Consider the following 144,179-nt stretch of genomic DNA (forward strand, 5'->3'; position numbering starts at 1 on the left):
ATGTTGAAATCAGTGATGAGATACTGTTTCCACATTGCTAGAAATGTCTCTGAAGTGGGTGAGCTCTCTCAGTAAAGAGTATAGACTTAAAGAGGAGCTTAAAGGACAGCAGATGCTAGATACCCACACTATCCTGAAGTGCTTTTTACCAGTCATTCAGATGGGAACTTGCTATCCATCTTTAAAGGACAAGGCAAAAGAAGATGAAAAAACAAGACCTGAGAAATGGTAGACACAGATTCACCATCAATGGCAACTTATTATACATGCACACACACAAATATGCTGTGTGTGTATATATGTGTGTATATATGTGTATATATATATATATATGTGTGTGTATATATATATATATATATATATATATACTGGTGTAAAATAGAACATCATAGAAAAGTTGATTTATTTCAGTAATTCAATTCAAAAAGTGAAACTCATTTAAATTCATTGCACACAGATATATTTTAAGTGCTTATTGCTTTTAATCTTGATGATTATGGCTTACAGCTCAAGATTCAAGAAGCTTTATTGTCATTTCAACCACATATAGCTGACGCAGTACATAGTGAAATGAACCCAAAATTCAGTATCTCAGAAAATTTGAATATCGTGAAATAGTTCAATATTGGAGACTCATGGTAATCAGCTAATTAACACAAAACACCTGCAAAGGTTTCCTGAGCCTTTAAATGGTCTCTCAGTCTGGTACAGTAGGCTACGCAATCATGGGGAAGACTGCTGACTTGACATTTGTCCAGAAGACGATCATTGACGCCCTGCACATGGAGGGTAAGACACAAAAGGTCATTGCTGAAGAAGCTGGTTGTTCACAGAGTGGAAATCACTCTGGAGTCTGGAGGAAGAGAGGAGAGGCACAGAATCCAAGTTGCTTGAGGTCCAGTGTAAAGTTTGCACCATCAGAGGTGGTTTGGGGAGCCATGTCATCTGCTGGTGTTGGTCCACTGTGTGTTATCAGGTCCAAGGTCAGCACAGCCATCTACCAGGAAGTTTTAGAGCACAGTTGCCCCCACTGCCGAAAGTACTAATACCTGGTTTAAGGACCATGGTATCCATGTGCTTGATTAGCCAGCAAACTCGCTTGACCTTAAAATCCATAGAAAATCTATGGGGTATTGTGAAGAGAAAGATGCAAGACACCAGACCCAACAATGCAGAAGAGCTGAAGGCTGCTATCATAGCAACCTGGGGTTCCATAACACCTCAGCAGTGCCACAGACTGATTGCCTCCATTCTATGTTGTATTGCTGCAGTAATTCATGCAAAGGGACCCCCGACCAAGTACTGAGATCGATCTATCTATCTATCTATCTATCTATCTATCTATCTATCTATCTATCTATCTATCTATCTATCTATCTATCTATCTATCTATCTATCTATCACATTGAGCAGGCATAACATTATGACCACCTGCCTAATATTGTGTTTGTTCCCCTTTTGCTGCGAAAATACAGCAAACTCTCATGCACTGTGTATTCTGACACCTTTCTATCAGAACCAACATTAACTTCAGCAATTTGAGCAACAGTCTGTTGGATCGGGTCACACAGACCAGCCTTCACTCCCCACGTGCATCAATGAGCCTTGGCCGCCCATGACCCTGTCACTGGTTCACCACTGTTCCTTCTTTAGACCACTTTGGATCGGTGTATATAATCAATAGGCTTTGACACAACTCCCTTATTCCAATCCGACCCAAGTTTACCACAACACCAGGTCAAATTTTTCCCACTAGTCCTACGATATCTAATGGGTAAAAACAACACAAGCTTCTTTTACACTTCATGCTATCACATTGCTTTTTTCCCCTCTACGTTTGAACTGTTACTTAAAATCAAACTAAAGTAAAATGAAAATTTGTAACAAAGAGAGCCAGTTTCCAAATTAACCACTAGGTGGCCTAATTGTCAAGTGACTGAAGCCTCACGCTGCTCATATTACAGGCCATACCGCTGTAGTTTTCTATGTATATAATAATGATTTTATTTGATTTTTAATAAAAAACAGATTTTCGTAGCTTGTAAAATATTTATTTTCCCCATTTATTTCATGGATCTTCATCTGGCTGAATGCATCTGTTTAAATGACCTCAATAAGTATTTGTCACAGTGTGTTCGAATACACAGCACAATAACATCTGCTTGTAACAGTTCCACTAAATAAATTTTAATTACATTTTATAGGCTTTTAAAAAATATCAATGCTTTTAATTATATTCCCCAAACATGATATTTCGCTGTATTAAAGACTAGGATAACATTAGAAGCTTTAATCTTTGTTGCTGGTCTTGTTTTGCTGCTCATGTTTTCAAAGAATTCTGAAAAACCAGTCATAGGTTACAATAATTTGTTAGGATTTTTAGATGATCAAAAGAGTTTATGTAGATTTATGCAGGCCCACATGCACATAATGATATTGTTCTCTGCTTTTGGCCAGCGGCACTGGTCACACCATGTGTCTCTGCAGATGCTGCCTTCAGAAGTCTAAAACAGACTCGAGTGCCCAGCCAAAGTTCTAGAAAATTCCTGGAAATCTATAAAGATCTACTAGAAAGGAGATTCTGGAGATGGTGTAGAAGTTAAATCTCTCTTGTCTAGCCATTGGCTTGCTGCATTTTGTGTATTTATTCATTTCAAATTTTTAGTGTGTTTACTTTTTGTAATGTTCTTATTTCCTATTCGGCCTCTAAAGTACTGCTTATCCCCATATTTACAGTATAATAAAGGCATCGCAGACTGTATGTGAAGGTCAAAAACCATCAGAGACAAAAAAAGAAACCCATTCTTATGTCAGGGCCTATAGAATATTAACATGTACATTTAATTATAGAGCAGAAGCTTTGTTTTATTCACACTGACTTTGTCATCCGAGCACAGCACAGTTGGTTTATATATATATGTTCTGGGGATTCAGTAATGTATCCTATCGAAATGTAATTAGAATCGATTGTTAGGTGAAAGATTTCCGAGATCAGCTATGAATGTGTCAAATCAACCGACACCACAGTGCAGTGAGGTGTCGCAATGCTTCAACTGCAGTTAGTATAAAAGAAAGGGAATATAACGCAGCCCTGGAAAGTGTTAAGCGAATTGTTTTTAAAACATTTTTTTTTTTTTCTTACATTCAAGGTTTTCAAAGACAAAGCCACAAAAAGACAAAACATTTTGAAGGTACTTTATAAATAATTCATTTCAGAATATTATTTAAGATAACAGATGAGATCATTTTCAAAATGTTTGTTTGTATTGATGTTTTAATGCATTTAGACTGACCGGTTTTATCAGCGCAACACAACTAGCTTAAGTAATTAATAACGACGTCTTCAAAATCTGAACACTGATAGTGAAAAGTTAAATGACTGAGTAAATTGTTAGCTTAGTGAAAAGTACTAATTTATTTTATTTTTTTAAATAATTATTAATTCTAAGTTTTAAAGTTGTCTGTTGGCTAGCTAGCTGCATCATCTCTAACATAAGGTCTAAGTATTCCTCCGAGATAATCACTTAATTTCCACCATTGCGCGTTCGGGGAATAAAATGGCAGTTAATGCGTCTCAGTGAATATGTTTGTCTCCTTAACCAGTTTTATAACGTGCTACAAACACATATGACAGGAGAGCTTTTTCATTCCTCTCAAACAACTGCCTGTATTTGAGTAGATGCAAAGTTGTGCATTTACGAAGGATACCGATTAAAAGTTCAACTGTTTGAAGCAAAAGTAATAAAAATGTAGTTTTATTTAATTATAGTTTTTATTGTTTTGATTAATACAGTGCTCAGCGTAAATGAGTACACCAACTTCGAAAAGTAACATTTTAAGCAGTATCTCAATGAACACAAAAACGTCGAATCTCCAAAATGTTGACAAGATTAAGTTTAATATAACATCTGTTTAACTTATAACATGAAAGTAAGGTTAATAATACAACTTAGATTACACCTTTTTCAGTTTTACTCAAATTAGGGTGATGCAAAAATGAGTACACCCCACAACAAAAACTACTACATCTAGTACTGTATGGCCTCCATGATTTTTAATGACAGCACCAAGTCTTCTAGGCATGGAATGAACACGTTGGCGACATTTTGCAACATCTGTCTTGTTCCATTCTTCAATAATGACCTCTTTTAGAGACTGGATGGAGAGTGATGCTCAACTTGTCTCTTCAGAATTCCCCATAGATTGGGTTCAGATCAGGAGACATACTTGGCCACTGAATCACTTTCACCCTGTTCTTCTTCAGAAATCCAACAGTGGCCTTAGATGTGTGTTTAGGATCATTGTCATGCTGGAAAAGTGCACGACGACCAAGGGTAGCATCTTCTCTTTTAGTATAGAGCAGAAATGCAGCGCCCCGACACCAGCAGCACTCATGCAGCCCCACATAAGGACACTGCCACCACACTGCCATCACTGTGGGCACCATGCATTTTTCTTTGTATTCCTCACCTTTGTGACGCCATACAGTTTTGAAGCCATCAGTTCCAAAAACATTTATCTTGGTCTCATCACTCCAGAGTATAGAGTCCCAGTAGTCTTCCTCTTTGTCAGCATGGGCCCTGGCAAACTCTAGTTGGGCTTTTTTGTGCCTGGGCTTTAGGAGAGGCTTCTTTCGTGGACGGCACCCATGCATGCCATTCCTCTGCAGTGTACGCCGTATTGTGTCACGGGAAACAGTCACCCCAGTTTGGCTTTCTACTTCTTTAGATGACTGCAGAGAACTTGCATGCCGATTTTCTTCACCCCTTCTCATCAGAAGACGCTCCTGTCGAGGTTTTAATTTCCGTTGGACGACCGGGACGTCTCTGTGAGATAGTTGCAGTTCCATCTTTTTTAAATGTTTGTTCCACTTTTGCTACAGTATTCTGACTGATGAGTAAGGCTTTGCTGATCTTCTTTTAGCCTTCACCTCTCTGGTGTAAAGAAATTATTTTCTTTCTCAGGTCTTGTGACATTTCTATTCCATTGCTGACAGCATGAAATGAGAAGAGGTTTGCTTTAAGTAACACACTTTTATAGTCAACTGTCTGCTGGACACCTGTGTATTGAATGATTAGACTGACCTGTGGTTGGATTCTTGTTAAATTAGACATTTGTAGTCTAAAATTTACCTTTGCTCCAGAGGCTTTCAGTGGGGTGTACTCATTTTTGCATCACCCCAATTTGAGTAAAACTGATATCAGTACTTAAATGCTGTTTTTGTTTGCTTTAAGCTTTATTTCTCAACAATGAAGGTATTTTATGTTGCCTAAAATGCTGTTATTATTGTGATACTTTGCTATCATGAGGGTGAGTGAAATGAAATCCCTAATGTTTTATATTGCACTGCCTTGCAAATCGGTGTAAAAAGCGCCTAATCTTCCTACATAATCCCCATTTTGTTCAGTGCAAGTGTTCCAGCACTTAAGCGGTGTCTGCATTTCTCTGGGGGGGAAAAAATTCGATTCAGTTCTAATTTATGTTGTACTTTTAAGATTTTCATTTGACTCACCTTCATAGTATTCCCTACAGCTTTAGGAAAAATGGTTCTTTGGATAGTAATGGGTTCTTCTAAAAATTTGTGCCTGGAGAACAGTCTGAAACAGGAAATCTCTTTTCAGCGCTGTTATAAGTCAAGAGACCCTTAATGGCAATTATATTTTAAATAGTAATTAAAATTGTCATCAACTATCATTTTATTGAAGTCATTATTAATTTACTTGAGTTTTAAAGCCATGCTTGAGCCTTGTATGCTATGAAAACAGCACAATATTTCACAATGTTTCTAATATAACCCAATGCAAAAATAGCTCTGAAATGGTCTTAATATTGAACCACAGAATAATGTTAAATACACTATATTGGCAAAAGTTTTGGGACACCCCTCCAAATCATTGAATTCAGGGGTTGGGCTCGGCCCCTTAGTTCCAGTGAAAGGAACTCTTAATGCTTCAGTATACCAGGACATTTTGTTCCAACATGACTGCACACCAGTGCACAAAGCAAGGTCCATAAAGACATGGATGAGCGAGTTTGGTGTGGAGGAACTTGACTGGCCTGCACAGAGTCCTGACCTCAACCTGGCCTGTGAGCCAGGCCAAAACTGGGACGTCTGCCTTTACATGCACATGAATGTTATATGGAGATTTCAACAAGGTTTAGGAGTGTGTTTTTGGGAATTTTTGACCATCCCTCTAGAATTGCATTTGTGAGGTCAGGCACTGATGTTGGACGAAAAGGCCTGGCTCGCAGTCTCCGCTCTAATTCACCCCAAAGGTGTTCTATCATGTTGACGTCAGGACTCTGTGCAGGCCAGTCCAGTTCCTCCACACCAAACTCACTCATCCATGTCTTTATGGACCTTGCTTTGTGCACTGGTGTGCAGTCATGTTGGAACAGGAAGCGGTCATCCCCAAACTGTTCCCACAAAGATGGGAGCATGAAATTGTCCAAAATGTCTTGGTATGCTGAAGCATTAAGAGTTCCTTTCACTGGAGCCAAGGGGCCGAACGCAACCCCTGAAAAACAACACCTGAATTCAATGATTTGGAGGGGTGTCCCAAAACTTTTGGCAATATAGTGTAGTTCTGTGAAAACTCTGATTGTAAGGAAAACTGTTTTTCTGAGTACTAATTCATTGTTAAGGATGGGTTTAATGCAATCTTTATACATATATTCTTCAAAGCACCGCATACAGATGATGTAGTTGCATAATTAAGCAGTTCTTTCTAATTACTATGTGAGAGTATTCCAAGTCTATGCCCCAGGCCTAATTAAAATCAGCTCTCTACTGTTAAAGTGTCCGAGAGCTAATGAATGGAGTTATTAGTACTGTAGTGCAGTGCGTCTTTAGGTGGGTGCAGAAACCCTCTCCCAACACTCTGCTCTGCCGGTTAACTGTCTTATTACAGCTGTGTGGAAACCATGACTGGTATTCGATCAAGCAAGGTATGTGAGCTAGGAAGTATCGCTGTATGTTTTCAGTATAATACTGTATCTGCCTGTGACATTGATTATCACATGTAATGGTTCTTTGTCTTTTAACACAATCAGACCCCATATAAAAGCATTTCTAAATAACCACACCAACGGTATTTCCTATAGAACCTTTAGGGTGCCTTAAACAACCAGGTTTTATTTAGTTTCCCTTGGATCACAGTGCTGATGATTCTGTCTCTTGATTGTGATTGGCCAAGAGAATGTTGATTAGTTTTCTATAACAACAAATTAACCTTCAGCAAATTGCTGTGGTGTAAAAGGGATAAATGTCTTTGGGACATGCTTTTATAGGAAAATAATCCACTTTGTGATGAAAACAACATCAGCTCCAGCTCCAGAGACAGGACACAAAACATGTGAGCCCATAACTACTTTTTACAGACTTTCATAATCATGTAACGTAAAGCCCAACTGATCCAAAATCATATCACAAATAATGTGGTCTATGTTTATCTGTGTGTTTTTTCTTCAGCATCTCTTCCTGTTCTGTGAAGAATTAAAAAGAGACTGTGGATATCTGCATCGTGGATGTGAATAATAATAAGGGGTTTTACTCCTCCCATTCTAGAAAAATGTAATTTTTTTGATTTCTTCAAGATTCTGTCATTAAGATTTCAGATCATAATCCAAATTGTAAAACGCTATGTGCTCTAAACAGGAATTTATTGATTTGTTAAATTTTTGAATCCTTAAACTTTCTACTCTCGGTACATAAACACTGTTTTAACATACACTTTCATGCTTTTTATTTTACATTTTATTTTATAAGCAGCGTTTTCCCTAACTTGCGACTTCAGGCGTCAATTAGGCTAATAATGCATATAGAAATTTCCTTAAAGTAAATGACTATATATTTATTTACTTGGATGTGTATAGTTATTTTAATAGTAAGTTTAAAAGTAGTTGGCATTTAGAAAGAAAAAAATCTTTACACTCTTCAACCACGACAAAAAAAAAGTGAATTATATCGTAGTGCGTCTTTGTAAAGGCTCAGAGAATAAAAAAAAAAAATAAAATGTCGGACTGAATAGTGTTCAGTTTGACCTTAAGTACACAATAAAATTCTTCCACTAGTGTGGATCGACTGGGATTTTTCATTAATCTTAGAAATCAAGACAGAAATAAAGACAGAATACTATCGTCTTTAGCAAACACAAAAGGAATATTGGGATATGGTTTATTTCATGAGTATTTATAGAAATCAACAACAAAATCATGATGAAATACCTCTAGAAACACTAAAGATGAATATTGTACCATAGTATGGCTTCTTAGTTATAAGTTTAAAAATCAATATCTAAAGGAAACAAAAGGAGTAACTAAAGTAAAATATGTCCAGTGTTCCTGACAGTACTTCTCCCTAGAAAATCGAGTTACAGAGGAGTCAATGTGCCTGTGAAGATGAGCAGAGGAGCTGAGATATAAAACCTCAGCCACTGGCTCTGTGTGTGTGTGTGTGTGTGTGAGAAAGAGAGAGAGAAAGAGAGAGAGTGTGTGTGTGTGTGTGTGTGTGGGAGGTTGTCTTGCCCTCTGGATGGCTTGCTTAAAAGGAGAGGGGTCCCTCAGTCTGTCGAGGAGCACAATTAAAGGGCACTTCAGCAAATATAATGTACACTAAGAGTGGTGTACATTGCCTTTCTGATTCTATACTTCCTAACAGCCTTACAACTGTTCTCTTAAAACGGGTCAAAATGCTTCCCCTTCTGTATGTATACTTGGCATGCTATTATTCTATATAGACTTCAAGCTGCAGGTTAATATTTGAAGTTGAAAATACACTTATTTATGCCACTGATTTCAAATGCACCTTCGGAAAGTTTAACAATCAACAAAGTCTATTTTCTTGAAGAAGCTGGAAATCAATAATAAGCTCCTGGAGGAGTGATGGTTGTCCTGTGTGTGTGTTGAGTTCTGGCTAAACATGATTTACATTTTTTTTTTTTTTTTTTTTTTTTGTCTTTGAGAAAAATGTAAAGCCCTTCAGGTGTGACAAATTTCAGCTCTACCCTTTAAAACATCCAGTTAAAAAGAAAAAGACGGCTTCCGTTTCCATTCTCAGATTGCTTTAGTGATACAGGGCTTGGTCTCTTTGGTTGCTCATGTTTAGGAAAAAAAATGTAGGTTTAATGAAAAAAGAAATTCTAAGATGTTAGTGCTTGAGGTAAAAGCCCCAAATCCCCCAGATGTACAGCAAACTATACTGTTTCGTGAAGGAATATGTGAATAATACACATTTCAAATGTATAGCAATATACTCTCGTTTGGAATGTCAATCAAAGAGCGATAACGTTTTACCTGAGGGGCCTTAAGGGGAAAAATGTTTTCATTTATGACTGCCAGATGAACAAATGACAATTAAAATAGGAAATGTTTCTCAGTATTCAGGGAGAGCATGTGCAAACAGCACACCAGGAGTCATCTGGGAGCTACACACTCACACAGCACCTGAGGCTACCTGAGGCACACACACACACACACATGCACACGCCTTCTGTTTAAAGGTGTGAAGTACTAAGAGTCTGCAGAAAGTAACGGAAGTCTAAAGGGGGCTGAAGGTGAACGTCGAGGTTTAGTGGGATATCAGAGCAGACATGCAGAGTCAGGGCCAAACACATCTTCCATCGGAAATCACTCGCACACTCCAGGCTAAAGCTTTTGCATCCAGTGAAAGATCATTTGCGCCTCACCTACAACTACCTACCATCGTTTATATACATCATACAGAATAAATCAACTACAGTTAAGGTTTGTACATGCGTAGATATATACATATATGTTTCTGAAAACCCAGAAGGTAAAGAAATCCTCTTCCAAAAGGCAGAATATACACACCTGGTCCAAATCAATAGTATCAAACAGCCACCTGTCAAATGTTCACTCATCTCAAACAAAACAGTTATTGAAATATATGTACAAAAAATACAAATGTAAATGCCCTAGAATATATCTATGTATTCATATACATATATAACTTTTAATCTTTCAATTAAAAATCTGAAAATAATGTCTTTTTTTTTATTTTAAAGAAAGGAAATGTATTATTTGAAATCATGCAGTTTTGCCCAAGCCTCTGAGTTTGTCCAGCTTTTTTTTAGTCTCTTTGGGGCACGAGAGACATGGAGAGCAAGGAAGAGGAAAAGTGATACAGGGGGTTGCAGGAGGCTGTGTGCTCTGCCCGACTTTTAGGGCTCTTTCCTGAGCTGATCTCAGACTGGTGTCCAGCTATGCAAAGCAGAGATTGACAGGAAGGCAGAGAGATTGTTTAATATCTTAAATGAGGGGATTGAGGGTGTGCAAAAAATGTGTGACTGTGAGAGAATGTGCGGTAAGGCCGTTACACATGGAAAAGAATCCGTGCCAGGTAGAAAAGCAACCAGGGGGAAAACATGAAAAGCAGACAGCATGGCATGAGGACAGCTGACCACAATGAGAAACCCTCTTACATCACTTTTAAGAAATTAATGATGACTTCACATAACACGGAATTCCTTGTGGGATTCCTTGTCACATTTATCTCTGCATTGCAGCACTGAAATGCAACCACTATCCATCCATAGCACTAAGACCTACTGTGGTGGGGGTCAAGGAAGGACCTGAAAGCATCATTTTCCTGTAGGTGTTGCTGTTCATATTGTCTTTATTTCTACTTTCTTACTGCATTGATAGATCTATTAGTAATAGATGATAAAATTGTTGACATGACTAAAGCAATTACAGCTCACAACAAGAATTATTAAGTTTTTTTCTGACAAAAAGGGGGCATTTGTTAGATACTGTAATAGTGATTACATAATAATAATAATAATAATAATAATAATAATAATAATAATAATAATAGTGATTACACTATAATAATAATAATAATAATAATAATAATAATAATAATAATAATAATAATAAAAACATAACTATGCATGACTGTTCTGCTCTCTTCTGATTGATTCTGATTCTAGGATTAGTAAGTAACGGAGAAATATCGCCACCTACTGGATATTTCAGATCAGTATTTTATTCACATGTAAGATACAGTACTACAAGCGTGGTATAGGAACAAGATTGAATCAATGAAATTCCTGCTTCAGGACAACATCACTCCTGCATACTGCATGCACTTTCTTTTAGGGGTTTGCACAATATGATCAGCTGCAAATATACACATAATGCAACAACATTAAAAAAATATACCTATACACATATGCTCTGTAATAAATACCAATTAGGAACGTCAGCATGTTGGAGTCCTGAAACACAGCAGGAAATTCAGAGGCAAATGTTACTTCTTGTTCCCCCTACTTCTTGTTAACGGGATATTTATATTTATATTTATTATCAATATTAATAGTTTAATCACATATTGCAAGTAATAATGCTATAAGATCTTGGTAATTAATGGAGTATGAATAAATTAAAAAAAGAGCCTGTGAGAAACTATAAAGGATTTTATATGTATGCAAACACCCAATGGAAATTGGAGCTTAGAGGTCAACCACACCCCTGAATGCAGCTTCAAGCTGTGAATGGACAGTGTTTGGATTTCAGTGTGGCATGACTGAAAGATTACAGGGACTTACATGTATTTCGTTCCTAATAAAGCCATCCCCTGGTGATTATTAATGACTGAAGATAGAAAGTGCTGTAATGTAATGAAGGTTTTACTTGTTAACGTGGCACATATATAAAGCAATACCACACGTGTATTCGATTTCACAGCGCAATTGCTTTCAATCTGGCACGAAAGTCTTCTCCACAGTGACACACCAACCTGACTTTGAAACACTAGCACCAACCGAAGCTGAATAAAGATCGCCTTGTGTCTTTTTTTTTTTAGGCAGTATTATATATTAGTAATTAAAAAAGAGAAAACTCGAACACTAAGTATTGCATGCCAATTTACATATTACTGTAAGAATAGTACAACATTTATCAGTATATAGTTTCAGAAACAGTTTATATGGTCTGCCTGTAATTAAAATTACAAGTTAAGCTAGTAATAACAAATAAGAAATAATAACTTGAGAGTATAATTTTGTGAGTTAGAGAACTCACATGCTCACAACATGTTAAATTGGCACTGATCTGTGCTAACAAGGGCCAAAACACTACAAAACTACAGTCATTTAGTTGGCTGTCAGTCAGATTGGTGTGTCAGGGCACTGAGAGAGAGAGAGAGAGAGAGAGACAGAGAGAGAGAGAACCTGGAAAGTGTCTGGGCAATATGACGATATAATATCGGCATGAATAATCGTCACTTATCTGAGATTGCGGATATCGTCAGTAATTTTATAACAACTACATAGTTGGAAGCAGATGATTAGATATAAGACATTTGTTCTATTTGTTTATGTTGTAAGATGTTAATATTTTCGAAGGATTTTTTTTTATTTCCCTCTCTTTTCATTTTCATTAAATATTATGGCTTTAAATGCAACACTACTGTTTTACTGGCAGTTTGCTATCAAGCCTATATACCGTGTATCGTACAAATGTCTTCACGTATTGTGCTATAATTTTGTCATATCGCCCACCTCTGTTGAGGATGTCTGATAAATGTCTGAGAATGTATGTGATTTTTGTGTAATGGAGCGAGAGGAAGCAAACTCTCTGCCCTGCCTTGCTTGTTCCACTTTACACTTTGGACTCGTTCTCCATGTTGGCAATGTCACCATTGCGTTCCTGCTCTTGTGTCTCTCTGCTCTCTTTCTCCTGCTCTTCCTCATCATTGCGTGAGTCTAGCAGGCCCTGCTGGCTCAGTCTGCTTGCCACGGACCAGGAGAGGGGCAGGCGCGAACGTGCGCTCATCTCGGTCAGCTCGCGTGCACTGCAGCTCGGCGTGTTAGTCTCGTAGATCTCATGGAAGCTGTTGTAGTCGACCTCATAGAAGCCATCCTCCAGCGTGAGCACGGGCATGAAGCGGTAGCCCCACTTGATCTCGCTGGCCACATATGAGCTGCGAGCCTGGCAGGTCATTCCTGAGAACAAAGAAATAACACGATGATGAAAAGTGCACATCTGCAAGACTTAAATTAACTGAGAAAAAAACCACCCACACCACAACCACAGATTTTTTTGTTCATTGTAAACTGCATTACATTCTTTTAAAAACAAAACACAGCATGTACGACTGAATCTCAAATTCTACCTTTAGGTAATAAAATAATCAAAATAGGAATGCATATGAACACTGATCTCTTAATCTTTACTAAATACATGTATCCGCAGAAATGATGTTCTTTATAAGAATTGTATTAATATCACATTCCCCATTACCTGCCATTGTGTAGATGTACGTAGTAAAGCAGTCTGGTGTGAGCCTCAATGAGCCATTTATCACTCTGATACAGGGGGAGCAGTTATTCACCAGGAAGACGTGTGTGTGTGTGTGTGTGTGTGTGGCTCTGTACAATGAATACTAATTTAGAGGTGAGAGATACAGTTCTTTTGGTCATCTTAATCATTATCACACTCTCTCTCTCTCTCTCTCTCTCTCTCACACACATACACACACACACACACACACATCTAACTTTAGCAAACAAATGGAAACCTTTCTTTCTTTCTTTCTTTCTTTCTTTCTTTCTTTCTTTCTTTCTTTCTTTCTTTCTTTCTTTCTTTCTTTCTTTCTTTCTTTCTTTCTTTCTTTCTTTCTTTCTTTCTTTCTTTCTTTCTTTCCTTCTCTCTCTCTCTTTCTTTCCTCATTGGGACTGCAACAACATCGAGCCTGTCCGATATGCCTGTCCATGTGAGATATAAATCATGTTCACACACACACACACACACACATACATACAGGCTACACACAACCTAACCAGTCTCACACAGAGATGTCCACCTACCTCAGCCTAATTAAATGCAATTACAAAATTACACAAAATTACAGCTTCAGTACACAAAACTACCCTCAACAGGAGCACACCATCATCAGTGTTAAACATGTGCTTTGTTAACAAATAGCTAACTTCATATTACATGTTTACGTGTAATACACAGCATTTCATAGTGGTCATGAATCTCTCACACTGACAAATTATAGCAAAAACTTCACCCTGACAGGTTCCTTCTTAACATGGAATCTTTTACTTTTCTGGCATTTAGCAGACGCCCTTATCTGGATCTCATTTTATACATCCGAGCAATTGATGTATTATAATTATAATTTGATGTAACACTTTTTTATTTTAAATTTAGACATTACTAACTAACTAGAATACTAGCCTGGTCCTCAGAGCATTAGCTTCTGCTGCACATGAACACGGAAACGTTCCGTCTGAGCTGCTCAGTTTATCCCTTCGGTTTAAATCCAGATCCTTTCTAGTCGCTGTTTCTTGTGCCACGTGCATGCAAACAGTCAGCTGGCTGATGCAGGAGCAGTTTTTGCCCTTTATATCCTGGTGAATATGATTAGAAGGAGAGGAAGAGCTGATCCTGGATCAGCAGGCTGATGATGTTAAGCAGGGAGAATATGGTTTGAGGATTAGTGTCCTGCGCTGCTGGAGTGAAAGAAACTTGGCAGGTAGACGTGAGAGAAGGGTCAGTGTAAGGAGTGATCAGTGTTCCTTCTGTTATCAGAGGCAAACACATGTGTGGCACAGGAGTTCTCCTGCCATGTAATTCAGTCAGTGAAGAGTAGCACCGAGTATTTTCCTCAACCATTTTAACTGTATCGACTGTATGTATTTATTAATCATTTATTTCTTTGGTCATTTATTATGTACAGCTACTTTATCTGTCTATCTATACATCATGACTGAGACGTATGTGACCATGTGTAGACATGGCCTCGCTCTCTCACACACACACACACACACACACACACACACATGTATATATACACTACTCACAAAAAGTTAAGGATATTTGACTTTTGGGTGAAATTTATGGAAAATGTAACAAGTTCACGCTACAGTGATATTATATCATGTAAGTAGGGCATTTAAGTAGAAGTATGCAGTGGTGATTCTGGGGTGCAGGGTTACGAGCTTCTACACGGTGATCCCATAGGTTTTCTATGGGATTCAGGTCTGGAGAAAGTGCAGGCCACTCCATTTGAAGAACCCCAGCCTCCAGCAGCCGTTCCAAAATGATGCGACCTCGATGAGCTGGAGCTTTGTCGTCCATGAAGATGAAATTAGGGCTGTGTTGTTCATGCAGGGGCACAATGACTGGATTAATGATGTTATTCAGGTAGTATTGGCTTGTCACTGTACCATTCACAAGATGTAGGGCAGTTCTGTATTGAGTAGACACACCTGCCCAGACTGTACCACCACAAAAGTGACTGATGCATAGTGACGTCTTCAACATCGTTGGCGGCCATCATTTCTGCTCAACTTGAATCGACTTTCATCAGAGAACAGCACTGAGGCCCACTGGTCCCTCGTCCAGTGTAAATGCTCCCTGGCCCATGCAAGACGATGACGCCTGTGACTGATGGTGTGGTCAGGTACCCTTGCAGGTCGTTTAGCACGCAGACCATGCGACCACCATGTATTGTCTTGGTCTCATGATGTAAATGTGAACAGCATGATGAAGAGGACTGTTTAAATACCAATTCTAAATTTATTGGTCGATTCATGGATCAAACACCAGTTGTGAATTTTGCCGTTAAGCACCTTGTTAGAGAACAGCAAGTTATGCAAAAAGTACTGAAACACTGAACAGTTGGACATGTACATTCAAAAGTGTAGAGAAGGTCAAATTAAGTTCACCTGTAAAGGTTATAGTGCATTTTAGGTGCACCCTGAAATTTCACCCGAAAGCCGAATATCCTTAACTTTTTGTGAGTAGTGTATATATGTGTATGTTTATGAATATGTGTATATAGACAGGTGAAGTGAATAAGACTACCCACTAATAAGGCACCTGTTAGTGGGTGGGATATATTAGGCAGCAAGTGAACATTTTGTCCTCAAAGTTGATGTGTTAGAAGCAGGAAAAATGGACAAGTGTAAGGATTTGAGCGAGTTTGACAAGGGCCAAATTGTGATAGCTAGACGACTGGATCAGAGCATCTCCAAAACTGCAGCTCTTGTGGGGTGTTCCTGGTCTGCAGTGGTCAGTATCTATCAAAAGTGGTCCAAGAAAGGAACAGTGGTGAACCGGAGACAGGGTGATGGGCGGCCAAGGCTCACTGATGCACATAGGGAACGAAGGCTGGCCCGTGTGATCCGATCCAACAGATGAGCTACTGTTGCTCAAATTGCTGAAGAAGTTAATGCTGGTTCTGATAGAAAGATGTCAGAATACACAGTGCATCACAGTTTGTTGCTTATGGGGCTGCATAGCCGCAGTCTAGTCAGGGTGCCCATGCTGACCCCTGTACGCCACCGAAAGCAGCAACAATCGGAATATGAACATCAGAACTTGACCATGGAGCAATGGAAGAAGAATCACGTTTTCTTTTAAATCATGTGGATTGCCAGGTGCATGTGCATTGCTTACCTGGGGAACACATGGCACCAGGATGCACTATGGGAAGAAGGCAAGCTAGTGGAGGCAGTGTCATGCTTTGGGCAATGTTCTGCTGGGAAACCTTGGGTCCTGCCTTCATGTGGATGTTGACATGTGACACGTACCATCTACCTAAGCATTGCTGCAGACCATGTACACCCTTTCATGGAAATGGTATTTCCTAATGGCTGTGGCCTCTTTCAGCAGGATAATGTGCCGTGACACAAAGCAAAAATGGTTCAGGAATGGTTTGAGGAGCACAACAAAAAGTTTGAGGTGTTGACTTGGCCTCCAAATTCCCCAGATCTCAATCCAATCAAGCATCTGTGGGATGTGCTGGATAAACAAGTCCGATCAATGAAGGCCCCACCATTGATAAAAGGATCTGCTGCTAACATCTTGGTGCCAGATACCACAGAAAAACTTCAGGGATCTAGTGGAGTCCATGCCTCGACGGGTCAGGGCTGTTTCGGCAGCAAAAGGGGGATCAACACAATATTATGAATCATCATGAACGGTTAGACATAAAAACAAACAGGATATATATCCTTTTGTGTTTTAACCCAGTGTTTAGTGCTAGCTGGGGAGAACACCAGGAATGCCAGTGGCTGTGAGGTAAAAGTGACGAAAACATGAATTATGTAGACAGGCTGCTGTTTCTCCTGTTTCGAGAGAATGCTTTTCCCACCTCGGGGTGTATGAGGTCACATTAAAATGACATACAGTATGTGCGGCATTTTCCCCTTTCTCTTCGCCATAGCAGTAGGTCAACCATGGAAGATGCTGCCAGCTGTTATTTTTTCCCCTTTGCTCCTGTTGACCTCGCTGACTCTCAGTATGGCCACAGTACATTTTGTGTTTGTGTGTGTGTGTGTGTGTGTGTGTGAGTGGCATACAAACAAGCAGCACGCAGATCTATGTACATGTGTGTCACGTACGACAATACTCATGGGTGTAACAAAATAGTGCTGAATTACAATGCATAAAATGTTCTCTAGATTCCATGCAAAAATAAATGTCATATAGAAATGTCATGGCACGATAGGCATGTAAATTCAAATGTTACATTCCAGCCGTCCCTGGTCTGAGTATATGAGCAATGGCTAATAATGTAGGACTAAAGGGGAAACAAGTCTAATGATTGTTGTTAAGCATGTAAATAATTGAGTAGTAAATCAATAAATTATTAAATGCCCGATTAATCGGATGATTAAATGACAAGACCAAAATATACATAACAAAGGGATGAATTAATTACCAACATTAGCTAAGCACTATTACTTTTCATACACCATGAAAGCACAGTTGATCTATAAATAAGTGGAAATGTAAAGCAACAAACAATAAAAAGGTAATCTAACTATTCATCATATTTGACACTATCCACCTCTACTCATATTGTGGTCTTACATAAGCCACTAGCTTTTTCTTGGTTTGTGGCTATAAAAGACATCACTTTGATCAGGAATAGAGGGAGAGCAATTATTTTCTTCAATTCTTGCTTATAATGAGGAATGCAAGGACAACACTGGATACCAATTACTGCAGAACTTCCTCTCTTTGATGCTAGAAGCTTCACTAATCCTGCTCTGTGCTGAAAAATGTTAAACATCTACATAGCAGCCATTAATCTGACCTAGCTGTGAAGAACAGCACCTAGACCTCTTTTCTGTGTAGACTGGTGATGTGCACCAGAAGTATCAATGTCACTAAACCTGCGGCATCTAGCTTATGTAAAATAAGAAAAAAAGCTACTAACTGTTCTTTGTACAACACTTCTCTTTAAAGAAAGCTTAAAGCAGAACAATATAACGATCTAACGCACTGTTAAAGAACCTTGTTTCCCCGAGAGTCTAGCTTTCGTTGTCAGAGCCAGAACCAAATGTTCTAAAGCATGTGATTAACACTCAGTAAGCATTTCACACAGGTCTGACATACCTTTCAGCAGTGTTAGCATTATTTTTACAGATGCGTTTAAGTACAATTTATATTGTTCAAATATTACTGATAAGCACTAAAATTAATTGATGTAATGTCTTACTCTTTCCTGGAGCTGACAATACAAAAGATTTCTTTTGATTACTGAATGCAATTTATCATTAAATTAATATTCACTTAAATATTATTGGGTTATTTTTACATTTACTACATCCGCCTTTTTTTTTTTTCTTTTTTGGCAAGTGATCAAATTTTCATCCACTAGCTAACTCTGCCCTATAACACCAAAGCTACTATAAACCAGGGTAGAGTGAAGTCCTGCATGTCCTCCCTTCAAGAGACATGAAGCTAGTGCATCTTTTCCAAATGCTACACACACTACATTCCTGGGCAGCTGAACACTTGAAAGAGAGCACTAAATGCCCTCTCCTGTATACATTAGCTCAAAGAGCTGTTTTTGGTTGCTTGAAACCCTGACCATAGCTAGCAATGACATCGTTAGGACTTGGATTCTTTCTTGATAATATGGCAAATGCTGCCAGTGGTATCCGTAATATTTGAACAATATAAATTGTACTTAAACACATCTGTAAATATCCAGCTAATGCTTATGCTGAAAGGTATGTACCTGTGTGAAATGCTAACTGAATGTTAATCACATGCTTTAGAACATTTAGTTCTGGCTCTGACAATGAAAGCTAGCCTTTCTGGGAAAAAAGGTTCTTTAACAGTGCTTTAGATAGTTAGATAGGGATCTGGATGACTGATCAGACATTGGTGAGTTCTAATGTGGTACTGTATACTGGTGCAACCAAGCTGCCACTGTTGGTTCCTTGAGAAAGGTCATTTCCCTCATCTGCTCAGCACAATTCTAAATTACTTCAGATATACAATAAGCCTGCAAAATGAAAACTGTTTCACCACTCAGGTAATGTATTTAGCTTTTGTACTTAGAAATATCTGTTACAACATTTTCCAACTTCATTAAAGGACATTAAACCTACTGTAGACTTCAGTATCATTTCTAGCAATGAAAGTAAATTAGACAAATTCAATAAAACCTTTGTCTAGTTAATAGAAGCCCAATTACTTCAAATCAGAGTTGCTTTCCAAGCATATGGGTGCGAACCGAAATCATATAGGCCTTCCAACCATGACATAACCTAAATAAAATTCTAAAAATAAGTGTGTTGCTGTAATAAACCATGTTTCCACGGATGTGAGGCAAAACCTCCATGTTGTGTAAGTTGTTGTGGTCAGGATTATACAAAAGTGACGTGTCTGCAATAGAACAAGCCAAATAATCTATTTATCGTTTCAGTAATGTGAACACTAGAATTAGTAATTAGAATTACTCAGTATGGACAAGCTTAGTATGAGCTCAGCCACTGGATTGGTATTACATACTGTCCCTCTTTAGGTGGCACTTCTTACGCATCTGTAATGTGATGCTCCGCTCTACATATTGTTCTACTGGGATTTGCATAATAGTCCTATTGTTGTGCGTAGCTCGGTTGCTACAGAATACACCATAGGCTTTCTGACCACTCTTTTCTGATGCATTTTGGAAGACATTTCTTGAAGACACAATTCATTAGTAGGCTTTGCCTTTTATCTTATGTTTGATCAATACAATGCAAAGATGTGCATTACTGTTGATTTCACACCAACTGACAAAAGCATTTGTAAGTGCATTCATCAGAGATGTTGATGAATAAACACCATGGGTCAATGTGCAAAATTTTGCTGTGTGGATGTGGTTGTGAATGTGGTCATTTTATCATCCACATGTCTTAGCAGATGGATTCAGGAGCTAGTGGGTTATTATTCTAGTCCCATGAATGACTAAGATTTGCTGTGTGACATTTTCCATCCAGCTCCAACTCTCGTCTCTTGCCACATCTGTTTTATGTCAGAAATGATCTGTTGAAATGGATTTTGTCCCAAAGTGCAGCAGCAGCATGAATTTCTCTAATCCAGCTTCTCCCTCTCTGATAGTGATATAGGTAACATTACCTACAAAATTATTTCCTTTAGGTTCTCAAGAGTTTGCCCTTATCCTTATCCAGGAAAGTCACATCGTTGTGGAGTATGTCTAAGAACTCTTGAAGCAGATTTCCATTTCTCACGGTGTTCCTGCAACATAGTTTTCATAATTCTGCAAAATCAGGCACAGTACAGAATCTATACATTCTATATATCTTTGGAGTTGACTCATTTTTTCATTTAGGCCTGCTGTTCCTGTTTGTTGAGGTGAAGCTTCTTGGGGTATTGATACTTTTAGCTAAGTTTAAGATGCCATCTGAAGTCCTTCAGTCAGTGAACTCAGGTTATTTGAACTTAAAATTCTACATTCTCTTTGACATGCAAATCAGTTTACAGGTCAAACTTCTGGTCATTTATGAGTCTGACTCCAAGTATCATGGTATAAGGACTGGAAATACTATCTCCCATTATACTGATATTTGGCACTTCTAAGCCTGTTAACCATCTTCTTCATTTGTTTGTTAAAGCCTTGTTCATTGTTTAAAGGGCATGACTTGAGTAATGTCCCAACTAGATTTTAAATCCACATTAAACTAGCAATGAGCCTCACTACCACGTAAACTACTTTTCTTTAGTCATGGGCCACATCCTAAAACAGCGTGATACATTTTGCTGAGTAATAACCCGTTGTGCTGGTGAGACAGCACTGCTGTCAAGAAGTCATCGAATTTGTGCAGTGTGCAAGGCACACTGTGCCTCGAAAACATGTGCTTCACACAGAGCCCTTTTTGTGGTGTGGAATTCAGTTTGTCTTCCTCAATAAGAGAAATTTTCTTTAGTGTGTCATTCCTACAGGAATTTATTAAGTTAATAGTACAGAAGTCCACACAGACACAGCTGGAACTGCACCGGCCTAAAAATGATCTTAGATCATGAACAATTATATATATTTCTGGTATATCACCATTGTTTGCTTGAAATGATTATACTTTTCTTTGTCAGATTCAATTTAATGGTGTTGCCTACATATGATTTCAGACTATTGTTTCCCATATCTGTCCTAGGCAGGAATAGAAAATACTCGAGCAATTGTACTTTGTTACTATAAATACACTTAAACACTTTGCATAGATTTAAAGGCATATTTGGACTTGAGTATTACTGAAACTGAATACTTTTATTTAATTACTTTTCAAAGAAAAAACTCACTTTTCACTCCAAATATTTTTTTTTATACACTTAGACCTACTTGTTGCTACAAAACAGTTATTTTCTGTACACAATATATTAATTCGAATGGATTTAGCTTAGAATTTCTAGTACATCAATATAAAATGTAGCACTGTATCATGCTGTGATAAATCATCTGCTGTGACCTTCTCATGTTACACAGTGGATTTAGCACTAGCTATACATGCACATCGGCCAATGGATAAACTACTGGACTTCTGGCCATACCTCAGTAAAATGAGAAGTCTTTTTTTGTCTCGGCATAAACTCCAACAAATAAAAAAAGCATGCAAAAAAAACAAGCATTTCATTACGTAAATAGCCATATTTAACAAAGTTAGCCTGGTTTCTTTGCTAATGCCTGGTTAGACTAGCAGCTAATGTTAATATTATTCATTTAAACATTTTTAAATACTTTTAAAATACCTTTTTTTAGTGGATTTCTGCCTATCTATACTTTCACTTAAATATAATTTCTCAGTATGTTTTCCACCTTTGGTCCTGTGCAAACCTGGATAAGAAAATATCTTTTTTCTCTCCACTCTCTCTGCTTTGGGACACACAGCTTCAGACCACTGGCAGATTGCTTTGAGCCTTCAGTGAAGCTGGAGCCAGCCATGTATACACGATCCTTCCAGACTTGTCTAAATCTTTATTCATATTGTCCGACAGTCTCACTAGGCTTTGGGCTGCAGCTACAGCCCTTAGAGCTGTTAATTTTGCCTCTATATTATCACTGTAACGCTCAGAAACATGTGCTAAAGGCTATCTCTGCATGATACTGTAATATTGGAATTAACGGTACGAATACTAGGAAAAATAGTGCAGCAAAATCAGCAAAACATATTACTTTACTCATAGTGGAATTTCCAAAGCATGTTGGTTTACTCTGAACTTAATTCCCACAAATGCTTTATTTGATTTTGATGCCCGTCAAAATCAAATAAAGGAGGGTATTTATACGCTGCATTATAACATCAAGTAAACTACTTGTCTTTATGCAATACAATTCTGTGCAGCATAATATCCTACTATTATTAAATACAGGTATTGTTTTTATGTCTGTATAGATATAGATCAAACCTGATAAATGAAATCTCGGAATATTGAATAACACCAGAGTTGTTGTCATGTTGTGGTTCTACAGTGTCTGTACACAAACAATATAACTTTTTGTGTATTATTTTAAGAATAAGCGCAAACTCTGGTTGCAAAAAATCTGAAATCTTGACGCTTAAATACTACCCATGCTTATAGACTAGTGTTTATAAGCAGAAAATGATGCATGTGAAGCCTGGTTGCCAAAAGACCTGAGAAGCCACAACAAGAAATACATATTTGAATTGGTTTAATATTAGCTGAAATGTTATCCACTTATTAGCATTATGGGTTACCTCTAAAAGACAGGAAATGCTATTTGGCTAAACTCACACTTTCAAATGGTGTAACTGTAGAAGATCCTTATGGCTTGGCACTCTTGTCTGTTGCTAAATGATCCTAAGTGGTGGCCAAGCCTGTAATGGCTGGACATATATACATATCTTATAGAAACAAGAGTGAGTAAACTAGAGAGAAGTTGAAGGCATAGATGTCTCTTGTTGCTTAAAACTTTGCTTGTGGGCACATTCAAGATGGAATGTTTTATGACTGAGGACGTTGTGGTAACGAAAGCTGGGGTGCTGCCCAGCCAGATGCCCTAGCAAAATTATTTGAACAAATTAGCTCAGTAGGGATGTGACCTAGCTATCTAACATTAGCTAGCTAGTTTCTTTATCTAGATTTTAGGCATCCTTATACATATCTTATAGAAAGTCTGAGTGATTAAAGTCTCCTGATGTTTAAAACTTTGGTGCTTGTGGGCACGTTCAAGATTAAAGATAAAATTTTTTGACTATAACATCGAGGATGTTAGGGTACTGAAAGTTGGGGTGCTGCCCAGCCAGATGCCCTAGCCAAATTAGTTGAACAAATTAGCTCAGTAGGGATATGACCTAGCTATCTAACATTAGCTAACTAGTTTCTTGATGCAGATTTTACCCATAACCTATTTCTACATAGATTAGCTAAAGCTATATAAATTTTGCATATGAGTTGATGTGTGTCTCGTTTTCTACCCTTTCCGAAAATAGATATTAAAACAGTACTCTTTTTTCCCTCTTGTCACATCCCTGTATCAAACACCATCTGCGTCACTGGATGCCTTGATGTAATCACTGGGGAAGTGGTGTGTGTGGGGGTTGTGAGTGTGTGTGTGTGTGTGTGTGGGGGGGGGGGGCTCACACTCAAAGACACACCACATTATGTTTTTGCCAATAGAGATATGTATTTTGTTCTATTTCACAGCTCAAATACTCATCAGGCAAAATGAGCATCAACCCATTGTGTTTGCACCCTTGATAAACCTTATGGCATGTTCTGCATAACAGACAATTTTTCATGTCTTTCTTGTTGCTCTTCAGGTGTTTAGAGCTTCAGAATGTAACATTTTCCAGTCATGGAGGCAATATTCACAACAATATAAGTTGTGAACTGGGAAGACGTTCTCTCCTCTCATGAGGCTGACCAAGCTGCTCCAAGAAAATTCTCCTCTGATTCATTTTTGCCACTGTTCCAATTACTGTTGATTTCACACCAACTGACAAAAGCATTTGTAAGTGCATACATCAGAGATGTTGACGAATAAACACCATGGGTCAATGTGTAAAGTAAGTCTAAATTGTCTGTCTTGTCTTTCACATTCTTTTTCCATCTTTATGCATCGTGCTCATCAAGAGGTCATTTAGGTGAGCTCTTTATTTCCTTTCTTTTTTTTCACCACAGCTTTTTTTGCAGGCATGTTAAGCATATATGCTGACCTTTTCCTCTGAAACCATCCAGACATTCATTAATAGAGGAGATGGAAGGGTCAACGGCTGAACCTATTTATCTCAAACATGACTGCCAGGCTGTCATCTTCCCTTCTACATTTTTTTGTATGATTGAGAAGAGGACATGGATGGCTCATTGCCCAACTAGTATCACTATTGCTTCATCTTTACACCTGTACTGTAGGCTCATATGTATGTCTTTCTAGATTTCTTCATACAGTGTCTCTCTTCTGTGGTTCTTAGCTCAAAAAACGTATGAAGGTCAGTGGAGAATGAGCAGACTGGAAGTCTATAGCAACTCATATAATGACTCTTTACAAGTGTGGTGAGCAGAAAAGCATCTCCGAATACCCAACACACCAAATCTTGAGGTGGATGAGCTACAACTGCAGAAGACTTCAGTCAAGAACAAGAACAGTCTAACAAGGACACAGACTCACTCAAACTGGACATTTGAAGATAGAAGAAAGACCGGGTGATTTCTTTTTTCTAATCTTGATCTGTTTGGTTGTTTTTTGTTTTTTGCACCCTTTTGTGTATAATCTATAGACTGCACCGACAACTATGATGTGGTAAAGGTCACAGAGATTATACTTTGTCCAGGTTGTGATGTCTGATGTGAACAATAACTGAAGTTCTTGAACTGTATCTGCATGATTTTTGCACCAAATGACTGGCTGATAAGATAACTGCATGAATGTGCAGGTGTAAAGGTACGCTTGGTGTATGTTTGTCTTGTTCACGGCATTTGTGAAGTTACAATTTTGCAGTGTTGATATCAGGCCTGTTCATGTTTGGTGTATGTGTGTGTGTGTGTGTGTGTGAATTGCATAAGTATTGGAAATATTTTCATAGAAAAGTTTTAAAAACCCCAAACCACCCCCCCCACACAAATTTTATACATTCATGGTAAAAGGTGATATCAAGCCCATTTCTACTCTCTGAGGTGCAACAAGTGCTTCTTCACAAGCATTTACAATTTGAAGGCATTATCTTCAACCACTAAAAGCAGAGGTCTGACACTGAAAGGAAACGGTGTCCTAATTATATATCAGACTAGTGATTGAAAATGTCTGATTAGGATTAAAGGGATAAAATAAGGATAAAATAGTTTTATAATTTAATTTAATAATTTATTTTTATTTCTAGTTATTTAGTTATTTTTATTTATTTATTTATTTACTTATTTATTTATTTATTTCCCCCCCTCTCCTTTCTCTGTTTATCTTCTTTTGTAAAGCTACAAATAAAACTGAATTGAATTGAATTGTTCCATCAGCAACGAATGGAACACCAGTGTACTGTTGAAAAGGTCTAAACCCCAAACGTCCATCTCGTGCCACTCTAACAGGCAAAAGTTCAAAAGCTTGATGCAGATTCATAGATTTGATTTCAACATCTTAGCTACACTGTATAGAGAAATCATAGAGTATCTTTCAATACTCAAGAAATGTCAAGGTTTCTTTCAGAGTTCCTTCAGGTTCTATAGAAATCATCTGTTTAGATGCTGTTTGAGATTTTTCTGAAACCATTACAGTGATGGTCTACATGTGCTCTTTTAAGGCCCAGCAACTGAGCTGTGTTATGATCTGTGGCGCTTCATGGTACTACACAATGCTTTATTCTTTTATTTAAAAAAAGGAAAAGAAAAGAAGAAAAAGATACAGTTTTAAACATAAGGACTACCAGGAGCCTTATATTATAAATTAAGATGAAGATTTCTGATCCCATTGACTTAAAGAGATTACAGTTAGTAATGTATTTATCTTTATGCTGTAATAATAATAATAATAATAATAATAATAATAATAATAATAATAATAATAATAGTGATGTTTATGATGGTGATGGTGCTGGGCTGTTTAGATAACAGACTTGTGTAACATCAGTGGGTTTTCCTGCCACTCTCTCTCTCTCTCTCTCTCGCTCACACACACACACTCTCTCTCTCTCTCTCTCTCTCTCTCTCTCTCTCTCTCTCTCTCTCTCTCTCTCTCTCTTGCTCTCTCTCTCTCACTCTTAACACCATCTCTATAGCAACCACTCTCACAAACCACTCAAAATAGAATCACAGTTGCTGGAAAAGCAGAAATTTCGACTGACTGTTCCAACCCAAGATGCAAAAATCCATCATGTTCAGCCTTTATTTAGTTCCGTAGTCAAGTGCTTGTGATGATCGTCCTGCTAAATAAAAGCTCTGGGGCAAAGAGGGTCATCTTTGTTCTTTGATTAATGAAGGTATCAGCTGGGTTTTCCGACATTGGCAGCATAATGAGCTCTAAAAATACACCTGCAATAAATATCATTATTTTGCCATCATTTATGAAAACTGTCTCAACGAAAGCTTGGGGCTGATCACAGAGGCCTTTGTCATAGTGTTTCCCCCAGTATAATCAGCATTTTAGGAGTATGTGTTATAGTGTATATATATATATATATATATATATATATATATATATATATATATATATATATAGAGAGAGAGAGAGAGAGAGAGAGAGAGAGAGAGAGAGCACACAAAAGAGAGGACACAAGTAGAGGACTGACTCAGGCGTGACAGCTGTCCATGAATTCTAAAAACAGCTACAAGGACACACAGGAGCAGCAGCTTGGAATGAAAAGTCTAGACTTGCCAAAACACACACACATACACACACACACACACACAGTTTACATACTATTCCTGTGAGGACCTTCCAACAACATAATTATTAATGTGTAGGGTTAGAGTTAATGCCCACACATACACATAACCCTAACCTCAGTAACCAAAAACAGAGCAAAACATAAATAAATAAATAATAATAATTTATATAAGTATATATATAGCGATAATCTTCATATGATAAGTCTATCCTTGTAGTGAAATTTGGTCCGTGCAAAGATAAAGCCCCCGAATGGCCCAGATCTTCCCCCCTTCTCGCCAACCCCAACCTCCCGCCAGTATCTTATTTTACTGTTAAAAGTGTTAGTGTTACAGAAGAGATATACAGTAGAGATCTGTAGTCTGGACTACCCAGTCATACAGAATGCTTTTATGGTAATCCTGTTAGACATGCATCGAAACTCCTGAGCTCTTTTTTCCATGCCACTCATGTGTAGCACAATTATTCTGCTCATTTGGAAGGAAAATGCTTGCAGTGTTATCAAAAATAATAAATAATGAATTCTTACTTAGGTATCGGCTCTCTTCTTCTCCAACACACATAACAATCAAATATAGACAACCGCATAAAAAGGACACTGCAGACTGCAGGAAGGTTATACATTCATAAGCTCTAAAACGCTGGAACTCACACAGGGCAGGTTTGTCTGAGTGTTCCCTATGGACTAACAGTGTGTGTGTGTGTGTGTGTGTGTGTGTGTGGTTTTGCAGAATGTTGTTAAATCCTGTGGGAGTAACCCACTTGAATTACTCTTGCCTCACTGACTCAAGCAAGCAACTGCAACATCATCTGCCCCAAAATAGGAAGCGGAGACGCTGCCCTCCTGCCACACAACCTCAAACTCTACCTCCTAACAACTTATGCAAGTACAATTTTTAAAGGTCTAGCTTCGAAAATCCCTTACTTAATTGCTGGTTGCTTCCTGTTTGGGGTCACTACAGTGGATCATCTGATCCACACATTTTGATTATTCACAGGTTTTATGCTGGATGCCCTTACTGATGCAACCCTCCCATCTTGGCTTGGGACCAACTCTGAGACTTAACCCCTCAGTGACTGGGTTGGTTCCCTGCCTGGGAATTGAACCTGAAGCTGTGGTAGAGAGAGCGCGGAATCCTGATGCTGGATCACCAGGGACGAAATCCCTTACTAAACTAGATATTATGTAATCCTTAACCATTATGTTTATATGACAACTTTAAGGGGTTATGTTTTGTTTTGTAATGGTGCTTCATGTTACCTATTTTGACTATTTCCAGACTCATCTGTGACAGAGAGTTGACAGGTGAATAAAAGGACTAATCAAGAAAGCCATTAAAAACATTGCCTTGTCTGCTCTTTAGCCCTGTAGCTAGTCTCAGGTCCAATTAGTTGATCAGATGAGGATTTGTTACACAAACTGAAGCGTTTACTGTTGCTTACACAACCTGTTTTTATATGTTTATTAGTTCTACTTTTTTTGGTACTCGGGTACTTTGGTCCACTGAAAAACTTTGTTGTGCTTTGCCAGTTGATGACTCTTGCTCTAGAACTTTAAACGACACAGCCTTAAACATATTTCTCCCAACCTCAAATTCTATTTCCTTTATCTTCAAAACGAAGACTTTTCTTAAAGAAAAGAGGTATCCCCAGAGAACCTCAAACAAATGTCACTATGCACGACTAAGACCTCAAATTTTTGCCCCCACAACTTCAAGCTGTCCACCTCTATACAATCTCTCCAGTCTTAGATCCACACCACATGCAGCCTCATGGCTCACAGTATGTTTCTTATTCTATAGCTCATTTAGTCAACAACTAGAAATTAAAATGAGCATGCCCAATAGAGCTAGCAATTTCTCCTCCAACTGCTGATCATTCTATAGTCTATCATTTACTCCCAGGCGGACAGCTTTGCCTTCACCTGTGCTTAACAAAGCTCGGGCAGCTGCGGCCTCAGCCCTGTGGCTAATGACAGATAATCTGCATTCCTTGCACTAGCACAGCTCCACTGACTAAACGCCTCATAAAATAGTGATCTGCAACAATTACCCTGAAAATCTGACTTGGTCAAATGCTGCTTCCAATTAGCCCGGCTTCTGCTGCCCAGAGAATAACCTGTGGTGGCTATGGAATGAACGATGCTCAGTTTTCAATGAGTTGTATGTATCTTGCATCTGAACCAAGTGTGAGAAAGAAATCTAGAGGGAGTTCTGCCAGATGTAAACGTGGTAAGACTCTTAAAAGGCTCAGAGGTACACAACCAAATTATTCCACTGTGCACTGTGCTGAACTCACCGGCCCGAATATTCTGCTCTCGTTTTGAAACACTGCTGCTTTTATCTGGCCATGTTCCAAAGTTGGGCTACAACCTTACAGGTTAAGATCTATGAGAGCCAGGATTAATGCTGAACCTCCTCTTTAGATGACCTTGTTCACCCTGGAATGATCTATGACCATGTGCCTCTCTTCTGGAATAGTCTAGATCGCAGTGTTAAAATGTTATTTACTTCCTGCTCCTGATTTCCTGATTTCACTGATATTTTTATTATTATTATTTTCTTTCTTTTTCTCTCTCTCTTTTATTTTTTGTCATTTTAGACATTTTGTCTTTGGCATTAACCACTCCCACACATATGGCAAGGTGAAATCTGATGCACCTTTCAAGCTGTTGACATCTTTCTTCATCTCCCTATGAGTAATCTTTGGAAGATATGTGTTTTTACAGGCTTTAATCCAAAACGCATCGGCATTTATACATACATTAGAATGTTATCAACTCAGCACTAGTAATGCTAGTAATATTAGTACGCTTGGGTTTTATAGGGAGCAAAGTTTTTGAATGGCTGGAGAAACTAGCATGTAAAATACTGCAAGCGCTAAGATAAAAAAAGGGTCAAACTTCATAACTGACCCTTATATAATTGTATAATTCACAATTACTTTGCATGCTGGGAATACAGACTTTAATTACACTCTTTTCCCCTGTTTACTTTGTGCGGTGTACAACTAATTGAAAAGAAGAAAAAAAACTTTTTTTAAATTTCTTTTCACGTAGATTTTTGTCTTTCCTCCCAAAACCACAAGAAATCATCAATTTTCAATCAGACGCTAGCCAGTGGAAATTCTTTAGCCACTAACACTGGATGCTAACATCTTTGATAGTATTGCTATGGATTTTAACCTGATTCGTCTCAATTTTGATATGACATACTTTGTCTCAGATTCCGTAGTATGGTCTTCCTTTTCAATACCACTCATTGAACATCGGAATTTGTTATTAGTTCAAGCATTAAATTTGATTTTCAGATCAGGCAGATAGGAAATGTTGCTCTGTTATTGCATACACCAATTAGTGATAATAGCTCACCAATTACATAATTGACTACAATAACAATACGCACTATAGCATTTGAATGGAGATTCGAATGGAGCTGTTTGTCCTACTACAAGCAACACTGTTGTCTCACTGCTAATCCACTCTACATCCTCTACATGATTGCCATTTCTTTGTAAACATGGGCAGAGTTGTCTCTCTCACTCGCGATGTACTCGTGTTAGCATACGAGTAACACAATCTGGTGGTATGTGTGTAAATGTAAGCTTTGAGAATTTTTTGAGAATTGAAAGCCATGAGAATGATTTCAATATGTTCCTCTTTAGTCAAAGGAATTCTTAAAGGTTATCTGGGGAAAAACATATACTTTAGTGTCTATCGATCGGAAGGTTGTGTTCCAGGTCCACCAAGCTGCTGCTGCTTGACCCTTAATCCTCAATTGTTCCGTTGTATAAAAACAAATGTAATGTAATGGATAAGGGCATCTGCCAAATGCTGTGCATGTATATTAAGTATGAAACGTTTTGCTAAAAAGTGGTAATTTCCCCATAATACTTTAGTTTCCACCCTGTCGTTTTTTTGTGTATCTGAAAATTGAGACAAGGAATTAGGTGAATGTTTCAGGTACCTTTTTCCTCTCTATTTGTAAATAAACATATAAAAGCTCGACATAAATTAGCTTAGTCAGAACGCTCATGCACAAAATATGTGTCATGACTGGATAGAAAAGATAAATTGAATTTGATTGGATTTATATCACACAGGCCATACTATGGAAGACTTTGATTCATGAGTAAGTGAGTGTATATTTTGTTTGTGTATATGACCCAGTGTGATGTATTTTCCTCTCCTTTAATGGCAATGACTCCTTTCCATCTAATCAGTGGAATCTCTGTCTGCAGAGAGCTTTTCTCTGCCAGCCAGACAAATTTTATTCTGTTGCTAATGAAAGATCATCTCATTTACACTCCCCAGTTAGACATATCTGACCTCATACACAGGCCTTCATAGGACTCACAGCTGACAAACATGATGCAGCATTTTTGCATAAAACACACCAGGCACAAAAACAACTTTCAAAGGCACTAACTTTTATATACATAGAGGTCTTTTTATATGACCGCAGAGGAGCTGTTTTTTCTCTTTGAAGCCTATGAGTCTCTGGTTTACTTTCATTAAATTATTTGTGCTTTCCTACCTGTGGCCTCCACCATGCCTTCCAGAATCACAACAATCTCCAGCTCCTCCTTAGCTAGGTTGGCTTTGGAGATCTCCCAGAAGGGGCTATGCTGGTTGATCTCGTGGCAGATGATGAGTGGGGACACAAGGAAGAGGCGGTCATCGCCTGTGTCATAGCCCACATTCATGTCTGTTTGGTTGAGGGGAATAAACTCCCCCTCCTTGGTCTGTTTGGACTTGATCAGCTTGGCTCGGATTGAGGCCTCAACGATGTGTGAGTTCCTCAGGTCACCGACGCGGAACATCAGACAGAGGCGCCCGTCACGCATTGAGATGACTGCGTTGGTGGAGAACACCAATGTCTCTGCACGCTTCTTAGGCTGCGAGATCTTCACAAACATGCAACCCACCATAAAGGCATTCACAATGGAGCCCAGCACTGACTGCACTAGCAGAAGTATGATGCCCTCGGGGCACTTGTCTGTGATCACCCGGTACCCATAACCAATGGTTGTCTCAGTTTCAATGGAGAACAGGAAGGCGGAGACAAAACCCTCCAGGTTGTTGACACACGGTGTCCATGTATCGTCGCCTATGTGCTCCAGGTCCCCTCGAGCATAGGCAATCAGCCACCACATGAGGCCAAAGAAAAGCCACGTAACTGTGTAGACCAGCACAAAAATGAAGAGGTTGAACCGCCACTTCAGGTCCACTAGCGTGGTGAAGATGTCTGTGAGGTAGCGGTAGGTCTCGCGAACGTTGCCGTGGTGCACGTTGCACTTGCCATCCTTGCGCACATAACGCTGGATCTTGCGCTTGGCTCGATCGCTGTCCTGAAGCTGCTTGGGCAGGTCGTCTCGTGCCTGTTTGGGCAGCCGTGGCTGTCTCACCGTGACGGGACTCTCCACATCCTGCTCCATTTGGCCTTCTGGAAGGGTCTGGGCCTAGAGGCAAGATATATGAGATTAGATCATCCTACATACAATACAGCTTGGATAATCAGATAATTATAATCATATTATATGAATTCTGAATTAACTGAAATGACTGAACTAGACATATTGTGTATTTTGGTTTACAGGGAGAGCCAACAGGTGAGACTCTGCAGAAAGTTCTAGACATTTGGACTAATGTATAAAAAGAGAAAATAAAAGGTAAAAGCTTGCACATATGATTTAAACTAGTGATTTCTATAGTTTTAATCATTTATTAACTCCTAGGTTAACCTAAGTGATTTTTGAGATCACCGTTTTTCTGACCAATTAAGATTTAAAAGTATGTTGAAATGTCAGCCATATTCATCAAAAGTGATGTTTTGTGTTTTTGTTTTATTTAATTATATGCAGCATGAAACTAAACTAAACCAAGTAGCAAATGACCCAGCCGTTGCTCAGATTTGGACTCAACAAATGGGTTAATAGGTATGAAAGCAAGCTAAACCACATGCAGTGAATATGTTTATAAAGGGTTTAATATTTGAGGTTATTTATTTGCTAATTCAAAGCAAAGAAGAACCGAGATTTATGGGCCAGGACTGGTGCAGTAATGAATGTCTGTGGTTGTCTATGATCAGAGTTTACTGGGTCTGGCCATTTATTTACACCATTTCCCTCTCCTTTAAGCTAGTTTTCCTGTATTCTGCAAACCCAAAAATCAGATAAGCCACGCTGTTTACACTGTTGATCGGTGGATGGGTGGTACCATGGGAGCTCAGACCATCTCATCAGTCTCTCAAACCAATATTGCCCCACTGTGGCTTTAACCCAGGGTTACATATTACAGCGCCCCAGTTTTGAGTGTTCCTAATGATCCCTGCATGACTTACTGTCACAGCAAGCTGTTCACTAAACAGCAGCAAAATGATCCTGAGAGGCATTCTTCTGCTGCTTGGGAGGTAGATAAGGTAAAAGCAAGCACAATAAAGTCTTTGTGTCGTAATGTAGAGGAACATGTCATCACAGCAATACCATTGTGGCGATGTATAGAAAAAAAAAACCTTTCAAACCAACAAATAAGTAAATAAATAAATATGCATTGCTCAGCCGTGCAGAAAAGGAATAACCACTGAGAGATGGTTATACTGGTATATGCCCTTCATTGTTTAGGATTCTCAGGAAGGCAATTGATATGAATTTTTAATTTATGTCTATTTCCGCATGTCTTGACATTTCTCCTTCTCGCTGCCTATTCAGGATGACCTCGTTATGCTGTTCTGTGCTGGATCATCACTCTCCAATTAACACTGCTACAGCAAAATTCTTTTTAAAAAAGTGAAGTAGGAATCAGCTTGTCGGTGGAATTCACTGCAAATGTCTGTGAAAATATAATTAAAAAAAACAAACATGTATGTGCATGTAATACATTACATAATTAGAACAAAGAGGTCAATACTATATGCAGTTTGAAACAGCTGTATGCTTTAATCAGTCTTTAAAAGATTCTCATATTAGTTTTTCTTGTAGAGATACTGTTTCGAAAAGAATAATAAATTCATTTATTCGGTTATTTTTCAGTAACCACTTTATCCTGGTTAGGGTTGTGGTGTGTATTTTGGCAGAGAAAGGAAACCACCAGCTAAAGGAGACATGAGGAGAACATGCACATAAACTCCACTAGACAGTAACCTGAGCTCGTGATTGAACTGGAGACCCTGGAGCTGTAAGGAGGCAACACTACTTGCTGCACCACCATGCTCTACGAAGAAATAAAATAGAAACTGCAAAGTGGCAGAATTCCACTGCCCAATAGCCAACTGAAGCAGCTGAATGAAAGTAAAGTGCAATGTAAGTCCTAACCCATATACATAAAGAACAAACTTGTAAGTACACCATACAAATAACTGACATCTTGTGCTGTTTAGATCAAACCTCTGTTGAACAGACTGACATTTTTCACACATCCCATCTGAAAAAATAAAAATAATGAAGCGGCTGCAATCTGCATTTCAATATGATGAAGAGTAGAAGAACGTAATGTGACATTAACAATAGCATGTTAAAAATCATTTGTGATATAACCTACCTTGGCAATTTGATACTATTCAGTACGTTTTGCGCTAGACAAGAAAAGAGCTAGATATATTGACATCTTATACATTAAATATCACATTTATGGTGTATTTCTGTGTGTTGGCCTCCTCATTATTATGCTGCTCATAAAATAAAAATAAAATTATTGTTGGCACAAATTCCCCGTACATGCTTGAAGAAAATCACCTAGCAGTAGTAGCTTCTGAACTTATGCAGCGTATGTATGAAGAATTATCCTTCTTCTGTCTTTTACTGGCTGAAACCGAAATGAAGACACCTTGTGTAGATGTGTGGCTTTTGGTTTAATACTGTGTCCAATGGTAAAGACCGTCAAAGCTTACATCATTTACATCGCACAACATGAGTCCTTACTTAAAACCTCTCTTTCTACCCCATCCCCTCTCCACAGCATTCCGTTCTCAAAGTGCTGTCAGAGTTGATTCTGTTCCTACAGACACACGACCATGAGGCAAAGTGCTGCTCTCTTTCTATGTTCTGCTTACAGCGACTTTGCTGATTAGTCACACACACAGAGGCGTTTCACTCCCTGACCTTGCTAGCTTATTCAGCATCATCAGTACCGAAAACCACGAATTCTGCAAAAGCCTTCAAGCATCAACAGGCAGTGCGTCTACAGGAGCTGGAGAGAAGCATTCCTTCTTGAACAACTCGGACAGCTACAGGATGGACAGAGCTTCGTCAGTGATGCTTTATTTGACCGTATATATTCATGGTAAGATGCAGCACAAATAGATAGACCAACTAGGACGTAAACATTGGTTACAGTGTACTAAATGTGGAAATAATACTATATACAACATTCATGTGTGTCACTTATCATAATCATATTTACAAGTAAATAAACTCATTTCATTTTAGCAGTTCTCAATATGTCATGAATCTCCCATTATTCTCCCACTATTTCACTTCCACTTCTGCTCTGCTTTTGTTTTGTTTCTTGACTCCGTCCTATTCCGTCATTACAAATACGTTTCCTGCATTTCTCCTTATTACCTGCAGCTTTTTTCTTTAAAAAATAATTGTTCAGTTTCTTTGTGTCCTTGCGAGCCTGCCTTTCTGACGTAGATTTTCCGTTTCTTTTCTTTTTTTCTGACCACAGTTTTTGCACAGCTTGTATTGCCATGTTAGCTAATTGTTCTGTTCTGTCCCAGCTTTTTCTTATCTTTAGTTTGGATAGTCCACTGGATGTGTTCCTAATATTCTGACCTGTTCCTAATAAACTTGCATTTCGTATCCAGCTTCCGATTAATTATGGAATTTTAGTTGAAAATAAATATTAATGAACAAAGAAAGATTTTAATGTCTTTTCTTTTGACTTTGAGGTAAAAGATCAATAATCAATAATCAAAAATCTAACGAACTTAATCATTTCATATTGTGCACGATTTGGCAAATGTAACCAATATACTAGTGTGTTAAATATTACAAGACAAAATACAGTTAGGGCTCTAATAGTCTAGAAATCACAGCCATTGTGTGACATGAATATTATAAAGATATAGATTTTTTTGTTGTTAAAACAAGAACCTAAGTGAGAATGAATCTTGTTTACTGATTGTTTACTAGCTATATAGACTTACATGTAAACATACACCGATCAGCCATAACATTACGAGCACTGACTGGTGAAGTGAATAAGACTGATGATCTCCTCATCATGGCACCTGTTAGTGGGTGGGATATATTAGGCAGCAAGTGAACATTTTGTCCTCGAAGTTGATGTGTTAGAAGCAGGAAAAATGGCCAAGCGTAAGGATTTGTGTGAGTTTGATGAAGGGCCAAATTGTGATGGCTAGACCACTGGATCAGAGCATCTTCAAAACTGCAGCTCTTGTGGGGTGTTCCCCGTCTGCAGTGGTCAGTATCTATCAAAAGTGGTCCAAAGAAGGAACAGTGGTGAACTGGTGACAGGGTCATGGGCGGCCAAGGCTCAGTGATGCATGTGGGGAGTGAAGGCTGGACCGTGTGATCCGATCCAAAAGACGAGCTACTGTTGCTCAAATTCCTGAAGAAATTAATACTGGTTCTGATAGAAAGGTGTCAGAATACACAGTGCAGGACGGGTCAGGGCTGTTTTGTCAGCAAAAGGGGGACTAACACAATATTACGGCTGATCGGTGTATAATTGTGAAATCCCAGTCATCTAGATCAATCGACTTGATGATTAGGCCTAGTTATAGCTCATATAGGTATAAGTATGACTTTATATCAAGTTGTGAACTTAATCTAATGTAGCTTTATAGAATTCAACGATATAATTAATATTATTTTCATATTCTAACAGGTTGGAGTGTGGTTTAGGGGAAATCGGAGGAAAAAGATGGTGATTGGTGATTAGGGTATGAGATACAGATATAATGACAAATGTGGCGCATTAATATGATCTCTGTTTTCTCTTTCTTTTTACCTCCCGGAGCATTGCGCTGAATGTGAGTATGTGGTTGTGCGTGGAGCAAAGCAGAATGTGATGCGTGAGCTGGAACGCTGCCAAGCTATTTGTGTTGAAAAGTTTTCCATTATTGACTGACTAGCATGCCACAGACACATGAGCTGGAATAAAAACCCCAAATGTGATCTTACACTGGCTTGGCTGTGTGTCTGAGTGGTGTACTGCCAATCCTGTTACACATAAGTAATACAGTGTAATTTTATTTATAGCAACACAGTTCCTTGTGCTGAGAAAAAGGGCTACGTTAAGTGCAATCACCCCATCTCACACCTGAATAACAGACAGTCTGGCAAAAGCAAAAGAGTGAAAACTTCTGAGTCATATCAGGTGTTAGAGCTGCCCCCCCCACCTCACAAATATCTTGCTGCTTTTGCTGTGTGCAGCTGATTTGTGTCCCCTGATGTTCTGTACACATGCAGGCCAGAACAAACTGCGCCACTTATAGATTCCGGTTAAAGACTCGAGACTTGAGGGATTTAAGTGTAAGAACACAAACATAGGTATGTTATCCACATATATTCTTTGGTTTGTTTGGGAGAGGAAGCAATATTTCATTTCATTTCATTGTCTGTACCACTTATCCGATCTATACTCGGGTCACGGGGAGCCTGTGCCTATCTCGGGCGTCATCGGTCATCAAGGCAGGATACACCCTGGACGGAGTGGCAACCTCACAATCACACACTACGGGCAATTTAGAGACTCCAATCAGCCTAGAAGCATGTCTTTGGACTGTGGGAGGAAACCGGAGCACCCGGAGGAAACCCACCCAGCACGGGGAGAACATGCAAACTCCACACACACACACACAGTGAGTGGGAGCGAGACTCGAACCCAGGAGGTGTGAGGCGAACATGCTAACCACTAAGCCACTGTGCCACCGAAAGGAAGCAATATGCACTCGTTTATTATTAATTCCTGTGGTATTACAGACAACACGTAATTTAATTATTGCCATACAAATAGAGAAGAAATATCATCAGAAGCCAAAATTTCTGTTTAACCTGTTTTGCAAGTCATGAATTCGTTATAGATTTTGGTCACTGTAAAAAAAATGACAATAAATAATATACAAAATGATAATAAAAATATCTTTCAGCATCTTTACAATAAAGTACTATATTGTTTTACATCGTGTAAAATAATAAAGTAACACTAATCACTGAAACACTTTTGGCAGGACACAACTGAGCTGAAGGTTAAGGGTCTCGCCCAAGGATACAAACAGAGATGTTCGGTCCTGCTGGAGTCTTCTAATCTGTAACCCAAAACTTTAACCAATAAACCACCACAACTAGCTTGCAAAAAATCTGTTTAAATCCCAGCAGCACCAAAACATTTGCCTTGTTCAATCTGCAAACTTGTCCAAGCCTGGAGCAATTATTGAAGCAAATTAGTTAAATTATTCAAATAATAAATAAGAAAGTATAAAAATATATAACAGTCTCTAAGACACTGTGAGTCGATTTTTTTGGTTAGAATTCAAAGCAGTATGTGCTTGGATTTAATCAACAAAATCTAACCCTAGTTTGAACATAGCTTTTCATGTACACTGAGTCATGAGAACTTACCAGTACTGAAATAATAAAGTCTCTCTCCATGCTGTGAGTCTGTTTTTTCTATGTTTGTATGATATTTTTTATTGGTTTATTTATTTATTTAATTTATTTTCAGTTTGGCCTTTTCAGGCCCTTGACCTTAATGTGACCAGTGAGCCTGAACACTCGGGCTCGTTCTGTTGCATATATTTTTGAAGAATGATTAATTTTTAGAATCCAGTTCTCTTGTACTCATATTACATTAGCTCATTTGTCTGAAAGTTTTGTTCACAATTTACAATTAAAACAGGATCCGGGTGATTGATGATAATCCTATTCAGTGAAATGCAAGCAGCAAAAATTCATACTAGCTTATTCTTCTAGACAGGGTAGAAACAGTAAAAATCTTGGATTTATCCTGGATTAATTTAATTCACCTACTAATCCATTTGCATCAAACTTGAATACTTCTGCATATATACAACCATTTATTTTTGGTTTTAGTTTTCCAGTAAGCTTAATCCAGATTTCATTTTAAAATTCAGTTTCAGTGATGGATTCATTTCAGTATTGCATTTATTTGTGCAAATTGCCAGCATATATTAAACAAAATATTAGAGTTTAATTTTCAGTTGGAACAAAATATTTTGATAATGGTTAATCCCAAGAGTAACATGTAAACAAGCGTTTACTTTTTAGACTTGCAAATCCATCATGGTTGACAATCAGACTTAACCTCAAATCATGGTTTGAATCACAGTTTAAGCTTTAAGTTAAATGATGCAAGAAGCTGAAAAGTAAAACTTGTTTAATCCTTGGGTTTGTCACATTTCTCCTGTCTGTAGAGGAAATGTCCAGTTTTGCAATCCTGCTTGCCCCTGTGCTGTATGTTTTGTTTAAATTGGATTTTTTCATTTCAGCACAGCCATCCACAAGGACAATGGGATAAGTTTGTGGACACCTGACCATCACAGCTAGTTGCTTGTTCACTATCCCATTCCAGATTTAGCCTCTCTTTGCACTTTGGGTTTAGATGTAAGTGTGATTTATGTCACACATAGCAGTCAAGGTGTTGATTTGAAGCACTGTGAGAGCTTTCGCGTGCTGTACAGTTGCGGACGCTACACTACGGTGAGAATTTGCAATGTGTGACTAGTAGATACTGTGGGCTGCTTCATCAGCAGCAGGCCGTATTTGGCCCATAGGACTGAAATAATGTACTTGATAATGAAAAAAGTTTTAAAAGTAGCCCCGTTCCGCATCTTCCCCAAATCAGAGAATCAGAAAGGGTTATTCTACTAATAAGGAACACGTTTCTCTATGAGTGTAGCTCTGTGCTCATATCTCCTCTCTGTACAATTATTATTGGCAATCATTTCATTATTGCTCTTTTCTAATATTACATTACAGTCTGGGGCAGACTAGTTATAAAAGGATCAACACGGATACAGAAATCTGATGAACTGGGGGTGTTGTGACCTTTAAATGTGTCTCTTAGAACAAGCCTTTGGAATGGGGAGTTGTGGGTGGTTATAGTTCAGGACTCTTTAAATATCCCTTATATTATTTGCTCAGCTCTGACAGTAGTCTATTCTGCATAGCTCTTTCATAGTTAACATTTCTGAACATGTCAGGATGTCTTCAGCGGGCATTAAGCACTTCAGAAGAGGAGAGAAGATAGTTCGGTCCTGAATGCCTTAAAAGAACACGAACATTAACAATGCTACATGATGAAGATGTATGTATGCATGTATGTCAAGTGTGTATTTTGTGTGCCACTTATTTCTACACTTGGTTCAGTGATGCTCCTGAAATGCTGTAACCTCTGATCTGATGAAAGTTAACACAGAGCATCAAAACCTCTGTTTTCAAGTCAATTGAAATCAAGTGTGGCATTATGTTTGAACTGTAAGTTCCTTGAGTCAGTATTCAGTCTGCACCTCCATTAGAGACATACAAAGAAATAGCCACATACATCAGTCCACCTACACACGGGCACACACACACACACACACAGAATCGCAGTAGGGGTTAAGCCACACTTAATGTCACCTGGTGTCTCAGCACTGTGTCTGAAGGACATGGACCTTTACACACAAACACACACATACACACACTACAAGGATGGCCTCTAAAAACAATGTTTCTGGAAAGGTCACGCCATTTCACATGGCAATCAGATTGCATTAGTGTGACACTGTTTCCTGCTGAGAGACCTTATGATCTCTATTTTGTCATTCAACTCAATGCTGCAGGCCCACCCAAACCCCCCAAACACACACGCATGCACAGACTTAATCATCCACTAATCACTCTGCCTTCTAGCTCAGGGAGACAGTCAGCACTATCTGTAGGTGCCACCTTTTCCTACTCAATCAAACCCTAGCTTATTGGACCCAAGGTACTGAATATTTAAAAATGTTTCAAATATGAAGTTTACTCAGATCATCACCATGACCTAACGCAACATCTGGAGCGAGACGTCGGACCGAGACCATAGCTCCCTTCCCCATTGGCTCATTTCCTTCCTGCTTCTTCTAGGCTTTTCTATAGTGAGAACAACACGCTACATCAGTAGAAAGAAAGAAAATACTAAAAACAAATTTCTTCAGCTGTCCTCAGTCCCTGCACTGTTCAGAATATTTGAAATAGCAAGTAACAAGTGTCTAGGTGAGCACCAGACAAACAGTGACAGTACTGTATTTAATAATTCAATAAGCATATGAACAAGCTAGCTAATAGAATGTCTTAGAAAAAGAGCGAGATGTGCTCACTTTGCTTGGATGCAACAAAGGCAATTTCTTGAGGCTGACAGCTGCTAAATGAGAAAATTGTCTCATCAAAAGCAATAATGCAATTGCGCTGTCTAAAGGTAAGCAGATTTCCATATGCTTTCTCTGCAGAGTATCACAGCAGTCATCCTGTATTATAACCATGTGCCATGAGTTCAGTCACAACCACAGTTCAGAGACTGTAAACGAGTTGATCTATGAGAATGTGTGTAAGCAGACTGAAACAGAAGTACAAAATCAGACACCTTGTGGCATTTGATGAAGTTCTACTCAAACTCCTGCAATTTTTTTTATTTCATGTTTATGCAAATGAAAAAGTCTGGTCTCTATGTCAGCCCTAAAACCTCTGACACCAACCTCCAACTAATCCAACAGCAACCAAGACAAAAAGTTATCTCCTTTGGAAAGCTTTCCTTTCATTGATCTTACTCAATCAAGTCTCTTTACTTTCCTTCCTTCCTTCCTTCCTTCCTTCCTTCCTTACTTACTTACCTCCCTCCCTCCCTCCCTCCCTCCCTCCCTCCCTCCTGTTTCCATTTGTAAATGATCTAAATACACAAGCAAAATTAATTTTAATGCAAACACAAAATATTTAAGACCCTGCTTTATTCATTCAGACTAACTTGGTGATTTATCCCCCATGCTGTGTTCAGGTCAGTCAAATATATTAAACCACAGCACTGTTGAATTCTCCAATATGATGGGCCAACTGCTGCTATCACATGTGTAGATATGTTTACAGATCACTTTTCCTTTCACACTGTTCCATACACACTGTATACTGATCGGTGCTATTTTATGTTTCGGTCCAGTAGAGTATTGTATTGTCTGTCTGCACTGTTTGCAAGATACTTTATGCAGCTAGGCTAACTTACTTTTTTAGTCCTTAGCTCAGTGTTGTTTTATGTAGCAGCAGGGCCCTGGAGGAACATTGCTTCATTTCACTATGTACTGTGTCAGCTGCCTAATATTGTGTTGGTTCTCCTTTTGCTGCCAAAACATGCACTGTGTATTCTGACACCTTTCTATCAGAACCAGCATTAACTTCTTCAGCAATTTGAGCAACAGTAGCTCATCTGTTGGATCAGATCACACGGACCAGCCTTCACCCCCCACGTGCATCAATGAGTCTTGGGCGCACATGACCTTCTTTGGACCACTTTTGATAGATACTGACCACTGCAGACCGGGAACACCCCACAAGAGCTGCAGTTCTGGAGATGCTCTGATCCAGTCATCTAGCCATCACAATTTGGTCCTTCATCAAACTCGCTCAAATCCTTACACTTGTCCATTTTTCCTGCTTCTAACATCAACTTTGAGGACAAAATGTTCGCTTGCTGCCTAATATATCCCACCCACTAACAGGTGCCATGATGAGGAGATCATCAGTCTTATTTACTTCTCCTGGCACTGCTCATAATGTTATGGCTGATCAGTCTATATCGTTGAAATGGCAATAAACGTTTCTTGACTTGACTTGAAGTCAATGCACAGGTTTATATTAATGTGTTTGTTTTAATACTTTATTGTTTCTGTAGTAACAACTTACACAGAGACTATAGTACGACTACATGATCTAAGACTAAGAATAATTGAATTAAAATGTGCTTTTACTGAATAATAGAGAAAAGGTTGGGTGAGGGTTAAATGCTAAGTTGCACAAAGTAAGTTGTCTACCGAATAATCCAGTTTTGTAATTCTTAAATCATGCCTTATCCTTTAATGAATAAAAACTGAAATTGTCAGCAAATTACTGTGTTGTAAGAGGTATAAAACACGACAGGACTCACGCATTATCACAACAAGCAATGTATAGTATGTTAAACTTATTTATATACACAATTCATTTTTGTATCACATGGATCACAAGCTGGTTAGGTCAGACCTCTATGTGAAGGTTTAGGCAAGATTCAATCATATTAAAAAGAAAACTGAACAGTGCCAGTAAAAATAACTAACTAACCAACTAAATAAACAAATGAATAAATAAATAAAAATTTAAGATTCATTTGCAAACCTAACAAATGTGTAATCATGCATACAAGTGGCAATTTGTACTCACAATGATGGGTGAACGCCAAGTACTTATATAAAATATAATCAGAAAAGCGGTGAGGGAGAACATGAAACATGGTGAGGGAGAAGACAGAGATTGAGAACCCAGTAAAGGAGAACATGATGAAAACATAGAAGAGATGTGCATTTGTAAGTGTGTGTGTGTGTGTGAGGGAGAGGGAGAGAGAGAGAGAGAGAGAGAGAGAATTTATATCCTGCATCTTTTTATATTTTCACCCATTAATTTTCCATGGCTGGTCAGATCTGTCTGGAACACCAAAGATGTAGAAACAGACTGTGCAATAACATGTTCTCTATGTCAGACCATATGAGGTAAACCCTCTAACACTACGCACTACAAACTTACATCATTGTTTAAATAAATTACTATATTCTACTCACCTCATCCATCAGCACTAGAAGCCTATACAGTAATGCAGAAAATGTGGTTGCATAAATAAAACATTTTTTTTATTTCTAAGGGCATTTTTTTGTCAATTAACATTTTTTTGTTTACATTTTGCCATTGCAACCATCAGTTTCATATGATCCTGTTCCATCCTCCTATTGGTGGATCTTGTGTGTAGCATTTGTAGCAGTTGTCACATTCAAAAGTTTCACTGTCTTTGGTCACAATTTCACTATCCAGTATCAACCAGATGAAGATAGCTTCCCTTCTGGTTCCTTCCTAATATCGTCCCAGGAAGTTCTTCCTTGTCAGTGTCACCTCTGGCTTGCTCTTTAGGGATAATCTGAAGATTTTATACATTGAATATGTATACCCTGAGAAACATTGCCTCATTTCACTATGTACTGTGTCAGCTACACACCAACTAGGCATAACATAATGACCACCTGTCTAATATTGTGTTGGTCCCCCTTGGGGTGCCCTTGGGGCGGTGGTAGCTCATGTGGTTAAGGCTCTGGGTTGTTAATCGGAAGATTGGAGTTTAAGCCCCAAGCTTAAACCCACCAAGCTGCCACCGTTGGGCCCTTGAGCAAGGCCCTCAACCCACCCTGCTCCAGGGGTGCTGCATCATGGCTGACCCTATGCCCTGACCCCAACCCTCCAAGGTTGGGATATGTGAAGAAAGAATTTCACTATGCAGTAATGTATATGCGACAAAAAAAAGGCTACTTCATGTGTAATATTAAACGTTCAATACAAATAAAACTGAATGGAATTGAATTAAATCTGCTGCCTATGAGCACATGAAATTATTTGTTCTAAGAGTACTGATCTCATGTTATGGCCGAGGAATTCTTTAATGATGTTATGATTTCTTCATTTAAATTTTTTATAAGATTGCTCATTTGCATATTTGTAAATGATAAATCATTCTAGTATACTACAATGTTAAAATGCTATGTACCTACGCAAAAGGTGTAAAATGTTTGCAGGTCAGTTAATACATGCCCAGCGTTAAATATTTTTCATTAAAAAATTGCAGCAATCATTTTTCCTTGATCTTGAATGGGAACAAATGTCTGATAAGAACCAGAAAAGACAGATAAACCTTTACGGTGGAGCGAACGAAGAGTTTTGAATCATATTGTGATATACTGAATCAACTCCTGTTTGTAGTTGCCACGTCATAGCTCCAGCTAACTTCCACCAAAATCACAGATGGAAGATTCTGTCATAAAGATATGGCTCTGTCTACTGTCTGTCTCTGAGCTGAGTGGATGATCGAATCATCTCATGCGGTTACAGTGTCCTGAAGGGCCCAAAGACATATCAAAGCTTGCTAGCATCCATAAGCCATAACACCTATTCACACCTGTTCATGTACATGAATATACATTGAGTGGCACAGTATGACATGGAAAGACGATGATCCATGACACAAGCTTCAAACTACATTGTCTCAGGTTATATCTTGAACATCTGGAAGGCATCATTTGGCTGCACTCCAATCGTTTCTGACAATGCATTTACCTGACAGGACAAAAAAAGGTCTTTAACTGGATATTACCTGTCTACTTAAATGTCTCATCATGTCATAAGGTTTGCCAACACTGTGTCCCTGTCTGTCTAATCACTGCCTCTTCACATACAATGGATGTAAAAATCAATTTTAAAGATTAAATGCAACAAGACACAAAATAATGGAACCAAATACCAACAGGTGATGAGTAGTTTTTTAAGAACTACTTGTGTTACATGCCACCTATGCATGGTTGAACCTAATGCATCACAAAGAGAAATATCCACATGTTTAATGTTTCATAATAACATTGCATTTCACTCCTGCTTTGTTCCAGGCTCTTGAATTTTGAGAGAGGAGATATTTCAGCATCATCTCACAGTTACACATTCGGAATAATTTGCATTTGCACTTGTGTATGAAAATGGTTAATGATAGGTTGGCTGAGCTTAGCGCTTATCATTTAGTTTACAGCGTTAGTTGGAAATCAAATGGAAATTGACCACATTGCACTTATTTATTTGAACTTACAGTATGTAGGTCAGCATGGGTCATTTTTTCATGCTCAGTTGAACTTTAAACCTGAAAGCATATGACTGCTTTACTGGCTGTGAATAATTCTTGCTGGGAAAGAACATCACATGTACACTGGTGTCTTAAATGACATCAATAAATCCAAACCTTAAGCCAATATTTAAACAGGAAAAGTTACTTATTTTCAGAAATGGTTTAAACGTCTGCTTAATTTGAGTGAACCATTCAGACTATGTAAATTAGAAGCATGTAGTTCACGCCAGAGCAGATGTGTCTGGGCAATATTTTTCATAAATACTGTCTAGACCACTGAAAAAAAATTCAAGGATAGTAAACATGGACTAAAGAACGAATAACTTTTTTCCTTTCCTCTCAAATGTAACACAAAATAACAAAAGCAGCTTATGAAATAGCACTTATTTTGCACATTTTATATTGTATGTTATCTGCTACATGTACAGCCCACTATAAGTAAAACCATGATTTTATCCATACAATATTCAATAAAAATCTGTGTCTCAGGTTAAGATGCTGTTTCCACTGATGTCATGGACTTTAAAGGAAAGATACTCAAATCTGAATGGCCCAAAGTGGACAGAAGGTGAAAGAAAAATGATGACCTGCATCACTCTGCTCCAGAATAATATTTTAAAGTCCAATCCAATCCAAATAATCCTCACAAATGCGTTTTATACATTTGAACAATCCGAAGAGGAAATTTCTGCACAGTAACCCCCAAACATTCAGTTTGAGAAAGTGATAAGATTCTAAAGTTGATCATTTTCGTTCTAGCATTACATTTCATTAATATCGACCCCCTTTTTATTCCAACTGAATTTTTGTATGGATTATTAGGGCATCATTTTCAGCCTCCCATTAGCTGGAAAATGAGATCATTATGAGAGAGTAATTTAGCTGGAGAAACTTAAAAAAACATCTACCTGAAGGTGATTTCATATACTATTTAAAATTAATGGTGTCTATAATTTATGTCATAGTAATTAATTGGACCAACTTGCGTGCACACACACACACACACACACACACACGCCAGTATTACTTTACATCACTGTCTCTGCGCCAAATAGTAAAACAATTCTCCCAAACCAAAGTAGCCTCTGGAGACATCCAAACTTACTATTAACACTGGAGACAGAAGAAAATGCACACACACACACACACACACACACACACATTTGAGCAGACATCTGTGTGTGAGTGAGATTACACAATGAGTGAAGCTAAACATACAGAAAAAGGTCCTGTAATATATCAGTGTGTAAGTCACAGCATTCACACACATTATTAATGTTTATCTGGCATAAATAGATTAAGATGATAAAAGCCCTTGCCACAGGTTTATCAGCTTCTCGGCTCAGATAAACAGAATGTTCCAGATGCCCTTACGGAAAGACACTTTAGGCTAGCCTGTTCTCTGACAAGCTGTGCCATATGTGTGTGTGTGTGTCTGAGTGAGGGCTACATGGCAGAAACAGAGACAGATGTGTAAACATTTACTGATGTGATTAATCAGCTCTCTCACTGTCTCGCCACCCAGTGCACTCTTTCTTTTTTTTTTATCTCCTCCCTTACTCTTTCATTTTATCCCTTTCTTCTCGTTGCTCTTCTGAAGAAGGGACTGAATGCTGAGTCACTTCCTAACGGTGTCAACTCTGTTACTGCCCCCTTCCCTAATAATACTCTAAAACTGTGCTCTGTAATCGCGCCCTAATAATCCCTTTAGCTGCACTCAACACTGAACAGAAACTGTTCTCTAATAGCATAACCCTAATAGCATCTAATAGCTCTGTAACAGATCTCCGTAATTCCACTTTGTAATACTGCCCTGTGAAAGACGTACGTAGCACTAATATGTAATATCTGATATCTAAAAGCACTCAGTGAGTTCGTCAATCCTGAACAGCACCCTAAATAACTGCTCTGCGGATTGTCCTTAAAAATATCGTGTAGCGACACCGCATTGTAATTACACTTTTATGTAACTATGCAATCTTTGTGCCGTTATAGAGTTAACTCTATTTCACACTAAAATGGAGGTAAATAGCTAGATTGAAAGTTTTGAATGTTTTTATTTGTGTTTCTTAAACTTGATTCGGTTCTTAATGTACTCCAAATGAATACTTGTATACGTTTTTATCTTACTCTTACTCCAAAAAATGATCGAGAATTGAATTAATCAAAAGTTTCCATGGTTGTTTTGAAGGGAGTTTTTTTTTTTTTTTTGCAGGGTATACTGGGCTATAAAAAGCAACTTGTGCAACTCTGTGCAGCTGTAATCACATTTTTGTAGAATAATTGCTGCTGCGCTGTGGTGCGTCTCTTCCATCTTGACCATGGCAGCGAGTGTGATGCATGATGGGAGTCACACCATGTAAATCTGATTGGCTGCCAACTTGCAATTTTTGCTTCTCACTTGCATAGACATGGGAAACGTTTCACCACTCTCATCACCTGATGCATGCTGCTCCCTCTCCCACAATCCTCAGATTTTCAGCTGTCTCCACAGAAAATAAATGGGGGTCAGGATGAAAACGACTTTGCACTGCTGCTGCTCCATCGCAATAGCTCTGTGCAAGAAAAGTCTAAAATCTATTCAGTTATTGTACCCTGAAGCATGGTGTTACACTGATCAGATAACATTATGACCACCTGCCTAATATTGTATTGTCATCCATCGTGATGTAGAAGAACACATGATTCATTAGACCAGGTCACCTTCTTCCATTGCTCTGTGGTCCATCAGAACCAGCATTAACTTCTTCAGCAATTTGAACAACAGTAGCTCATCCGTGGGATTCATCAGTGAGCTTTGGCCGCCCATGACCCTGTCACCGGTTCACCACTTTTCCTTCCTTGGACAACTTTTGATAGATACTGACCACTGAAGACCGGGAACAGCCCACAAGAGCTGCCGTTCTGGAGATGCTCTGATCCAATGGTCAAGCCATCACAATTTGGCCCTTATTCACTTCACCTGTCACTGCTCATAATGTTATGTCTGATCAGTGTAAAGTACACTAATATGAGATGATGTATGACAAAATCACTTTACACTGGCTAAACCTCCATTGTCCTGTAGCGAAAAAGAGGACTGAAATAATGTTGGGTGATGCCATAAAGTCATTGACATACATTTCTCAAAACTGTATCCAGAATAATCTGCAGTGGCATTCGATAGTGCACATTGGCAAATTTTCCTGCAGCCTGCAGGCTTTTTCTCACCCCTGGCATATGTTACCTCAATCATGGTGAACATGAGACTCCTATTAAAATAAAACACATAGCCTTCTCTTTCTATAAGCAGTATAGGAGGTTGCTTAGAGCCCGCAGATCACCAGGGAGCCCCATTTGTTTTTAAAACACAGGTTACTCTCATTTGGCAAAAAGATTTGTATGGAGCAGTCACAGGGGGATTCCTTGACATGGGAAAAGAATAGAAACTGCAATTTATGTATGTCTCTGTAACTCTACTTTTTAAGAGCTCTTTGTTGTAATCTACATTGCAATACAAGAATAATCATGCAATAATCCTTGAATTCATGTTGACATATATCGCATATACTAGTCACAAACTAATGACCAGCTAACCTTAATTCTAATGAATTCATGAATAACGACTACCTTAAGTACATGTTAGTACATGGCCACACCCCCTACACTAGCTTCCAGTAGCTGCCTACAGCAGATTTCAAACACTGATGCTTGCCTACATTGAAGGTATGCATCAAGGCTATTCTTTGTTCTAGATAGATAGATAGATGGATGGATGGATGGATGGATGGATGGATGGATGGATCAGCTCAATCACTAGCTGTCTTCAAATGACATCTAAAGACCTAACTGTTTCTGATCCGTATTTCAATTAGCACTTAAGAACAAACTTAAAATGGTTGGTATTCTTAGTCTGTGGTATTCTTAGTTAGTAAGTCGCTATGGAAAAGGGCTTCTGCCAAATACCATAAATGTAATTGTACATGTTTGTGAGTTAATGTTTTGATTAACATATTGGTTAAGGGCCAAATCAAATCAAACATGCTCTGTATAAAACACTGGGCAATAATCTTACAGAACACTGTCTATTAATATTAACAGATATTAGCATCTTCTAAGAGAATAAATATTACTGTATTAATTTTACCCTTGTGGGTTAAGGCGCAGATCCCTGATCCCGAACCCTAGTACTACAGAGGGAATGAAACTGAAATGTATGGAACAGGTTGAGATTAAATTAGTGGCGTTTTTGTTATTAGTGCATCTTCGTACATTTGATTTAGAGTATCAGTTTAAATTATGTAAGAAATCCAGTCCTATCCACTGATGTTTGTGTACACAGCTGCATATGGTACATTATATAAACAATTTCAAATGTTGCATGCACAGTTCATATTCTTCCTTATAGAGCATGTTCATTAACACACAAACCTATACTAACATGCAGGTTGTCATTATTCACGCCTAAGACTTGCATCATAGTTAAGGGTAGAGCTTCATTAGTACGTGATTGGTGCATGCATTAACTCATCAATAGTTCATATTTTAGCAAGGAAATTAATTCAGGTATTTGTGCAGGATTATTCATGTACTGTTAACGTAAAGTGTTACCCACATTTTAATAGCAGTTATCAACATTTTCATGATTGCTCATAATTATTTCTCTATATTCATTTTATGATAACTGTCTATAATGTGGTCTGTATCAGTTATGCAACATCCCTCTGTCTCTACTCAGCTGATGTCTCAGGGCATCAGTCTAACTCACCAACCAAACAAACAGACGTGGACTGACACTTTCTCATATGTGGATTGACAGATCTGAATGTTCATTCCTGCTAAGCAGAAGAAAGCCAGTAAAGGTTTACAGGAGCAGTATGTATTGCTAGTTAAATGTATATAATAATCATATACATTTCAAAGGTAACTTAGAAAACAGAGATTCACAATATTTCCAGTGAATGGATCATTAACTAGTTTCGTTACTTCAGGCATCTGTATATAACCAGCTGGTCTAGTGTGACATACATCAAGCTAAGCACACCGCATGCACTGCGGTCAAGCCAGCTGTTGTAGAAACTCTAGTGCACATATGTATATGAGCATCAGATGGAGAAAAAGGTTGCCGATTGTCTGTTTTAGCTGAGCACCATGAGATGTGATCCCACACACTCTGTACGAGTGCTACACTATGAATGTGTATTCTGTATAGTGTGAAAACATTGAGCAACAGTGCACTATATTATCTTTTCTGCATTAATTATTCTCAATTTCATGTGGGCCTAAATTGTGTTAGCTGGTTAGTGACTATTTTTTTCCAATTTCAATTGCATCAACAAGCGGATGCAAAAGAAAAGAAATCACTTCATGATTGCCAATTTTTCATCATTTTCTGATATGAGTAATGTGAACTACCGTTTCTTTTCACACCACAAAGGGACCCACTGTAACTGCATGATATATAAAGCTCATTGCTTATAAATATGTGCTTTTTTGTATTTATATATACAAACATATCTATTTTAGAAAATCACTTATGGCAAAAAAAGCCCCTGTGTTTCAGAATTAGAAAAGAGTTCAGAAACACATTCTTTTCACCGCGTACTATTGTCAATAGTCTGTTGAATCGGACGTCTTTCCATGCCAGGAGAGGACAGGGTTACAAGCAGTCAGGAAGAGCAATTGCTCAGAGGAACTCCTGCCTTTGCAGTGTTCATTTTATCTCGGATCTACCTATTATATCAGTGTAATTGGTTTGCTAACTAATAATTTAACATTTAACCTTGCTAGTTAACTAGCATGCCTCATTTACAATGTTGAAACAAACCTACAAACCACATGTTAAATGTATCTCAAGAAACTAGGTAGCCAAGTGAAGATAGCTTGGCCATGCTCTTACTAAACTAAAAATTGACAGTTATCTTAGTACAATTAATAAGCATAATTAAGCTCTGATTGTGCCCTCAAACAAAAACTTGTACGCATCAAGAGATGTGCCTTCCGTTTCTCTTGAGTATAAATGTGAGAGTTTCTGAGACGTGTCTGACCGTTACAGGATAGACCATTCCTTAGGATCATTGAGCAACTGATAGCCTGCCAAGGATCTTCTAGAGTTACACCATTTGAGAGTTTAGCTAAATAGAATTCCCGACCTTTTAGTGGTAATCCATAATAATAAGTGGATAACATTTTGAGTGGATAACAATGCCAATCGGATTCCTAAATAAAATTTGTGATTGATTCTTCAGTCAGTATAGCATCAGGTTGTGGCTACTCAGGTTTTATGCAACCAGGTTGTGTGTGCATCTATTTTTGTTTTTACAAACACTAAAGGGGTCTATAAGAATCTGATTACATATACAGTCAAATGTGTCCACTCATACATGTTCATTTGTTTCAAGTCATCCTAAACTTAAAAAAGAACAACAACAAAAAAACATATTTTTATAATTGTATGCTTTTGGGGGATTAATATGAGTGAGAAGACTGTCGCTGCAGTAGTACTGCCATATTCCTTTAAGAAATTGTTATATCACAAAATATTAGAGCCAATCAGGATCAAATGCAAATACAGGTCAGGAGGATATATGAAACCTTTCAACAAGAGACTCTGCCAAAATGACAGATTGCATTTGTAGGGGTGCAATCCAGCACCTGGGGCCTCATTCATTTATCTGCCAAAGGGTCTGGTGTTACTTATTTACAAAAAAAATTACATTGTGTATGATCTACCATGCTCATTTAATCTTCAGTACGTGATAGAAAAACTTCAAATACTCTTGCTTAATGCAAACGTAATGCTTGAGCCTGCTGAATGCACTGTGGAACACTGCTTTTGACACTATAACCCTGCTTTATAGCAGCATGATGTTACGCTTTTATAAAAGCACTCTGTAACACTGTTTTGTAACAGCACTCTGTCTTACAATGATAAACACTGCAGTCTTATAATGACGTTCTGTGGCAGTGTTTTGTAACAGTACTCTCTAACACTGCTTTATAACAACATTTTATAAAAGCTCTCTGTATCAGTACTATAAACAGCACGCCGTAGCACTGCTTTAAGACAACATTCTGTAATGCTGCATTATAGCTGTACTCTGCAACCCTGTTTAATAACATCAAGCTGTAAAACTGCTTATAACAGTACTCTGTAACATTGCTTTATAAGACCACTCTGTTTTGTACCAGTACTTTGTACCATTGTTTTATAACAACACTGCTTTATAATAGCACTCTGTACCATTGTTTTATAACAGCACTCTGCTTTATAACAGCACTCTGTACCATTGTTTTATAACAACACTGCTTTATAATAGCACTCTGTACCATTGTTTTATAACAGCACTCTGCTTTATAACAGCACTCTGTACCATTGTTTTATAACAACACTGCTTTATAATAGCACTCTGTACCATTGTTTTATAACAACACTGCTTTATAATAGCACTCTGTACCATTGTTTTATAACAACACTGCTTTATAATAGCACTCTGTACCATTGTTTTATAACAGCACTCTGTACCATTGTTTTATAACAACACTGCTTTATAATAGCACTCTGTACCATTGTTTTATAACAACACTGCTTTATAATAGCACTCTGTACCATTGTTTTATAACAACACTGCTTTATAATAGCACTCTGTACCATTGTTTTATAACAACACTGCTTTATAATAGCACTCTGTACCATTGTTTTATAACAACACTGCTTTATAACAGCACTCTGTACCATTGTTTTATAACAACACTGCTTTATAATAGCACTCTGTACCATTGTTTTATAACAACACTGCTTTATAATAGCACTCTGTACCATTGTTTTATAACAACACTGCTTTATAATAGCACTCTGTACCATTGTTTTATAACAACACTGCTTTATAATAGCACTCTGTACCATTGTTTTATAACAACACTGCTTTATAATAGCACTCTGTACCATTGTTTTATAACAACACTGCTTTATAATAGCACTCTGTACCATTGTTTTATAACAACACTGCTTTATAATAGCACTCTGTACCATTGTTTTATAACAACACTGCTTTATAATAGCACTCTGTACCATTGTTTTATAACAACACTGCTTTATAATAGCACTCTGTACCATTGTTTTATAACAACACTGCTTTATAATAGCACTCTGTACCATTGTTTTATAACAACACTGCTTTATAATAGCACTCTGTACCATTGTTTTATAACAACACTGCTTTATAACAGCACTCTGTACCATTGTTTTATAACAGCACTCTGCTTTATAACAGCACTCTGTACCATTGTTTTATAACAACACTGCTTTATAATAGCACTCTGTACCATTGTTTTATAACAACACTGCTTTATAACAGCACTCTGTACCATTGTTTTATAACAACACTGCTTTATAACAGCACTCTGTACCATTGTTTTATAACAACACTGCTTTATAACAGCACTCTGTACCATTGTTTTATAACAGCACTCTGCTTTATAACAGCACTCTGTACCATTGTTTTATAACAACACTGCTTTATAATAGCACTCTGTACCATTGTTTTATAACAACACTGCTTTATAATAGCACTCTGTACCATTGTTTTATAACAACACTGCATTATAACAGTACACTGTAACACTGCATTATAACAGCACTCTGTATCTCTGCATTATAACAGCACTCTGTAACACTGCATTATAACAGCACTCTGTAACACTGCATTATAACAGCACTCTGTAACTCTGCATTATAACAGCACTCTGTAACACTGCATTATAACAGCACTCTGTAACTCTGCATTATAACAGCACTCTGTAACTCTGCATTATAACAGCACTCTGTAACACTGCATTAAAACAGTACACTGTAACACTGCGTTATAACAGCACTCTGTAACACTGCATTATAACAGCATTCTGTAACACTGCTTTATAACAGCACTCTGCAACACTGCTTTATAACAGTAATCTGTAACACTGCATTATAACAGCACTCTGTAACACTGCATTATAACAGCACTCTGTATCTCTGCATTATAACAGCACTCTGTAACACTGCATTATAACAGCACTCTGTAACACTGCATTATAACAGTATTCTGTTACACTGCTTTATAACAGCACTCTGTAACACTGCATTATAACAGCACTGTGTAACTCTGCATTATAACAGCACTCTGTAACTGCATTATAACAGCACTCTGTAACACTGCATTATAACAGCACTCTGTAACACTGTGTTATAACAGCACTCTGTAACACTGCATTATAACAGCACTCTGTATCTCTGCATTATAACAGCACTCTGTAACACTGCATTATAACAGTACTCTGTAACTCTGCATTATAACAGCACTCTGTAACACTGCATTATAACAGCACTCTGTAACTCTGCATTATAACAGCACTTTGTAACTCTGCATTATAACAGCACTCTGTAACACTGCATTATAACAGCACTCTGTAACACTGTGTTATAACAGCACTCGGTAACACTGCATTAAAACAGTACACTGTAACACTGCGTTATAACAGCACTCTGTAACACTGCATTAAAACAGTACATTGTAACACTGCGTTATAACAGCACTCTGTAACACTGCATTATAACAGTATTCTGTTACACTGCTTTATAACAGCACTCTGTAACACTGTATTATAACAACACTCTGTAACTCTGCATTATAACAGCACTCTGTAACTCTGCATTATAACAGCACTTTGTAACTCTGCATTATAACAGCACTCTGTAACACTGCATTATAACAGCACTCTGTAACACTGTGTTATAACAGCACTCTGTAACACTGCATTAAAACAGTACACTGTAACACTGCGTTATAACAGCACTCTGTAACACTGCATTAAAACAGTACATTGTAACACTGCGTTATAACAGCACTCTGTAACACTGCGTTATAACAGTATTCTGTTACACTGCTTTATAACAGCACTCTGTAACACTGTATTATAACAACACTCTGTAACTCTGCATTATAACAGCACTCTGTAACTCTGCATTATAACAGCACTCTGTAACTCTGCATTATAACAGCACTCTGTAACACTGCATTATAACAGCACTCTGTAACTCTGCATTATAACAGCACTTTGTAACTCTGCATTATAACAGCACTCTGTAACACTGTATTATAACAACACTCTGTAACTCTGCATTATAACAGCACTCTGTAACTCTGCATTATAACAGCACTCTGTAACTCTGCATTATAACAGCACTCTGTAACACTGCATTATAACAGCACTCTGTAACTCTGCATTATAACAGCACTCTGTAACACTGCGTTATAACAGCACTCTGTAACTCTGCATTGTAACAGCACTCTGTAACACTGCATTATAACAGCACTCTGTAACTCTGCATTATAACAGCACTTTGTAACTCTGCATTATAACAGCACTCTGTAACACTGCATTATAACAGCACTCTGTAACACTGCATTATAACAGCACTCTGTAACACTGCATTATAACAGCACTCTGTAACACTGTGTTATAACAGCACTCTGTAACACTGCATTAAAACAGTACACTGTAACACTGCGTTATAACAGCACTCTGTAACACTGCATTAAAACAGTACACTGTAACACTGCGTTATAACAGCACTCTGTAACACTGCATTAAAACAGCACTCTGTAACTCTGCATTAAAACAGTACACTGTAACACTGCGTTATAACAGCACTCTGTAACACTGCATTAAAACAGCACTCTGTAACTCTGCATTAAAACAGTACACTGTAACACTGCGTTATAACAGCACTCTGTAACACTGCATTAAAACAGTACACTGTAACACTGCGTTATAACAGCACTCTGTAACACTGTATTATAACAGTATTCTGTTACACTGCTTTATAACAGCACTCTGTAACACTGCATTATAACAGTATTCTGTTACACTGCTTTATAACAGCACTCTGTAACACTGTATTATAACAACACTCTGTAACTCTGCATTATAACAGCACTCTGTAACACTGTATTATAACAGCACTCTGTAACTCTGCATTATAACAGCAATCTGTAACACTGTGTTATAACAGCACTCTGCAACACTGCTTTATATCTCTACTCTACAACACTGTTTGATAACATCATGCTGTAAATCTGCATTATAAAAACACTTTGTGTCTATGATTTATAACAGTACTCTGTAACACTGCATTGTAACAGCACTCTGTAACACTGCATTATAACAGCACTTTGTAACAGTGTGTTATAACAGCACTCTGCAACACTGCTTTATAGCTGTACTCTGCAACCCTATAACATCATGCTGTGAATCTGCATTATAAAAACACTCTGTAACACTGCTTTATAACAGTACTCTGTAACACAGCTTAGTAACAATAAACTGTAACACTGCTTCATAACAGCACTCTGTAATAGTGTTACAACATACTGTTACAAATCAGTGTTACAGTATCAGCTACATTATTACTGCTTTGTAATAACTCACTTTCAAACGTTATCTCTATCACATCCCCACAACATGTTTCTGTACCTCATCTCGTATATCGGGGCAGTTTTCCTGCAGAGAGCACATAGCAAGCAGATGGCAGACAAGTGACAGATTCAAACCTCACCTCTGACAATTTATCATGTATGTATTATTACTTCAAATGATTTCAAATTTCTCCATCTTTCCATGGACGAGATGATTAATCCACAACAGCTGGAGAACGAGCAGAACAGCTCATGAGCAAGGAAAAAGAACCACATGGTGCTCACAAGGCCTCTTTTCCTAACATTTTATTTCAAAGAACTGGCGTGTTTATTCAGATTCGGACAATATGCTTTGTCTCGGCCGCTTAGTCACTGTGCTGTCCAAATGGATGGCATAAATAATAAAAAAAAAAATTTGCTAATATTCATGAAGCCACTGAAAAGGTGCGGCCAGATGCAGTGAGGAGAGTGAATGAGCACATTTCCATAGCTGTTGTCTATGCAGAAACAGAGGAACACACTAGCACGCTGAACACATGCTGTAATTGCATTACACATGCAGTCGCTCTTCTCACACTCATAGGCACACTCATACAAACAAATAAAAAAAGGTACAAATGTTCTTCATTCCAGAAGCTCCCAGCCTCTCTTGTGATTTCGGTTATTTCTCTGACCTTCTGTGTTAAGCAGAAGAGTCCATTCAACTTACATCTTACATCAGAGCTGTTGTTCTGCCAGTGTGGACATATACAGATATATTTATCTAAAGCAGGATAGAAATCACTGACAGTACTGTGCAATTTTTGTTCCTTTTTAATTTCAGATTCAATTTCTTGCCCCGTTGGCCGGTGTGTTCCCAGGTAAAATATTGCCACTTTCAGTGAACCTTTCTGAAGGCTTAAGCTGATTGACGGTGGTATTGGGGATTGCAGATAAATTCACTCTGGCTATTCACATTGGCTATTTACATTTAAATGGCAGAAACCAGTCTGCAGATTTAAAGGCGTCCCTGCTCTGATCTGAATTCCTGCTTATTGCAGGTTTTTCAGGGGAAAATACCTTGTGTGGTATGAAGTCAATTATGCGCCAAAAGCATTAAATAAACATAAGATCCACAAGGAATATGTTAAATATCAAGGTATCAGAATTGACAAATTCAGAAAATTGTAAGAAATATAAAAAGAATGTAAATAAATAAGAAATAGTATCTAAAAAAAATTACCTGCTCCTTTAACACTCTATTTTAATTTTTATTTTCATTTTACAATTTTTTTTTTTGCTTTAGCAGTTAGCTTTGAAATCTAGAAACAATTCATCAGCCATAATAGCAAAACATTTAACAATAAATAAATAAATAAATAAATAAATAAATAAATAAATAAATAAATAAATAAATAAATAAATAAATAAATAAATGTTTTTTTTGCGATTCATGTTTCCAAGATATTTTAATAATCAATATTTTCTTTATTTCTTCTGGCATAAAAGTAACTCCATAGGCTAATGAAGTTGAAAACTTTTTATTTTGAATCATTTCTTTGGGCCAAGCTCATTTACTTATGTTCCTAATTTTCATTCAGTTGAATGCTAATATTTTCCAGTACCTTCTCTACAACCAGTTAATGAGGTAAAGCTAAAATAAGATAAAGCAATTTCTGCAGTTTGTACAGCATGTAAAGACTCAGGCAATGACAGAAGCCATTGCTGGATTTTCCAGCCATGTTAAATAATGATAATAATAATAATAATAATAATAATAATAATAATAATAATAATAATAATAATAATAATAATAATAATAATAATAATAATAATAATAATAATAATAATAATAATAATAATAATAATAATAATACCTCTCAGCTCCCTGTGTATTTCCTTATCATGCCCAGTGTTTGGGATACACACTTTTTAACCTCAGGTAAACCCTATACCACCCACCTTGATGATACTATGTATGATTGCTAGAGGGTGTGATTGGGTGATGGTATATTCACAGAACGTCCCATATACTTTTCAGTTAACTGCTAATTAGAAATATGTTCATGCAACCTGGAGTAAAAAAAGAGTAATTTGATTGCCAGCTAGATTCTCTTCAGTTATATAATTGGCTGGAGTGAAATGGCATACTTGAAATATCATCCCCCACGTGCAAGGCTGCTGCCAGTTTTAGTGCTGCAGTGAATCAGAAATCACGGTGGGCCATAGAACAGCAAAAACTACATTGCCTTACAGAGGTATACAGACATATGTGTGAGAACAGTCAGCAAAACAAGAAAAGTAGTGCAGATATGATAGAGAAATACTCCAGATATATATATGAGGTACATTTGAGTTACTCTTATATATAAATGATAATATTACGCTATAGATACACTGTAAAAAAACGCCTGAGTTTTCTTTCTCTAGAACAACTGAAGAAGATTCTACAAACAGGAGGCTTCAGAGTGAAATCTGTTCAGAATCCATTAACCTGGTTCTTTTCTGTTGAAGCACACACATTGTCATTCTAGGCTGGACGTAAAATAAAGTCATGTGCAACACTCTCTTGATTTTTTTTGGTCCTGTGTTTGATACAAAACATTTCTTATCAGTATAATCAGATTTATGATGAAATTTCAAAACCAAAAGGGTGCTGCCATATGACACTTATCACACTTTTTGGTTCTGTCAAAAACAGATAATAGCAAGCCTGCTCCAGCTGGGCCAAGCTCATATTGTAGCCTATTGTACTGAATTGTTTCATTTGATCTCAGAAGGGATCTCTGAAGGGATCCATAGGACCACATATGACTGCTGGGTTTCATCTGATCGGCTGTTTAAACAGTGTGGACTCTTCCTGTGAGGTGTCACTTGGCCCTCAAAACTGTGAGTATGGATGTTCTTATCAAAACATGTCTGAAAGAAAATGTAAAAATGTAATATAAGGATACAAAAACTAACCTTTGTAGGTGCCCATGTATGTTCTATCTAGAAATCATACATTTAAAAACATAAATGTACCAAAACATAAAATGCATTATAATCTGAGGCTCTCTTATATCGTTTGCACATTCTCTTTATAGCTTATACATTATAACAGGCATTTGCATTTTATATCCAAACAGTGAAACAGGTTTTTGTCTTTTTACATTCCCCAGCTCTGGTGCTTCCAATATAACCAAAGACCCTTGCTGCTGGTGTAAGAATAACAACTAAATTCAGTAGACAGATTAATGTTCTCCAATTATCATATTCAAATGTAGTTGCTTCATGGCTGCCTAGCTAATAGGTCTCTGTTGTGGGCTGCTGGGGATCTTCCATGTAATTAATCCAATGTTATGTGTTTGCAAATAAATCTGAGCTTCATAAAAATTGCTTTTTCATTTCCCATTTGTTTTTGGATTCCAAGACAAGTTCATGTGTTTAAAGGTGATAACCTTCACATAACAAATCCCATCTTGGACACTGCTACTCAATAAACATAGAGGTGTGAAATGCATGTCCATGTACATTTACATTTATGGTGTTTGCCAGATGCCTTTATCCAGAGTGACTTACAAGAGGGCTTGATCATTGCAGATGATTTGCAAAATCTGAATCTGATCAAAAAAGGAAAAACAATAAATAAAGTTAAAAAAGTAAATAAATAAAATAAAATTAAATTAAATAAATTGAATAAATAAATTGACCATATGCAACTGATCTCTGAATATGAGTAATATTCCCAACATAAACATTAGACTTAAGTTTCAAAGATAAGTACAACCCTTCGAGTTTAATTTTGTGTTAAAAATTACTCATGCTTTCCATCCAAACATGTCATCTATTTAATCAAATATGGGTAGGGTAGTTCTATCTAGCTAATTTTGACTAGTAGTTAATGGCTCAATTTGGTTAGAATGTGTAATGTTTCACAAAGGCTTCAGTGTATATTCATTACGTTTTACTTCCAAACAATAAATCCATATACAAAGCCTTAGCACATTTATTGTTTATTATTTATCATTATCATTATTATTATAATTATAATAGAGCAGTCACTTTGGTGATCCAAAAAGGACATAGATTTAATACGAGCACATATCTAACTATAGATCCCACCACCAGATCACTAAAAGCTTAGTATAAATACCATAGAATAAAATCTCTTAAAAGTTAACCATTGTTCTTTCCTTAAATATTGAATGGGATCAACAAACATTTGCTCCCATTTATTGATTTGGTTCAAAAGCATTGGAAAAGGCTCACATGTAGTCTCTCTGTTTTGGGCCACTTTCTCTCCAGATCCTAATTTGCACAGACCTGGCATGAGAGAGCAAGAACTCTAATAGTACCACTGTGGAGCTTGTGGTACAGAGAGCACTGCATTATGTGATCAGATTCTTGGTGTTTTTAAACACTCTTGGAACAAATAGGGTTTGTTCTATCTTGTGTTTTCTTACTGAAAAAGGGCTGTTTATTTTGAAGTTTTATTCTGCCTATGCTTAGACAGTATATGGTGCGTGTACAGTGTATGGTGCTCATTGTGAAGAAAAGTATGTCAGTCACTGTAGTACTGTGTAACTGCTGGTACCAGGCTTTGAATGCAGTCCAGAGAGTTTTATTGAGGACCATTATTTTGCCTTAATGATGGACACTGGGAGTATGGCAGCTTGTTGAATGGACCAGCAGTTTCATGTGCAATTTTCTCCAATCTCTCTAAACCAATCCAACACATAGATATATTTACACTGCAGATACCAACCTCTAGCCATTTCCTCATGCAGCTCTCAAACGCATAGCTATAACCAGACTGCAGCTCTCAAACGCATAGCTATAACCAGACTGCAGCTCTCAAATGCATAGCTATAACCACACTGCAGTTCTCACGCTCATAGCCATAACCACACTGCAGTTCACACACTCATAGCCATAACCACACTTCAGCTCTCAGACTCGTAGCCATGACCACACTGCTGCTTTCAAATCCATAGCCATGACCACACTGCAGCTTTCAAACCCATAGCCATAACCACACTGCAGCTCTCAAACCCATAGCCATGACCACACTGCAGCTCTCAAACCCATAGCCATAACCACACTGCAGCTCTCAAACCCATAGCCATGACCACACTGCAGCTCTCAAACCCATAGCCATAACCACACTGCAGCTCTCAAACCCATAGCCATGACCACACTGCAGCTCTCAAACCCATAGCCATAATCACACTGCAGCTCTCAAACCCATAGCCATGACCACACTGCAGCTCTCAAACCCATAGCCATGACCACACTGCAGCTTTCAAACCCATAGCCATAACCACACTGCAGCTCTCAAACCCATAGCCATGACCACACTGCAGCTCTCAATGTTATAGTCATAACCACACTGCAGCTCTCAAACCCATAGCCATAACCACACTGCAGCTCTCAAACCCATAGCCATGACCACACTGCAGCTCTCAAACCCATAGCCATGACCACACTGCAGCTTTCAAACCCATAGCCATAACCACACTGCAGCTCTCAAACCCATAGCCATGACCACACTGCAGCTCTCAAACCCATAGCCATGACCACACTGCAGCTCTCAAAGTTATAGCCATAACCACACTGCAGCTCTCAGACTCATAGCCATGACCACACTGCAGCTCTCAAACCCATAGCCATGACCACACTGCAGCTCTCAAATGTATAGCTATGACAACACTGCAGCTCTCAGACTCATAGCCATAACCACACTGCAGCTCTCAAACCTAATGTGTAGCATAACCTCACTACAACCTTCAAATGCAAAACTATTCCCAGAGTGCAACTCTCAAACCAGCAAAAATGAAGACACTGAAACTCAAAAGACTCTTTCCTACAGAAGTACAACTGATTATTGGAAATTCATATTATAAAAAGCGGTAGAAAAGCTGGCTTCTTATAGTACAAATCAGGCCATGGACATTCAGGGAAAGAACAAATAAACCAGGCTCATAATCGAATATATGATCAAACGCAGTCTTGGCCAATCACAACAAATATTTGAGGTCAAAGGTACATACACATATGCCATTGTTGCCTTGGAAACACTGTCTTGCCTCTGCAAATCACATGTTAGTTCTGCACACCACTGAACTGATATCTAATATCTTTTTTTTTTTTTTTTACTGGCATTTATCTTTTATACACGTCACTGTTTTAAGAGAACAGTGCTCTAAGGGAGCCATTAAAAACAACCTTGAAAACAGTAATTGCCTTGAACCAGGTTTAGACCTGTACATTACCAAAATTATCTTTACTTGCGAGTAAGAAGAGAAAGGAGAATGCATGCACATTATTAAAATCTAATAAATTTGTGTTATCTTCATGGATACTTTCTCTGACACTATTCAGTCTCTGGGGTAATTTGAGCTTCTAGAAAAGAACACAGTGAAAGGGTTTCCCCAGCTTCCCTTCCTGACCTGACCGTTCTGTCCCTTCCTCTAAACCATAAAGTTACTTATTATGCTGGTGATTCTCTCTCTTAACTGTGCAATACCATTATAATAAGAAGATTTATGGCTTATGGTGATTGTCTTTTATGAGAAGGTAAGGTACTATGTGCTCTCTCGCTGTCAAAGACAGTGATGACTGAAGGGACAGAAGAGATTTCATTTCCAGTTATTTTCTAGTAATGTTTTGTATAACTCCTGTGTCTTGAAACACACTGAAATGCATTGAAATACACAGGCATGCTACCTCAGGCCTATGGTTCATACCAGCTTTACGCCAGAAGAGTCACTAATCTCAACAAAATTCTATTGACCCGCTGTTCTTGTATGGATCTGTGTTTTCATGCCCTGATTAACTAATGTGCAAATATCTGTACTGACCATTGAATTGTTAATATTTGTGCGTGGAATTTTTTGCAAATTCAGTGAGAGGTTATGCAGTTGCTTGAGCCAGATTTCTGGGCACCCCATTTAGATTATGCAAATCATCTGTGTGTAGTTCACGCCTCTGAGATGCCAGATTTCTCTTGCGTCCATAACAGAGTTTTCAATAGTGTCTAGACCACAGCTTGTGAACACAAACACTGGCCTTTAAAAGGAGAAAAAAACAGGGAGAAAAAAATAGAGGGAGATGTTTGTTGTAAACTGTAATAGTTTTATTTGTAATGATCACATTAATTATCTCTGCAAATGTGGTTTGTTTTAACGTTATGGTTCCCAACCTCATTAATCTGTCATTTGTAAAATAACACATGATCCACCAATTCCTATTATTTAGGGGTTTTTTTTAATACATTTTTTTTTATTATCGTGTAAATAGTTTCTTGTGTGGACAATTTAATGATGCCATGAGACTCGAGATCTTGAAATTGTAATGTGTACACAGAATGCAGTTTTTACAATGCTTATATTTTGAGACATTATGTTAATAAAATAATGCCAGTGTTTTTGTCTAATTCAGTTCATTTCTCTGTAAGGAAAACATTCCTACGGTGTGAAGGATCACAGCAGAGGTTTGGACAGCTCACATAAGCAAGTCCAGAAAAATATTCATGTCTTCTCCCGTAATGTCCTCCATGTGTAAAAAAAACATATTTTTGACTTTCAGTGGACAATATTACTAATTAATGAATAATCTCTTATTCATGTCCTGAATATTGGCATCACATGGAATTATGTACTTTTCTGAGTAAATTTTTAGCCCGAGAAATACATTCAGCATGTTATATTGTGGTTATATTAAACTGCTTTAAAATGGCACCGGACTTAATACCGCTTACCTTACTCGAGCTGATATAGCACAACGAAAACACGCTTAAGTCCAAGGTCAGAACTGAGCATAACTGGGAGACGCCTCTGCTTTCGGCAAACTGCTCTGTGAGAGCAAATCCCATTGAAGCGTCTGAATAGCACAAATGTCCATCGTTATCTCTGAGGTCTGAATACCTACGTGTGCAATTTTGGTGTTAAATCATCACTTTGCGAGCTTAAATCAACTGTCTTTAAAGCCCAATTTCTCTGCATTAAATCCGTCAAACACAAACAACTGCCACCAACAGGAAGAAAGTTCAATGGCAGTGGAAAAGTGATACTTCATTACATCACATCTGAAGCATTTTTCCCTTCTTTATCAATTTATTAAATCTTATATGATTTTTAGTTATATTTACATTGATCAAATTCTGTATATTTTTTTTCTTTGAATCATAATAAACTCTGGTTCAGTTAAATAGGATTTAACCTCATACTGTATATTTCCCACTACAAATCTCAAATATAATAACTAGTCCCGTTCTCGCACTCACCTGGGTGATTATCTACATGCTAGAGAAAACCTAGAGTTTGGACTTGTTTGCACAACACCCACTACATCAGTCTGATATTGCACAGCATTACATTGCATAAACAACTGCACAAATTTATTCAAAATAAATCATACTCTTTCTGCTACTGATCTTAGTATCTCGTATATTAGGTTTTGAACCTACACAGATTTTTATTTTGTATTGTGTATGGTTGTGTATGTGACCAGTAAAATTTCTAATTTGGGAATTTGAATCTATTAAACCCTCAGCCATGAACACGCTATAGCTGCAAACACCATCATATATTTAATGTGTGTAACAAATTAATCTACTGTGTGGTTAAATTTTATGATGTATAAAATAATTTAAATCAAAATAATCATTCAAAAATCAAAAAATTCTTGAGTTACATAAAAGAAACCAGATACACAATATTTATATCATAAATAGTTCAAAAATAACAGTTGTGAGCATCTACAAAGTGGTACCTCTGACCTGGATAAATATTAATTAACCTTAAAAATACACTGTATGGCCAAACGTTGACCATCACACCTCTTTGTGGTGTTTCAACATCCCAGTCTTCGCCGCTTTGCTGTTAAAATAACATACACTCTTTTAGGAAAGATATTAAGGGATATGGTTAAGGCATTGTGCTACTGATCAGAAGGTTATGAGTTCAAAAGGCCCTTAGTTGTATAAAATGTAAATTGCTCTGGATAAGGGTGTCTGCCAAATGCCATAAATGTAAACATTTTGTAGTGTGGCTGGTGTTTTTGCCCATTTACCAACAAGAGCACAAGAGATTTATGTGCTAATGTGGGGTGAGGATGCCTGGGGTGCAGCCAGTGTTCCAGATAATACCAAAGGTGTTTTGTTTGGATGAAGTCAGGGCTTCGTGCAGGAGTTTTTCCACTACAACTTTGTCAAACCTTGTCTTCATGGAGCTCGTGTACAGGCTGAGCACAGGGGCTTTGTGATACTGGAACATGTTTGGGTCCCTTAATGAAGGTTCACAAATGTGTGGTAACAGTTTGGGACCGATCACTCATGGACCATATAGTGCATAAGGCCTATATTTTACTCAGCTTTAACTAAATATTTGCTAAGCATATTTGCCACTAAGAGGTTTTTTTTTTTTTGAAACATCACTAGAATGCATAGAATAATTATATATGACTGTACTTCGAAGATGTTCTCCTCAGTTGGTCATTGTACCTCTGCTTATGTGCTATGAAAATTGCCTTTGAGCAAGACTTATTCCTGTCATTTTTATAAGCCATGCTTCAGTGATTAAGCCTGCTGTTTTACAAAACGTAGCTGACATCCATTAGCGGACGAAATTATGTTGCCAAGTAAATACCAATAAGGGTTTATAGACAATTAACCATCACACCTATATGTGGTTCTTCCCCAAACTTTTACCACTAAGCTGGAAGCACATCTTGGTATACAATGTGTTTGTATGCTGCATTATTACAGTTTCCCTTCACCTCTCAGTTTTCGAACTAAGAGGCCTGTTCCAGCATGGCAATGTCCTTGTGCATAAAACAAGATTTTCCAAGGAGTGTAAGAACTTGTGTGGCCTGCACAGAACCCTGACCACATCCACACTGAACACTTTTGAGATGAACTTTCTTATTGATGCATGGAAAGCCATCCTGGAAGTGTTTAAAGTATTATTACAGAGGGGGAATAAATCTGGAATGGGATGTTCAAAAAGCACATATGGGTGTGATGATCAAGTGTCTACACTGTTAGCCATATGGCCTTATCCTACACTACAATCTTCACAAACCCTGAGCCATTCTCAACCCTACTGTACATCTCTGCAACATCTCTACATCTCCAGTCATCCACAGCCTATAGCTTTAAACTGCAATGTTTACATATTTAATCAACACACCTCTGTGTGTGTGTGTGTCTTAATTATCTCAAATGTTAATGCCTATGTTTAATCTACACTTCTGATCAATAGAACACGACAGCTTTGTTTTCTTCTGCCTGGAAGAGCCTTTAACTCAGGCCTTCGTGAACAGAGAGATAGTGTGCATAGAGTGGTTCAATCATAAAACCGGTTGCATCTATATTAACAAAGTGCCACAGTCAGGACCCTCTATCTGATCTCTGAAAGAGCTCATTCTGTTTCTGTATGCACGTTCAATAATCACACAGGGGGGTACTGGCTGTAACAGTCCGTTAGCTGATTGCCAAATTGTGATGGTGAGCCTTTTTGTTATGTCGAGTTTTTTTTTTTATCTTGTCTCGTTGTCGTGTTTTTTTTTATTCACAAATCCTTACTCCTCCTGCTGGGAAATGACCAGGTTAATATTCTGCATTACGCACACGCTGGTCATATCGGCTGCTCCCATCTATATTACAATCTCCTCTTCTTGATTCATGCAGTCCTACTGACTGAGACAGCTGTGCACACAACAGCACTGAGCTATGACAACCAGCAACAACAACAACCAAAACAAACGCATAAGCAGGTTGATGTTTACATTCAGTCATGTGTCAGACACTTAAAAAAAAATACGCAAGCAGTAAAAGGTGAAGTGATTGCATAGTAGAATATCAAATTCTTCAGTAGAATATCAGATTTAGAACTGAAAATCAAGAGTCGTATCAAGTGAATGATTACAGGAGTAACTTTAGGCAGGGAAACATTTCATAATGTGAAATGTCCAGCCGCATTTACATGTATGATATGGGCATGAATTTAAACAGAAACTTTTACAGGCACAAGAGTCACTTTTAAGACATGACTGTTTTTAGATTTTAGATATTGTACGGTTGGAGATGTTACACATAATGTATAACCAAATAAAGTGGAGATATAATCACTGTTAAATAGATGTTAGATTCCAAGTAAGTAATAAATAACTGCTGATGTCAGTGTTCTAATTCTTGTGTTATCTAAATCTGTGTAAGCCTTCAGGTATGTAGATTTGGATAGGAAGTTCAAGGGGACAAAACGTATGAACACAAATGTTGTCGGCCTTAAAATTTTTCAGCGCACATGCATGAACACACACACACACACACATGCACATCTCAGATTTCTATTATAAGTGACTACGGGAGAATGTGGGTGTATGTGTTCTTGCTTGTGCATACACTGTAAAAAATAGTGTATGCCTATATGCATTGTTTATTGTCTTTGGGTAAGATATGCATTTACCTTTACTTTAGAGAAACCAAGAGATAGGCAGATAGTTTTGTCTGGCACCTTTGCATGAATTGCAAGAATTTCTCCTTTCCGGTAGTGAGACACTTCAACAGTGATGGACATAACATTAATGACATCTCAGTTTGCATGGGAATGTGTTGTAACAAGAGCAATGATGTAAGGAAATGTAAGGAGAAAGCACTCATCTACACTCTAGGAACTTTAGAGCCCCGGTGAATTAATGGACCAGCGCACATACTCCTACTAACACACCTGTACATACAGACACAGACCTGTGAACACCTGCTCCTGTGTGCAACAGGTACTATTTATCAGAAAGTATGTGTGTGTGTGTGTAAGTATGTGTGTGTGTGTTTTCACCTGTTTTAGTGTTAATTCCTTTTCCCCTCCCCAGCTGAGAGAGTGCAGAGGGGAGCCTCTCTGCGCAGTGTGTACTAATCACAAACTGAGAGACTCTCAGACAAGAAACATCAGCCATTTAATCAGAACTATCACCTAGACATGAGTCATCACTGCTTTAAAACACCTTCACTGGTCTTTATTCATCAGGGTCTAAAAAACAGGTCTGGAAAAAAAAAAGCCATAATTCAGGCTCCACTGCTCACTCATCCAGATCTGCCTGAATCAGCAGAAACAGATTGGAAATGTCGAGCAAGCGGCCACATGGAGCTGAAAACACTGCCAAATAGGCTTTCATCACGAAACAACATGCACATCACAGAGGTCGGGCGTGTATGGAGCGGCATGACGACAATGCATTCGTTACATGTGCAGATCTGTCACGGCTCACTTCCTTCATGCGAGCAATAACATGGTAACATGTAACGGGTCAATGCTGTGGTCAGCAAAACAAAACGAGAGCTGTGGAATCATCATTTTGACAGGTTGTAGATTATAATGCAATGTGTCTTTTTATTATCCGAATGCAACCTTTGTGTACTTTACTAACGAGCAGTTGACGAAAATCTCTGCCTCGTTCTCTCTCTCCCTTTCAGTAGGTTACTGTGTGGTTGCTGTGTTAAATATTGATTATGAAACCATTCTTAGTGTCTCTGTGGTATTCTGGTCAAGGGTTCAGCAGCATTAGGGGTTGGTGCAGGAATCTGTGTTCAGCCGGTGTATGCCACTGAGGCAACACCACACTAACAAACAGTTGATGTTTTCACGGTCAGCATGTTGTTATTATCTGTTGTTACATGGCCAACTTGAGCAAACATGATACTAGATTAACAGAATCAGGTAAACCACAGCCCTGATCTGACACTCATAGCAAGTGGTGATGTTTAAATCTAATTATTATTGCAAAACTGATCAAGGTTCTGAGTATTTTATGCAAGTTAGGCTACTGGAGCTGCCTGCGGTTGGTTACAAGCTACTATTTCATACAAATGCAGACTCAAATGCAAACAAGTATGTAATAGGATAACAGTAATCTCTCCCTGTTGAGTAGACTCCCATCAGTCGCCTTTAGAGAACTTGGCAAGTTTGATAGTCCCACATGTTTCCCCTGCGTCTCGTTCACTGGACGGAAAATTCTCTCCTTCACTGGGGAACGCAATCCAGGCAGCCATCATCTCCATGGCAACACCCAGCTCAGCACGCAAAGCGGCAGATGCACAGTGTGCAGTGTGAAGTGGCGCTTTACGGCCGTAGGCTCTCCTTAATGGCTATAGTGATCCAGAACAAGCAGCGTTAGTACAACAGCATTACGTTTAGATTCCAGTTAACTCAAATATCAGGTGTGTATATAGTACCTGTTTTGAGTATGGTCTTAAATTTTTGATCTGACTTTTTTTTTTTCTTTTTATATTTTCTCCTAAAAGTAGTCACTGTTACTCCCTACAAGAAACCCTACTGTAAGTCTCTTCTTATTGCATGACATTGACAGAAGTCTAACAAGCAATTCATCCAAAATGTAAAGCCATCCAATTAACTCTTTCTAGCTGCTGCTCGTGTACCATCATACGGCAGCGGAATGCACTCGGAGGAGTCTATTAACTGCCATCATTATGTAAATAGGGAGATACCTGTGATTGGCTAGATCATTAGTTTGAATCAATGCCACAGTGATCCATGGGTGGCATGGCATTATTCTTACCAATATCACTAGCCAATGGATTAAGCTAGTGGTTAGAAATAGGCAAAAATACCAAATTTTAAGAAAATAGGGATAAAAATGGTTTTGTTTCATATGTTCCTGTGAAATGAAATAAGATACAGTATATATACTAATTTAATTTCCCCAGACTAAATATTGCAATGTTACATAATACTGAAGACTAACCAAAACTCCTTGCAAATTTAAGATATTTTTTTCCTCTAAACTTTGTGTTTCAGCATCTTTAATGCTCTGAACCTAGATAAACACTGTGTTAATTCAACAGTGATGGAGCTGTTCTGCAATTTAAAAGCCTGAACACACAGGGGGAAACATCATGCTGCATTGTCTCCTTTCATGACATAAAATAAAATAACAATCCTGTCAACTGTGCATGCAGCTATAATATGTGACTTTTCATTTTAACTCCCATTATAGCTTGTCTCACAAGCACATGAGGGAGATGTTAGCACGGCAGTTCACATTTCTCTTTATTTAATTATGAGTAGGTTATTCCCATGGGAAGCCTGTACTGAAACCTGGGCCTGTGTGCATATCCCTTAAGAATTGGACACAGAAGTCCAGTAATAGAACAAGCTGCCTAATGTCTAATGCCTAGGGTAAATCCAGGGAACATGGAGGAACCTGAATAAATGGCATGTTCAGTAACAACTGAAACGGCAAACATGTGAAATGTGAAAAGGCAAACCAACCATTATCAAAGTGCTCAATGACACAGTGCCTTTTCTTTTGGTCATTGAGCTTTTTTTGTAATGAAAAGGCCAAGAGGAAATCAGGTACAATCAGATAAGCAGGCACTTTCACTTTCCTGCAATGTTTAAGTACACACTGTAATTGTGGGAACAAAACGGACCATGTGCTCTCCATGGTGCTGAAACTATTTACACGGCATACAGTACACTGTTATAACTGATGAGAGACTGTTGAGGTTTCAACTGCTGCTTACATTTCTAGTATTCAAGTAGTATAGCCTACCTGCAGCAATTATGGTTATTATCGTATAATTGACCAAGAGTTTTTATTTTTAAAAAAACTACAGAATCAGAATCACAGAATTACTGACCTAGTGATTCTTGATGAGTAAAATTGTGGGACGAATGGAAAAGTTAGATAAGGCTCTAACTCTCATGTTAATGGATGATACAATTCTACATTTTAGGAAGCATACCTCAGGCTGCAACTGCAGGAGTCACACAATAGAGAAACTGAGGAGGAGGATGATCTAAGACAGTCACGTCTGAGATGAATTGAGACACGACCCGCTCAGATTTAAGGCAGAATGGTTTTGGAGCTCACTGTAATGCTGGCTTCTACATCACCCTTTTACTGCTGTTCTCTTTGTCATAATTGTGATATCTGTGGCACATTTATCTACCTTTGGTGACTGTTGTAGGCTAGGTCTTAACTATAGCCCAAAATAATTTGATTTTTTTGAAGGGTGGATTTATGTGGAAGGTGGACACTTTAAGTCTGAAGACTTTCCTTCTGTTGAGTTTGTCCAAAGCACTAGGTTGATATTGCGTAAGAGTTTAATTTGTGTTGTTTTTCTTTCTCATCAAGCGCCTGATTGTAAAGGGCTTTTAACGTCAACTGTGTCCATACGCCTCGTCTCTAGTTTCCTTCCTTTTCCATGCACTCGTTTTGTCCCGAACCGCGCGCCCTTCACTCTTTCCAATGAGAGACTGCCGAGTCGCCATGGAGACGGATAGAGCTCGCATCCAGAACACTATGTCACACACACACACGCACACACACACACACACACAAAACCCAAAACCGTCACATTTTTCACACGTGCCTCATAAACAGGCAGGAAGGCAACGGTGGAAAAAAGCAAGTTTAATTGAAAAGCTCACAATCCATCTCATATCCGTATCATTAAAGGGCACACTGGGCCACTATAAAAGCTATTTACACGAGGACACACAAAACAGACTGTCTAAGTCACAAAAGATATCCTAACTGCTGAGATAACTAACTGTTCTCGCCTCAGCCTTTTTTTTTTTACGCGAAGAGGTGCCATCATCTAGACTGCAGGTTAATCGACAGCCCCCGAAGCCAACAAAGACAATATTTCTCCTAATGAGACACTAAGAAAGATATCACTAAAGACCCAGTGTTAAGCAGAAGACGTGCAGCTAACATAAATGGTCCTGCAACCCTTATTTTCTCCCAAGCGCGTAGAATCCTAAACTCCTGAATTTTTGCGACTGTTGCGTCCTTCCACCTTTACAGATCACGGGCTCTGTCCGAAGGCGCACACTACTGCACTAAGTAGTATGTCAAAATAGTACGACACTTCAGGTGCACGCGCTATTTAGTAGGTTAGTGCGCGCTTTCGGAGGTAGCCAATGGCGACTTCTTAGATTACCGGACCGATTTTTTTTCGGCTCCAGTCGTTTGTGAGACGTGTCAGCCGTTATGTAATACACATCCCCCACTTCTGCTCCTCACAGTCCGCGGAGATAATCCTAGCCAAACGTGAACAGGCTGGAAAATGCGCGGATTGAGGAGATGGAGATGAAGAGAAGAGAGAGAGAGAGAGAGAGAGAGAGAGAGAGAGAGAAGGAAGGCGCTCTTTACATACCTGTCTTTAGCAAACGCCGCGCTCACTCATTTTTCTTCATCCCACACTCCTCGGTCAGCGTGTTCCCGCGGACTCGAGTGGCTCGTAAATAAGGACACGTCGCTAATTTCGCCGTTCCCCCTGCATCTCACCGCAAAATCCATCTCCTCTCATCCCGTCATCTTCTCTTCCGCTGAGGCGAGAGAGAGAGAGAGAGAGAGAGAGAGAGAGATGGGGGAGGTATGATCGAGCCAAAGTATGAGAGTGAGAGTGAGGGAAAAGGGAGGAGGGAGAGGAGGAGAAGAGGAGGAGGAATACGGGAGTGAGAGAAAGCCTCTGAGTCTGGTCTTTCCGTTTGTGTAATTAAGATAACTGCTCATATGATACAATGAATACGTTATGAACCTTGCGTATGTTTAACTTTGTCTTGTCAAAAATTTGAAGGCGCATGGGCCAAGTGGAGGGATTCTGCTCATGCGACTTGAGAGTCACTTGCAAATTTAAGTGTCACACCAACTTGGCATCTTTGTCCAGGTTGAATAAGACTTTATGAAGTATTGCATTAAGCATTCAAACATATCTATAAGACATTTTAACTATATGTCAAGGGATGCAAGGATGTTTTTTAATCTTATTGTAGTGCATATGTCCCTACAGTGGCAGGAGTATATCTGATAGTGTTGGCCGGTCCACAAGTGGAAATCCACCCACCTATTTTTTTAAACTGCTTTTTATGTATGGTCACAGGGGGCCTGAAGTCTGTCCTACAGGACTCAGGGCAGGGGACACTGTGGATGGGAGACCAGTTCATTGCAGGACACAATCACACACACACACACATACATCCATTCCCACATGACAGACAATTTAGAAATGCCAGTCAGCCTACCACACATGTCTTTGGAAGGGCGAGGAAACCTGGAGGAAACCCTCAGAATCAAACATACAGCCCAAGAGGAGTGAGGAAAAAGTGCTAACAACTGAGCCACAATTAGTTGTAGACATTTAGGTGCAGGATTTAGGTGTAGGCATACCCTAAATTAGTAACTAATGTTGGGGCAGGTCCTCATAACAATAGAAAGACAAGTGTGTGTGTGTGTGTGTGTGAAAGAGAAAGATGAGCATCAGTCATACACAGTAAAACATTTTGTACAGAAAAGGACAGCACTAAAAGGCAGGCCCAAACACACACACACACACACACACACACACACACACACACACAGAAACTCGAGTAATTACCATTAGAACTGGCTAAATGTCATGTACTAAAATAAATGAGGTGGCTTTATTTGATCTGACTCAAAATAAGATTATGCCTGTCTCCTGATCAGCTTGTTTCATTTGATTTCCACATCATTGTCCTTATTCCACTGAACACCGGTGATAGAAAAGAAGTTTAACAAAAAAAAGAAAAAAAGAAAAAGGGATCAGCGATGAGGTCATAGTTCCCAGAGCATGTATGTGAGTACTCAGATCGGGAGCAGATGACTGACACTCAAAGGTAAGTACTCTGTGTGAATCACAGAGAGAGGGGGAGAGAGGGTGAGAGAGAGAGAGAGAGACAGAGAGAGGAAACACAAAGGGAGATGGAGGGGGGGACGCAGTCTGGAAAAGAAAGCTTGAATTAAAGAGAAAAGAAGGAGGGATGCAAGGTAAGGGTGAGTCTCCTGTTGGCCATCCTCTGGGAATCACCCCATATTGTCACAGATAGAACATCTGTCACTGAGCCTTAGTTATAAAAAGCCTGATTCATGTCAGGCTTTTTATGTGTGTGTGTGTGTGTGAGTGTGTGTGTGTGTGTGTGTGTGTGTGTGTGCGCACATATGTCAGTATGAGTTATTGCGTTGATTGCCTAAACAGAAGGTCATGTGATCTGGATCTATGCATTGATTTAAAAGGCTCCAGCTACCAATTAAGTGGGAACAATCATAAATAGAATTATTATCATTTATAATTTATTAGAAATTGAAATTCTGATTAGTGCTGAGAAATGGAAAGACAACTGGTGTGTAAAAATTCAATAAAACAAGGTAGCAAGATCATTTGCCTGTAACTCTGATTCTTAAAATACTCTGTCTCTACATCACCATTTGCAGATTAACAATAGACCATAGACAGTAGACTCCAGTTGAAGAGATTCTGAACAAATGACGCAACTGGACTGAATCATACTGTACTATTGTGGACTCAGTAGTCTTGTCAAATATCAAATGTTTTGCCAAATTTTTGTTCGAAATTCAATTCAAGTCAATTTTATTTGTACATTGTTTTAACAATGGACATTGTCACAAAGCAGCTGTACTGGATTAGAATTTAAATATAAAAAATCTTATTGTATTGTTTGGAAGTTGGCACCCATAATAGATACTGACTCAGCTTTATACTTCATGTTATTTTCCATGGCCTTCCAGCTGCAGTCGTGGCTCAAGTGGTTAAGGCACTGGGTTGTTGACTGGGAGTTCAGGGGTTCACACCCCAGCTCTGACAAGTTGCCTCTGTTGTTCCCTGGAGCAAGGCCCTTAACCCTCTCTGCTCCAGGGGTGCTGTATCATAGCTGACCTTGTGCTCTGACCCCAACCTCCAAGGATGGGGTATGCAAGGAAAGAATGTCTATGTGACAGATAAAGGCTCTTTCTTTCTGAAACAGCGTTTAACTAAGAGGAATAATGAGGTTCACAATGAATTGATCTGTGTTTGTGCTTATGGACACAGGGGATATGTAAGCAGGGTGAAAGTCCCTAGAAGAAGACAGACAAGGAAAGACCATTGATGTCATAAGATAAGATAAGGATAACGGATAAGATGTCCGTTAAATGACTTGGTCCACTCAGTAACTAAAGCAGATTGTGACCAATGGATCTTTCCGATCCACTGTTAATCTCAATAGACCAGTGACTGATTGTTTCTCCTCTCCTGAGTCTTCACTATATTTGACCACACTGCATATTCATAGCCTTCATAATAAATTTTATACTGGCATTATTGCAGACATTTCTCGAACCCTGATTGCAGATCTATTTCAGACGTCCTTATTATTCTGCGGCTTAATCAACTTCACATTTTAAATGGAGTACAATATTTACAATGAAAGGGCTGCAGTTCATTATTGATTGCTTCATTGAACATAACTAAGCCATTCAACCTCATTTTCACTTCCCCAATCGAGCATCAGGTTCCTTTTTATAGCCTCTGTAGCATTTCATGACTTCAAGGTATTGAACATGTTTTGCACACATGCATATTTTACAAGTTCTATTCATATGTCCAGATACCTGGCGCTACCTGACTGACTGTAAATGCTCATCGTAGACTCAGCCTGAAATAAATGGCTGCAATAAGAGTCTAATGGAGTTTATATTATTTTTCTAACATGGAATTTGATTTTCCTATTTAATGATAATGGAAAATGTGAAATCAAGTGTGACATGAATTCCATGCATTTATAAAAAAAATTTTTTGGAAGCTTTACTTTCAATATGTAAATCCTATGACCATGCTCATAGTGTTTGACCAGTAAAAATAATTCAGCCAGCTCGAAGGTCCAGTCTCACATATATGACACACAAGCACACACCAGATCTGCATGCGTCTATTCAAAGTAGCTGAATTCATTCACATAAATATGGAAATAAAGAAAGAGATGGCAAGCGAAAGCATGATGGAGAAACATGACAGAGAGTGTGTGTGTGTGAAAGAGAGAGAGGGAGAGAGAGAGAGAGAGCAAGACATAGTGAGAGAGAGCTGCTGAGAGATGAGGGAATCAGTGCACGACCTCTGCTGTGCCACTCTCTGGGTGGCATGTTTGAGTGTGTGATCAGAGAGTCATGGGGTAAGGCAGACTGGATCGCGGGAACACACACTCATATACACACACACACACTGCAGTTCAGTCCTTAACTCCAATTACTGTTAGTGTGAAATTTCACATGTGCTTGCGTTGTCTGTGTATGTTCACTCTGGGTACTCCAATTTCCTCCCACTCACCAAAAACCCTGTACACAGACTGACTACTCTGTGTGTGATTGTGCCCTGCAATGAACTGGTGTCCTGTCCAGGGCATGCTCCTGCCCTACACCCTTTACTTCTGAAAGAAATGAAACATTGTCATACACTATATTGACAAAAGATTTGGGACACCCCTCCAAATCATTGAATTCAGGGGTTGGGCTCGGCCCCTTAGTTCCAGTGAAAGGAACTCTTAATGCTTCAGCATAGCAAGACATTTTGGACAATTTCATGCTCCCAACTTTGTGGGAACAGTTTGGGGATGACCGCTTCCTGTTCCAACATGACTGCACACCAGTGCACAAAGCATGGTTCATAAATACATGGATGAGTGAGTTTGGTGTGGAGGAACTTGACTGGCCTGCACTGACTGGCAGTCTTGACCTCAACCTGATAGAACACCTTCGGGATGATTTGGAGGGGTGTCCCAAAAACCTTTGGTAATATATTGTATTAACTGACCACTTGAATACCTGCATATTCATAATACAAAAATACAAAAATCATGCAGGTTAACATTCACATAAAACGCCACAATGGGGGGGGGATTTAATCTCAGACATTTTCACACAAATCAGTCCCTGGAGTTTACACTGAAAGGTGTGAAAACTTCCACTGAGTGGCAGTGGGAAATACGTTGTTTAGAAGATCAGAAGAGAATAGCCAGACATGAGGGCTATGGAAACTCACACAAATACTCTTTACAGCCATGGTGACCAGAAAAGCATCTTAGATTACACTAATATGCATAGACCAAACATTAATTGAATATTTTAAGACAGTTGGAGTACTGACTCACTTACAGTATACTCCCTCTGTATTTTGTATTTGTTTGATGAAAATGCACTGATAGCACTGATGCCATTTCATCTAAGAACATCTTTCTTCATCCAAATTGTTGTACATTGATATATTTTCATTCTTAAAACATATACTGAATTAACTTAGAGTTTTATGGACAGACCTAGCCTAATAGTCAGCATCAATAATATGTGCATGTTTCAGTGCTGGGGTAAGGTGTTATCACGTACCACGGGGATTGATCAGCTCATGCTGCATTCTCGGTTGGTTTTAAAAAAAGAACTATCCGGTAAAAATCAATTCCCCCTTTTCACACCTGAGAAGAACAAATGTCCCTGTACTTGTTTTTTTATTCCCTCATCAGAGAGTGGCGGGCAAGAACAGACCTGATCACACCATCCATATGCAGACACACACACCCACAACCACCCACCCACACCCACACACACACACCAACACACACACACACAGACACGTATAACCGCAACCGAATGAATCAAATGTTCTCATAAAAGCACAAAGCACAATAACGTGACGAAATGAGGAAGCACAGCGAGGAGGATGAGGGAGGTGAGATGGTGAAGAGAAGAGAAGAAGTACCTAAAGACAGCACTTTCATAACAAGCTGATTCAGGAATACAGCACATGTACCCATTAAAAAAATGTGCTGCTTTGTTGCATTGCTGATGATTTGCAGCTTATGGTCCAGTGGTTTTCATGAAGATTGATGGTATCAAGAGTTCTGCTGCTTGCAACTGTCAGGAGGTTAAGACGTGAATCTTCCAAAAAAAGGGATAATGACCCCAAACAATAATCCATGTCTGTCTCGCTCAGTCTCTGGATTTGAATCAAATGGAAAATCAGTGGTCTGAACTGAAGGATGAAGAGGAAATGCACAAACATATGAATACAAATGAAATCGAGATGTTCTGTATTAGGACATAGTACAAGATGTCTCTAAGATGAATTAGAAACCTTCTAAACATTATTAGAATATTATTAGACTAATATTGTTAATTGTGGGTGCTGGAAATGTAATGTAATGATTCACAGAAAGAATAACACTACTTTAAAAAAATTGCTCATTTCCATGGTGTGCGCAGAATCCTGGAGTTGACTGTATTACTGTACACACACACACACACACACACATACACACACACACCTCACAATTCTGACAAACACTGATATGAGCAGGATATAATAATTACAGTGTCCTCTTTAGGTTTTTCCTTATTGAGCCCAGAATCTTTGTCCCCATGGCACTGTGAGGTCAGTGTGTGAACAGGATGCTGTCCCCATCAACAGAACACACACACACACACACACACACACTATTATAGCTATGTCAGCACAACACCCTCTACTGTCTTTCTTTTCATGATGTTTAATTATATACATGTATCTGAAAGAAATTTATAAATTATTGCATATACTAGTGGCAGTTAAATAGATACTGCTCCCTGTATGTGTGTGTGTGTGTGTGTGTTTGTGTGTGCATGTGTGTGCGTGTGTGGGCATGTGCCCTTTTTCCAGGACTCTGGCTGAGACAACAGCTGCTCTCTAATATGGAAAGGAAGTTGCTTGTCCTGTTCTTCTGTGTCAGCATGCAGCCATCAGGCTATACAGAAGCATAAATTTAGATGTAGCATAGCATTAATTATCTGCATTAATAATTATGTCAAGACAAATGTATGCGCATGTGTGTGTGTGTGTGTGTGTGTCTGTGTCACACAAGCAAGGACAGAGTCAAACAGTCTGGGACTTTACTAATGGCACCGCTCAATGGATTTCTCATCTGCTTACTGAATGGTGATCTCCTTTGAGTGCATCTGAGCAGCACAAAAATTGAACGTCCCCCACACCACACCCCACCCTGCCCCACCTCGTCAGGCTGATGGGTTTATTTTTGGCATTTCCTCGCAGCTCGGTGTGATCCAACACGGTCTTGACAGGAAAGATCCACCCAGTCAGAATGGATGATCGTGGCTGTGAAAAGCAGAGCTCAGGGAGGTGACTGTAAAACACAGGTCATTTAAAAGGCCAGAGAGCCATTAAGCTCACGTCAAACCCAGGCTGCTGACACAGCACAACCCACATGATGCCATCTGCAGCTCCTATAATAGAATTGCCATGTTTTACAACTACATTACAAAGAGGATCGAGTTTCTTAAAATGATTGGCGTGAAACAACTGCCTTGATTAATTTGTGTTGTTTGTAATTTAGTTGCGCACCTCTCGGAAGAATAATAAATTGAGTTATTAAATGAACGAGGAACAATGTGGAAATCTGACTTTTCTGTGTTTTCCTGTCTAGTTATTAAATACTATTTTTAAAATGGTCACTGCAGATAAACTATGAGGATAGGAAAGAGTAAAGTACATTTGACTGAATTTTGTGCTCTGTGTAGAATTGGCTAAAAACCTCAGAATATTCATATATAATCTAATAATTGTATTGAAATGAATTCCAAAATTTTTATTAACATTAATATTCATTAGTGTAATGCTAACACTAACGCTGTCTTTACTGGTGTAAGCTGCTCACCTGTATGAATCTGTAAATGTTACAACGAATAACCTGCTAATACATACACTGTATTGCCAAAAGTTTTGGGACACCCCTCCAAATCATTGAATTCAGGTGTTGTTTTTCAGGGGGTTGGATTCGGCCCCTTAGTTCCAGTGAAAGGAACTCTTAATGCTTCAGCATACCAAGACATTTTGGACAATTTCATGCTCCCAACTTTGTGGGAACAGTTTGGGGATGACCCCTTCCTGTTCCAACATGACTGCACACCAGTGCACAAAGCAAGGTCCATAAAGACATGGATGAGTGGGTTTGGTGTGGAGGAACTTGAACTTGTAATCCAGCTTGTTTCAAAACAGTGATGTCTTTACTGAACCAGGGATAACAGGAGTGTCGCTACACCCTTTATATATATATATATATATATATATATATATATATATATATATATATATATATATATATATATGAGTTATCATATACATCAATTGTATTATGATTTAAGTGAAGTGAAGCTGAAGTGATAATATCCTGTGCATCCTCTTCGATCATCCGCCTCGACCCCCTCGCTTTGCTCCCTTCACTTCACTTCAGTCAGACTTCAATTCATAATACGACATTGTAGCTGAGGACTTGAGGACCAAGGAGAGGTAACTACCAGGCTAACACCGAACTGTGTGTAAAATGTTTGAGTCTGTGAGTAGTATGTGGATTTGTATTTAGTTGAATGAGGACATTCCATTTGCCAGATCTGATTTTGCTTTGCACAAATTTAATCAATAACTTTGAGTAAAAAAGCAGGTCTAGTTTCAGTAGACATTGGATACGGCCAACAAAGGGAAAGTGTAAGTACAGTCTGTGTATCTATAATGTACAGAACATTTTAATGTTTCATATATATTGCGATAAAGATAAAGATTGAGAGCGAGAAGGGGGTTTAAGGAACTGACAATATCTGTGTATTGCAGATACTGCAAATCAGAAATGTGTCAGATCTTTCTGTGTGCTTTTTCAGACAGTAGTGGTGTGAATTTTGCTGAGACCTGGCAACTTTTTCTGCCAGTTTCACACACACACACACACACACACACCCTTCAAAAAACAAACCAACAACTTTTGCTTGAAAGCTTACTGAAAAGAAAATCAAAGTAGTGCACCTCTGATTAATATCTGCATTTGTGTTCATTCAGAACATATGGTTATACTGTACACATCTCTGTTTCCTGTTGTGTCATGACAAGTAGCCTGCTATTTCCTCCTAATGAAGTGTATAAACAATCACATGAACCACAAATCAATAAACAGTTGCTGGTGCTGTAATACACACATTTGCAAGCGTATAGCCGTAAGGGTGGAACCCAGCATAAACGCACAGTTGTACAAGCTGTTGTACAATTTTTGTCCAATAGAAATGACTGTATTCAGCCATATTTCAGTCATCCAGCTTTATCTGGACACGACTGCAGGCCAGCAGGAGTCTGTGTTCAGTACTGACTTTACTAATGCTTTGAAGATGAGAAACTCATTAAAAGTTTCAGGCTGTTTTCACTCACACTGTGGACAGGATTCCCACTACAATAACTCCTCTATTTGTGGCTTTCTAAGTGGGTTTGTTATTGTCATTTTTTTGTCAGATGAGGCCTCAGATGTTATCATTTGCATTATTAATGTAGTATTATAAATACCCCCAAATAAGTAAGCAGGTGAGAAGGATATTTCCATGAGAAAATGAGTTGTGCGTGGATGGCTGGCGACAACATGATGAAATTCCTTTTTGTGTGATTTTCTGCTGACTGCTTTGCGCTGTTTTCCCACAACAACATATTTTATGTACAAAAGTTGGACAGAAACTTTCGCGCTGCATGAGCAAGTTTATTTTTCTCAGGCACTATTGTGTATTTCTCTCATTTTTACCTTTTCTTTTTGTGCCAGTGCTTGTTCACAGTTCTGACTGCAAGTTCAGGGAATAATGAAACCGGACGTTTTATTGTCAGTTCTCCTCTATGAACTCTTATTTACGTGATTTGAGACAGTGTTGTTACCTTGTACACCTAAAATTTTGTGAGAGCATGGTAGCGTGGAAATCCCTTTTCCGAGTTTCCGAGACAAAACTCACTTCGGTTGGTTTGAGATAGACTTACAAATACTAATTAATACAGTTTCAAGAATTTGTGAACACAAACAAGAGATCCTATTTCTACCTATTTCTATTTACTTCACAAATATTATGACAAGAGGAAATATGTGTACAGACCACTACTAGAACCAGAAAAAAATGTATTTCATTGTTTCCTTAACATATTCAAGATGTCCATGCCCTGAGAAATTAAGGCAACCGAAGCTTGAGGCCCTCTCCACCATTTAATTTGTTTAATACATTTTAAATATGCTTTATTACAAATAACACAATGATTTTAGGCTCAAGTCCTATAACAGAAACAGGAGAGTAAATCCTCAATGTGCAAATATCCATCAGTGATGCATGCTAGTCAAGCATGTTCCAGCATGACAGAACCACTAGGCACTAATTATGGAATTTAATAATGCCTAACTATAGAATAAGTCTATATTTGTCACAGTGAAATGCCTTTCTTCACATACCCCAGCTTGTTAGGAAGTTAGGGTCTAAGCATAGAGTCAGACATGATACAGCACCACTGGAGCAGAGAGGGTTAAGGATCTTGCTCAAGGGCTGAACAGTAGCAGCCTAGCAGTGCTGGGGCTTGAACCCCTGACCTTATGATCAATAACCCACAGAGTTCAGAGCCGCCACTGCTCTGAAAAGCACTATAGTATGTAAAGATCCTGCTAAAACAATAGTTTTTAGTCACTGCTGTCCCCGCAGTCATTCTATCCTCCATCTTTGCATTTCATTCCCCTTTTCCAGTTTTCTGCATGAATAAAATGCATTGAACTGTAGGCTGATTTTTCTTGTCAGGTTCACTCCTGGTAAAGTAATATGAAAAGAAACACTTCACACAGTGGTTTTGTTGAGACAGCAAAAATAAAATATAAAACAAAAAAATTGTGAACTGTCTACACTTGTTCAGTTGTGTTGGGTCTGCACCACAACAGCGGCAAAATGACAGTATACAAGAAAGTATACGTGTAATGTGAGTAATACTGGGATTCTAGGTTTTTCAGAGCCATGTAGTATGCAGTGGGTCTAAAATATGGAATATCTGACACTGAGATATACTCCCACTTTCTCCCATTTCTGCAGAAAATGCTTCTTACTTTCTCTCATTCTTGTTCTCTCTATCTCTCTCTTGGCTCTCTCAACCCTTTCACAATAACCCTAGTGCTATCTGAACTACTATTTAAATTACTTAGGAGATCTTATGTTAAGTGCTGCTATGAGGCATTGAACCATTTACAGGAGATGTGTCTTATGAACTCCACTAGGAGAAGTATGATTTTAAAAAGAGGCATTGTATGATTTAATGGAGTTGTTATTCCATCTAAAGTGATGTTTTATACGATTTCAGAGGCTGTGTGATATGTGGAAGGGCATAGCTAAGAGCACAGCAGAGAGGGAAGCTGCACGCTTTCCATCTTCATCCACTTAGCGGCTATGTGGAGGCTGACATTCACACTGACAGCTTTAAGATTTTAAGATCAATTGTGAAATCCAGGTTAAGGGTACAAGCAATATTTCTGCACTAATTAGCATTTGTTATGCATCTTTGACGAGACTTGATCTGCACTGGGAATGACTTAAACTAATTATAAACATAGCATGGTGTAGGCTGCACTGACAGATAAATAACCAGAAAAGTACATGTCTCGGGAAGTCCTCAGTCTCCTCCTCCACTCTTCATAAGTATGAGTCAAGCAGCATGAATTAAAACATGACATATAAATGACAATTTTTTTTGTACTAGTTCTATTTTGAGGGTGAGCTCTAAATGGCCACATATTAAAATGAGGTCAGTTTTTCATATATATGCCTGCAGCCTGACAGTCCACTTGGCTTTAGAGTCCTACTAGCAAAGATTTAGACTCCTGGGGCAAAGCAAATTTATTTTCAACTTGCTTTACCAATCTGATCGCACAGCAATTCTATTGAGTGAGATATTGTATTGCATTCAATCTATATATATATATATAAGCCTAAAGTTGCTGTATAATATCTATAAGCATGATATATTCAAGTAAATTTTATTTGTATAGTGCTTTTAACAATGGACATTGTGACAAAGGAGCTTTACGGGAATAAGAAATGTAGAATAAAACCTAACTAATTAAATAGATTCATGTTAATTTAATTCATTTTTAAACTTAAAAATTAAAATGAATATTTATCTCTAATGAACCAGCCAGAGGCGACTGTGGCAAGGAGAAACTACGCGAGAAGATATGAGGAAGAAATCTTGAGAGGATCCAGACTCAAAGGGGAACCCATCCTCATCTGGGCGACACCGGACGGTAATTCTGTGTAATGTTGTTTCTATAACTGTACACCATATTGTCAAGTGCAATTGTGCAACCTATCTATAGTGCCATAGGTGGTTAGTTGTTGCTTAATTTAAATGAATGAATACAGCTCTGGCAGTAGTGTTGACTGTAATTGAAATTCAAACCAAGTTTTATATTATTTTATATAATTTTATGGTAGATGCTCCATACATAAATAATTATGGATATGGCCTTCAATTTCTTCATAATCAGCACTTTGCAATTGTCAAAGGCTGAAGGCTGTTTCTTTGTGTTTTGCCACATGAATGTCTTCAGGACAGAGAGGTTTATGGGGTATTTTTGTAAACCTTTTTTTTTTTTTTGACAACCTTTGTTTAACTTTATTAACTTCAAGAGAGACCGCTATTATAAAGTAAGTGAATAATATGAATGAACATGCTTCACAGACTTTCCACAACAGTAATTACAAAGTATAAATAATGAAAAACATAATATACTGTTCTTTAATTATCAAAAAAAATGTAATCATTGGCAAATCGATGTTGTATAAAAGGAATAAAACACTGGGACATTGGGACATTCTGTTATAAGACAAAGTTACTGTAAGACGAGGTTTATTAACCCTCACGGGGGATTTAAAGTGTTCCAGTGGCATGAAAAATAAGAACATTGAGCTTAGAAATAAAATATGAAAGAGCAGCATCAGCATGATATAGATGTAGAATATAAAATAAAAAGTGATCATGCAGATTTAAAAAAAAAAGAAAGAAAAACCTGGCCCTGCGGTGGACTGGTGACCTGTCCAGGGTGTACCCCTGCCTTTTGCCCTATGTGTGCTGGGATAGGCTCCAGCAGATCCCCGTGACCCTAATTAGTAATAAGCAGGTATAGACAGTGGATGGATGGATGGATGGTTTTTGATCGATCAGCATTTGGGGTCAGGTCACTTTGTGTCAGGAAACACCACCATTATACCATTGATTAGTTTCCTAGAAGAGCACACCGTCATTTTATAAAACATTTGATTTGCACGAACCAAGTAAATAAGTTTCCTTTATGATCCAGGAGGTCACGTGTGAAGTGATCTGTTATATCAGAATCAGAAAGAGCTTTATTGCCAAGTATGTTTGCACATACAAGGAATTTGTTTTAGTGTCACAAACTCCAGTGAACAGAGACGACAACAACACACAAACAATTAAATAAATAAATAAATAAATAAATAAATAAATAAATAAATAAATAAAAGGATGAGAAATAAAAATATACATATTTAAATAGAAAAATAAAATAAATTGTACAAACAGAACAGAATCGAATAAGATGAGATGTAGGGATGTAGGGTGGTAACAAATAAATATAATGTTATTGTACATGTTTTTAATGTTTTTATAGTGAGGTTAAATGAAAATAGTGAAAATTGTAAGAACTTTTATATGGTATGCAGTAATCCCAATGCTGAAAGCCCAGAGGAGACGGTGTGTCTGGATACGTAACCCTAGTCTATCTAAAACCTTGAGATCACTACTCTGAGGTCAAAGACTCACACAATATCACTGTGGCCTAACTGCAAACACTTCAAGCACTTCTATTTCCAACTATCAGCAAGTATGAAAGTCATGTCAAATCACAGCTATCACCTCTGCAAAAAAAAACCTCTGCACTCTACAACAAATACTGGCATGTGTCTAAAAAAAAAAGGGAATGTCCTAAAGACCATTAACATCTGTTTTCTTTATCAAACATTCTGTTAATATATTACATTTGTATTTTTTTATATGTTATTTAAAACAAAACATGGATATTTCGATGTTATAGAAAATGTTCGCTGGAGGATATTAAAAACATTTAGATATATCACAACTGAAAGCTTGGAAGAAAAATAGATACAGAAAATGAATGAACTCTGGCTCTGCATATGATTTTATTCGGAATAAATCATGTTGATTGATGGTAGCTTGCTCTGATTTATGAATCTACTTAAAAAGTTAAAATATATTAAAATAATCTAATATTTATTCAAATATGTAAGTTAATTGGTGGTGGCAGAGTGTGCAGCATTGCTGCTCACAGCTCCAGGCTCTGTGTATAATTTCTGCATGTCTGCACGAGTTCCCTCTGGGTTCTCCCTGGGTTTGTCCCACCTCCCCAAAGCATGCCAGTAGGTGGACTAGCTAAGATAAATTGCCTCTAGGTGTGAGTGAATGTATGTTCATGGAGCCCTGCAATCTATTGTTGCCCCATATAGGGTGTATTTGCCCACTGTTCCCAGGAAAGGCTTCGGATCTACCACATCCCTTTAGGAAAAATGTTAAATTGTGATTGAGAGAATTAAATATTGCCATAAATTGTTGCCATTTTAATCTGCTAATGTTTTACCTTACACTATATAGACTCATAAAACATTTGATAGTAGCTAGAATCAATACATTAAAATTTATAATATGTGATTTTTTTTTTCAGTAACATCTAATTATGCATGTTTTCTTTTCCAATCATCTTGAATTTAGATGTAGGTTGCCTCTGATTAATTTTTATACCTTTTTTTCTCAGTGGGCTGTATTGCATGTATTAAAATATTAAGGAATAAAACTTTATGTTAAATTTATGGGCTTTTCATAAATGATCGGTGGTGGACTCCACTTTTGAGCTCCACTATACTATCAGGCATTCTAATCAAGCTAATCAAGCATTCCACCAACGATCCTACACTATTTTATCATTTTGACACAAAGTCAATTCAAAAAAATCAACCAAAATGAATCCAATAGATCTGAAATCTACATGGAGACTTTTTCCCCCCCAGATGATTTTGTCAAAGAGACACAGTTATTTTTGTTGTTGTGCGAAATTGGACTGTGGATTTGACTCCACCAGCTGTGCTGGTTACACTGGGGGATAATTAGCGATGCATGGCTCTGGTTAGTGAAGATTTACCCCCCTCACTGCCCTTTCCACATTCCTAGGAAGCTGTATGGCCCTGTAGGCATGTACGTGACTGGCAACCTAAATCCACTTGCTAGCTGGGGGAGATTCATGTGTAAATGTGCTCTTCTAATCGTTGCATATATGAGAGATTCCTGCTGGCGCATTATAAAGTGATGCTGAGGTGTTACAGTAGCAGTACATTATGTGGTGCATTACATTAAGCCACTGAAGCATGTATACTTTCATATCTAACACACTGAGGAAAAATGAGTGTTGTAAGTACTTTATTTAATATCGACCACATTCTGTGAGCAGTGCAATTATATTTTTATTGTGCAGATAATGTGCCTTGTGTAATCCACATTTTTCAATATGTATGCTTGATATAATAGTAAAACAAAAAATAGAATGGATCAAAAACATTATGTTTTTAATTAATAAGTACATATATAGTACCATCCACTTTATTAGGAATGCCTGTTGTCATGTGACAACAGCGCAATGCACAAAATTGTGCAGTTCCACATGTCAACGGCTGCAGTTTACAACAAACATCAGAATAGGAAAAACGTAGTCTGGGCTGGTTTGTGTAGTTCAGATCTCTTTGGAAATTTTATGTTCAAAAGTCTCTAGAGTTTACACGGAATGGTGTGAAAACTATCCAGTCAGAGGCAGTTCTTTTTGATGAGAGGGAAGGCAGAGCGGTCAGAGGAGACTGGTTCAAGCTATCAGGAAGGATACAGTAACTCAAATAAATCACTCTTTCCAGCTGCGGTGAAAGGAAAAGCATGACAGAACACACAAAACATAGAATCCATGAGCTGTTGAGCTACAACAGCAGAAAACCACATCCAGTTCCACTCCTGCCTGCCAAGAACAGGAATGTGAGGCTGCACCCGGTGCAGGCTCAAAGAAACTGGACAGCTGACATTTTCAAATGTCCAAATTAGGTGAAGGTTTATCCACTGTAGGCTCAGATGACTTGATGCAGCACAAAGAAAATCAACCTAAATACATGTGCACTGAAACTGTATATATTAACTTAAGCATAAATATTGATGTATCTTTTTACCTTAAAGTTTCTGAAAATGGCCTTAAGAAAAAGAAAAAAGGTGGTTCATTCGTTCAAACAATGGCATGGAGAATAAACAGGGAACGAAAAAAAAGAACAGGGACGAAACAGTGGTGTTATGCAGAGTGTTTATATAATAAAAGAGCATCTTCAGGGGAAAGCAGTTTGAAAGGTGATTCCTTAAATCTCATGTAGTAACTAGACTGCAGTTAGAAAAACAGCATCTCCAAGTTCTAGGTAGACGGACTGGAGAAAGTGTAATAGATATAATATAGCTTAAGAGATAAAGCGACAGTAGCAGTGTGTGTGTGTGTGTGTGTGTTTTCTCAGTGTGTGTGTTTTCTCAGTTAGTGTCTTCCATGTGATTTCAAATCCTAGAACTGCCAAAGAGCTCCAAACCCTCAAATTTTCAGCTCTGTGCTTTCATTCCCCAAAATCAGACTATTTTTTGGGCCCAAACATGGTTCATTTTAGCCACCTCAGGCTATTTAGGAGAAGCACAGCAGTATTGTGGCTGAAAAGAGTAAGCTGTTGTATTTAAGCTTTTGACAGCATTTAGAATCTGGAGCTGAATGGCTCAAATATAAAAAATTCACTACATGAGGCATTTCAGTTTCTGGCTGGACGTAGACCGAGTGCTACATATAATGCCTGTAATGTGAGCTTATCGAGGTGGGGTTGTGGCTGTATTCTGACAGATGGACTTTTTCATTGCCATTATTTCAGGGTGATATGGGCACTGGTCATCACTCATTTTCTTAGATGAGTTCGATTTTACCTTAGACACTTTGGGTTAAAGTGTGTGACAAATGAGTAATGTAAAAGTGTACGTGTAGGAGTGGGATTCGTGTTGATGTTAACTGCACTGAAGTGATGTCGTGTCCCTTCAGACAGCTAGGTGTAGGGCACAGATGATGCACCTTGAGCAGTAGGGTGCTTATAACACAATAAACAAAGCCCCAGTGACCAAGCAAGCTCACCTAAGCTGTGCAGGGTCACTTACTGCTGCTACATAGAATCAGCAATCCATCGGCAGCTACACACACACACACACACACAGAGGCCTATCAAAGCCAGCTCTGCAGGACACACAGATACATGTTACTTGCTGTGAAAAATCTGTAGCTATCTTTCTCTCGCTCTTTCTCTCTACACATGAACTGTTTGATTATTGCAGAGCCCTGTTGGAGTGGGAAAACAATCAGTTGCCCATAAAGGACTGTACGCAACATGGTATCGATGCAACTGCAATCAAAATTAAATGGATGACTGAAATACCATTTTAAGACATATAAGCACTCAGCTGTTTTAATGGACTGGTTCAAATACATTAACATTGGCAGACATATTTTAGTGATGTATCGAGCAGTCAGATCTTGTTTTTGTAAATGAAATGAATAGGGGTGCATGTGTAATAGAATCTGGTTGTTTGAGTGGCCCAGATGGATGGAATACGCAGGTGGATTATAGTAATAGTGCCAAATTTTGGGTTTGTGAAGACAAGTGTGCTCAATCTCTCCGGTATTCTGTAAATATATATGGCATCTCACCTGTATCCCTCATTCAAGTGATTATCCAACTAGCCAATCATGTGACACCAGGAAAGTGCATAAAATCATTAACAAGTTCACTAAAACTGATAAAAAAATCTCCTGGTGGTTTTCCAAAACTTCTATCCAATTTGTTAAATATGTACTCTCTGTAATCTCAGATTCCTCTTCTGGGCTGGTCCCAAAGTGGCTTACTGCTCTTGTAGCACATCCACCTCATATATTCTGAGATGCTTTTCTGTTCATCACAGAAGTAAAGAATGGTTACTTGGTTACCGTAACCTTCCTGTCACCTCTAACCAGACTGGCCCTTCTCCTCTGATCTCTCTCAGGTGTTTCCACCCACAGAACTACTTCTTACTGGGGGTTTTTTCCCTTTCAGACAGTTCTCAAGAGACTGAAAAGCAGATCAGCAGTTTCTTGAAGCTATACTTCAATAATGATCCAAATACTGTGCATCACATGACTTTGGGCATTACGTGGCAGGGTACATAGAGCTATTAACCCTTACAAAGCACTAAGAAGTGTGCTGCGGTCATAGACACTGAGATGACTGATGTTTCATAAGAACCTTAATCAAATCTATTGACCTGTATCTGCATGATTTTATGCATTGTGCTGCTGCCACATGATTGGCTGATTGGATAAATGCCATGAATGCACCAAGGAGCAGATGTTCTTATTACACATTCCCAGTATTTCCTCTATTAACTATTTTGGATTATTGAGAGATACATCAACAACAATTTTGTCATCAATTGACTCAAAGGCAAGGTTTGTTATGGTTACACGGCACGTTCATAAGCGCTTCATGACATCTGACATTCATAAACATTAATAAAGATGTATTCCAACTGGCAACAGCTGTCTGGTTTTTGCTTGAATGCATAGTGATACAATATATAGAAATGTTTATGTAGGTGTATGTTCTTAAGTAATGTGCAATCTACTGTTCGGTTCAATTCAGTTTAATTGGTACAGAGCTTTTTATCAATAGACTTCATCACAAAGCGTGATTGTCAAGGCACGGCCACTGGGAGTTTCCATCCAAACATTTTACAAATTTTAATCCATTCTGAATGCACCAGAGGGAGAAGGCATAACAAGATAATCAAAAGAGCATCAGCCAAATTCAACAACAGAGAGACTGGAAATGACTGTGTCATTTATAACAAAAATTACACTTCTCTTGTTGCCCATTATTTTAACATGTATGGCAAGTATTCCACCTCATCAAAATATAAAAACTGGCCATATGGGGCATTGTTTGAATTTCTCTCTTCTCCATTCATGTTTTATAATGCCTACATTCAGAATTTGCATAAAAGCAGGTAGATGGAAAGCCCACAATAGCGCCATTGTCCTGAGGGTTGCCATGGTGAGTGTACTGTATGGGCTGTCTCTGAGGAACAGAGCATGAACTCCAGGTGGCCTTGTGCACCATTTTTTAACCATGTCACTAAACCAAACTCAGCCTCACCTGCCTCCTATAACACAATAACCAACATGCACATTCACATAAATACACATACAGTACACACACTAGAGCCCCACTAACCACCTAACTACAAACCGTTAACGCAAGAATACAAATAGATCCAGAAACAATGAGGAAATGTGCAGCAATTGTTACAATTTAATAAACCACAGAGTCTAGAATCAGATTTATATAGCAGTAAAGAGTAGCAGCCCACACCAGAGACAGATCACTGGGATGTGTACTGTATCAAAATACCAATACACAAGTAGCTAGAGTAAAGAAAGGTGAGAAAAATAACAATACATGAGAATTTGGTCATTTAATAGCACTATGGATATCAAAAATTATACTGAGATTATGTTAACACACACTGGACTGAGGATATAGGAAAAGAATAAAGTGAGAACGATTGATTCGCAACATAACCACAGTAGCTTCAGTTTATTTAAATTAAGTATATGACCAAAGGTTTATGGACAGGTGGCACGGTGGCTTAGTGGTTAGCACATTCGCCTCACACCTCCTGGGTTCTAGTCTCGCTCCCGCTCATTGTGTGTGTGGAGTTTGCATGTTCTCATCATGCTTGGTGGGTTTCCTCCCACAGTCCAAAGACATGTTTCTAGGCTGATTGGAGTCTCTACATTGCCTGTCGTGAGTGAATGAGTGTGTGTGTGTGTGCCCTGTGATGGGTTGGCACTCGATCCAGGGTGTATCCTGCCTTGATGCCTGAGATCGGCACAGGCTCCCCCTGACCTGAGTATAGATCGGATAAGTGGTACAGACGAAGAAAAAGAAGGTTTTTGGACACCTGCCCATGAGACTCATATGTGTTTTCTGAACATCCCATTCTGAAGTTGGACCCCTTTGCTACTACAACAGCATCCACTCTTCTGGGACGTCTTTCCACTAGGTTTTAGAAAGTAGAGGAGGATTTTTGCGAGTTCAGCCACAAGAGCATTAGTGAGGTCAGGCACTGAGGTAATTCAAGGATCTGTGTAGACCTTCCACTCCAACCTTGGCAAAAAAAACAAACAAACATGTCTATATGGACCTTGCTTTGTGCACAGACACACACACACAGGAGGAGTTCTTACTGAAACGGCACACATTAGTATTCAGAGCTCAGACTTAGCTAATGATTTAGTTCTGTTCAAAAGTTACACAAGACCAAGTTACACACAATGTGGAGTTTGTCTAAAACTGAGTCATATCTCAGTTACGCACGCACAATTCTAACCTGACCCATTTCTGTTGTGCGATATCAGCTCAAGCAAGAAGCAGGTTTAAACCTGCATCAATCAACCATAATATGTCATGCTGATATTCGTGTTTTGGGAATACATTCAAAAGCACCATTTGAGGTCAGTATTAATACATAAATATAACATTATATATTAAATAATTAATAGACGTTTCCCTTGTGGAGGACATTTGAGGTAACAGAATGTTTTTAATATATAAAATATTATGACTATACATGTTTGAATATTTCAGCAGTGGCATTGCAAGGGATTTATTTTTCCGTTAAAGGGGATCATTTCTACAAAATTTAGACTTGTCCTAATTTAGGGACTTCCTTTTTGGTGATGCTGATAATGTTGTTGATGATGATGATGATCATGTGTGAATATGGGCCTCTTTCCCTTCACACACTCATTAATCAGACCACAGATGCTCAGCCAAGAGACACTTAATGGCTTCCATTGCGCTGGATGTTTGGTATTGGTTTTCCTTCAGGGGAGATGAGGCAAGGGTTCACATGCAAGCTTGACATTTCCTACAAGAGTACAAGATGATAGCAAGAGTGATACCCAGACCCTTCAGGCACATGACAGTCAATCAGGCATTTTATTATACTTAAGGACTAATCATATTCCAAACCATTCTAATCAAAACCATAGCAAACTGCTGGTGGAATTGAAATTCCACTTAGGAAATAAATGGCTCAAGCTGTGATGTGTCTTTAAAACAAGTATGGCTAACCACTGTTACATAATTGTTGATGTAATTTGATGGATGAACAGGTTCAAACACAGATGAGTTGTGTTCAGTCACCACATGTTCTCACACAGATGGAGTCTGGTGCACACTTCAACCTCAATTCATCCATTAATAATGAGTGAACGGAGGTGAAGACTGAGAGAACAAGGAGCAGGGACTGAATGAAAATAATAAATCAGATGGAATCAAATCAATTCATTTCTTCATAAAGTTTTCATCATGAAGCCATGATGGAGGTAACCAGCATGACTAAGCACACGCCGAGAAGATCTTTTCTTAATCTTATCTCAAGGTTTATTCATGTCTGCTGTACTTTAGCTGCATAAACAATAAATGTAGGCTGTGTGAGTTCCTACTTTTGTATGTTTTATATTGTTTGCACTACAGGATGGCAGACGGCGAATGTGTCATTCTGTCTAAGTCTTTTGTTTCAATCTCAGTATAAGTGCTTGTACTGGATAGCAACACAACCTAACCCAGGCGCATATATATACAGCTCTGGAAAAAAATAAGAGACCACTGAAAAATAATCAGTTTCTTATGTTTTTTTCTTACAGGTTCATGTATTGGTGAGATGAACAGTTTTGTTTCATTTTTTGTGAACTGCTGACAATATTTCTCCTAAATTCAAAATATAACTATTGTTATTTAGAATGTATATTTAAAGGAAATGACAACACATCAAAATAACCCAAGATCATGCAGTATTTGCAGAGCTTTAATAACTCAAATAAAACTAAATGCAAATAATTTGTAAACAAATTGTGTTAATGCTTTGGCTAAATGACATTAAGAAATCAGTATTTGGTGGAATAACCCTGATTTGCATGCGTTTTGGCTCCATGCTCTCCACCAGTTTTTCACATTGCTGTTGGGGAACTTTATACCACTCTTTTTGCAAAAAAGCAAACAGCTCAGCTTTGCTTGATGGTTTGTGACCATCCATCTTCCTCTTGATGACATTCCAGAGGTTTTCAATATTGTTCAAATCTGGAGATTGGGCAGTGGTCTCTTATTTTTATCCATATATATATATATATATATATATATATATATATATATATATATACATCTACAGCTAAGAAACTACAGCCTGACATAACCAGAGTTTGACCTCCTGCATTTACACCTACAAAGTACAGATATGGCACATTGGTAAAGTATTCCTTTAAAACACAAACTTTCAATTTGTTGCATAACTCTGGTGGAATGAAAAAATAATGAGTAACTCAGTTTAAAATGCAAAGAACCTATGCATAAAGCACTACACGGACATTATCGGCTGGTTCACGTCACTCCGAATAAAATGAAACAGGTGCCTGAAATATCATGTAGTAGTTAAAATTCATATATTACATATATTATTGAGAGCAGTTATGTACCAAACGGGCAGAATGCCTTTGTAAATGACCTTAAAAGAAAGTGTGTGTGTGTGTGTGTGTGTGTGTGTGAAATTGTTTTTTTCCCTACAGTATTTTGACAACATAGATCAGGCATTTGCAACAAAAGTGCTGTACCAGCTTTTTAAAAGTACTGAAATATGCATGCAGATTATTGGAGGTGATTTATGAGCTATACACACAGGTACAATCTTTTTTATTCAGCATCATTATTCAAAGATTTTATATTAAACTACACCAGAGCACTAGTTTAAGACTACATTAAAGTACACTATTGATTTTGGAAACTGCAGGCACGTTAGCTAAAAAAAACACGCGTAACATCTCAAACCTTCCTTAGTTCATTCCTTGGAGATAAACTCTCATTCTCACATTCACACACACACACACACACACACTCACACTCACACACATGTCTGCACATGGCTGGGCAGCAGGAGAGTATCTGGAGTGTAATGGAAAAATGTCACTGAGTAGAGGAGCTCAGTACAGAAAGAATACTATCTGCCAATCAGACACCTCACTAACTTACCACATTCAGACACACTGGACACTCCACCTAACCCTCACAGGCACACACTTCATATGCACCTGTGAATATAAGGCATACATTTCACACATACACTCTGTGCACACACCTCACACACACACACACACACCCATGGCACTTTTCAACAAGGCTTTCTTTTTAATGCATGTGCTAATGATTTGGTGCCCTCTGCTGGATCGTCAAACCGCACAGACCGGCTTGCTGGAAGAAAGAATTTGAACATTCATGTCACTTTTCTAACAAACAGCTCAGTAACAAAAGCCAAATCCAGGGCCATATGCTGACATATCCTTGTCAAGTCTGTGAGTCAGTTTCTCGACAGCATGATAGCAGTCATCTGGAAGTTATCAAGTGCTGACTCCACACAAGCTTTTAAAAGATTTTGAAATGAAACCAGTAGCATTGCTACGTGTCTTCCTCACAGAGTGAACTATTGCGCCTGAGACACAGCAAGTTTGTTTGAATACAGTGTACACAGGCAGGGGTTTAAGTTTTTTAGATGACATTGCTCTTATATAAACAAATATACAATATGTATGTTGAAAAGCAAACAGGAAGCCATTCATTAGCCCATGTGGATTTTACTTGGAACACAATTAAATCACGTTAAATTAAATTAAGCTTCGACAAGAAAAATATCACTCTGAGTAAATAGCCAGCACTGCATTACTACTGAAGATAATCTATTGCTTTTTCAGTAGAAAAATGAGTCGTGTCATCCACATTTTGTGGCTAGCAATGGTCTGTATTTACAGGCTCTACACATATGTCCTTACTTCATAGTACCTGGGCAAGGAGGTTAACCAAAATCAACATAGATGCTTTACAGCACCGCTTACATGCCAGTGGAAATGGCAATGGTAATTTGCTGAGCTGAGACAAAAGTAGTACAAATTGCAGCGTGCTGAAGGATTAAAATTCAGCAGCTGCTTGTGACCATAGATTTTCTTGAAGCAGGACGGCATTAATAACAACTTAGCCTCAAAGAGAATTCAGCTGAGAGTCTAATACACTTGACGTCTACTGTCTAATAAATTTTTATTTACTTGGCAGTTGAGAGCCCACATCATAGAGTCACCCAGCATCCAGTCTAGCTCATTCTGAGTGCTTGTAGATATAGATCTCCAGTTGGGGTGGTATTATTAACCGCTGTTGACACATTACAAAAAAAAAATCATCTAAAAAAAACCCCAACAAAAACATGTGAAATACCTGAATCCAGCCCAATAAACTGAGCAATGGAAATATTCTACTTTTCTCATCAAGTGATCCCATATGATATACAGACATTACTTCATAATCTTCCTTTCATTCTCTCAATCTTTGCAATTTGTCTTACAATAAAATAATTCCCCGCACTTACAATTTGCTTTTGTGTGATTGTGTGTTGTCTGCTTTTGACCAATGCTGAGTATTTTTAAACTAGCCCAATCTGGCAACCTTGTCATTAACTGTCTTGTCTGCTGCTTCTCCTACACTGAAAGCAAGCATGTGGCAGACAGTGAGTGGTCTGTGCCCCCAATAGACCTCTTCTAGCATTTGTTGTAGTATCCATGTTTGGCCACTAGGCACCCTGTGGAAGTTACGTGAACAGCGAGTGCTCTGCCCTGTGAGCACAAAACACAGAGAGACATCACCATAGGCGTATATCTGTCAAATAGTTTTTGACACTAGAGAGCTATTAATCTATTATCTATTTAACAGGACACATCTGGGCAACAAGGAACACCAGTCAGGCACATGTTCCAATATTTTTAGTAATGTGTGGGATCAAACAAAGAGTGCCAATCTGTTTAACACATCTTGGTGTGAATCAAAGCTGAATTTCTGATCTCTTGTCTCATATTCATCTTTTTCTCCCAAACCCAAATGTCAGTTTGTAGCAAAAACAAAAGAATTGGCCTTGTTACACAGAAGTTATGATTATTTATATTATAAACACTGGAAATGAATTAAGAGCAAATCTGAAATGTAATTGTGTAAATAGGGATAAAATAGTTTAATAATTAAATTTAATAACTTATTCTTATTTCTATTTATTTATTTATTTATTTATTTATTTATTTATTTAATTTTTCCCCCCTCCCCTTTCTCTGTTTCTCTTCTTTTGTAAAGCTGCTTTGAGACAATGTTCATTGTAAAACAAAATAAATTGAATTGAATTGAATTCAGTGATTTATTATTTTCTCAAAACAAAACATGTAACCAGTAAAATCAAACAAAGCAACTATTAGGGCTCATCCAGTCAACCAGTCAACCATTATGTTTAATTTCTTAAATATATACATATATATATATATATATATATATATATATATATATATATATATATATATATATATATATATATAAGAAAGCTTATGAGTATGGTTTACTGAGAGCTCTGGGCCCATCGGATGCAACAAAAAATTAATGTGAGGTGTTCATTTAGGCTCAATCCAGCAGTAAGATATCAAGCTCACATGACAAAAAGGCCTGTGAACTGTGCTGTGTGACTTAGTAACTTCTGGGTTGTTAAATCCAGATCCAGATTTTGGATCACTAAGAGGATAAAGCACTTATTATTGTATAAAAGCCTGTGCTGAGATTTAGATGAAGTCTGTATGCTTTGTTAACTCAAATTTCTGGCCTCCTCAGTGGATGGAGACAGTCGAAGCTCAGAGACTGCATTAAGGGCAAATTCAAAGGCATTTCTGCAGTGCGACATGTCCCTATATCAAATAATCGAATCACCTTCAGGCAGCTGACGCCACACAGGAGCGTAATTGCCCTTTATTAAATAAATACACCCGGGTATGACTGTAGACTTCAATGGCAATGTCTGCAGTAGAGTCTGCCCTGATATCTCACATACACACATGTGCACATGTAAACACCCACACGGACTCTGTTACGGGAAGAGCTCTGTGTGTGTGTGGGTCAGAAGGACAGTTGTTTTGCATTACACAAGACATTTAGGAACTGAGGCTATAGTTACACACACACACATACACACACACAGCACAGAACTCTATATTGATAAGACTCATCAGATTTATCAGTGAACTTATAACCACTTTTCCTTTTCCTTCATAAACCCTGACACGGCTTCGGCTTTATTTCCAAACAAAGCCTGTCTGTCAGCCAGATGGGTTTATCACTGCAGGCTTGGTCGACTTCACTGTGATTTAATTAACACGCTCACCCACAGCTTAAGGTTTTTAATAACCACAAAATCCATTTACTGCTCACACTTAAGCTGTGATACAGCCTGCATTAGGGCAATTCAAAGGTGCTAGGTGAACTTGATTAATGCTTTTGTCTTCTAACAGTACTGAAAAGGGGTGTAATTTTCTTGAACTGGCAGAGCGGTGTGCACTTCTTCAGTTTTGGCTTCAATCTTTCTGATAACTTAATAGATTTATGGGAATAAAATAAGACAAAGACAGTCTAATCGAGTCTAGGTGATAAAGAAGTTGCTTTTTTTTATTCTTGCTGAGCATGCGCATTTGTGAATGAATGCATATATGATGAGACGCTTTTCTGCAGTCCACTGGTTAAGTGATTATTTGAGTTACTATAGACTTTCTGCCAGCTCAAACCAGTCTGCTTATTCTCAGTCTGCTTATGTCTGTTAGGAACAAGGTGTTTTAGTCTGCGGAGCCTTTGCTCACAGTACGTTTTTGTTTTTTTGTTCCATTCTGTGTAGGGACTCTAGAGACTGTTGTGTATGAAAATACCAGGAGATCAACAGTGTCTGAAATACTCCAAATAAACCAGCCCAGCTGACACCAACAACCATGCCTCAAGAGATTGTACTATTTCCTCTTTCTGGTGTTTGATGTGAACAATAACCAAAGCTCTTGATCTGTATCTGCATGATTTTATGCATTGTGCTGCTGCCACATGACTGTCTGTTTGGGTAACTGCATAAATGAGCAGATGTACTGGCATTCCTATTAAAGTGAGTGTTTTTCAAGATTTCTTAGCTTGGTCTGAGAATGTTCCCATGTAACATTTCTGACAAAACCTCTGTGACAACTGAAGTTTTAGGAATATTAACTTGTTTTTGTGTAACTGTTCTTCATTAACAGTTCCAGTTCCTGGCACAAATGTTTGCTCTTCTCCGCTCTTCTATCCTATCCTGTCCTGAGTCACCTAAGTGAAATATTTATTGATTGTTTTTAGTCAAAGGCTGTAATCGAAGCTTAAAGCAGATGAAGCACAGGGGAGGTTTTGAACGATCATAGCCAATGCCATGCTCGTAACTTGAGTCGCTGCTAATGATTATCTGCAAGAATAGCAACTATGAACTTTCAAAGTCAGAAAAGAATAATTACAAGCAGGCATGTGGACAGAATAGGCCCTGTGTTCAAGGGAATGGGATCGTAAGAATTAGAAATATTTTAATGAATACCTCATAACCAGACTGTGTAACAATATCTTCCCTCAAGCCATCAGGCTCCTCAACAACCAGAACTGAACTGTACCGTACTCACACACACACACTCTCAACTGTGTGAACTGATCTGTTCTGAACTCGAAACCCAAACACACACCCAAACACTAAATGCAATATTCATCCATCTCTATAGCACCACCCATATTGTAACTGTTTACATGCTGTTTTTTGCACTTTCACTCAATTGGTGCTGTTGCTGGTTTTGCACACATTTCACACTACATCAACTGCTGCTATTACAGAAGTGTACACCAACCAGGCATAACATTATGACCACCTGCCCAATATTGGTGTTGGGCCCCTTTTGCTGCCAAAACAGCCCTGACCCGTCATGCACTGTGTATTCTGACACCTTTCTATCAGAACCAGCATTAACTACTTCAGCAATTTGAGCAACAGTAGCTCGTCTGTTGGATCGGATCACACGGACCAGCCTTCACTCCCCACATGCATCAATGAGCCTTGGCCTCCCATGACCCTGTCACCGGTTCACCACTGTTCCTTCCTTGGACCACTTTTGATAGATACTGACCACTGCAGACCGGGAACACCCCACAAGAGCTGCAGTTTTGGAGATGCTCTGATCCAGTGGTCTAGCCATCACAATTTGGCCCTTGTCAAACTCGCTCAAATCCTTACACTTGTCCATTTTTCCTGCTTCTAACACATCAACTTCGAGGACAAAATGTTCACTTGCTGCCTAACATATCCCACCCACTAACAGGTGCCATGATGAGGAGATCATCAGTGTTATTCACTTCACCTCTCACTGCTCATAATATTTATGCCAGATCAGTGTATATATTTACAAGAACCCTCTTTGTGTACAGTTCTCCTATATTACACATTGCACTGTATAACATATACAGAATGTATACTGGTCTGCGCTATTTTGTGTATTTTGTGTATCTGTCCTGTAGTGCTTTGTTTTGTATTGTCTGTTTACCTCGCACTGTTTGCACACGATGCACTTTTTGTGCCCAGGACAACTTACTTTTAGATCTTTAGCTCTGTTTTGTTTTCTGTAGCTCTGTGTTGTTTTCTGTAGCACCAGGTATCTGGAGAAAAGTTGTTTCATTTCACTGTATTCTGTGTCAGCTATATATGGTTGAAATGCCAATAAAAGCTTCTTGAGTTGACTTGATCATGAACTTAAAGGAGCAATTTTCCTTTTTAAGCCTGTGCTGCCAGACAAGGCACTAGAGAAACAATCAAAAATCCATGGGCGAGCAGAAACAAACTAAATTTTGGTACATGGGTTAGATGCACAGCATTGAACAATGAGTGATTGTGATGTGTGTGTGTGTGTGTGTGTTGTTAAAAAGCTAAGAGATCCATTACATGTCACTGGTGATAAGTGAATAACAAATACTATGAAATTATTATTATTATTATTATTATTAGTAGTAGTGGTAGTAGTAGTAGTAGTATCATTATTTTGCTGTGAATCACAATCTAAAGTTATTTATAATGTACAGAAGTACACAATATAAAAATTATTAGCATTTCTTACGTACATTGTGCTGCACTGTTAAAACTATAGAAGTCAGAAGTCCTTTCTAATCCTCTTATCTATACCGAAATACATTTGCTCAGCATCGTAAGCATTTGTGTGACTGAATCAATTTCACATGTATTAATGTATTTAAACGGTGTGCTTATTGTTCATTCAGACAAATCTCGGTCTTTCTTTACAAATTGAGCATCACATGTCAAGTGCCCGTCTTATGTTACTGGTTCTATGTGGGTTAAACGTGTCAAAGGACAATAAATAAATTTGCATGAATGCGTTCAATTAAAGCAAGAAAACAGGTTCCACTACAGTATCCCCCTGATAAAGAAATAAGAGCCAGCTCTGTAGCATTGTTCCACACTACTACCTGTATGGTCACGGATCTTAATTTTAATAACAAACTAACATGCTAGCCTACGGTGCAGCGCTGTGGTAGCAGGAGACAAGTCTAATAATTGTCTGACCTCTGCATAGTACAGAAGGTCACAGCTTTAAACAGGCCTGATTGAGCAACACAACATTGCACAAAGAAATGAGCAGAAACTATAAGAGAAATCTGATTCATTTAGTCATACTATAGATCGTGGTCCTCAGGATCGTGGCTCAACTTGACATGGTGTGTTTTAAACCTGGTGGACCTGGGGTCATAGATTCAACGTGTATAGTGTATTGTTAAAAGATGCCATTTATGACATGAGGTCTGAGGTGTGATCTCTGACAGAGCTGTTTAATTAGAAAACGGATACAGGAGCTTCATCCATTTTCACAGACTGGTACTAAATGCTAAGGTGCCAAGACCAGCTAGCTTACACTTTAACCGATTTGTGGGTGTGTGTGTGTGTGTTGCAGGGACAACTCAAGGATAGGGATATCTTGAGATGGTGCCAACATACCCACAATTAATTGCAGCTATAGCAGTTAATATACATTTATATATTTAGATATATGTATATGTCAGTTAGAGATTCTCAAAAGTAAGACAAATGTGTGGGCTTGTTTGAAGAGCTTCAAAAAGGGCACTTAATATATATTTGAAAAGTGAAAAACATTTTTTATTCAACCTCCCCTGCTGATACAGTAATCATGGGAGCAAGATGCATTATTGAGGAAACCTGCCTCCCAGGTGACCCTGTTTTGCTTTAGTTCCAAGAAAGGACAATAGAGAACCAAGGACATTGTGAAATTCGTCCAGGGAGGTGAAAGCTTCCTGGTTTCACATTACAAGTCAGTGGCAGTGCAGCCAAAATCAGACCCACCTTGAAGACACGACTGAAGGACCTTGAGAGTAAGCACATATTCTTATTATGACTGAAATGTCATTTTAATGTTAGATTCTAATTAAACAATAAAATAAGATATAATAAAATAATAGCCCTTGTTTTTTTAAACCAGATTTGAGAGTTTAATATACAACAGCCTAAGTGATTATTAACAGCAGACGCATAAAAAAGGACAAAACTGTGGGTTTTTTTTTTTTTACCAAGAATTTTTATCAAGCTTTTTTTCAACTATTTTTTTCTGTGATTAAATACAATGAAAGCGATCACTATTCACTACTGTGATGATACTTGTGCAAAGAATTTGTGTTTAAATCAAGAATGGGATAAACAGTTAGCTTATTTATTGCCAGGGATTCAGTTGTACATATATTTGCTCATTGAAATAATCAGTTAGATTTATTGAGTTTTTTGGAGACAAAATAAAAACACAAATAAAGAAAGAGTAAACCAATGTCGTTGCTTTTATGCTTTTTGAAGCATAGTGATTACATGTGCCAGTGTAAGAGTGATGCTGTAAATGTTTTATCATTGATGAGACTTGAGTTTGATCTGAAAATCAGCTGTACAGGATGAATGGAGGAGTCCAGCGGCGCGTGGTGTCTAAAGATGGCCGCAACAACATCCGCATTGACAACATCGATGGCATGGTGAAACTCTACCTGCACGACATCTGGACCACAGTGGTGGACATGAAGTGGCGCTACAAACTCACTCTCTTTGTGTCCACTTTCCTCACGACCTGGTTTTTCTTTGGCGTGCTTTTCTACCTTATCGCAATGGCAAATAATGACCTTAACATTGAACAGGCATCAAACCACACACCATGTGTCATGAATGTGGCTACCTTAACTGGCGCGTACCTATTCTCACTCGAGTCCCAGACTACCATCGGTTATGGCTTCCGCCACATCTCAGAGGAGTGCCCATTCGCCATCTTAACACTGGTGTTCCAGCTGGTGCTTACAGGTCTGGCTGAGATCTTTGTAACCGGTGCCTTCCTGGCCAAACTGGCACGGCCCAAGAAGCGGGCTGAGACGGTCAAGTTTAGCCAGTTGGCACTGGTTTCCAAGCACAAGGGCCAGTTGTGTGTGATGGTGCGTGTGGCTAACATGCGCAAGAGTCTACTTGTTCAGTGTCAGCTATCAGGCAAGCTATTTTTTCCCGATGTCACCGAAGAAGGTGAGAAGATCCAGCTTCACCAGGAGTCTGTGGACTTCCAGTTCGACTCCAATGAACAGTGCCCCTTCCTTGTTCTGCCTCTGATCTTCTACCATGTGCTGGATGAGAGAAGTCCTCTCGCCAACCTCACCGCAGAAAACTTGAAGGTGAGAAACTTTGAACTGGTGGTCACCCTGAACGCCACAATGGAGTCCACAGCTTCCACGTGCCAAAGCCGTACTTCCTATGTTCCACAAGAATTCCGCTGGGGTTACGAGTTTAAGCCTCTGTCCATTGGCACACACAGGGGCAAATATGTCACAGACTTTAACTATTTTGATGAGATTCAGCTCAGCAGTGACTCCTTACTTCTCCAAGAGCCAAGGAACGAGAAACTCCTGCTAGAGGAAGAGTACAGTAAAGACTGAACAGAAGGAGAGGGAACTGATAAAAAGGACATAGGGCTGAGTTTTCCAATGGCATCACAGCCCAAAGATCAGTGGTAAGATCATGATAGAGTGAGCATCACAATGAACACTCTTTATCCTAGTTAAGACAATCCAGACTTGTGATACTTTCTGGAACTTCATGTTGTCATGTACCAAGATTTGAGCACATAGATTAGTTTCACACTGTCTGTCTGTCTGTCTGTCTGTCTGTCCAGGAGCAACATATTAACGCAGAACAATTGCGCTGTTCAGAATGTTACCTACTCCTATGAAAATTCAAGTCAAGCATTAATATAGACATATATGGGATCCATTTTGTTGTCTCTCTCATAAATCTCACCACGCCCTCAACATACTGATCATACAGATCAATGTGAATTCTAAGTTCCCAGTTAATTATTCATTCATCACATTACACAGACTTTAGATGGTGAATAGAGCGTGGCTGGAGACTACAAGATACATTTTCAGATTAAGTTTCAAAACACACACAATAGCAGTAAAGAGGGTTATTAAACTAAAATGAATAGGCTTGGAAAAGAATAAAAGCTTCCACTGAATATTCGCAGGTAACCATTACAGGGCAGAACATTTCTGTGTGTGTATATTTTTATTATAATATATCTTCACAAATTATAGCATTCTAATTGAATATAAACAAAATGGAGATGCCTAAACAATTATTTATTAGAATTTAGACTACATTGCTGTTATTATCATATATTGGATGCAATTCTTTCCAGCTATGTTTCGAACAGTCTCATGTTTCTAAATTTGTTGTCACAACAGTCTGTGATTCTATTTACACACACACACACACACACTATTGGTGTCAGGTATCATATGATATTTATAAGCCTTATTTAGGTTATTTTAATCATTTAAATGGTATATGAGTAATGAATCTTCAGTACTGTTATATAATATGTGGAACATATCAATAATGATTTAAAATAGAATTATCATTAAGGCATTCACCATTAAAATTTGATCAGTTTATGATAATTCTGCACTCAAAGCAAATAAAATGTATTTACACGAATGTAGATCTGTCTTATTTGTAATTTTACTATTCATGCATGGAGTAAAAAAAAAAAAAAAAATGCAATTTACCATAACACCATCCTTTACACATATAAAGAAGTTTGGTTTCAAAATACTTTATTCAATTTACTCAGTAGAAAATCATATAATTTATGAAAGTATGTTTTCCTCCATTTGTCAGCAATCTCAGAGCATCAGTCCAGTTGTTCAGTTGTTAGAGATTTACAGAAATTTTCCTCATAAGCATCTGTCAATGACTGCTAACACTGAGACAGGTCTGAACGCTAAACCAGACCAGCTTTCACAAACAATTCATTTTACATTAGCAGACATGGCTTACATTTGTAAACAATCATATATAGAGCTTAAAGTTCAAAGGCCACTGCTGTTCACTTACTTTTGGTCCATGATTTTTTATTTTTTATTTTATCCCCTAAAACTATCATATAAATGTCTGTATTTAGCTGGCTGAGATCAACTCTTAGTGTTTAAATGCATAAGTTATATATCTATCATATAAAATGAAATATAACACTGAATTGTATACTTCAATCTGACAAACGCACAGCGTTCGCGACTCAGAAAATAACAATAAAAACACATAAACTGGTACTTTGGTAAAAAAAAAAAATAAAAATAAAAAAAAAATCTAAACCCTCCACCAATGTGTGAAGAACTTCTTCAATAAGGCGCTGATTTTAAGAAAATCCACCTCTGTCTAAACATGTCTGAGGTCATTTAAAACATTTAAAGATTCTTACCATTTCCAGTTTTTACAAAATCATTTTCAAGGTTCTTCCCTCTAAGAAATTAACAATCAAGTTAATGTCCTTTCTTTACTTTCTGTAATGCCATATGAACTACTATGTAGTATAATACTGATAAATATGGCAGTTTATATCCAAAGCAGTAATACTTGATACTTTCTTTACCTTCCCTCCGTCTCATTTGCTGACTAATCTCTCTCTCTCTCTCTCTCTGAGTCATTCTCTTACTTTCACACCTTAGCCACCTCATTTACATCTTACTAACTCTCTTTGATATGTTTGTTCAAATTAAGGTAGTTTAATACTTAAAAACATATAGAATAATACATAACTGTTCATGCACCTACATTTTTTTGTCTTTGGTAAAATAAAGCCCTTTTTACATGAATGCAACTTGCTAGATTGTCCTCTTTCACATTCTCTTAAAGACCTGCTGCTGACCTTACAGTCTTGAACATGTTGGCATTGTGTCCAGAGGCCATCTTGTGCCCATACGAAGTGTTGTTTAGGCTTCCAGACAAGCATGTACAAGCTACTTGACCTTGCATTGTAGTCAAATTGTGCAGGATATTTTGTTTGCATTGTTATTTTGCATTCCTCGGATAATCTGATGTGATTCAGACTCGCTGGTCTAAGTTTAATTGAGAACCTCTTAAAAATGATTGATTACAACATCCCACAGTCAAAATTTTTGTTTAGGTTTTTGTGTGCCTCCTGCATCCCCTACTTCTTTCTTTTTGTTTGGATAAATCCACCGCCATATCCAGTTCCCTGGCTCAGCATGAAGCTGCAATTTTCAGCCTCTTGGGGGCGCTCCAGTTCAACTCAGGAGAGATGCTGTTATTTTCCTGCCCACTCTGAGACACCTAGTAATAGGTGCCCAGGTGAGGGGGCATGTGGGTGGCTGGATGGCGTGGACTGGGGTATATGCCGGCTCCGGGTGAGTTCCAGTAAGGGTTGGGCGCACCGAAGAAGCCGGAGGACGTGACGGGCAGGGCCTGAGGGTGAGGTGACACAAAGTTCATTTTCTGTGTGTGGGGGTGGTATGAGCCCACATAAGGCAGATCAGAAGGGTATTTGTACATGGCTGACTCAGGAGGATGAGGCTGTAAGGCTTGGGCAATGCCATGGAAGTCGAACTTGTAGGCATAGCGCTTGCCGTGCACTTTGGTCATGATGTTTTTGTCATAGTAGTAGCGCAGAGCGCGGCTCAGCTTGTCGTAGTTCATGTTGGGCTTGCTCTTACGCTCTCCCCAGCGCCGTGCCACCTCGTCTGGATCGGTCATCTTGAACTCTCCGTTTGTGCCCTCCCATGTGATGCAGCTCGAGTTCGCGCTGTCCGAGAGCAGCTCCAGCAGGAACTGCCACAACTGGATCTGACCCGAACCTGTGGGAAGAATCACACACAGCATTACATTCACACACACCACCGAATAGAAATTGAAGGAACATTTATCAGTGATCAGTAAAAACCTAGCTATCAGAGAACATTAGCAATCTTAAAGAAGCACTTTATAATTTTTAGTACCCTTTGGTTCCTCATCTTACCCTCATCTTGGACAACGTTTATCTTGCCCTAACTGAACTCTCACTCTGTGCTAAAGACATATATAAGCTGTTGGACGCTGTGTCCCGGCTATGGGCGGAGCTAATTTCAGGACCAGAAAAATGTTCAAAGAAAATGATCATGTGAAATGTACAAGCCAGCCAGATCTACTGTTAGGAAACATTCTTTACACGTATATAATTCTTAGAGGTCTAGAAAATCTCAGACTTTACAACCTGTAACTATTATTTTGTAATTTTTACCCTCACTTCCCCCTTAATTTGGTGACCTGCCAATTCCTACCCATCAGTCACATGCTTCCTATGAGACATGTGAAGCCAGCTGTATCTTTCTGACTGCTGCTCATGCTCCATCACATGGATTTTTGAGCCATTTTTTCCCAGCTATGGCTGGCTACTGCATGGTTGGGATTCAAACTTGCGATCTCCTGACATTTGTGCAGAAGCTTTCCACTGACAGTGTAATAAAAGCATTACCTGGGTTTGCCAGCCTGCTGCTTGTTGGTCCCAAAACCTGATACGGATCTGGCATGTAAAGTTATCAGTTAGTGAGATGATTAGACAAGTCATATTAATAGTTACATGATAGATAATGGTAGATATTAATTTTTACTACTGCAGTTTACTGAGAAATGGGAGTCGATGGTATCATATGGCAGGTCTAACACAGAAGTGACAGGAAGTAATTATTCTCACCAAGCTGTGACCTTTGCTCCTCTGTTTTGGTCACGATGGCTGGTGAAGACTGTGAAACTAACACATACATACGTACAGAAAGTTCACAATATTTCTGACTGCATATGCAACTGCAACTTGTTACTATTTCAGGCAACGACAAAGCCAACAAAGCATACTATGGATACCCATTACTCCTAAAAATTATGATAGTTCATTTCATCTTTTTGTTCAGCTAAGTGGGAAAAAAAACCCCTGCTTTATTATTTATTTTTAATTTACCTTTATTGGTTGTCGCTGACTGGGACGGCCATGCAGATCGTCTGGCGGCTTCATAAGCCAAATCTAGAAGAGGAGAAAGGGAGTGGTAACTCAGTGGTTAGGACCAGACGGTTGTGTGTTCAGATCCCACTATGACCAGGCTATTACCCTTGGGCCTTTGAGCAAGGCCCTTAAAGTGTTCAGTTGCATAAATGAGATGTATGTAAGCTTTTCTGGACAAAGGTGTCTGAAAAAAGCTAAAAATATCTATGTAATGTAAACATGACAGTAATTTCTACACTACAGACTACATACAGTTACATTTAACCCAACAGAAGGTTGTGTGTTTTTGTGCATTATATTTATGTCTGTCTATCAGCGTCAAAGCTCCTCTATTCAGTGAAAGTTTTTTCCATTACACTCCAGAAAACCTTCTGCTGCCCAGCCCTGTACAGACTCTCTCTGTGTGTGTGTGTGTGGGTGTGTGTGTGTGTGTGTGTGTGTATGCAGTTGAGGGCTGGTTAAATTTGTGTGGTTGACCTCAGGGTGTAAAGTACAGAGCAGTGGAGTGCCACACTTCACAACAAAGGGAAAACAGCTGCATGATTAAATATGCACACTTAAACATGACACACTCAGAGCTGCTGCAAATATTTTTCTTTTCTCCCCCTCAGGTATGGATAAAGAAGCGGAGGCAGAGCTAACCTGGTCTTGCAGGGGCTCTGGGAGTGTCAGGTGGGTAGACTGGAGTGTTGGGGAAGATGAAGCTTGCACCTCCTGCACAAGACACTTTATATTACAACGTGATCACGTAGAACGCGCCTCTACAATATACAGCAGAGTGTAAAGATTTGCATCCCCAAAGGTTTTTGGGTGAAAAGGGCACAAAGTTATTATATCGCAACACAGCTGAATTCTTAAATCTAATTGGACAGAAAAAATGTGCTGAAAAATTTTCTACAGCAACACACGTCAAACTGTTCTGCAGGCTGCAAAATAAATTATTATCGATTTATTTTAATGTCCTCCTTTTAATACAAAAGAAGGTGTGGGAAAACCTCCTACACGGGGAGTTGAGTAATTGAAATTGAAGCATAATAATAAAAAAGATTTTTGTTGTTGTTAATGTTAAATTATTCATAAAATTGATCAAAAAATAGGGCAACTCTTCTGTTAGGAAATGTTTATTTAAGATTGTTGAAAGATGGATGAAGTGATCTCAGATAGATGTAAAGCTGCTGGTTGAAGTTTTTTTCAGTAAAGGGAAGTCTTCAAGAATAAGCAGTTTGCACTTTGAGGTTGACAAGCTTCATTTATTTTGCCTTAATATTAACTTTTGAGCATGTGCCAGACAGGCCTGTAACTGTTTATAGCTGTTCCATATAAATAATATCCTGAAATAACTTGTTTTGTAGATGTCCCATGACTTTAACTATGAACAGATTAAATATATTCTCCTTAAAGAAATGTGTAAAATGCGTAACTGCTGAAATTGGCTTACTAAAATCACGTGATATCCCATCAACCCTGATTGAACCATGATTATATTCCTTACTTATATCACAATAATATTTCTATCCTATTTATTTTACATTCAGAAATGAAGGTTGCTTTTACAATGTTACTCTACCATTTATAATTAATATCTTAAAACACTATTTTGCTATGGTTCTTATGAACGTGACGGAACATCTGGGAAACTTGTTTGAAATTACTTTTATTTTCCTCTTTAATTTTTTTCCCCGAAGGGCCTGCAAACTTTCGCACTCAGCTGTATTTATTTGCTGACTTCTGACAGCGGTATCACTCCAAACTAGCAAGCATTTGCAAGTGCAAGAAAAATAAAATATATATGGGGATAACTACAGCACAGCATGCACCCAGAGACCCAAAACAGGCAGAGGCTGTAAGCGGAATGCTTGATATATCTACAAGAATGTTTCACGTCATCATATTAAAGCTGCCCAGCTGGAGAGTTTGGCCACCAGAGAAGGCCAAAGCCAAGTCAGAAGGCCCTGGTGTAAAGAAAAACTTTACCTCTTACTCCACATATTCTACAAAGTATGTCAAACTCATCTGATCTGCACTACCAAAGCGAATGGTGCCACCTGCTGGCCAAAAACTCTTCTGCACAGCATTTTGGCTGCTGAACTTCAGTAAAAGCCGATAAGTATTTAGGCTGTGATGCACATACAGAGAGCACCTGTCCAGTTGCCGAGTGATGCATGAGCCTTCTTACCTGTGTTACGTGCATGCATTAACCGTGGCGAGTTTTGCAAGGCTTTGTCAACATCGTCTGAAGTCAAATGGGGAAGTGGAGCTGAGGAAGAAAACATTCTTTTGAAAGAGGGGAATGGCAAAATACAAAATATATTAAAAAAAAAAGAAAAAAAAAAGGAAAAAACTTGTGGTGTGCTAATAAGATGGCGAGAAACTAAAGGAGGGAAAGGTAGAGAGAAGGACAGGAAGAAATGAGGGAGAGGGAGAGTAGCAGAAAAGGGGAGGGGAACATAAATAAAGAGCTCCTGCTGTCAGTACGGCACATGCATCACTGTGTGATAGAGCTGCAAAATGCCAAATGAAACATCCAGTCAATCAGTAAAGTTACAACATGCAGCATTCAGTCTTCTTAAATGTATTCAGTTACCGTGTGCATTTGTGTATGTGTGTGTGTTTAAGAACTAGGGAATGTGTGTTTTATAGCCAGATTCAAAAGGGAGAGCGCTGGGAAGAAAAAGAGGCATCCCTCGCTTTCCCATCACTTGATCCACTTTTCTTTTTAAATACAGAGAGGCAAGGACTGTCAGGATAGTGTTCTCTCTCTCTCTCTCTCTCTCTCTCTCCCCCCCCCCACCCCTTGTCACTTTCTGTGCAATAGTTACTACATATTTCTGTCTGAAATGCTATTAATATTTGTTTTATTTTGTCTTAATTCATAATAATGAAATGCTGTCTACAAAGGGCTATTAATATTTTATATTTACCATTAAGAAAATTATAGATTATAGAAGATTACCTTACAGATGTAGAAAATGGGAATACCAGGGTGATCTGATAGAACACTAGCATAATAAATATACCCACTGAACATGGGATTAGAAACTACTGATGTCAAACTACTGTGTGTGTGTGTGTGTGTGTGTGTGTGTGTGTGCGAGTCACTCACTCTCCCGTAGGTAGTGGAGATGAGACAGTAGGATGTCAGCGTTGTAGCTGGGCGTGAGTCTCTGGAAGTCCTCTTTGCTCATCTTACAGAGCTCCTTGCCATCAATGTTGTGGAAGAGCGAGATGTCCACTTCGAGCAAACCGTACTCTCTTACAGCCCACTCCAACCACTGACGCACGTGATCTGGCGTCCATAGCGTGGGGTCTACAACCGCACACACACACACACACACACAAACATTTACATATCATTCATGTTGTTCATTTACAGGTGAAATCATATGCACACTCTTGCACTCGAACACTGACAAATTAATGAACTAAAAAAAACATATATTGTTTTAATTCATTTATTCTGTAACCACTTTATACTGGTTAGGGTTGTGATGGATCCGGAGGCCATCGCAGGAACACAGCATGAGGTAGGAATACACCCCAGACGGGACACCTGCGTCATTACTTGTTGTGCATAAAACCTGGACAAGTCTCTTAACAAAGCACAGAGAGTTACAGTCAGAGGTCACTGTATCACTCTGTGTAAGGGTGTGTAACACTGCCCATATCTGTCCATGATGTTGTTTTAACCTTTTTTAAACCTTCTTGTCCTTTCTTAGTCCCACTGAGCTATGCTGACCCTCCATTTACGAGTGAGAGCTCACAAATCTGTTCAACTCTGTGCACTTAGGGATGTGCTTCCTGCCACTGCATTCCTGCGTCCCCTGTGTCCATTGTCCCTCTGCAGAGTGAAAACAGGATGCACTAAACATGCTGCTTCACTGTGCCTGTCAACTTTAGCTGAGGAGGAAGTTGAATTTGGGCTTTTGGGGACAGAGTGTGTTGCTCAACTTGAGAAAGCTTGGCATATGCACGCATATGAACACACACACACACACACACATGCACGCACACAAAAGCTTGGCATATGCACGCATACTGTATGAAAACACACACACACACATGCACACACACAAAAGCTTGGCATATGCATGCATAATGCAAAAATAAACAACTCCCAAAGATGGTGTTTCAGATATTAAATTACATTATGAAAAACAATAAACTTTAAATATTATATATTATTTAAATATTAGATATTACATTTAATCAGTAAACTTTAAGGCAGATAGATCTGTTCACGTTTGTGTGTGTGTGTGTGTGTGTGTGTGAGAGAGAGAGAGAGAGAGAGAGAGAGACCTGCAGGTACAATGACTCTGCGCTCGTTGGTTGTCATATTGGGAGGGGCAGCATGTTTGTCCTCCATGTAGCTGCTGTAGGTCATAGGAGCACCATCACCTCCACTTGCCATTTTTCCTTTCCCTACACTGCAGTCATCTGGGGAGCTCCTGCACACACACACACACACACACACACAAATGTTGATATTGTGAAATACAGACATAATCTTAGTATTTGATCAAATAATTCTCCTCTGAATTACGGGCTGGGAGAAAGAATAGCAGGCAGACATACAGAAGTCTATAAAATTGAAGTAAATCATCTCTGATCTCCACTGAGGGTTACAGCTCTGAAGGCCAGAAAATGAAGACTGAGGAGCTACACATAATAAATTTATAGGCCTTCTGCTTCCAGGATCCACTGCTGCTTTTCATTATGAGCTAAACATCTTGTGAGTGAATGTTTGCGCCTGCATGACCACCACTTCCTGTTTGGTCAGCGAACTTGTGGCATTTGCAACCAAAATGTGGCCACATTTGCTTTATTTTTATGATGTTGGCATGAGATGTGGCTACTTAGAGCGCTTGATGAATGAACATGGGTTCTAGTTTGCAAATGACTTACTTACAAACATTTAATGTACAAACATGCACTCACTGATTACTACTTGACATATTCTGGGAATGGAAGGAAATATTCCAAAAAGTTCTGCAAAATTTAACAACACATATTAAAAGAGGTGAGACTTCTTGCTGACAGCCATGCATTTTTCCTGGAGTCCCTGATATCCAGCTGGAGGGCAGTCCAATTGTACATACCTGATCTTGTTTTTCTTTTATCAGTTTTAACTTTACATACAAATTACACATATTTGCAAGTGTGGGACCATTTGTCATAGATGACATGGACTAGCTATATAACGTATCTAAATAATTCAAAATACAGGTAACAGTTACATCTGACCGAGGATGAGACTGGCACTTAGCAGTCTCACTGTCTCTGAGAGGACATTTGTATTCATAAATTGCCGTATGCAGTCTGGCCCAGGCCTGAGGCAGCAGATGTGCAGGATCACTGCTGGAATTTCCCATTAGGCTCAGAAGAGCTTGCCAAGGACACGAACAGCCTGCAGCTCTTCTTACTATCCCGTTCAATGTGTTAGCCACCTATTGGCTAGCTTAAGAACGGCAGCTCACAGTGGGCTTTCAGTCATGTTACACTGTTTATTATAGACAGCAGATGCTGCAAATCAGTAGTATACATGCATAACTTTCATTTATAAGCGCAATCTCTTAGAAGCACACGTACACACATTCTTTCACTTTTCAAATGACCGAAATTCTGCAGCGTATCCGATCATCTACAACCTTCTCTCCTTGTCCTCCACCACTAAAATCCCCAAAAGAGTCCTCAGTTTCACTAGCACACTCATAAACGCCTGTGACTGCAAACTCCATCAAGAGCCACTGAGGCATTTTTTTTTTTTTTCAGAACACGCGCACCAGTTTGTTCTCATTTACATCTATGCTGTTTAACTAATTGAGCATGACAAACCCTTTATCAGAAAAAGTGCTCAGTCTCGAATCTGTGTGGCAGGCTGCGCTGCAAGAAAACTCCAAAATGACTCTCAGTTGGACAGCAGGATGGTAGCCATATTGTATTTTATGTCCTAGGATCCGTTCCCACTTTTTAGAGCAGGTTGGGCAGAAGATCACATGGTGTCACCCATCCAAGAATTTCTGTCAGACTGGGAAAAGTGGCCATAAGACCACGTGGCGATTTTGTTCTTTTTTGATAAAGAGCTGAATAATAAATGTAATCAAGTACATAGTAAAAATAGGACAAAAAAAAGTGCTTCACGGTCTGTTGGTGCATTTAAATGAAGTATCAACAAGAAGAAAGGTAAACAGATGATAAACTTCAAGTGCACAATTTCTACACATTCGTTGATGGCTCCAAGGAATAAAAAAAATAAATAAATCACATTTTGGGTCAAATGTTTGAGGTTACCTTCACCAGGTTCACTTCAGCTCTGATGCGGATATTAACATTGCTTATAGACATAGGAATTCTGTTGCTAGGCACCGAGCATTAACAAAGCTCATGACTGAACAATTTAGCTAGCTAGCTGGTAGTCATTAAGTGTATTGTATCCAGAATATCAAAGTAAATTGACAGTGAAAACCATAATTTTCCTCGGATGTGTTTGTAAATCCAATTTCAACGGATATCGCTCCGTAATTACTCTAAGCATTGACCAAAAATCAAACAGCCCTGTGTTCCACCACAACGGAAACGTAACCAAGTGAAAATACTTAGGAATTTTTCCTCCTAATGTAATGAATAACAGAAGAATGGGATTCTCATGGAATTTTCTCATAAAAAATGGTGAACAAGACACTATTAAAATGGTGTGTATATTTACAGGATTTATTGAAATATTAACAGGGTATCAGCACGTCATCTTCTTATATCTCTGTCTCTCTCTCTCTCTTTTTTTTTTGCGTTTTGAAATGATATATACTGAGTGACAAATTCTCCAGAGTATGAGGCATCTCCCTTTTACACCCCCATTACTAAAATATACAAAATCTTATTTTGCATCACCATTTTGTATGCCGTTAGTGTATAATAGTTTGGCTTAACTGCAAAGATAGACTGCAGAAGAATTATTTAATATAATTTTTGTCTGATTTGGTGACAAATTTTAGTGCTTATAGAACAGGGCTTCATGCTTGCACAAAAAAGGTCATATTTCATTATATTCCTCTCTCTGCTGTATGAAGGTGTGTGTCAATCTGTGTTTTCTGCTCTTCAGATCAAAATCTCTTCTCTCTGTTTCCTTAATGTGTGTTTATAATGTTAGAAATGTTTCAGCCCATAAGGTAAAGTCAGGGCTTAATAAAAACAGCTGTTTTGAGTTTGGGATCCGGCTGCAGCTCGACGTGTCACTGCATCTGAGTGTATGTCTGTGTGTCTGTATATGTGCGTGCTGGTGGATTCAGATCCCTGTGTGAATTTGGCTCCTGTGTTGCTAACGGTTCCTGATGGACGAATTCCAGGCCACGAAACCCAAACAGCCATTTCTCTACCACACACACACCGCCCTTCATTTCTGCACCAGTAGCAGACTTCTCAAGTATCAGTTTCAAGCAAGACTGGCAGACTCAATCTTATTGCCATTAACCAAGCCTACACCCACACCCACACTTCTACAAGCTAGGACTAAGACGAACCCAAACCATTTTGCCCAATGAGCAGAAATGGAATCCAGAAGCCACCAAAAGAGTGGAAAATTTCACATTGTGCACCAGTGCCAAAGCAATGTGTGGCAGCCAAATTTGATCAAATCACCAGAAAATGAGCGAAGCAACTTTGGTTATACAATGTGGTGAATGTCAGTTAAACACTATATAAGCCAATTGTGGTGCTCACCTAGAGCCATTCACCTGACCCACTCTTCCTCCTCCTCCTCCTGTGGTTCCAGATCCTCCTCCATTGCTGCATTCCATCTTGATGGTGACACGGCCAGACGGAGGGGTGAGCCAGTCCTGCTGCGTTGCTCGTGGACTCAGCTTACTCTGGCCATACTCACTCACTGCTGATGCTGTCATGTCTGGCTTGGCCTGCTGGGCCACGCTGTAGACACACTCAAACAGAGATTGGTCCTCACTCACCACGGACAGCGCCTCCTACAGATAGAAGAAGGAGTGGAGAGATACGGTATATAAATAAACGGCAGTTTGCTAACGTGTGTACAATCCAGAGATGGGTAGAGTAGTCACAAACTATACTCGAGTAGAAGTGCTGTTAGTAATGCAATTATCCCAGTAACCAATTGAGTTAGAATTCATTACTTTATTCAAAGCCTAGACTCTTAAAAAGCATTTAAAATGGTCTCATCTAGCATCTAAAGGGTTCTTCAGTTCATCTTCCTAAAGGTTCTTACTGGGAAAAACACAAGTGAGATCTCACCTTTCAGAAAAGGTTCCAAATAAGCCCCTTTTATAACCTAGAAGTGTGAATTATGAAGCTTTTTCTTTTCCTTTCAGTGTAACATGCTACTCTTTATATAAATAATAAACACTCATCAGGCACTTTAACAGAAACTACTGTATTCAATCAGCAAATCATGTGGCAGTAGTGTAGTACATAATATCATGCAGATCCAGGTCAAGAGCTTATGTTCAGAACACATTTCAGACTTGGGCTAAATTCTGATTTCAGTGACTGTGGCATGGTTGAAGGTGCCAGATAGGCTGGTCTGCGTATTTCAGAAACTGCTGATCTGAGATTTTCACACACAGTAGTCCCTAGAGTTTCCAGCAGAAACACCTTGTTGATGAGAGGACAGTAACAAAACGGATTCAAGCTGTCAGGAAGCTTACTATAACTCTACTAACCACACTTTTGACCAGAAAATCATCTCGGCATGCATATGTCAAACCTCGAGGCAGATGAACTACAACAGCAGAAGACCACACTCCTGTCAGCCAAGGAATCTGAGGCTAGGTTCAACCAAACTGGAGAGTATATACAAAATCTGACCATGTTAGATTAGTATTTGAGTAGCGAAATGTGATTAGTCATGGCTGCTTAGTGGTTAGTATGTTTGCCTTGCACCTCCCTTTGGAGTTGGGGGTTCAATTACCATGCTTCATGGGTTTCTTAGCGTTAGGGTAAGTGAGGTGTTTTAGTTCAAAGACATGTGAGTGCTCGTGCGATTGTTCCCTGTGATGGGTTGGCAACCTGCCTAGTCCCCTGAGTCCGGAGTGCAAGACCCCAAGACCCTGTGTAGGATAAGTGATACAGAATAAAGAAATGTGTGACCAATCATGTGCTAGATAAACGAAAATCTCTAGTGAGTAAAACTTTCACAGAACTATATGGATAAAAGAAACATAATGGAGTAACACAATTCTATAGTCTTATAAATAAATGTGTCTTATAAATGTACTCAAGTATGATGGAAATATAACACTTAGCACTATTCACTGTCTGTATAGATCTATATGTGAGTGTATAGCACGGCATCATTCACTCCTGTTGTGGGTTTTTGAAGTCTTTTGGACACAAAATGGGAGTTGCGATCATGCAGAAATTGGAATCTGAGGCTGTATTGTAAATACAGATGGACAGGGAGTGGGTCTGCCTCTCACCTACTTACGTGATGGACATGTAATTGTGTGTAACTTAAACTATAAACAGCAGTCAACATTTTACACTCAACAAAATATATAAGTCAATAGCTGCTCTCTGTTATTTTTCAGCCATGACACCTACAGTAAGTTACTCTTACTGTTATCTGAATGGAGAAGTGCTCTGATTGTGTTGTCAAATTAAAAAGGGGTACATGGCTAACCTTATCAAGATATTTTCACTAAGGTCTGTCGAAAGCTTTAGGTTTGTGTGTACTTGTGTATGTGTGTGTTCATGAGGTTTGAGTGTCATATCCAAAACCATCAATCACCTCATCAGCCCTGGCCTTTTAGTGACCAGCAAATAGGAAAAGCATACAAGAAGATATCAGGGTCAACTGAAGGTGTAAAAACGACAGAATGCTTTCCTGAAGTTGTAACTTATATTGAAAATTTCATTGTCACTCATTGATGAACATGGGAATGGGCAGGGTTGAAATATGTACTACGGCATGCCACCAGAGGGCCTCTGAAACATTTTGGATTTAGTTTTGACTCCCTGTTATGACATCCATTCATATATAAAGTCATTGAAATACTCACCTACTCATCCTACAACTTAAGGAAACATAACTCAGTAAACACAGTCTTTTATCACAGTCTTCTTATCACTGAACTCATAACGCAAATTCTGCAAATTTCTTTGCCTGTGCTATCATGCAAGCAAGTCTGCGATCAGCGAGAGAAAGAAGACGCCATGTTGGGAATCAAATTAAAGCGCCGTAACAGTTCTCAGTTCACGGCTCAGATGCGAAGGTCATTACTGCGGTGTTGTGCTGGAGCAAAGAGAGGCATCAGTTTGCACTCGCAGAAACCACACCCACCCATTTCCCACTGGCCCTGTTACTGCACACTTAACAAACACCAAACACACACACACACAATACCCTATATCCAGCCTCACACTTCCTCTGTTTTTTATCTTATGGAACAACTCATCAGGGCAGCCACTACTGGAAACATCCATAAAGCCTGTCCCGAGTGTAGTAGGATGGTTATGAGCAGATAAAATTGCAGCGCAAAACGTAGCCAGCTCTAAACTATGGAAAACAAAAGAAACTTTGCCAGATCGATAATGAAAACAGCATTTGTTTTCATGTTTTCACCTACTTAAATTCCAAAGCATCCAATTTTAGTCTTCCATAATAAACAAATATAAAACATTGGAAAGCTGAGTGTTTTTTTTTTTTAATGTTCTTCTCTCAGCCATTTCATCGGTCAGCAGAATGCTTCAGCATGGCACAGATTCTTTTACTTCTTTAATGTTAGTTAAAGCACTGGGAAGCAGAACACAGTTTAGTTTCCATCTTCCATCCAGCCTACCAAATATATACACGATTTTGCCTCCTTTGATGAAAACAACATAATTCCTTTGACGTAATCACATGAACTGGTAAAGTGCAAGTTTGAAAAATGATGAGACTCATAGTTTCTGGGTGTGTTTTTAAAGGGATGACTAACGTATGATGATGCTAAGACATTTAGTTCCAGCCTTTAATCCTGTACATTTTATCCACACATGGCAGCTGTGATCTCAGGCAAGTGCTCATATGTGCTCACGTAATTGCGTTCACTAGGATAATCACAAAGTAATGATTCTGGGGGACCAGGTTTGCTTTCAAATCACAGTCAGTATGGAAGCTCATTCATGCTGAAAGCAGCAGCAGTCAGGAAGTATTCTGCTGGCCCTTCCTGTGTCAGATAGTGAGGATAATGGAAAAGAGGAAAAGCCTATCCATCCACGTTCTAATTGTGATTGTGATTTGGCCATGGAGGGAGAGAGAGAGAGAGAGAGAGAGAGAGAGGGGTGGAGGTGGATGACGCACTGTCATTAACACCACAGGCTTCGGAGGCCATTAACCTCTAAAACAGGTCAGCAAAGCGCCTATGCCCTTACATTTCCCCAAATCAGCAACTCACAGACTGCTGTTTTCATAGCCTCTCCCATAGTCTTGCACTCACCACCACATGCTTCATAATTTCTCATTCACTCACTTATTTGTTCTCTCTTTCACTCACTCACTCACTCACTCACTCACTCATTTATCATTCCTTCTACGTCATTGCTTCACTAAACTCTTCCTTAGTCACTCACACACTCACTCAACCACTCCCTCTTCATTCTTTCCCACTTAATCACTCATTGTTCTCACTCACTCACTCACTCACTCACTCACTCACTCACCTCCTCTTCTCCCAAATCATTGATTCATTTCTTTTCTCCTCAGAAACTTACTCTTTCAACTGCTTTCCCTCACACCTTAACCCTTCACTCCCCTCACCGATTCTCACTCCCCTCTCATTCTCTCACTCATATTCCTTTCTTTCTCCACACTGACTCCCTGGCTCTCTCTGTCCACCAGCAGAGTTAAAAAGAGGTAAGACAGAGACAATAAAAGCTAAAACAAGGTTAGAGTGAAATGTATCACGTATTTCAATGTGTTCAATCATTAGAACGATAGTAATATAACCAAAAGCTCAGTCTACATGAACACTGCCCAAATGCAGCTTAAACATCATCACCAAACACCATGCAAGAATTTCACATCTGAAAAGCTTTACTGTAATTAAATAACTTCAATCCTTTTCCTTTTGCTTCATCATTTTATCCTGCAGATATTTAAACAGTAATCATCACTACAGAATAAAAACCTGTGGTTAAAGTCAGCAGAATATTTTAGAGAGAGCCGGGAATTATTGCATATTCCCAAGATTTCTACTGCAGTGTGTGTTACAGTGCCTAGAATCGCTTATTTATCAAAAACTAATACAATTCTTCATTGACAAATGAATGCAGACATCAGTTTGTTTTTAATTAATAAAAGCGTTAAAGCATTGTAACTAATGCAGAATTAAGAAATCATTTTTAAGAGCTGACATTAGTTAACACTGCATTTAGACCATGCATGCGCTAATAATTGCAAGCAATATATGGCATCCCTGAATTTTTAAAAGAATATTTAGATTTATTTATACAAAGATTTATTTTATTTTTTATTTTTTTCAAATAGAAAAGAATTACTCCAGTGCATTCATTTCGAAGAGATTCTAAAATCCCAAACCGTTCCTGGTGGATTACTGCATAAATATGGTCAAGCACTTATTCACTGCAGACCAACATTAATAACATTTCCAACAAAGACAAAGCCAGAGTATTACGATATTGTCTTGAGCTCACACTATATACGTCACATTATCAACTATATTAAGAAAGTACTCCATACTGATGATCTTCTCATGTGATGCCTCTGTAACTAAAACCAGACAGTCTAGTGTAGAGATTGTTGTGTGTGAGGCAGCGGGGCAGTAAGCAAAGTCTCCTGATGAGTTTACCAGAGACGTGTTTGCGTAAGACTTGTATAGAGAACGCCGTACATACTCACTTCTGCCTAAACAATTAGTCCAGAACAGTTGGCCAAAACATGAAACATGCTCTACCACTCTACAGACCTTTCTTCTTCATACTCTGAAGCTCTAAAACATAAAGACCTCCACTAATAAACCCCATTGCATGATTATGCCATTTGGAAGTGTCATGCTAAATTAATTAGCTTATTATTTAGGACTGTCTATTTTGTGTCAAGGTACAAATTTACATTTAACAAACTGCTTTATGAGTTATTAAACACATATGTGTAAGACAAGTGCAATATATTGATTCTGTAATTATATATATATATATATATATATATATATATATATATATATATATATATATATACATATATATACTTTTCACAAATTTGGGGCTTCTATTTGTTTCAACAGGCCAGTATTACTACTAGGAATGATGAAATGAATACATTGCGGAAGACGTATTCATTCCAGCTGAATTTTAATTACACATCCTGTCTATATGGTAAACAGACTTGAATGTTGAGTGATCTGCGTTGATAGCTTTGTTGTGCGTACACAGTATTAAAGACAGCAATTTAGGGCTTAATAACTACAAAAAAATGATTTCTAAGTTTGATTTATATTCCTAAATTAGATAATACAACATGAAGAACTGCTATTGCTTTCATGTTACACATACGTAATCACTATTTCTATGTTAAGTTTAAATATATAATTATATATTTTTTTTTGCATCAGGAATTAAAAGTTAAAAGGTCAGTTAAAAGATGATTAGCATAAATGCATTCGGATAATAATCCGCAAGAATTTCCAAGCTCTGTTTAGCAAAAAATTTCAGACCAGTAAAAACAAGAATTATATTTGAAGTGTAATTGCTCTATACTGGAATTTGTCTATTCATAAGTTGGAATATTTTTTCATGAAGTGTTGCATGCTGTATGCAGCTCTGTGTTAAATGATGGGTCTCTACTGACATATTAAAACTCATATTCTTTAAAACCAAGCCATGGAGTACATAGAAGTCTTAGATCTATACAGTTATTATTAAAAAAATAATAAAATACTTCAGGTTAAATAGCGTAAAACAATAAGGAAGGTACGAAGCTTCTATTAAAGCTTACGGAATCAATACAAACCCTATAACAAATTCCTCTAACACCATAGCTAACAACAGCTGAGGTTTAAAATCAATTTCAAGTGACATGAAAGGAGTGATAAAGCTGGTAAATATTACATGTTTGGTATTGTTAGACGCTTGTGTCTGGAGCATATTTCGTCCATTGTTTTTTTCATAAACTCAATATTCATCCTCAAGGATAGTATGGTCACTTCCAGAATTTAACAGAGAAATTGTTTGTTTGTTTGTTTTTTTTAAAGTGTTGACCCAACTGGAGATGAGTTTTCAGTATATATATCGCGGTTGTTGCTCTTTTGTCATTATGCTGATGGTTATGCTAAACAGTGCGGACAGTCCGAATAGGAAAAAGGAAATTTACAAAGCAGCAAAAAGGAAATCTTGTTGCATTGCCATGGCAAGAAGGGTGTTACCCCCTCCTGCTCAAATCTGTTCTATGAACAACCAAAGTGATTTTATTTTTTAAGTCATGTAATTTTAAAAACTTACCTTGATAGTGCTCGCCATTGTAGCACAGGACTATATAGTCCTGTTTTCTTAAGAAAAAAAGAATTTCAGTTGCAATATGTATGTGTGAGGTTTGTTTTTTTTCTGCCGATGACTGTGTTAAGTTGAGGTTCCACTGAGCAGTGTTTGGAGCGGATGAGATTGTGCTAATGCTGGAAGTGAAGTCAACCAATAGCAGGAAGAGCTTTCTATTGGTTCTGGCCGACACAGCTCGAAGAAACAGGATATTTGGGAGAGGAGAGATAAGAAGGTCTAAAACAATGTTGGTATCCTGTAAAAGCATGTATGTGGTTACTTTAAGAGAACTTTAAGTTCACTTCACCTACTGCGGGGTGTCCTGGAGAAGGGGCGTGCGTCCTGGATAGCGCGATTGTCTAGTAGAATTTACGTTTCTACTCTCAACTGTTAAAGATCCTCTCAGAATATCCATGATGTTTCCAAAACGTATAAATATGTCTGTCATACGGATTAGATTGCGAGACTGGTGTATAATGGAAATATCCTGGTTAAGTATTTTGACTTAATATGAACTGAGATCTGACTGCTTACACTTTAAAATGTGTGTTAGGTAAAATTATGGAAAGCTATAAAACTGAAGAAGATGATGATGAAGAGGAAGGTCAAGAAGAGAAAGAAAGAGAGGAAATTGGGAAGGCTACACGGGCTAAGGAAAAAAGGGAAAAATTTTTTTTTAAAAAAAGGCAGCAGAAAAATATTAAACTTTTGAGAAGAAAAATCCATATACCATGGGGCGGTGGTGGCTCAAGTGGTTAAGACTCTGAGTTGCTGACTGTAAGATCAGGGGTTCAAGCCCCAGCACCACCAAGATACCACTGTTGGGCCCTTGAGCAAGGCCCTTAACCCTCTCTGCTCCAGGGGTGCTGTATCATGGCTGACCCTGCACTCTGACCCCAACCTCCAAGGATGGGATATGTGAAGAAAGACTTTCACTGTGCAGTAATGTATATGTGACAAACAAAGGCTATTTCTAATATACTGCGAAGTAACTGAACAAAAGTACGGAATATTCTTATTCCGAAAGTATTAATAATAATAGTATTGCAAAGTGTCATGAGGTATAGTGTACACACTGTAAAACATGATCGAGCTATTAAGTCATGTTATGTCTCTTTAGCTCCAAATATCATGACAAATTTACTTCAAGTAAAGTTTGAAAGTTTTCAAAAATTAAACTTAAAGTAATTCATTGTCTTTACTATTTCTAAGTTGAAACAAAGCTTATCTACGAGTTGAGTTTACTCGATTTTTTTAAGCAGCAGGACTTTCGTGTCTAAGTTTAACCATCTTGAAATGTCTTACAGTGTATTAGACTGTGGAATGCTGTATTATGAATGAAACAATGTGCTATAGATAGACAGATAGATAGATAGATAGATAGATAGATAGATAGATAGATAGATAGATAGATAGATAGATAGATAGATAGATAGATAGACCTGTTACAGGCAGGATGCAGAAGTGATGATTATATAGCTCTGGAAAAAAAAGAGACCACTGCAAAATAATCAGTTTCTTATGTTTTTTTCTTACAGGTTCATGTATTGGTGAGATGAACAGTTTTATTTCATTTTCAATTTTATTTTTTCAAAGAAATTGTGTTAATGCTTTGGCTAAATAACGTTAAGAAATCAGTATTTGGTGGAATAACCCTGATTTGCATGCGTTTTGGCTCCATGCTCTCCAGCAGTTTTTCACATTGCTGTTGGGGAACTTTATACCACTCTTTTCGCAAAAAAGCAAACAGCTCAGCTTTGCTTGATGGTTTGTGACCATCCATCTTCCTCTTGATGACATTCCAGAGGTTTTCAATAGGGTTCAAATCTGGAGATTGGGCAGTGGTCTCTTATTTTTTTTCCAGAGCTGTATAGTGAGTATTTGTCAGGGTGCAGGGGGAGAGTTGTTGATATAATGAAGTAATACAGTAGACAGGGATGTAGGGAGACGTTGTGTACATAGATATTCTTCTTGCAAATAAAAACAATTCCACACAATTCAGAACCTGAACAAGTCGACCAAATGGCAAGCTGCTTGCTATACGTGTGACACAGCTGCCGTTAAACAGCAACTTACACAACTTACATAAACATACACAACTTCAGAAATCGCCTTGTGTATACTGTATGTGTGCATGCCATACTGTAGTGATGTTACAGTGTGTGTGTTTGTGTGTGCGTGTGCTCAGCGGTGTGTTGATGCTTGTGTGAGCAGTGGTGCGTTTCTGGGCTGCAGATGGTATTGTGTAATGGCGGTTGCTTTGAGGAAGTTATGAAGTAACAAAGAGGAGTTTAAAACGTTTTGTAAGCAGTTAGTGACAAAAACACTTTATTCAGGTTCAAACTGTCAGTCTATTTTCAGAAGGACAAAGAGAAACTTAATGAAACATTGATTAATAATTTCAGCGTAATCATCATGAATGTCTGCAATGACCCTGCAACTTAGTTGGATCTTTGAGAATGCAGTTTTTTCCCTCTAATGCTCTGAAGAGATTACATATAACAGATTTCAACATATCTGATAGTTGGGAACAAGGCAATAAATATTGCAAGTGTTTCAATTCTGCAACAAGATGAAAGCAATAGGACGGAAAAAGAAGGACAAAAATCTCCACAGTTTGAACATACACATGAACCCTGGCAAATGGGGGGGGGGGGAACTATTATGAAACCCATATTCAGAATTTCTTGTAGTTTCGACGAAATGCACTACTACAATAGAAGCTAATAATTCAATAATAAACGTTATGATATTTTATGAGGTCCAGTTAAGGTCTAAACATCTTGCACTTCTGTTCTCACAAATGATAACCTGTGCATAATCATTAAATGACTTTAACTACTGTAATGTAGTGATTATTCTGTACTCTCTTATGCTACTTTTACACGTACAGCGACTCGCAGCAACAAAGCCACCAGAGACAATGAAAGCCGCTTTTAGAGACATGAGCGACTATAACTGTTGGTGACTGGACGTGGGTGTGTCCAAGAAAAAAAGTTATGCAAATATGGAGCAATTTGGTGCCGAGACTACAAATGGGAATGAAGACTGTAAAGCGTACATAATCCGTGGCAAAGAATACACACCGCTGCTCCATCTCGCATGATATAATGCAGAATTGCGGTGTTGAATTTTATATCAAAACACACTCCATTCAGAATGCGACATTTAAGTGGCAAGAAGACTGCATTGTCAAGAGGAATGCTTGTGTTGCGCCCCCCACTGGTAAACGTTATTACTTTGGCAGCTGCATAGGCACGACTGCTGGTGACTTCAGTGTACAGCAATATTAGCTATAAAATTAGCTAGCTTTAGAGAGAAGACTTCTATCTAGCACCTTATAGCAGGGGCCGTCTACTGGAGGACTGCAATCTGGGTGTAGATCCAGCAAAGGAACAAATTGAGCAACTGAATAACTAGTGTAGCATTAAAAAAAAAAAAAAAAAACCCTGGCTCAGACTAGTTTTCAGGTTGTTCAGACTAGTGGCTTCTGTAGCATATGTTCATCTCATATGTTCATCTCAGGCCATTTTACCTGAAGGTAGAAACACTCATGAAGAAGAGTTTCCACAGACTTTTATAGATTTTTATTTTCAATTGCCCTCTCTGGTCTAATTGGAGAAGTGATAAGTTGGTTGATTTAAAAAAAGAAAGTCAATTATTGAAAATGTTTAAGGACATTGGAAAGAGAAGTATGTGTTTATTCTCTGCTTTCAGTTCGAAACAGATGCCTCATCTGTTCAGAGTCCGTGGCTCCAGTCAAAACAATGCAAAACAAAACATTACCACTTATTTATAGCCATGGACTGATCACAAATAGCTTTAAAACGAATTAAAAAAGAAACTAATGTCGCAGTTCAGTCATGGTAGTTGCTTATCCAGAGCTTTGTAAGCAAAGGGGTTTATGTAGATGGACCTTCACAGATTGTAGTGAAGACAAAAAAAAAACAAAAAAACCTTGGTTTATAATAGTTTCTTTTAATGTAACAGATGATCTAAGAAAACCACTGCATTGTTGGAATACAGAATTGTTTTCTGTGTGAAATTGGGGTTGTGTGTAGGAGATTATATGTTGTGTAATATGAAAGGGACGTAATGCCCTCTATATCTCCGTCTCCTTTTTGTCTGCATTTCTCCATTTCTCTTTTTCTCTCTCACTTTCTCGAGTGACGCTTGATTTTTATGGCATCCTGCAGGATGTCTGTAGGAAGTCACCTTTGCTCTTTCTCTAAGTGAGCCGAACGGCTGAGTCTGTGTGTGTGTGTGTGTGTTATGCAGTGGAAATGCTCTTCAATGGGGGGCTGGGAAACAGGGCAGGGCCCTTCCACAGGAATGTCCTGTACAACACACACACACATACGCACACACACACACCTTTATCACCACTATAAATACATATTTCAATGGGTCTTCTCAGCTCTGCTTTCTATGCAACATTTCCTTAAGTCTTATTCAGCTCAGAAAGTATGTGAAGCAAGTGCGTAAATACGCTAATTTACACACACACACACTCTTGTCACTTGGTGTACACACAATGGTGATTCAGGGACACAGGCCAAAGAGCATAAAAGCATTTGGTGATCAACTCCCTGCTCACAGCACCTCCTACAGACTTACACTGTTACTACAAAAGGGTCAAGAGAGTATGGAAAAACCAAAGGGATAGACAATAATGGTGTGTGTGTGTGTGTGTGAGTGTGTGTGCAGCTCTCTGTGGCCTAACGGTGGTCCATGAGGCCCTGAGGGTATCAGATTATCATCATCTCTGTCTGCAGCCTTTTATAGCGATACTTACTGCACTAGTGAAGCAGACTTTAAGAGCTCGTTTATACCCGCTTAATGACAGTAGTCTTAATACAGGCACATTCATGGCGCATGACACTAGGATCAAATCTGAGCCAACATTTACGATGCACTTCTCATATTGAGAACCTGGGTATGGAAATAAGGTTGCTGCATCCATTTAACAAGTCCAGATGTACTTGGTAAATACCAGTGGCAAACCTGCATTTTAGTTTTAGGGCTTCAGTAAATTTGATGCTGTTAAGAGTACCATTTAAAATGGATTAGATCTCAGTGTGTACATTAGCCATTACACAGTCTTAAGACAAACAACTTAAAATACTGTTGTTGTTTTTTTAAAACATAGATGCACTACATAAAAATAACTAAGACAATTCAGCATGACTGTGTCTAAGTCTATAAAGAAACACTAAGCAGCCAGATGACTAATTCTCACTGTTAAACGATGAATTAGGATATTTAATGCGTAAAGTGACCAAGCACTCTATCTGACCAAGCCTACCTGTTACACAATGTGTACATGTAAAATGTAGTATCACTCCATGATAAGTCCTTTTATTAAAAACTTTTAAATATAAATGTGAATTTGTATAATTTATATTCTGATTCTAATTTAAATTCCTTCTATATTTCCTGTAAAGCTGCTTTGCGACAATATCCCTTGTTAAAAAGTGTTATACAAATATATTGTTTATTTATTGTTAACTTGAATATTAAAAGAATTTTCTCTCTCTGTCATACTGATATCTATCTATGTATCTATGTATCTATCTATCTATCTATCTATCTATCTATCTATCTATCTATCTATCTATCTATCTATCTATCTATCTATCTATCTATAAATATCAGTAGTGAATTGGATTCATAAGACCTTCTGTCTAGCTTGCTATTCTGTCTACAAGAATGATGATTATATAGACACTTGACCTATAACTTGCAGATTTTTGCAGATGGGTTTTTGTCCCCTTCTCTGAAGGCTTTCTGGTAATTACAAACAACTGTCTTCTCATTATGCAATAGGTGGAGAAGATGACTGGAAAATCATGTATTTAATAATCTAGCGTGATTATAAGCAAATGGTATCACTCTTTGATATGAAATCTATTGAACTTCTTGTGCGATGGTTATTGTTCCAGTTTTGCTACTCCTGCTTGGTTTTCCCTGAAGTTTCCATGCAGTGCATTAATATGGAGTAACTAAACACACACACACACACAGTTACTCAGTCACTACAGCTTTATGGGCTGATGAATGGTGATAAAAGAATTTCTTGCTTTGTGTGTAAACCAGGAAGTGGTCTACAGTAAGTTGCATGTGAGTTGCACTTGGCTTCATTTCGGGCAACTCAATCTAGTAAACCCCGGGGAAACCCACTGGCACTCTTAACTACTGCTCTCTTTCTATCAGCAGCATGTAAGGTTACTGGGACGCTACTCAAAAATACACAAAAGCACACACTCAATCACTGAAACACACACATGGACATTCACATAAACGGTTCTTTGTTGCTACAGGAAATCATGGCTGAAGGTATGCTGTGCCAGATGCCCTGAGGAGAGGAGAGAATTCCTGTATTCTCACGTTAAACGGAGGAGAGAGAGAGAGGGAGTTTAATATGAGATGTACAGCAGGACTACAGATAGAAAATCACCGCTGTGTAGTTTAAAACCTTCTGAAACAGTAGCAATTCAGCCCTACACATTCTCTCCTGCCTACATTTATTACATTCATATGTAGTCGCAATGTTTATGAGGAGATTTCATATGAGCAAGTCACACTTCTGCTATCTTTACTACGTCAGAAGTGGAAATTGGCAGCTGAAGCTAAGTGTAATTTTAGGTATTGAGTCTTTGCTTAGAGGTTTAACAACATGTCTGAGGAAAATATGGATTTTCCTAATAGTTCCTCCTCTATTGTTTTCACTGGCATTAGCTGTTTAAATGACTAGATGGCTAGGTGCTTACTAGTTAAATCATTAGCTTCAGTTATTCGCTAGCTTCCTTGCTTAGAAGTTAGCTCTGTTTATAACATAAACACATAAAAATGAACGATTTATTGCATCGAACATTCTCAAGAAGATTTCAATTGGAGCTTCAATAGTAAGACACTAAAGCTTAGTTGTTAATTGTTTAAATTAATTGACAATCACAACTCATTAGTGAGCGTTTAACGTATTCAACATATATACTTAAATATACTTTTGTAAAGGTTTTTCTGATTACATCAAACATGAGCAAATCCTTCCGTCACGCAGTTTGAGAGCTCAGCGGGGTAAGAACTATTATCCCCTAGGTTTACTCTTACACACGCACACATAAAGCCTTTCGTCTACTAAATATCATTAGATTCCACGCTGCCCTAGGTTGCATTAATTCACACACATCAGAGTCTAGAAACATCCACAACACTGTACTAATGCCCAGTTTTGAGAACTTAATATTCTTACTGCAAGCTTTCAGACACTGCATGCACTGTGTGTGTGCGTCTGTGCGCTTGTACGTGTTTCTGTGTGTTGGATGCAACAGCCTATTTCATCTTCACAGTGGAAACAAACAGTCAGTCTGGAGAGCGCACCACGGTGTGAGCTTTATACTGCACAGAATACAGATGCTTACATATAAACACTTTACCTGATAAAGTTAAAGGTAAAAACTCTACGCAATACTGAAACAAGTCTGCACAAAAACATAAGCTGATGCTGCATGTGAGAACAAGAGCACATGCGAGAGGAGAGGAGAGGAGAGGAGAGGAGAGGAGAGGAGAGGAGAGGAGAGGAGAGTGGATGAAAAGAATGAAGAGGAGTGAAGAGAATGCAGAGTGGAGGAGTGAAGAAGAGAGGAGAGGAAAGGAGAGAAATAAAAAGGAAAGGAATGAGTAGGAGATGAGAGGAATGGGACAGGGAGGAATGAAGAAGAGAGGAATGAATAGGAGAAGATATGAAATGAGAGAAACGAACAAGAGCGGAAAGGACAAAAATGAAGACTAAAAGACAGCCTTTACCTCAGAGAACGTCTACCCTCTTGCCACAGCGAGCTCATCTGTGCTGGCCTGCTTGCCGCCACTCTGCACATGCAAGTGTGTGTGCGTGTGTGAGCCAGCGTCTCTGTCACAGCTTGGCAGAGGCCCTACTGGAGGACTCCTGGATAACAAATGTCTGGGAGTTCGGCAGGTTTTCTGCACATGCTGTTCACAGTGAATGTGACCAGACCACAAGTCTGTCCCCTTGACACACAAGCACACACACAAATAAGGAGAGAAAAAAGACCAGAAAGAAGAAAGCCACGGTCTGATCCCTGCGCAAATAACATTCCTGAATGCCAGATTTTTTGGATCGGCGCACAGACCTTCTGGCATGCTCCTGTAGTTGGAGTAAGGACAGGGATAAGGTTTAGCTGCTTGGTGTGTTTATATGTATTTGTATAAGTTCATGTAAACTTACTTATACTGCACATGCAATATCTTTTCTTCCCCATCTTCAGCCTCTGCAGCAGAAGCCTCAAATTGAACAAGACCACATACAACATCATGTCTGTCCAAGTGTGAAAAATGTGTTGAAGTTTCTTTTCAACACACAAAAGCGTCCGAACATATCACCCATCTCCGCCACAGCTGGTCAGTGGTGATGTATAAAAGTAGTGGGAATTGGCAGAAGCTGTAACTCTGCTTTGATGCTTTGATGAGATGCACTGTAGCTGTTCACATAGTAAAGCTGTTTCGTATAAGTTTAATAAAGCCTTTTAGTATTAGAAATTAGTTTGGCATCATAGTGGAGTTATATCTATGTATTTGGGAAACATGGCTGTAGAGTGTTGCTTTATAGTGTTGCTGCTTCACAGCTTCATGTTCATTTAGAGGTGTGTGTTCATAGTGCCCTGCAATGGGCATGAATGGTAACCCAGACAATAAATATGAATATAAATATAATTCATCAAGTTATATACTAGGGTTTTTGGAGGGACATTGTGGCTTGGGTACAACATATGCCTCACACCTGCAGGGGTGGGGGTTCAATGTATTCGAAGCTTGCATGTACTCCCCATGCCTTAGGGGATTCCTATGGTTACCCTGATCTCCTCCCTCAGTCCAGAGACATGCATTGTAGGCTGATTGGCATTACTCAATAGTGTGTGTGCAATTGTGCCCTGCAAAAGTAGGATAGGAGGTGTGGAGAATAGATGGAAGTTCTGTATATTGTCGGTTGATTGGAAGGACTTCAAGTCAACTTGAAGCTGCTCACTACTACACATGGCAATGAAGCAAGATCTCTCATAGAAGAAACAGCTATTTTGCATTGCGTAGATCATTAAAATGAACTCCCTAGAGACCAGATTGGATTAAAAATTTGTAATTTGTTTTCCAGTTATAGACTAGAACATGGTGGTACATATATAAGATACAATCAGGTTACTGTCTTCAAGCCTGTGGCCAGAAAAGTGTAAAAACAACATCAGGTGTTCTGTGGTCCACAGGCTTAGACTACTTGTAGCTGAACCAGCTACATTTTAAAGTACTTTATCCAACAGTGCTGAGACAGCACATTTCTGTAGCATCACAATTTCTCTGAGGTCACATTAAAAACTGCAACATCCTCATCTCTGTCATAGCTTGACAAACATTTCATGATGCACAAGCCAGTCTTTACTGTAGCACCAAACTCTAACCACATGTAGACCAGGAAAAAAGATTTCATGCTGCTGATAGGAAAAATGCACATGTTCCAGGAGATGAAGATGAGCTAGAGATAGCTGGGTTTTGAGACGGACTGGGAATTACACAAGCACTTCTTCAGCTGTGGACCGTAGTCAGCTCAGACTTCTGTTGTAGTGAAGGAAGTATACATCAGGAGCACAACAGCTTGGCTGAAGGTTAAGTAAAATAACATTCAGCTGCATACAAGCACACTGTCACACCTGAACCACATGCTGAATTGTAATCTTTTCCACATCTGTGCTTCCTAACATAGTGTGAGATAATGGAAGTGTGTAAGAGAGAAATCTGTATTCATCTTCTTGTTTTTTATATATACATACCTGTCCACTTTAATAGGAACAATTGAACATCTGCTCATTCTCATAATTATCTAATCAGCCGACCATGTGGCACAATGCACATAATCATGATACAGTTACTGTTCACATAATGACAGAAAAAGTGAGAGCTTTGTGACTTTAACATTGGCATCATTGTTAGTGCCAGATGGGCTGGTTTGAGTAATTCAGAAACAAACTTTTTCCAGTCTACCCTGTCCCGTTTCAGTGAGTCTGTGCCAATGATGGCCTCAGGAGTGGAACCTGATGTAGTCTTCTGCTGTTGTAGCCCATCCACCTGAAGGTTTGATGTGCTGTACATTCTGAGGTGCTTTTCTACTATAGACTTCTTGTCAGTTCAGACCAGTCTGGTCATTTTCCTCTGATCTCTCTCAGTACCCTCTGCAGACCCTATGCACCTAGAGAACTTCTCTGTACTTCTAGAGAAAACCCCAGGAGATCAACACTATCTGAACAACTCAAACCAGCCCATCTGGAACCAACAGCAAACATTTTCCTCATTTTCATGTTTGATTTAAACATTAACTAAAGCTCTTGACTTGTGTTTGAGTGATCTGATTCATTTTACTGCTGCAAAATAACTGGCTGATTGGATAACTGTATGTTATAAGTGTGCATGAGTGTCTATTAAAGTGGAGTGTGTGTGTTTATGTGTGTGTGTAAGGATACCTTATGACAGGCTGTGTATGGCTCTGGCTCTGTTCCAGTCTGGACCATTTCCTCTAGGAGGCATTGAAGATCTCACAACCTTTACCTGAGACACACACACATAGAATGCTCAATATTAAAATGTTGGACAATGATACTGCAGTGAATTATACTTCTTATGAGTCCACCATGCAGCAGGTCAGCAGTGCATCCCTACCACCAACACATGAGGACCTCCCACATCCTAGATGAACTGATTAGTAGAATAGTCTCACAAGTTACAGTCATCAAGACCAAGATCTGCCTGCTTTCACTGGCAGTGCGAACCAAACATGGGCCATTGTTTTGGTGTGACACATAGAGTAATTTTACTGTCAAAATAGTGCTACAATAACTGTGTGCAATCTGGAAATAGCCTGATTCGCTAAGGTTCAGCTGAGGTGAAAAATGCTGTGTTGGTTAGATCTGAAAAGCTCATTGTTGTCACAGTGTTTAAAAAGTTTGATTCTCCATCTGATTTAGGAAAAAAAGCACAGAACTGTATGCACATGGATATGTGGACAGCAAATGAGCATGTAATGACTCTGTTGGCCAGATTCTAATAGTTGTGGCCAGCCTAAATGCGCAATATACATCAGACAGTCTGGGGCAGAGCGTCTGACTCTGAAAGCCAAAACTTTGTTTATTTTTAGCAGTCGATGCCCAAAATGTGTTTACTTTTGTTTATTATTTATATTAGAAGCAGTGCCAGTATGTTGGGTTGAGTGCATGCTTCATCAGCATCCTCACCTGGAAGGGACCTACAGTGGAAATGAGGCTTAGTGTGTGTATGTGTGTGTGTGTGAAGGAGGTGGAGGGGATGAGGCTCATGCAGAGTGAGGTAGGACAGGGACATGAGGCATGTTTGAAACTGTCTAGTCATTGAACTCCTCTCCACTAAATGGTAGAAGCATTAAAATAGGCAGTGCTGTAGCATCAGCCAGATGATGTCAGACAGCGCTCCAGCCAGCCCTTTTTCCTCAGTGGGCATTCCGTGGTGTCTCTTTTCACTGTTCTGCCCTCATTTTCGTCTCCTATCTGTCCTGTTTCTTTCTTTTGAGGTTATCACAATAAAGCGCACAGAGCTTAAAAATAACACAAAGAGAATTCCAGAAGGCTCACAAAACTCAAGGAAGGCTCCAGAACACCCACGAAACACAGCCACTGGAGGACGCAGTGCAAACATTCACAGGCAGAAAAGTCTCTGGACCTTGCGATCCAAATCCATTCCCATAGCAGACAATATCCAGAATTAACAATAAAGCATGTTCGGACACAAGTGAATATTCTCCTCCAATTACGAATGCTTAGCGAACTGTGCTTTCACTTCTAAACATACTGATGGTTGCTGCTGGTTGGTAAATTTGACAGTCATGTCATTTCTAAGCTATTATGGTTTACACAGGCATGTCTTTTTTTTTTTTATCCACAGAAGCCATGTGGGAAATCGGCTATACCGTGCCATAACATGCAGCTCCACTTTCCTACTGGCTGTTCATGATTGCTACGCTCAGTATATGTGAGAATGTTAGACTATAGTAAGCTTCGTTTGGTTTAAAAGGGAAACGCTAATGATGCAGCACAGTAGATTGTCCCATATTTATGCTAAGCAGATAATACTGTAATAGTACACATCAGACAGAACTACAGACATTCTGTTGTGCACATGAGGTGGACTTTGCTTCACTTATGAATGTTATGAATGCTTTGTTTTTTCTATTTAATATCCGCTTCAGTGGGGAGCAGTTTAAAATCCAGAGCCTCTGTCTAACAATTAAAATTGTATTCATATCCAATAATAAATACCTTAATATCATAATAATTAATATGGCATTACTTAAGTGTTGTATCTTTAAATTATACAATCATTTTTTTGGACCTCAGCGTATTAATATTATCTTAATAGCAACTACAAACATTCATACAATTACAACTACTAAAATATTGCCAATATACTCAAGACCTATTAGACGTTTTTTCAGTGCTTGCCATCATTGGATTATTGGAGTGTGAACTACATGCAGATGATTTGCTGTATCTGAATGGGGTGATCAGAAAGCCAGTTTAAGCAGGTGCATATAACCAGTCTCTGAATACACACTTCCCGATGTAAATACTGATGTAACTTTTGGATATAAGTTGGCAACGATGAATATGGCTCTTATTGTACGTCATATTTACTAATGAGAATGACTGAAACTGGTGTAAAGTTAGTGTAACTGTACACTGTACTGTATTGCTAGTTCATTTGGCAAATGGTCAAGTGCCATATAGTAGCTGGCCAACTAAATTTACATTTATGACATTTGACAGACGCCCTTATCCAGAGCAATTTACATTTATCTCATTAAAAAACAACAACAACAATAGAGGGTTATGGGTCTTGTTCAGGGACCCAGTAGAGGCAGCTTGGTGTTCCAGTGGTTCAAACTCACAACTTTCTGATCAAATGTCCAACACCGTAAACCACTGAGCCACCAATTTCCACTAAATGTTACGTATTTACACCAATGTAAATAAAGTCACTTTGTTAAATTTATCATGCTAAGTAATAAGTAGATCGGATGCTAGCACATTGTGTTATGATCTAATTCTTGATTTATCAGTTTTATCAGTGCATCAAAGGGCACTCTGTGTGTGTGTGTGTGTGTGTGTGGGCGTTCGGTGAATTATGTTACGCATAGTGAGCTCACGAAATGTAAAAATAAGCTAAATTAGTGTAAATGTTTGCAGAACATTAGTGTAGTTAGTGTGTTATTAAACTCTGTGTGAGGGCAAATAAGGCAATTATCAACTTTTTTTTTTTTCTACAATTGTTCATAATTTTTTACTGAACAGATTTCTTTTCAAACAAACATTAGGAGCAGAGAACATGTTTTAATGTAGTTTTTTTCTTTTCTTTTCAATTTTTTCATTAGAAGGAGAAAATGCTGCCACAGCAGTTTAATGCCATGAGACCAACTGAGCACCAAACCTCATTTTGTACCATTTAGTACCGATTTAAGAACATTTTTATTAAACAACCCACCCACACACACATAAAAAGTCAGACCTATTAAAAAAAATCAAGATTTTGTTTTTTATGATACTGATATATTAGATTGTATTGTCCATATGGAATCACCAATGGGTTTAAAAATTCATACTATTTAACTGAAGTGAGCTTTAGCTGTAACGTGGCATGTTGTGTGTGTGTCTGGGACTGTGTGTGTTTTCAAGTGTGTGGTCTTATCAGACTGCTTTAATAGTCCTTAAAGAATTACCCCACTTAGCAAATTAGATACATATGGTTGTGTGCAACTCTATGGTTTTTATTTGGCTCATCAGAGCTATTTTAGTATATGAGCACTCCCCAGCTTTGTATGCTGTACTTGTGTGCGGTTAGCCTGTGGTATATCATCTAATGCTTTACTGATATATATGCCTACATCATAATGGCTCCACTCACAAGGCTGCTACGGTTCACTTGTAATTTAGAAAATCTTTTCAAACATTGAATGACTTCATCAGAGAGAAATACAGACGTACACGTAATGACAAACAGTTCATCTGAACACATGATCCACTGTAAAGAATCCGATCACAAATTCAACCCAACTATTTTCAGGTGGGTTCTGCTTTCTTGCACGGCAGTAGCAGTGGAATATTATTCTATTTCTCCAGTTCGACAAATCAGTGCCTGTATTGACCTGTCCTTGTGTTTTTTAGTTCAAGTCTCTCCCCTCTTAATATAGAGAACCAAAAGCTGCACAAAAATTCATTTTAATGCTAAGCTTTTAATTTTACGACTGGCAAATGATGTTTGTGTGGCCGTCTATGAAATCACTTTGGATATCACCACAACTAAAAGGTTCAAAAAGGACCAAAAGTTAAACTAAATGATGTGGGAATATGTGTAAAGACTATACGCAAACACTGAGGTAAATGCAGTCGATCTGGCTAAAGAGATCCAAAACCTTGCGAAACCTTTTATTATCTGTAATTATTATCTCATCGATCTCTAAGAGCAGAATTAAGGGAAGAAAATGGGCTCATGTTAAAATGTTTAAATGTTTATCTGCCCCATACTAATGTTCAGAACAGTTCCCTTCTAAAAGTAATTTATTTCCTGAGGTTCACATGTAGGTATGCTGAACAACTTGACGCATAGCAGCTTTGGAGTCAGGCCACGTAATTTTTTTTAATGTCAGCATAAGTATTGGAACAGATAGTCTTAAAGTAAATAACACTTATTTTGCGGTTTGCATATCACTTGCTCGCATTAGCCGCATCTAGTCGGCAACCCAAAGACATCCATTCTTCTTTGTGAGAATTTTCCAGGTTTTGTACAAGAGTCTTGGCCAGATATTTTACCCCGATGAACTCATTTCTTGTTTAGCAGTATGTTCTGGATCATTGCCTTGCTGCATGATGAAGTTCCTCCTGATTGTACTAGATGCATTTCTCTGTAAAATGTTTCTGTGGACTTCTTAATTCATTCTGCTGCTACCATCATGAGTATCATCAATAAAGATTAGTGAGTCTTTTCCAGAAGCAGCCACGCAAGTCCAAGCCATTACACGACTTCCACCATTGAGCTTGAGTGTTTTGGATCATGAGCAGATCCTTTCTTTCTCCACACTTTGGCCTTTCCATCACTTTGATAGAGGTTAATCTCGGTTCCAGAACTTTTGTGGCTCATCTTTGCATTTCTTTGTTAATTCCAGTCTGGCTTTCAGAACTTTACAGCTGAAGAGTGATTTGCATCTTGTGGATTTGTGATCCATTTACCCTGCCCTGGGCAGGGTAAATCTGCTTTTGAGATACTTACTACTAATCGTTGTTGTTTTTCTTTGCCAGCCTGTTCAATATCTCGTTGTTAGTACACCAGTTCTTTTTCAAGACATTCTAAATTGCTGTAGTGGTTGTATCTTGAAGTAAAAGGCATATCTACTGCTGAGCTTTAAGCTTGCAATGGAGTTTACAATCATCACAGAAAAAAACCTGGGCTTCAATTGTTTGGTGAAATATTTTTGTACATAAAATTATTTTACAGATCTGGTCAAATATATAATAAAAATATAGGATTGCTGATGATTTTTTATTAGAGTGAAAAGTGATTAAAAATGTCTTTGTGTCTATCCAAGTTATGTTTCTTTTTTCCACTAGCCAGTATAAAAATAAAACTAGTAAACTCAGCTGCTAGTTACTTAGATAACTGGAATCCAGCTATAAATGTATTGAGTTGATCTTCTCATAACTGGTTTAATCTTAAATCACCTGTGGCTATCCCTCGTCATAGTATCCGTTCCATTTGTGGGGTTTAATCGAGTGAAGAAACTGGCACAGGTCTATAACTATAGGCTTCTGTTTTCAAACCTCATGTTCACTCCCAGAGCTGAAAAGACTGACCAAGCATCAGTGAGTGAAAATCTGAGTCATCTAGAAGGTACTAATGTGTTGTGCCATGACATACCTGGAACAAAAAAGACATCACTGTGTTTGTTGGACACAGATAAACTGAACATAATGTTAGGAAAATGGCAGATATTCACAAGACTTTCTTAAAACTTGAGGAAAGTTTCGAATTAAAAATGAATATGTGTTTTCTGCATGCATATATATATATATATATATATATATATATATATATAAGCTGCTATAAAAGATACATAAGAAAATTAACCGGTAAAGTCTGACAGAATTTTAATTTGACTGGAAACTGCAGGGGTTTTTTTTTGTTTTTCAATAAATAATTCAGAAAAGACAAGCATTTAGACGTCTAAAAATACACCGCAGTTAAAACACTAGCAGATTTACATATGCAATGAATACTGCTGTCAATTGCTTTGCACACCTGCGAGTGCACATGTTCTGAGCATAATAGCAGAGTTTAGTCTTCATGGTAAGCTGCAATAAATAACATGATTACTGCTCATCTGACTCCACCAAACGCATTCGTCGGATATTTCAAGAGCCAAATTATTCAGTCTTTCCAAAAGTTAGCCACAATCCTCCCTTATTTCAAGTGAAAACACTTGAAAAGAGAGAAGGAGGTCCCAGCAGACCAAGTGCACGCAGTGTGTCAAGCCACGTGAGAGAAAGCAAATTCAAGAACTAACCAAGCCTGCTAGTGTACTGCTAGTTTTGTCATCAGATTTCACAGCAGATCTGTGACCAGAGCCCAGTAAAGTCTCCAGGAAAAAACGTTTGATGGCCAAGTGGATTCATTTACGGCTGAAAAAAGGCTGCACTGTTACTGCGCAAAATGCTCACCCCTGACTGTCATTCATCTGCTAACACTCTAAACTACAAAGTCCTAACCAACCCAAGTGGAATAAATACAAATAATAACTTTATCATAGACTATTTCTATCTTTCAGTCGATTCAAACTTTAAAATACACTAAATAAGGTGCAAATCAACTCAAACTAACAGAAACTGGCTCAGACATAAACACAAATCAAATGAAACTTGACCAAACTAAAGTTTAGAACGAATCTTCTTCTTCTTGTTTCGGCTTTTCCCTTCAGGGGTCGCCACAGCGAATCATCTCTCTCCACCTATCCCTATCTTCTGCATCCTCGACACTTACACCCACTAGCTTCATATCCTCATTTATTCCATCCATATACCTCCTCTTTGGCCTTCCTCTTTGCCTCCTGCCTGGCAGCCCCATGTCCAACATTCTCCTACCAATATACTCACTCTCCCTCGTCTGGACATGTCCAAACCATCTTAACCTGGCCTCTCTAACTATGTCCCCCAAACGTCCAACATCAAGTCAAACAAATCGACTCAAATCTTAAACAGAGACTTGACAATGTAACTGCAAATCAGATCAAACTTTAACAGAGGCTAACTCAAATCTTAGTTTTTTTTCACTCAGCTTGAATGTCCTTTAAGAAAAGCATTAAGTGAAGTGAATATTCTGAGACTTTCCTTCATACTAGCATTGCAAAAAAGTTATATTATCCTTCCTCTCACTTCCTCTTCCTCAGTTTGTCATATATATATATATATGTATATATATATATGTATTTTTTTTTAATGCACTAATTGTTTTATGCACTGATACTTTGCCATTGCACTTGAGCACAAGTTCAATAAGGGAACACAGCTACACAAATAGAAAAAGAGACCTCTTCTGCTCACATTCACATGACGCTTGATGTGGAACCTTATCAGCTCTACACAGTTTGTGGGGAAAAAAAGACTCTATTGATAATTATACCCACAATATGTAGTTATATTCCAGCAGGTCATGGTGGTAGGACAATATTTAGTACTTTACCCTGTGTTTTTACAGATTCTGCATCATTCGAATGTAACAGGAAGTGTGTTGGAGGATGTCTTGGGTTCAGTGGAAACACAAACACCACCTTCCCTTGCACATTCAGGCTACACTGTTAGCTTATCTCTGAAGAAACACTGAGTGGTAAATAAATTAATGACAAAATCCAGCCACTTCTCTCCATTTAAACTGAAGCTATACCAGGCAAGCATGCTGAAGGTGCTTTCTCAAATAGATACAAACTGCTGATCATGTCATTTCACTGGACACCAGACCTGACAAAATACAGATTACAAAAATATTATTCTTCAAGACCGTGGTTCAATATTACACACGTAACTATGGTTAATCACTAGACAATACGTTGTGCAAAATTTTCACAATACATAAAATGAATAAATAGTTTTTTATAATAAATAGTTTTTTTATAATAAAGTGTTTTATTTTATACACTACATTTGAAGATGTGTAAAGTGTTGGCCGAAGTGCTGCACAGAAAACTCCAGTTGCAATTAATCTACATTAAGAAAATAGAAATGTATTTTCTTGATACAATTCTAAGAATAATTTGTACTGGATTAAAACTGGATTAAAAAAAAAGGTGTAATATAAAATTAAATGAACTAAATCTGAAATAATAATGAAAATAATAATCTCAAAAATAAGCTTTCACAGCAATTAAATGGGAAGAGATCAAATTTGAAAGCTCAGATCAAATGACTTGCAGAATTATTAGGAGGCTCATTTGCAATCACATTACAGCTAGCACATTACAGGAGAAGATGTGTGACACCGTTTATGTAGGCGAAAGAGTTAATGACTCAGTTTTGTTTTTGTTGTTTTGTATTATAAAAACCTACAAACAACAAGAAAAACAAGAAAAAAACAGTGAAGTTAATCTCATCCCTGGCATCTCTAGAAGCTTCTGAGGCCAAACTCCTGTACACAGATTGTTAAAGCAGCACATGCAAAGACACAGAAAACAGAATCGAAACAGCGACTGGGGTCACTAGGGTCTAGTGATTCAGACTGATGAAGCTGCTGGCCGATAATTTTTTTTTAATAAATGGTGCAGTCTGAGACATTATAAATGTATACCCTTTGGGCTACATTTTTAAGGACTTCACCAGTCCATTCAACCAGTAAGTGTCTCTGTACTACACTTGGAGTACATTTGAGCTGTGGTCCAACTGGCCAGGCCTCTGCCCTGACCAAAGCAACTTAGATTATTATCCGCTCTCGTAAGGTCCTGAATAATATATTCTTGTTCTTGGAACTTTAGATATTTCTACCCATGCTTCTCTGTCTGATGTTTGCTGTACATACAGTCTCTCAGTATGTCTCCTCTGTTTGCCCATCGAACTCTGCAATTGTGCTCTGGTGTTTCCCAACCGATTGAATCAAGAACAATTAGTTGAAGGAACACTGTTTTCTGGAGCTGCTGTACGAAATAAACCAGTGTAACACCAAGAAAATGTGAACTAATCAGTCCTCACACAATCACAGAAGACCAACCAACAGCCTGACCTGTAAGTCTATGTGATATTAGTGCCCATGCACTTACAAACACACACATACACACACTCAGCTCCACAGAAGTAGCTCTCGAATCTCTTGGCACCTCTCAAAGTGTGGGAGCACAGTCCCTGTGAAGGAAATCTAAAATTAGTTTTTACGGCCTATAATAGAAGATTTACAGCACAATGTAATTTGCAGTCTCCATGCGCACTGTGGCAAAACTGAGACAAACACTTATAGTAGGTATGGAAAAAAGGACACGTCTCACTGAGCATCCTCACACACACGCACACACACCTCACACTCAATGTTCAGGCAGATTGATGAGTGAGTACGCAAGTGCAGCTACACATGCTGTTACACATGATCACACACGGACACACATGGTTTCAATTAGACCAATACACTGACTCAGTGCCAAGCGTAGGGTTTACCACTTCATTCCTTCCTCCTGGTTCAGGCATTACGGACAATCTGAATGGGCCCGGCACCATTCCTGTGTTTTATATGGTAGCTGTTAGCATTCTAGCGTATCAGGGTGTGTTCAGTACAAGGGTATTGACACTTTACACAACCGAGACACAATGACACAATCAGTTTATGAACAAACACACACCTATCACTTTACAATGCAATGTGGGGACTAAACAGGAAGAAAAATCAGAGCTCAGATCACTTTATTTTATCTCATACAAAGAGGAGAGAGAGAGAGAGAGAGTATAATATAATGTGATATTTTTCACAGACTTTCCCTCAAGTTAGTTCTCCCGATCACACGCTAGCTAAAAACCAGAGAAGGCTACCACATGCTCCATTGAAACAGTTGAAGCAGT

The 144,179-nt window shown here is 38.4% G+C and overlaps 3 protein-coding genes across 10 annotated transcripts in view; 1 reads left to right on the plus strand and 2 right to left on the minus strand.

Annotated features, from left to right (window-relative positions):
• Positions 1-7,273: 7,273 nt before the first annotated feature.
• On the minus strand, positions 7,274-73,837 carry kcnj6 (potassium inwardly rectifying channel subfamily J member 6). The gene is made up of 3 exons (XM_058412793.1): positions 73,590-73,837; positions 31,648-32,572; positions 7,274-12,968 (listed from the first exon to the last, which is right to left on the minus strand). The coding sequence occupies exons 2-3, from the start codon at positions 32,546-32,548 to the stop codon at positions 12,625-12,627; spliced, it is 1,245 nt and encodes a 414-aa protein (XP_058268776.1). The 5' UTR covers positions 32,549-32,572; positions 73,590-73,837; the 3' UTR covers positions 7,274-12,624.
• A 29,577-nt stretch (positions 73,838-103,414) lies between these two features.
• On the plus strand, positions 103,415-106,228 carry kcnj15 (potassium inwardly rectifying channel subfamily J member 15). The gene is made up of 2 exons (XM_058412126.1): positions 103,415-103,546; positions 104,102-106,228. Exon 2 carries the CDS (start codon positions 104,111-104,113, stop codon positions 105,125-105,127), a length of 1,017 nt encoding a protein of 338 aa, XP_058268109.1. The 5' UTR covers positions 103,415-103,546; positions 104,102-104,110; the 3' UTR covers positions 105,128-106,228.
• A 588-nt stretch (positions 106,229-106,816) lies between these two features.
• erg (ETS transcription factor ERG) overlaps positions 106,817-144,179 on the minus strand; it is a 43,685-nt gene continuing 6,322 nt past the window's right edge. Inside the window, exons 2-11 of one of the 8 annotated variants that reach the window (XM_058412117.1) lie at positions 134,538-134,622; positions 117,238-117,494; positions 113,821-113,969; positions 112,628-112,831; positions 111,701-111,781; positions 110,167-110,238; positions 109,483-109,545; positions 109,222-109,278; positions 109,003-109,050; positions 106,817-108,346 (exon numbers count right to left, since the gene is read on the minus strand). In XM_058412117.1, coding sequence (XP_058268100.1) covers positions 107,826-108,346; positions 109,003-109,050; positions 109,222-109,278; positions 109,483-109,545; positions 110,167-110,238; positions 111,701-111,781; positions 112,628-112,831; positions 113,821-113,969; positions 117,238-117,494; positions 134,538-134,585 — 1,500 coding nt within the window. In that variant the 5' untranslated portion in view covers positions 134,586-134,622 and the 3' untranslated portion in view covers positions 106,817-107,825. Of the gene's footprint in view, positions 108,347-109,002; positions 109,051-109,221; positions 109,279-109,482; positions 109,546-110,166; positions 110,239-111,700; positions 111,782-112,627; positions 112,832-113,820; positions 113,970-117,237; positions 117,495-123,981; positions 124,174-131,820; positions 131,978-134,537; positions 134,623-144,179 lie in introns of those variants that run through there. The other 7 variants (XM_058412124.1, XM_058412118.1, XM_058412119.1 and 4 more) reach the window with 7 other exon arrangements.

The sequence above is a fragment of the Hemibagrus wyckioides genome, linkage group LG16 (assembly GCF_019097595.1).
Source record: "Hemibagrus wyckioides isolate EC202008001 linkage group LG16, SWU_Hwy_1.0, whole genome shotgun sequence".
Classification (NCBI taxonomy): Eukaryota; Metazoa; Chordata; class Actinopteri; order Siluriformes; family Bagridae; genus Hemibagrus; species Hemibagrus wyckioides.

Bases quoted from the DNA above. Each gene is read 5' to 3' on its own strand.
- kcnj6 (XM_058412793.1), bottom strand. From the start codon at position 32,548: ATGGAGCAGGATGTGGAGAGTCCCGTCACGGTGAGACAGCCACGGCTG. The intron at 12,969-31,647 runs GTAGGAAAGCAC...CTTTGTTCTCAG, and splicing joins AGGCATGGTGGAGGCCACAG to GAATGACCTGCCAGGCTCGC.
- kcnj15 (XM_058412126.1), top strand. From the start codon at position 104,111: ATGAATGGAGGAGTCCAGCGGCGCGTGGTGTCTAAAGATGGCCGCAAC.